This window comes from Crocodylus siamensis, chromosome 2, assembly GCF_052110815.1.
Source record: "Crocodylus siamensis isolate JL-2025a chromosome 2, ASM5211081v1, whole genome shotgun sequence".
NCBI classification, from domain to species: Eukaryota; Metazoa; Chordata; order Crocodylia; family Crocodylidae; genus Crocodylus; species Crocodylus siamensis.
The window spans coordinates 270,190,891-270,335,069 of record NC_143396.1 but is presented as its reverse complement, the minus strand read 5'-3'; the positions used below and the strand labels follow the sequence as shown (position 1 = coordinate 270,335,069).

The window sequence follows — 144,179 nt, the reverse complement described above, 5'->3', positions numbered from 1 at the left end:
ATGCATAAGAAGGCAGTTGAGACTAGATGCAGAAGGGCTAACTTGGAGGCCCGGGCCACCTAGAATCCGTAGTTGTGAGTTACAGCACAACAGGGTCCTCATACAATGCATCACCAAAGTCACTCACCTGAGGAAAGGATCCTTAGAAACCAGTTAAGTGGGTGTTTGGTTTGACTATCCTGGAATGCAATGCAGAGGAAAGTATGGGGCTTCAACACCAAGGCTGATAGTTTCATAGTTTCTAGGGTCAGAAGGGACCTGAGTAGATCATTTAGTCCAACCCCCTGCCATGGCAGGAAAGAATACTGGGGTCAAACGACCCCAGCAAGGTGTTCATCTAACCTCCTCTTAAAGACCCCCAGGGTAGGGGCCAGCACCACTTCTCTTGGAAGCTGGTTCCAGACCCTAGCCGCCCTGACCGTGAAGTAGCGCCTCCTGATATCTAGCCTAAATCTACCCTCTACCAGCTTGTGACCGTTATTCCTGGTCACTCCTGGCAGTGCTCGGGGGAACAGGGACTTCCCCAATGCCTGCTGATCCCCCCTGACTAATTTATAACAGGCCACTAGATCCCCACTCAGCCTTCTCTTCTGGAGGCTGAACAGGTTCAGGTCCCGTAGCCTCTCCTCATAGGGCCTGCCCTGCTGTCCCCTGATCATATGAGTGGCCCTCCTCTGGACCCTCTCCATGTTGTCCACATCTCTCTTGAAGTGCGGCGCCCAGAATTAGACTCAGTACTCCAGCTGCGACCTGACTGGGGCCACATAGAGGGGGAGGATCACCTCCCTGGACCTGCTTGAGCTGCATCTGTGGATGCATGACAAGGTGCAGTTGGCATCCCTGACTGCATCCCCACACTGCCGGCCCATGTTCATCTTGGAGTCAATGATGACTCCAAGATCCTTTTCTGCCTATCTACTGACAAGAGGGGAGTTCCCCAACCTGTAGGTATGGAGCCGGTTGTTCCTCCCCAGGTGCATCACTTTTGCACTTGTCAGTGTTGAATCCCATCCTGTTCTCATAGGCCCACCCTTGTAACCTGTCTAGGTCCGACTGTAGCCTATTCCTGCCTTCTAGTGTGCCCGCATCCCCCCACATCTTAGTGTCATCAACAAATTTGAACAGGGTGCTTTTTACCCCCTCCTCCAAATCACTGATGAAGATGTTGAACAGTGCGGGCCCGAGGACCGAGCCCTGCGGAACCCCACTGCCCACGTCCTTCCAGGCTGAAAATGACCCGTCAACCACCACCCTCTGGGTGCGGCCCTCCAGCCAGTTGGCAACCCAATTGACTGTGTAGGTGTCGACACCGTAGTCCCCCAGTTTCTTAATGAGAACAGGGTGAGAGACAGTGTCGAAGGCCTTCCGAAAGTCCAGGAAGACTATGTCCACTGCTATCCCTGCATCTAAGGATTTGGTGATCTGATCATAGAAGGCCACCAGGTTGATCTGACAGGACCTTCCACTGATGAACCCGTGTTGGTTGCCCCTAAGCATGAAATCCCCTGCTGGCCCCTCATGGATGTGTGCCAGCATAATTTTCTCAAACAGCTTGCCTAGGATCGAAGTAAGACTAACTGGCCTATAGTTTCCCGGGTCCTCCTTCTTCACCTTTTTGAAGATGGGAACCACGTTGGCCCTCTTCCAGCCCTCTGGCATCACACCGGAGCACCACGAGTGCTCGTAAAGCCACGCCAGGGGTCCTGCAATGACCTTAGCCAATTCCTTTAGAAAAGGATATACCTAGCTCCCTCCATTTGGGTCCTTAGACATGAACCCTCCCCTTGGCACCTAACTTAAGTCAGTTGTTTAGATAGCTCATGTCTGGTTTTCCTTTTTATTGGAAAACAAGAGAAAGAGGTGCACAATAATAGGTGATTGATGCTTAGGCCAATTTTTGACACTTCTGGCAAGACGGATGCTCCCCGCCTAGTTTGAATATCCCATTTTGGGGCAGTCTTGGGGAATCAGTGCTTAGGCAGCTTTGTGCATGCCCACAGATGAGAATTGAATGTCTTCAGGACTTAATTGTCTACTGGGGTTGGGTAGGCATCAAAATGCTGGTTTGGAGGGCGTCAGTGATAAATGATGAACATAAGAGCTGCTTTGATCCTTTTGGATAGAGCAGGATATAAATCTAAAAAAATAAAGAAATAAAGCAGACCCAGGCTAGATCCACAATGACTTATGATCTAGGTTCACTCTTAGAGCACTTAACTTTGGGGCGCCCTGCCACCTAAGGGAAACTATAAGCCTGAATCAAACATTGAGGCTCCATATACAGTAAAGGTCTGAGAAGGAGATTCACAAAATCCAATATACTAAGTGGGGTCCTGTCCAAACTAGCCAATGCCAAGGAGAGGGTATGTCCACAGCCTCGCTCCTCTCTAGGATGTCAGCAGCTTACTTGGGGCTAGAGGTGAGAATATCTCCAAATGGCATTCAAAACCCTGAACTCCCTGATGAAGTTATGCCCACTTATGCTAGCCCTTCTTCACAAAATACTGCCAAAGGAATGATGGTGACACCTGGCACCTGCCACCCAATACTTCAGTGGCTAAGGAAGCTGGCCAAGGCTGGAAGACTTCATCTCAACTCCCTCCTGGCAGATAAAGTGATATGAATCCAGACCTTGCACCAAATTAGAGGGTACTCTGGGTGGGTTGCACTCAAACCCTCCTAATAAAGCTGTTTCACTTTGTATAGAATAAGTACTCATGAGACCAAAAGAGCAAGAATGAACATGACTCACTAAGCTAGCGGTTAGGGTACTCCTATGATGGGAGAAATTTTGATCCCAGTACAGGCTCCAAAGAAGTATTAAATATATTGCATATTGTTTGCAACAGACACTGGGACCCATGTCTCCTCCTCCCATCTGAGTTGCCTTACTATTGAGATAAACGTTTGAGAACACTTTCCTTCCCCCTAGCAACTCTTCAGCACTGTGGTAACTTAGATCATTCTGGGCATGCTTGCAAGCAAACTATTACACTCCTTTGGAGGTTTTGACACCTACAGACATCAGATGTCTTCAGGGATAGGGATCAGCTAAGCAATGACATAGAGGATCTAAAGTTTTAGTCACCGGTACCTAAGGAAACAGGTTGGTATCTAACTGTACAAGAAGCTCTAGATGCCTAAATACTTCTGAGGTCCTTTATCTGAGACACTATGGGGTTGAGTGTCATATATGAACTTCCTGCAGAACAGAACAGCATATAGTACCTGATACTTTGCAGGTATAGAAAGGAAAGGCAATCAGAGCCATCTCAACTTCTGTTGCATACCTACCTTAAGAGACCAGTGGTAGGTAGTTCAGAACTGGTAAGGAAAAAGGAATCTACTATATTTTGTCTGACTCTGTTCTGGACTGTGGCCCAGATAAAAGGGGTGCATCTACATGTGCATTTGCCGTGACACCAGTTTACTCGAGAGTAAATTAACAGTAAACGGTGCAGCTGTCTACACGTGCAGGGAAACACAAGCAGATTTGCTGGCAATGGCAGAACATCTGCTCCTGCCTCCTGGAGCCCTGCAATGAGGGGAGCTTCAGCCACCGGGGGGAGTTCCAGGCTCCGGCCGCGACTGCCAGCTAGTTCTCTGGCCAGGAGCAGTGTGTGCTGCACAGTGACACCATGCGGCAGCGCGCTCCTCACTGCTTCCCCACACCATGGCTGTTCCTGCCCCTGTCTCTGCCCCTGGCAGCAATGGCCAATGCCCTGCACTCTTTCTGGCCACTGCGCTGACCCTGCTGGCCCACTGCACTGACCATTGGCTGACCCACGGTCTTCTCACCCTTCCTGGCTCTCCCACATGCAGCAACCACCTAACTGCCCACCACACACTGTCCCAGGGCTGCCACCATGCACCTGCCACCTTGACCCCATCCACCTGGCCAAACCCCAGCAGAGACACCACCAACAGGCTCCAGGATGCTGCAATTTGGGCCACTGTTGCCCTCTTGGGCCTCCAGCCCCATCGCCTCTAGGCCTGCCAGGCCAGCCAGGTAGTGGCACAACATCCAGCAGACCTGGGACAACAAGCAGTAGCTGGAGGCCTTCAGGATGACCTGGACCACCTTCCAGGATCTCCTGGAGCAGCCCTGGCCACACCTAGAGCAGCAGGACACTGCCACATGGCTGACCCCCCCTGCGGTCATCCAGCTGGCCCTCTTCCTGCTCAAGCTGCTTGCAGTACATCAGCCACTGCCAGGGAGGCTATCCTGGAGATGTGCAGCATCCTCCAGGACATGCTTGGGCACACCATGCTCTATATGCTGCCCCCCCCGGTGGTGGTGGCACAGTTTTGTGGCTTGGGATTCCCCCAGTGCATCAGGCCCTCAACCAGACCCACATCCCCATCACCTGTCTGCCTCACAGAGACTACCTCTATTACAGCCAGAGGGGCTTTTACTTCATGGTGCTTCAGGCTAGAGTGGACCACTAAGAGGGAAAGGGCTCCCAAGCAACTGGTTGTAGGGGCTGCCCTTGCCTCCACTCTCCCCGCAGGAGTCCTCTCTGGGGAGGCGCCCTGGAGCCAGGCCCCTCTGCCTCTCCTCATGCCACTACTGTGTGCTGAGTGTGGCCCTGCTGCGTGTGTCCTGAGTGGTACACATGGAGCTCTTTACACTACTGAGAGGTGCCCAACCCCCTTCACCAGAGATGCCAGGCTGAGGCAGAGGCTTAGGCAAGCCACCCATGCTGCTGTACACAGCCCAGCTGCAGCCTTGGTTCTGGGGCATAAGGATGTCCATCAGTTACTGCATATGGGGCATGGACTTACAGGCACTCCCTAATACTTGTTGTCAGTGATGGCAACCCACTGAGCTTGCAGGCCTTGACCTTTATGCAGCAATGATGTGCTGACCAGTTGTGCCCACACTCCTGTATGTGGCCTGACAGCCACATTGGAGCGCCCACCCTGCTTGAACTGGCATTGTACCTCCGCCTCACCTCACAGTGCCATGAAGTTGCCAGTCTCCTCCTGAGATCATCTGGGGCCTCGGGTGGTAGGCAGCCACACAGAGGCCTAGAGAACTAGTGCAGGAGCCCTGATAGTGTTGTACTCGCTGATGCATGCCGAATCTAGAGGACAACACTATCAGGGATCCTGCACCAACTCTCTGGGCCTCAGGGCAGGCTGAGCTTCGGGCAGGTGCAGCTTGCCTTGAGAGCCAGAAGCTCCCTGCGGGCTGGCTGGCCTGGCTGGAACCTGCAGCAGCCGGGAGCAGTATGGAGTAGCTTGCAGCAGTGTGGAGCAGCCTGCAGGCCTGGACAGTGGGGGCCTGGCAGCTGTACAGCACTGCAGTTCCAGGCAATGGTGCTCAGGTGCAGGCAGGCTGGTGAGTCTAGCCTGGAGTCTCCCTGGGGGCACAGGGCCTGTAGTCCCCTCAGGCTGCCTGCTGGTGTCAAAATGCCTGCAGGCTTTTAAAGGCCGTAGGCAAGGGCTCTTGTAGAGGCAGCCCAGCCCCGGGGCAGGAGAGGCTCCCAGCCTGGAATCCTGGGACTAGCCTCAGGCCACCTCCCTATTGGCAGGACTGACCTGGAAGCAAATTTGCTCCTGGGTCACGTCTACGTGTGCATTACTGCACAGTAACTAATCACAAGTAAATTTACTTATGGTTAGGAGTTTTTATTGCGCAGTAAGTGTGGTTACAAGTAGACATGCATGCTTACTGTGCAGTAAACTATGCTACTGCACAGTTAAGCATCTCATGTAGATGCACCCACGGAGTTCCAAATAGGCATTAAAAGGGACAAGGAAGAAGTCTTCCATTCAAGGGATTGGGAAAAAATAGGAACACAAAAGTAGGAAATACAAAGCGGATAAATGCTGAAGGGAGATGAGAAAAAGAGAGGTAGGAGGAACACAGCAATAATGGGGGACTGCTGATCAGAGGAAAACATAAGCGGGGAAAGAGGAACAAGACAAATGAGGTGAGAAAATGTAGGGAAGGGATGAGATAGAACACATCTATTAAAAACACTGTTTACAGAAGCCAATGTGTTGTAAGGGTGGTGCTTTATGCCTCCAACTCTCATCTTCTCTTTTGGAAGTGTTAAGATCTTTAGCCCTTAGGCCAGGAATGTACAAATGTATAATACAGTCGAGAAGTTCTGACATTGCACTGACTTGTATTCCTGGCTTTTAAAATAAATCCCTGCCCATGCGGGTTTCTGTGGGAGTATTCCACCCCCAGATGGTACATTTACCTGCCCACTTCCAGATGTTATTAGTCTCCCTTGTAATAAATCTACTTAGATCCAATTCACAAAATTCCATGGACACAATCAGAAGCTTCAGCCAGGTCTATATTGCCTGGTCAGCAGTAAACTGCTAATGTTCAGATGCCACAGTCACCTCTTCCTTATACTGCTTTCTGCATCAGAGTTTCACCCTGGAATTTTCAAGGTCATTCAGATACTAAGGATCTTGGAGAGATCTGTAACCATCCCATGGAACGGAACAATGAGACAGCTGTTTATTTGGTTTGAGAAAAAAGAAATTTTCTACTAATGCACAGCATTTGATTCCACTAAAAAGGGCATATATTCAAGCTGCGCATCCTCAGCTATATAAAAAATAGATCAAGAGATGTGTTGTGGAAGGAGAAAGAGACGGAAAAAGAATGCGATTGAATTTGTTTGCCGTGTTTGTAAATTTTTTAACAAGGAAAAACCCCACTAAGCTGAAGCTCAACTTATTAACTTCTCATAAAGTGAAAGAAGCAAGAAGATTATTATGGTACCAAAGAAATATGGACAGGATTGGAAGGGAGGATGGAGGGAGAGGGGGAGAGACTGTATTATTCTCATGCACACATGTTCTGACATAATAATGGGGATTTTGTCTGTTAAATGTTGACATGTACAAAATCATAGCTAGGTCTAAATGCCTTAGTCATGGCAGGGGGTTAAAAAAGAGAATATTTGAGAATAATGTGAATTAAAAAGGCAAGTTAGTTTAAATTTCTGTTTGGTAGGGCCTGAGGCCTACAACTCCAATGGGAATACACTGTAGCCGGAGGGCTGATGAATGCCCTTAATGAAGTTGGACAACCTGGAATACATGCATAAAATGATTTTAAATATTGATATGATGTCATTGTGTGTCTGAAGATATTGAAATGTTCATTTTCTAAGCTAGACAGGTTGCATCTAATTTATTAAAAGGGAGGGGAATGATTATTTACATTTTAGAATGTAGCAATAAAATAATTATGGGATTCAGGGAGAGGGAAAACATTCATTCTTCTTGGGGAGAAAAATACAACATTGAGATGTAAATGACTTAGACTAGCTTAGAGCAGCATCTGTTAAAAATACACTTTCCCTTTTCCACCTGATAATTGTGGCAACACCATCATAATGCAAAGTAAAGTAAATGGACCTTCTGACCACTGTTAATTATATTTAACTAACTCTATGTATTGTAGAGATTGGCTTCACTAGGGACAGCTACCTCATCCATGTATTCAGGCTATGTCTATTATAACATTTCCATGACATTGTCTGGTTTTCTGAACAGTCCTCACTGTGGAGACGAGGAGAACTGGTGTTATAGAGGTAAGTTCAATTCTGTTGTGATATGAACATTTTTACGGAGAATGCCTCAGGGCAGCTGTCTGCCTCATGTGTTCGATATTACAGCTGTATAACATACAGAAGGGTGTATTAGAGACAGCAGCCATTTCAGTTTGCTGGAGATTCCCAGGACTAAGAAGCCATTCCTTCTGATGCACACAGGCCAAACTAACACAAAAGATTCCTTGGAAATTGTTTAAAATACTTTCCATTTGGCACTTGTGTTCCTCAACTGTTATCTATCTCTTCCCATAAGAAAGAATCCAAGTTATAATTCAGCTCAGTGCGAGTAGAAGACACTCCATTAGAACAGGCACCAAGAGATAGATGTAGGGCCTGGCTCCCCATGTTGCTAAATCTTGCTCATTAATTTAAGCCAGTGAATCATAATCATATCACTGCAAAATGTGGAGAAAATACTGCCAGATCAGAATGGAAGCATTTTATACTCACCTTGCTCTCACTTCATAGTGGCATAAGGCCATGGTTCAGTAGAAAACCTAAGCATGTGCCTAACTTCAAGCACTTTGGTGCGACTGCTCCTATACATAAAGTCATGCTTAAGTTCCCTGCTAAATTTGGACATATATGATTATATGAGGTGAAGAGTACTGGTGAGTCATGCCCTGATGGACACAAATGTTGTATTTTCTCTTCACTGAATGGGCACCTGCTATACCTGTATCCTGATGGCACCTCCACAAGCCAGCAGAATGCTTCCAGGGGCATTAGTGGACTATGAGCTGCAGAAGCCCCTAATGTCCTTATTGTAAGGTTCAGCATTTACATGTCCCTTCAGCTTAGCTCTACCAGCAAATACAGAGGAGGTGAGAGGGCTCTTAGCTCTCTCGATCCTCCTTAATGAAACTAACATAACTGTTACCCGCACTGTCTTTGTGTTCTCTGGATTGGGACCACCTCTGCCCCCTGCTGTGGACACAAGGAGAGGGAAGTTTCATTACACACACACACACACACACACACACACACACACACACACACTTCAGATGGTGTCGAGGCCAATACCTGGCCCATTTATCTTATTTTTATACCTAAAACTTTTCAAGCATAACTACGTTGTACATTTTATCTTAGTGACACATTTTCTCATTTTTCACCTCACATACATACTGCTATTTAAAATTAAACTAAACTATGCCAAAATAACAAATAGACTAAATCTCACAACTGGTCCAGCTTCACTAACCTAAAGCAATTCCCCTGAAAGGAGCAGGTTTTGTTCTCAGTGTAGGAATCACATATCCAAACAATGTGATTCAAATTAGCTACCATTCACCAGCTGACATCTTAGGACTGGGGACTCCAACCACTAACTGACTTTATTTCCACTCCCCTTAATGTTGCTACCTATTTTCATGAGACTAACTGGATTGGCCTGCCTCTTGACTTCATCTTTTAGATACAGTTCCTGAACTCTTTCTCTTTCCCCTCCCCAGTGCCATCACATTCCTCTCTCTCTGTGCTTGTCCTGGCATTCATTCTTTGTGCAAAACTCCATAAAACTGCTGTCACATCCATTTAATCAGAAAAGCTGCATCTTTCTCTCTCAGAGAAATACCATGCACACTTTAGGGTGGCATGCAGTACTATATCATGATCATTTACTAGAAGAAAAAAAGTGAACAGTGTTAGCCTATCTTCTAAATAAGCAGGTATCCACATTACAAAGGAAACACCCAGCCTCACTGCAATTCTTGGTAAATACTCAGAATGAAGAGGCCAAGAACAAGCTGTGGCACAAAGTAGAGCAGCCTCCATGGTGCTGCAAACTTACACTGAGAATCAGAGTCATAACTGGCTCCCTGACAGCCTTCCCAATTCCTGCTTGTTAAATCAAATCTTGGCAAAGCAGAGAACCTGGCTAAAACTGTTTCAGTGCTTAAGAACTCCAGCACTTCCCTGGCTATAGAATATAATGAAGTATTCAATTAAATTTGATTGGACCCTATATTTCTGAAAGAGAAGGGGAAAAAATGGGAAAAAAAACAACCCTTGATGGATATCACTGAGTGCTAAACAAAATACAAGACAGGAAAGAGAGATAAAGGGGAGTGCAAGAAACAAATATTTCTACACAAGAACATAAGGGTGCCTATACATGTGCAGAGAGGCTGCTCCAATGCATTGTAATTTATTGAGTCTGCTGGATTAATCAAGTCTGCAATTAATTGTGTCTGCTGGAGTGTAGTAATTACCATGCTCCAGCAGACCCCAGCGTCCCATGTATCAGCACCCTCCTGCTGAAAAATGGTAGAGGGGGCACTTTAACTAAAGCTCATTCAGTGAGCTTTAGTTAAAGCATTTCTGCCACCATTTTTCAGCACTGGGAAGCTGATATGCATGATGCTTCGAGCACTTTAGTTAGAGCAGCTCTTGGAGCCATTGTAATTAAAGTGCCCCCCCACCCCCTGCCTCCTGAATCACATCTATAAATGTCTTAAGTGTATAGAGAAACTGTTTCTTACAATGCTTCAAAAAGCTCCTAGAGAAAAGCATTTTTAAAAAAAATGATGGTAACATAAAGCCTACAAACGTGAATTTTGATTTCTAAAAACAGAATTCTCAAAAGAATAAAGTAGTATTATTTTGATAATACCTTTAATTTTATAAATACCACCCTTTATTTCTTAGAATAGAATCATAGAATCGTAGGTCTGGAAGAGACCCCAAAGGATCATCGGGGCCAGCCCCCTGCATGAGCAGGAAAGACATCTGGAGTCAGACGTCTCCAGCCAGGTGACCGTCCAGTCTTCTCTTGAAGACCTCTAGGATAGATGATTGCACCACCTCTGGGGGGATCTTCTTCCATACTCTGGACACCCTAATTGTAAAGAAGTTTTTCCTAATGTTCAGCCTGAAACTATCTTCCAGGAGTTCGTGGCCTTTGTTTCTAGTTTTCCCATAGGGCGCCCTGGTGAACAGTTGTTCACCAAACCCCTGATATAGCGTAAGCTGGAATCAGGTCCCCTTTCAGACTTCTTTTCTTTAGGCTGAAGAGTCCAAGATCCCTCAGCCTCTCCTCGTATGGCTTGCCATGCAAGTCCCTGATCATGCAGGGCCATTTCTCTGGACCCTCTCAAGTTTTTGCACATCCTTGTTGAAGTGCAGCGCCCAGAACTGGATGCCATACTCCAGCTGCAGCCACACCAATGTTGAATAAAGTGAGAGAATCACTTCTTTGGATTTACTGGAGATGCATCGATTCATGCATGCCAGAGTTTTATTGGCCCTAGCGGCTACTGAGTCACATTGCCAGCTAATATTCATGCTGGGGTCCACTGTTACCCCCAGTTCCCTTTCATTTGTAGTGCTGGTCAGGTTAACAATGCCCAGCCTGTAGGTGTGCTGGGGGTTCTTCCTTCTCAGATGCAGCACTTTGCATTCCTCTATGTTGAACCTCATCTGATTCTGTTCTGCCCAACATGCCAGTCTATCTAGGTCTGCTTGTATCTGCAGCCTCTCTGTGGTTGTGCCCGCACAACCCCATATCTTGGTGTCATCTATGAACTTGGGGCTTTTCACCCCCTCATCCAGGTCGTTGATGAAGATATTGAACAGCACTGGGCCAAGTACCGACCCCTGGGGCACGCCACTGCCCACCTCTCATCAGGTGCTTCCTGCATGACAGGGGAAATGATTCATTTCTAATCTCTGATTACAACTGTAATTCAGAATAAATGAAAATATACTTCAATGAACATTTTACTTTTTAGAGATGTTTATAATTTATAAATGCAGAAGTTATTTGATAGTATTTTGTTTTTGCCTAATGGGTAACTGGAAAGCATTCAACAATAAAGTCCATAACAAAGATACTCATTTAAGCCTCAACCCTGCAAAATTGTATTCACCTGAGCAGAAATGTTTTAACATGTGTATCACCATTTTTTCAGTATCAGCACTTAACATCAACACTTTTCTCTGGGGTGGGAAACTTTCAGGATTAGGTTTCAATGTTGATTTAAACAGTGCATTACACTATTGTCTAGGCCTTCTCACAAAAAAAGCAATCAAGAAGGCCAGTGCTGTCCTTGAAAGTATAATGTTGACACAAAAAGAATTCTGAAATAATGCAACACTAAGAATCTCGAGTTAATAGAGAAGAACATAATGTATACTACCGAGGATGTGAAACCCTTATTGTGAAACTCTTAATCTCTCATGTACCACTTCATTCTATGTCAGGCTGCAGAAGAGATATTTTATGGAGAAACTTAACTAAGATTTTTCTATGGACAATTGAGTCAGATTCTCCAATCATGATCTCAGGTTTAAGACACACAGCCCGAGGCAATAGGAATGAATTTCATTGATGCTAATAGAATCAAAATTTATATTAGCATTCCAAATTTGCCCCTAGTCCTCTGCCTCCTCTATCTTTTGGCTGAAATGTCTGTCCATTCTTGAAAAGGAAGGTTTCAAGTCAGTAAGTGTCTGACAGCCCTGGGGGCAGCAGAGACAAATCATGATTGGTTGACATGGTACCCTTTAAGTGTCACCTCTGTCTGTTCTATCCCAGTTAAGATCTCTTTTCAGTCATGATCACTGCTAGTATTTGTATCACTGTTGCAATGTACTAGATGAGTGGTTCCCAATCTTTTTGGACTCAAGGTACCTCTGGATAGACACACAACACCCCAAAAATCCCAGCTCTCAGTTTTCACTCTTTTTTTGACTACAGAAAAATAAGAGCAGGGTTTTTTTCTGTTGCAAGGAACTCAGAAAGACTGCAACTATGGATTTCTGTTTGATAGCTCTGTGTTTCTCATATTTATCATGCTTACAAATCTAACAATGCTAACAAAACAACCTTGAAAGGATCTCAAATCACCCCAGTGAGAATCACTTTACATACATATAACAAAAGGATGGTCTCCTTGCAAACCACAGGGCAAAGACCTTGCAAACTACCCGGCAAAAATCTGTCTGCGATTTACTACAAGAACTATGCAGCCACACCTGAGGAGGAACCTGATCTTCATATGTATAGGGCACTTTTGATTAGCACTCTCCCCCATCACTTGCAATGTGCAAATGACTTGCTCAGAAGTTTCAGGTTGTTGCATCATTGATTAGAGAATCCTGATTTAAATTGCCCCATTTATTTGTGTCATTCTTTGTAGATAAAGCACTCACCTCTTCACTTGCAGGGAGGGGACATCGTAAATGACAAAAGAACAGAGGCCTGATTCTCTGTTGTCCTGCATCTTGTGATCTTGTGAAGTTGTTTATATGAGTGCAAAGTAGATGCTACTGTTATCTCCTGGCATTTTATGCTCACTTTGCATTGGTACAAGTGATGACACAAGGTTCAGGGCAACGGACAATCAGGCATCTGGTTTCTAGGCAAAGTACATGCCTCTCAGTTCCACTGCAGTGTGTGTCAGGAAATGTATACTCTAGTGGCTGGTTCAGAAGAGGATCCTTTAAGAGGAGTGTGGTCAGATTGACCTCACTTTCATGGAGCTGACAGCCTAGTGAAGAAAATTAAACTGAATATCAAAATCATCAGCAAAAACCTCCTCTCTCTCTCTGATTGTACAGTATGAGAGGAGCCATTCCAGCTCAATTTATTCTCTACACAGGAACTTCATTGATTATCTCAGACATTCATGCAGGAAGGAAGATGAGATAACAAGAAAGCGTTTTTTTAAGTGATTGCAAGATGGAGCAAACTGCTTTGTGAGTGTAATACATACCATAAAGTTTCCTTTGTGTAATCTGCTACTGAAAAGTAACACGAGTTTACCTTTCTTGAACAAAGGAAGTATTAGAGATGGATTGTTGATTACTGAGGAAAGGGACATGAATGCTGGAAAATATATTCAGATATATTTAGCATATTAAAACACAAAAAGAAGTTTTCTTGGGAAAAAAATATTGTTGAAGACAGTCCCATTGACTTACACTTCCTCTCATATCCCCCAGTCCCTAGAAGAATAGAGATTGATCGCATCTCATTGACTTCAATGGATGCACTGTTTTGATCTCATACTGTTGACCTCAGTGGGGATTCCCACTGACTTTGAGAGGGAGTCAGTCCTGAGTGAAGACTACTGACATCAGTGGGGATGAGATTCCAGTCCTGCCTCACATAATTCAATATAGATTTTCTACCAGTCACATTCTCTGGGTGACAGAGGGAATTCCCTACTTATTACTTGGGATTAAAGATTGCTTGTGATTATAGAAAACATATTTATTTTCAGATTCACCTCTGGAGAGTTGGTGCTAGGTGTGCATACATCACACAATTTGCTCTGTACAGATGACAAGGACTAAGGGTAGGGATACCAGCAATTGACGTTTTATGCAGAGTTTTGCTCATTTCAATGCAATCTGAGTAGATAAAACAGCATCCTACTTAGAGAGGGTCTCCACCTTCAAATAAGTTGTCTGAGGTTCCTTAATGGGAGCAACATCTTCAAGCTAAGCACATTACAACACATTAGAGGTGCTAGCTTCTAAATGTTGATCCATTTATGGACTACCAAGGAAACTTCAGTTGCAAGCTTGTGTGCAAAAAGGCACATGTCTTTGTGGATGCGCTCCTTGTACACATTTAAAAATCTGCCTTGCATTATAACTACTCTTTGTACAGCAATTTTACAAGTGATCCCAATCCTTGGCTTTGGCTATAGCCTATGAGTGGAGACTACAAAGGTTGATGTCAGTTGCCTTTTTGCTACACTGATCGTGGGATTGCTTTTTGTTTTACTCCAGTCCTTCTGGCACAAATGAGAGTAGCTCTTGAATTGTTCTAAATTGTACCAGGTTCCAGTTGGCTAAAGCAAAGAAACAGGTCAGATGCAACTCACCTGTACCAGTCTGTCTCCTGCAGGAGGGAACTGGCATGGGAATACCAGTAACATCTTCATGTCACATGGGATTTAACCACAGGGGTGGTAGAGAATGTACTGTTCTAGCAGAAGCTTCCAGAGCAAGTGGACCATACTATGCCCTTTGGAAAGGGCCCTTCTTATAGCAGGGAGAATCTTGTGCGCTTCACCCCTTAAATGTCATGCTTGAGGATCCTTTGCATGGCTTGAGCACAACATCATCCCCTATGTTCATACCCTGCACAAGAGGTGCAAAGACTCTTCACAGCCTTGCCATATCTGCAGGACCAGCCACATGCTGGCACTCAGTATTTGTAAAACACTCTGAAGCTGACAAATCAAGCATTATTAAATGGACTCTTATTTAAAACAAAAATCAGTTGCTAAACCAACCATGGTAGGTTGCAGATCAAAATGAAGTTTGAAAGCTGCACCTTTTAATAAAACAATATGTATGAGAGCTGATGATATTTGGTTATGGAATTTATCTGTAAATATAATTAAAAATTCAGCGACAGAGTGCTCTGAACGAAGGGGTAAATATTCAGCACGATGCAGAGTGCTCAAGCTACATGATTCCCATTATCGTTAATGGGAGTCCTACGGCTAAATCCCTTAGCATCATGCTAAAAATTTACCCCCTAGTGTTTGCAGATGGAACAAAAGGATTATCATACATACCGGCAGAAAATAAGGTTGCTGCTGACATTTGACCAGGAAGCCTTCATCAGGAATGATGAGCCAGAGGTTTAGTTTAGCTAGTAACTCCTCAAGAGACTGTTTCTTAAGGCCTTTTCCCATTTGAGATGGCATTATTAATTTTTTTTTATTTTATTTTGTATGCATTTATTTTCCCTTTTGATTTCACGATCTCACTCAGATTTCTTTTTGCCATCTAACGCTTTCCCCCTACTTTCTACAGGTGCAATCAGTGGCTTACCTTCGACTTTCGTGGAAGCAGGATCAGGCTTCAAACACTTAAACTGTGTTTTGCTTTGGCCTCAAGGAACACCAGGGTACAAGGAAAGCCCAACCTCACTTGTAGATTAGCAAAAAGCATGAACAACATATGGGTGCGAGGCTGGGTAGTCACCCATTCTGTGTGGCAATGCTATTTTGTGTGGGGTGCAAACATCTTCCTAAGTAATTGTGATTATGCTGGGAATGTTGTTGGGTTTTTTTTTCATTTTAAATGCACAAAAAAGCCTTAAAAATCACATTTTGATTCTTGTTTTCACTATTATAACTCAAGAATAGCCAAGAGGTTTTGTTTTTGCTTTGTACACCATCTTTCAGTCCAGAGTGAATTTTTATAGGTGAGTTTTAAAACCCTCGACAATAGGGGTCTATAATGGAAACGCTGATAGACCGTTATTATCGCACTGGTCATAAATACAATACAATTTCATTTTATATAACATCCTTCATACAAAGTATCGCAAAATGCTTTACAGTGAGTATCAATCGTAAGCCAAAGCAAAGAGAGGGAGAATTTAGAGGTGACATTTAGTTGACTTAGAGACAGGGGAGAGAATTCTGTATAGATGGGACAGCACAAATGGAAAAATCAACCAGTCTCCTGACACACTTCACAGTGGTGAGCTACTGGGAGGCGCAGAGGTTTTATTTAGATTTATTTCCAAATGTACTCTTCCCTGGAACAAATTAGGGCTGAAAAGACTTACCAAGGTGCACTGTGTGTACTCTTACTGATATAAGGGTGGGGGGGAGGATCCTTGCAGGATTAGGGACTACAATCCTGAAGTCTTCCTGATTCAGAACTGTGTCAGGGCCTCACAACCCCTTATGCCCCGAGATTTGGAGGGTAGTGGAAACATCTGAGGACTGCTTTGAAATTGTTCAATTCTTTTTATTCTCTTCACTTTTTAGCCATCACCACAGTCCCCTACAGCATTTTATTCCAGGTTAAATAATATAATGAAAAAGTGCCTACATGACACAAGACACATGGGCACAGACAGCTATTAAAGCTGAAGTGATTTATTTCATAACATTCTGAGGTAGCATACTTTAACTCTAGGTACAGCAACCCCTCAATTTCTGCTTCCCTAATTTGCATAGGTAATTGACAGCTTGTTAACAGCTCATTAGGAACACTGAAAACCATGTGACAGATACAAACCTAGTGCTAGAGGGGAGAAAATCTGTGACTTACAGTATATTGAAAACTCAATCAGATTCAGAATTACAGGTCACAAAACAACTTGATTATTTTATTAGGTTAAAAAAAATTAAAAGGTTAACATACCATTTTTCGACCTGTATTTTAAAGAGAGCAGGCTACAAGGTAATTAATTAAGAATCTGATTGTGATGGCAAGCTGCCTTCCAGTTTTGTTTTCTACTGCCCTGGGTATGATGAGCAATGCTAGCTTTATATAATCCTACAAATAATTACTGCTAAGAATTGTGGGGGGGGGGGGGGTGTAAAATCACTAAAAATTATTGATATGCTATTCCATTTTGCTTTTAGAATGTACCTTTGTGAGAAACATATGTCATTTATAGATGCTCCAATCTAATATTCTGTAACTGAGAAAAACGTAAGGTATAATCTGATTTAAGCTTATAAAAAGAAGATAAGTGTTCTGATTTGTTCACAGCTACTATGTGTAAATTTTGATGATGCTTTTTTTTCTTAGGACATTTGAATATAAACAGTGCAAATAACTGTTATATCAGCAAATCTACTTTGTGTATCAAACACACGCATACCATAATCTTGGCTTTCTAGCGTTGCTAGCAGAAATACAGAAACTAGCAGTAGAAAAAAAAGGCTCTCCTTGAATCAGCCTCTTGTTCCTTGAAACCTGATATGGATTCTCTGTAACCAGAATGACATTTGCTGATGAGTACAGAGCTGGTCAACTTCACTATTTTGCAAAGGAAACTAGCAAGTGGTGAGATTCCAGGGAACGTCTTCTGTCTTTCAGACTTTAGCAGTTTATCGAGTTTTTTCCTAAAGCAACTCTCCAAAAAGTAAACAGCAAGAAAGCACAGTCAAAATAAAAAAGAATGACTACTTAACTAAAGAAACAATTTTAGAATGGGGTTTGCAAAACACCCTAAGACATTTGTCCACATACAAAGCTGAATTGCCTTAGCTATACCCATAAGTGTACAGTCTTTACGTTAAAGATGCATTAGTGTGGCATATATGTGCTCATTTCAGGATTTTTGCACAGGAAAGGGAATATGCTATATTGCTAGCAATTATGGTTGTACTGGTGGTATCACTGCACCCACACTAGAGCTTATACCTTTAACTAATATACTTAAATCAGTATAAAACTGTGTGAGTAGCTAGGGCTTAAAAGTTATTGTATATCTGGAGCCTCAAAGAGAATGAGAGTTGGTCACTAAAGCAGTGTTGGATAGTCATGTTTAAACTTCACCGTAAGTAAATGATAGTATGACAGTGATGTTATAAATGTGTTGGTCCAGGAATTGTGTGAGAAGCAAAGATTTTTGGGGGGGATGATATCTTTTATTAGATCAACTGCATAGTTGGAATAAAGCTAAATAGGCTTTTGAATGCAAGACATTCTTCACTGTGGGTGAAAGAAAGGTTTATCTTTCTGGTGTTTTACATAAGGCTGTGAATAAACTAAGTCTTTCCATACTAATGTAGCCAAAGTGGCCATAAACTCTGCTGCATACACGGTGCAATAGTACAATGAGTGAATTATGCATGCTGCAATTTGTCCCAGATTGAAACTGAGTATATGCAAGATATGATCAGATGAATGGAATGCTTTATCCACTCTTTCAGGTGTATGATTTAGCCAGAAGGATCAATATTTTGTTGTTGAAAAGCAGCAGCAATGGAAGAACATCCAACATTTCAGATGATCGGTTAGCATAATTAAACAGCAGTTCAGCTCCTGGACTTGCAAAATGTGACTCACAAGTTTGTCACATTGGGCCAAAAATCCCAGGTGAATGGATTAATATAATGTTGTCCTGAGTCTTTTGCTACATTCAACCCATGGCAATATCATGGCAGAAGGAGACTTTCTTAGGGTTTCAGATGGTGTAACGCATATAGTGCACACATACTAAGGTATGCACTAGATGCATTAAAACACGGTAACCAAAACTCAAATATATGTTTCTGGTTACTACTGGACTAAGTCATGGGTGAATTGTTGAGGCCAGGTTCTTCTTCTATTCAAGTCAGTTCATCCAAACTTAATAGGCAGATGATAAGATGATAGATGATTAAAATGAACTCCTGCTAGAACATGAGTTTGAACTCATTCTATAGCTGAACTTTGTGATCAATGACAAAAGTTTTCTAGTTTTTATTGACTGCAACTGCCAGTTCATGATGAGTCATTTTAGAAGCTTCTATTTTATAACTTTTTTTAATGACCCGGTCTCAGGATCATGTTCTGCCATATTACCTTTCCTCTGGCTCTTGAGTAATGCATATACAAACTCTTTACGAAGGGAATATGACTAGCTTACTTTGCCACCAGCTTGACTTGTGAGCCTATAAGGTAAGACATTGTTCTGCCACTCCAATACTGGATTTTGCTTAGTGAGAACACTCATTTTATGGACAGATAAGTAGGACTTTGCTAAGTTAGCCACATAGCCATGTAAATGACATGTTAGGCTACTTACAAGATTTTAAGAGTGTTGTCCCTTGGTAAGGCAGGTAACTCCAAAGAAGTAAAATGGATGAGGAGGGCCCTCCTCACACCTTCAGCTTAGGGTGCCCAAGGAGTGGGAGCTCTGGTGGGTGTGTGGGGACCTGCAGCAATGTGCTCTAACCACCAGGCCATGGGTTAGGCGATGCCCAGGGCACTCACTCTCCCTTTCTCTTACAAAAGCTGAACCACTGGGTAGCCAAGAGATGATACATAAGGCCTTGCCAGTGCTACTTACCTGCCAAAAGGAGATTTGCGTCTTTGTGCATTTTTAAACTGATGTCCAAGTCATCTTCAGAAAGGTTGCTAATTGCCTAAGAGGCCTTTGCTGTTTCCTGTTTCTCACAGGAACAGGAGGGGTATATGAAGCTATGAAATCAGACATCTAAAGTAATTATTCAGGCGAACAACTCCCCGTTTGATCAGTCAGCCTGAGTCAGAAAAAGTGACTAAGCAACAGTAAATACCCTATCATCTCATGCATCACAGAACTAATTAGCCAGCATATTTGCTGAAGTTTTGGAGGAGATAGAGGGCTCTTACACCATTCAGGAAGCAAGATCCCACAGAGCCAAACTTCAATGTTGACTAGGCAATCAACACCTTGCAAATAAAGCAAGATTTAGATTAAAGCATGAGGATACAAATTAAAAAGATCTGACAACTCAAATATGCAAAAGCCATGAAACGACATGAAATGGAAAAAGCCTTCTTTCTTTTTATGTCACCCACAAGTTAGCATTAGTTAAGTACCCCTTCTTGTGACCAGTCTACCCAGAGTCTTACAGACCCCAGCTACAGAAACTGTAGGGACTCCCACATGGGAATGTAACTAACTCAAACCCTGACGTTAGGCAAGACAGCAGCTATTACAATTGCTACCTAAGCAACAGGGTCAAGGCATCATCTGGAGAGACAGACGATACCTCTTTTTTCCTTTGAGTATGTAGACAAACAAAAAGCAGAGTGAGCTAAAATGGGGTGGGGATTTACAGTGGAGTAGCTGATCTATGGTAACTGCCCACCTGCCCACTATTATACAGCAATAAATGAAAACTAAAACATAATAACTTAGGGTTTTTTTACACATGCTCTGGAGTGGTGGTGGAAAGCACTTTAATTAATGGGGCGTTGATAGCTGTTCTAATTAAAGCGCAGCAGTGTCTGGTGTATCAGCATCTTCATATCTTCAAAATGGAGGGGGGTGCTTTAAATAAATCTCATCAAACAAGCTTTATTTGAAGTGCCCCTGTGGCCATTTTGAAGAACAGGGATGCTAATACACGAGATGGAGAGACTGGCTGGACTGCACTAATTAGCACTCTCCAGCAGCGTCAATCAAGCCTGCTCCAATGTGCTGCAATTACAGCAGGTCAAAGCAGCCTCCTGGCACATCTACAGTTACCCTTAGGGTCTGAAAACAGGACAAGTCCTTTTAACATGCCATAAATTCCTTCTTTGTCCATATGCTTTTATATGTAGCCGCAGAATAAGCTATATCTCCACCCCCTGCCCCCGCCAAGATATGATAGCATTACAGACACTTGGCACTCAGCCTCAAAACAATGGACACATCAAAATAAGAACATAATTTCTGCCATTCAATATGAAATGAAGGTGTGAATGGAAAGCCATACTATGGGTCTAAGGCATATTATTCCTCTAACCAGTCATACACAACAAACTCTTTGATATGCTGTGTCTGTATGACTACTTGAAAGCATGCAAGCTGAAAGCATGTGTTTGAATCCACATTTCAAGTACCTCAGACAACAATCTTACTTTTTCCTACATGTATGCTGGAAGTTGTTTCCTATTTAAGATTGTTAAGTTTATACGGCTCTCACTAAAGCACAAAGTATCGTAGTAAGTAAGTGGAAAAAAGCTGACTGGCATAGTAGCCATATAAAATGAAGAGATGCGAAGGAACAATACTGCACGTGCCCACCGACAAATCTCTGTAGGTGTTCCTGAAAAATCTAGGTGCATAGGAAATGCTAGCTTACCGACATAACTGGTTGAATAAATGTACACAGGCAAACACGCAGGTCTTCAAACATCAGTTCAGCCTCCGAGAACACTGCATTTCTCCACAGAGGCACTGTTAGCACATCTAGTACATATGCAGTCTCAGACAAAAAAGACTTGTTTGCCTTTTTTTTTTTTTTACCATCTAGCCCTATAGATATATGCTGTCATGTGTGCCATAAATTAGGGCCAGCATGCAATTTGCCTGTCTTTATCCACAAAACTTCTGAGCCACTGCACTAAAGTTCCCCATGCCTCACTAAGCACCACAGGGGCATGTAAAACAAAAGCAGATGGAGCAGGCACACACACTTATTTTTATATATATTTATATATACACAAAAATGTAAGTTATAGCCTCGGCATGCTTTTTACTCCATTCCAGAAATGAGAAAAATAATTAAACCCAAGAATCCAATAACATCCTTTACGGATCAGAACAACATGTATACATTTACCAATTTTTAACTCCTCCTTTTTTCCCCTTAGCTTTCTTCTTAATGTGGGAGGTTTTATCTAAACGGGATTCCCTGTATGCCAGCCATCCACTGAACTCTGAGAATTCTGCAAGCATATGCACAAGCAGGTATTTCACAATGCCAGCAAGCCTCTGTTGCTTACAATGGAGGCACTCGTATTTCTTAGAAGAATCAATACGCACAAATAACCAAACGTACACACACAGAAAAACTCGCCTCCTTTTAAGAATCCATAAATCATTTTACCAAAGATCTTTTTTTAATTAAAAATATGGTATCTTTTTTCAGTGTTACAGTATTGTTTTCCAAAGAGAAAGGGAGAGAGTTTACACACACACGCACACACACACTTTTACTTCTTCAGCTCATACACAAGGCTATGGAAGATTTTTTTTTCTAGCAATGACATCTGTCTCCATGGCTGGTTCCTCGGGCAGTTCTGTTGGCAATTTTGGAATTGCCACAAAGGTCTGTTGTGCGGTTACGCTGTCATTTTCTTTAGATTTACCTACTCTTTCTGAGGAATCTGCAATGCTTTAATTCTGGTGTGGGCAAACTTCCCTGCAAATCCCTCATGGCACCTCTTGTCTTCCATGGTAAACAAAGGGCTGCTTTTTGCTGTGCCCTTTTTAAGGTATAAGTGTTGCTCTATGCTATCCAGATTTCAGAGGCCGCTGTTTTAGTGTTGCAGATAAAGAATGGAAATGAGAACTAAAAAATCTATAGCTTCTCTGTTTCTTGGGTATAATCTTTTGGTTTTTGTCCTTATCTCCAGTGAAGAGTGCGCACACAGCATACATGGTCTAACATGAAGTGCTTGGATTTTCTGAACTTCCCAAATTTCAGGGGCTGCGGGAATGAGATATTTCAGTCCAGAGCCATCTCTAGCCTTTAGAGTCAATGTATCACATCCAACAGCACACAGTCAAAAGTCTTTAGATGAGTGCTAATTATGATCTTCTCTCACCTTTTGCTTTCATTTAAAAAAGAAACCAAACAGCTGATTAAAGGTCATTCACCCCCACCTGGGAATCTATTACTTTGCCCTTGTGCACAACTGAATAAAACAATGCAAAATGCTATTCTTTCCCATTCCTGTTTCACTGAAGTAACGACAGGGTTAAATTGCTAATAGAGGTTTCATGAGGTCTGCCAGAGCCCACTCTCCAACACTTACATCTGTTCAACAATTATTACAGCATTTTTGTCATAAAAAATTCAACACCCTGAGTGTCGTGCTAGCAAAACCTGAAAATTTATGCAGCGAATAGAATAGCTAATTTCTCTGAGGAAATGCAGGGGGAAAAATTACAGATTTAACTTAAATTCTCAAGTACTGTAGAGCACACATCTGACTCCCTCTTTAGGTTTTGTCACCGTGTAGCATAAGCAGAAATACCATAGACAGCAAATCAGGAAAGCTTGCAAAGCAAATTTATGCCTTCAAAGAAACAATGTTTAAAACTCAGAAGGGTTCTGTGCTGGGTCTTCCTCTTTACCTCCTCACAAAATCTCATTTAAATAATACAGTCTTTAGCTTAATTTCAAGATGGGGCTAGTCTCTCAGTTAATATTGCTCCCAGAGAATTAACAACACCTCTTAAAACATACAGATAAACCACGCAGATGTGAGGGGGAAAGCTGACAGGAAAAAAACCCTTTAATCTTGGGAACTCTGTAGAGCTGTTTGATGCTTTGTTGGTTTGGGGAGGGGAGGAGGGGGAGAAGAAGGGTGAAATCAGATTTTGCTTCTCTTCTCCATAAGGTTAGGAATATGGATTTTATGCTAAAACTAAAGCTGTCTAGTTAGGATGCCAGTGGACTGGAACAACATGCTAGAGGCTATAGCCTTCTATTCTCCAGGGCCATAGTCTTACTTCCAGTACTGGTGGTTTGCAGCCATAATGATAATTGCAGCCATGATGAACAGGGAGTTCTTCCAGTGTTGCAAGAGTAACAAACAAGACAAACAGTTAGAGGGGCGGATGGGGGAAATGTTTAAAACAATAAAGGGGTTCAGAATACCCTAGCTCAAGGTAAGATAAGCATTTTACATTTCCTTCCTTAAGGCCACATTCTGCGGAAACACGGACTACGCAACTGCAGCTGCAACCGAAAAATATATCCACAAGCATTCATTCAGATAAAAAATGCTGTTTGGCTCAAAAAGTATTTGCGGATTTTATTATTATTTTTCACAAGCAGTCATGCATGGGGCTCGCATTTTATTCAAAAGAATGTTAGAAGAAAGTGAAAGTCTCCTAAGGCCTGAGGCTAATAAACATTCAAGCAAAGGGTTGAATGAAAATGAGTCAGATGCCCCATTCCCCCACTCAGGGGCCAGAAACAGTGTCGTGTGATATAGGGTGTTTATAGCTGTGCACTGGGGGAGGGGCACTTTAATTAGCAAACCACGCTAATTGAAACAACCCGAGTGTCATGTGTATCAGCATTCCCATGCTGAAAAATGGTGATGGGGCAGTTTGAACTAAAACTCATCGAACAAACTTTAGTTTAAAGTGCCCCACCGCCATTTTTCAGTGCAGGGGTGCTGATACATGTGACACTGGAGGCTGCTGGAGTGTATTAATTTCCCGCTCCAGCAGACTCGATTGCTGGATTTACAGCACATCAGAGCAGCCTCCTTGTACATCTATAGGAGGCTTTAAGTAACCCATCACTGAATCCAAGACACGGTGAACAGTTCTCAAACTGCCCACAGGCTGATGTGATCGGCAAACTGATTTAAACACTCAACAGATCTAAAAACAAAGCCCACAGTGTTAAAAATGGCATGTGACTGAGTGTCTTGGCTTTTGGGTGTGCAACTTAAGACACTGATTTCAGATGTGCTGAACACTTTCACTTCCATTGACTGGACTCCCCATAGTAGCAACACCCATATTCAAAGGAATTTCAGTTGAAATATGCTTATGGAAAGGTTGGGTCGATGCTAGTTCTAAATCCACCATAAATACCACCAAGGATAATGACTGAGGAAAAACTACAAGATTTGGCCCTTAACTGTTATTTCACTTCCCCTGCTTTTCAAATTGCCTTCAGAACTGCAAAACAGGAATGATATGCATGAAAACCACTCACTCTGCTCCATAAATACTCAAAATAATTTTCTCCCTACAAATTAACGACAGCTATAAAATGATCATTTTTATCCCCGACAATTGCAGCATGTGGCTGAGTTGCATATGCTCGGTGAAGCTTGGGACCTGCAAAAATAACATTTCCATGATGTTTATCACTTGCTGCACTGTACCTATTAAAGCATATGCTTCATGGATTTTTTTCAAATAAACATTTTGATATTTTTTGCATTGCTAAATGTCATGTAATATGAATTTGAAACCTGCTTCTCCAAAATATTTTGCAATTCTAGATCCTGATACCAGATAGGTACTCATATAATTAGTTCTATGCAAGAATGGAGCAATAACTCTTCTCATGTCTCCTCTTTTCTTTTCCCAGCAGTGAAGTTAGTACCCATTGAGTATGGTTGGCCATCATGGGATACAGATGCCAAGTGCTGGCAGATATTATTCCAGTGTCAGAATCTTTTTCCTTGTCAAATTCCCCAGGCAGTTGTGTTAATGGCTCTGGAGCCGCCGTGGGTCTGTCACGTGAGGCAGGCAGCTGATGGGTTGTTTGCTACAGTATCCTCCTGCATGACATCTTTCTTCAACTCATCTTTGGTCCTCAGGAATTTGTACACTATTATCTGCTTGGAAATAAGCTCCTATAAATTTTGCATTAGGGCTGTGATATCTTCACAGATTTGCTTGCTGCCCTTAGAGCTCACATGTGCACATTTTTCTTCTGTAGCACAGCCTCTATATAACTTTGAATGCCCTGCAGTTAAATCACTCCCCTGCAACACAAAAAGATTGGAGCTGGTGAAACTATTTGTTATGAATTTGCCCTTTCTTGTTATTTTTTGTTAGTGAATCTTCTGCTGTCTGATCCCGATTCTCTTGTACTGTACTTGTGACTTGTGCGTCTTTAGTGAATTGTCTGGAACATCACTGTTCAGCCTATGGGACATTCATGAACCGTTCACTTAGATTATTTGCCATTCGCTATTTGTGCTCTGTGGGCTAGCCACTTAGGTCAGGTACAGAAGTTACACTTATTGCATGGTAGGTGCACAGAAAGCGCATTACAGCTGTAACCGAACAGTCAGGACTCACAGAATGCTATAAAAATGGCAGATTCTGCTATAAGATAACCCTAGATGGATGTGGCGTAAGACTTCAGTGCTATAGGTTAGAGCACTATAATGATCATCTGTACTACATCAGATCATGGCTCACAGTAGGTCACGTTCCACCTAGTCCCATGGAGCATTGTGGCACCCTGCTCACCCCAATCTTGTGAGGTGGCTGTCTAGGCCAGAGCTCATCTCCTCTGCTGGTTGGCCCTGCCTCACAGTGACCCAAAGCACCAAAGCCCCTATTTCCAAACCCCCTGCTCCTTGTTTCCTCTGGCCAGCTATGAACCATTGTCTAGCATTAACACTTAGTGTGCAGATTCCATCTACCCAGTCTGGGCATTTGTAAAGATTGCCGGGCCTGAGGAGCCCGAGGCTGGAGATCCATGGTCCAGGGCCAGGGTTTCAGCACTCATCTGGGGAGTAGGGCTCCTAGTCCATACGGGTGAAGAGCCCCTTGGGCAGGGCTTCACAGATCCAGACAGACTGTTGCAGTGCACAGCCAGGGCCACTAATATCTGTGAAGGGGGAATACAGGCATCCAGGACACACATACAAAATCCAGGTTTCCCAAAGACACACGCACAAACATACACACACAAAAGCCAGGCATCTGGGACACACACACACACACACAAACACACACACGCACACGGTGTGTGCAGGGTGCACTGAGTGGGAATGCCCAGGATGACCAGCTGATGGCTCATGGCCATGATGAGCCGCTGCCACATCAGGACCAGGTGGGTGGCTGTGATGTCCCCGCCAGCCAATCAATGGTCATTCAGCTTCACTAAGGAGTGTTCAGAGCACACTGGGAGGCATGCAAGCCATGCAAGCAGGCTCCAAGCCCCACACCCCTCACAAGGGCTAACATTTGTTCTGCATCCTCCCAACCTAGCTGTAGCACATGCATGAATTCTTTGAAGATCTGGGCCTGGGACTGTAATGTCTTAATCAGACTGTAAATTACCTGAAGTAGGCACTCATAGACTTGAACCTGCACAAAGCTGCTCATCCTTGCCCCAACCCCACTGCCATATAGAACTTTAAGCACATACTTAGCACAGTAAGTGAATCAGGACAAGAAGACTTGGTGCTGCAGAACAGAACCCGCATGGTGCATGGGCATCAACTTTGGAACTATTTTCAAAGGGGACGGAGGGGAGGGCCCTTGCTCTCAAATGCTCAGTGGCTGTTATGTTCTAACAGTTACTTGTGAACAAGTTGGGAGCAATACAAATGTAGCAAACCTGCTTCAACTTTAATCCCAGATGAAGCAACATTAGCACCAAAGAAGTTCTGCTACACTTGCCTTGCTCTCATGCGCTCCCAATCAGCAACACTCCATTTGAAGCATTCTGCTTTTGAAACAGCTCCCAACATACATGCTTTCATACTCACAGGTAAGTAGTGAATGGGCGTCAGTCCCTGATTGAGGCCTCCCATTGACTACAATACAATCAGTAAGATGAAAATAATGCAACTCCTGTGTTATTGCTTCTGACTGGATAACTGAAATATTTTAAACAGAAAAATGATGATTAGTGAATAGCAAACACCACAGACACACAACTTTCTGGACAAAAATATATAATAAACTCCATGAAGCTTTCCATTTCTGTGGGTTCTTTCAGAAGCATGAAGTAGTTGCCTTCAAAATCTCAAACAGCAAGTGTGACACCTTCAATCTATAGCACAGCAAACTTGACTCTTTTATATACATTATAACATATATGATATATTACATCAATACACTATACAAGGCAACCAGGACTAAAAGTTCTGTTACATACTATGAGACTTGTTCTGCAATGCTGTTTTTATTAGTTTTATTTTAATGCCACAAACGGAATCTTCTGGGTCACAGCATGATGCCGTTACTCACAATGGGTGTGTTTACATAAGACATTTACTGCCCAGTTGACTAATTAGCTGCTCTGTAAACGTCTCAGTCTCTACACATGTGCCCCCATTAGGCCGGACAAAACTAGTTTACTCTTTAGCAGGATAGTGCTTGCATCATGTGAGCCAAATACTTGCCATGCTTATCATGTAAACCAAGTATTTGTACTATCCTGTTGCAGAGTAAAAAAACTCCAAAGCAGCTCATGTATAGACCTGGCCCCAGCTGGTGGGGCACAAGGTTGCTTCAGTGTGGGGGCTGCCTGCCAAGTAGCCCTGCAGTGAAGCATCCTTGTGCCCCACCCAGCCCCTCCACAGCACACTGAGCCAGGGAGAGCAGGCTTACATCCTGGGCCCCCTTCCAGCTAGGGCTGGTCTGACCTGGTTCTCATGCATTCACGGTGGATGTAGGTCAACCTGAGGATTGGACTTTGAGGACTGGAGCTGATGGGCTCAAGAACCCCCTTAACTTTTTGTTGGTAATACTCATTGCGAGGCCTTTTTGACACTTGGTAGCTGGGGTAAGTAAACTTTGCATGCTGTCTTTGCCTTCTCATTCATGGATACATTTTCTACCTTCTCCTCCCTGCCCCCCAAATAAACCCTAATGAGGTTTTACATGTTTAAACTGTCTTGTTATCCTCTGACAACACAAGCCATGGTTTATAGGAAGGAAATAAGTGATGACTTAGGCTGAACCACAGCACATCAAAGCAGCCCAGCTTTGGCTTCACCAGCATCCAAAAATTGACCCAAGCAGCCCAGCTTCAAGAAGCTAGGCAGAGGAAAACCTCTACTCATGGGCTTTTCAGGGTGATAGCCTATAATCTCTCATCACAAAGTGGAAAAGGGGGTCAGGGAAATGCTAAGAGACTTATGCGGCAAGGGTAGATCTTGTTAAATAAATCCATGCTATTAGCAAACAGACAGAATTCCTAAGCCACAAAATGTAGCACAACATGAAATTCTCCAGGCCAGGTTCCTCCCTTGCCTTGAGAGGAAGCTTATGCCTTTTCTATTCAGAGGTTTCTGGGGGCCAAATGGGCACCAGCATTGGCCTTCTGCTTTAAGTAGCAACCACCTACTTCTGTTGAACCACTGCATGGCCACAAGTAATAGGAGACTGGGTGTCCCTCAGCCACTTTCTCTCTGACTCTGAGTCATCCCCCGCCCTTTTCCTGCATCACCTTCAGCTCTTGCTTTGATTATTATTGGAGGATTGTCATAAATTCGTGTTCCCGCTACCTCAGCAGAGTACTTAATGGTGTGGGGAGGGCAGGCAACCAGTCCCCCGTCCCTTGCCCCCCACCAGTGCCTGCCCCACTCCGGCCACCTGACCCCACTGCTTGCCCAATGCATCAGCTCCAGCTCTGGTTCCAGTTCTAGCCAGGGGAAGAGAGCAGCAGTGGCCGCGGCCCCAGCCCCAGCCCAGTTCTTTCCCCAACCTAGCCAGGCAACAGCAGTGGTAGCATCTCTGGGCTGGGCCAAATTGGAGCTGGAACTGGAACAGCCACTGCACAATCTCCCCTATGTCCCTCACCTGCACCATGCCTTCCCACATGGTGCCCCCCCACACTGCACCCTCTCCTCCCTGCACCGTCTCCCCCACACTCTTCCCACCACATGAGCCACCTCAGCCTAGGGCAGGCGGCAGCTCCAATCCTGGTCCAAGAGCCAAGGCTGCAGCACTCCCATGCCCCAGGCTGGTACACAAATAGTACTCAAATCTAAGATGAGGCCCCTGCCATGTTGAATGGGGAGGGGGGACCTCATCTTGGGTTTGAGTAAATACAGTAATTGTATTTTACATTTGAAAACTCCCTCATACCTCCATTGCTAAACAGGAAATATACCTATTTTTGTTGCTTTAGTGGTATTTCAATATTTTTTGCCTTCAATAGTTTACAGCTTTTGGGGGAGAAATAGTATGTTCCTCTGCACATTGAGTTTCACATTTTTGGGTGCTGCTGAAACTCTAGTTAATGAAGAAATAATATACTTATTGAAAATCAAGCATAGGGAAAACAAGAAAAAAAAGAAGGGCTGGGATGGGTCTGGCTTCTGTAGTAGAAGGAAGACAGGGCAATTGAAGGTTGTCAAGAGTTTATTGGCTGAAGTTACTATACGGTATTCAGGGAGGAAACCACCACCAAAAGCTTTCCTGTACCATTATAAAGCATTCAGCATACAGAAGATGGAAAACCCCCCCCCACCTTTTTCATTATTCTAATATTTTCTGGGGAAAACAAACCTATAACAGCCTTTTCTTCATTGGGGTCCAGAGTGTGAGAAGTCTGGTACAGCAGGTACTAGCAACTTCTTGTGGGAGGCTGCTATCTTCAAGGAAAGTTTGCAAGTTCAGACACCAGAATTTACCTCCATGCATGTGCTTGGAAAGGAGGAGCAGATTGCCACCATTTATTCTGAGAGCTGGAAGGGCAACTGGGCCACCTGAAAGTTCTGATCATAAACCTGCTTTTATAATAAATTACATTCAGTTCTCCCAAAAGGGCAGAAGACGACACTAACTTCATTCTTTGAGACAACAATTCCGCTGCTACCAACTCACTATGATGCTGAATGGGGGAGGTGGGGAGCATAGTAACATAAAAACTTTATGCTTAGATGTGGAAGCAAGCAGTCGGTTGCCTGTACCCAAGTACAATACTGTTTACACGTGGGGGACACAGCACAGATACCCCAGCATGCAGTTTTGAATGGCCTCCTAGTCCTGATCTTTCTTAGCAAGGGATAAGCATTGTCACCAACATCTTTCCCAAATTTCTGTCAAGAGATGGAAAAAATGTAAGAGATGCCTCCTCTTATCTTAGCATGGATTGTCTTGTGTGAGAAGTGTCCCACCTTCTAGGACAGAGAAGCGGGTCAATGGCAGTATCAACCCCCTCTGTATCCTTTCCTTGAAAGAAGTGGAAAGCAGGCTGCCCAGAGATGTAGATCTAAGCAGTCTATTTTCCTGAAGATCTCTAGGCAGCAGCAAGGCCTTGAAACAGGTCAGGTTATATCACATTGCATCTTTCAGGTTTGAACAGTGCTATTTACTTTTCTTATATCTTTAAAATAGTACTAGTTGGGACTGACTTGCACAAATACTGAGATTTATTCACCAGTCTGACTCCACTGATTTCAGTAGAATTACATCCAATTTACACCCATGAAAGTGATGGGAGAAAAAAAAAACACAGGACCATTGTCTGTTTTCAGTTACCTGGCTTTCATAATGATGAGTCAGTACAGAGTCACAGCTATCTGTTATTCTCCCAGAATATGGCTCTGTTTCAAAAACCCAAAATAGCAAAGTCTGCTGCACTGCCAAGCAGGAGACCCAGATTAGAGAATTTCAGACAGCAGTCTATCACAAGCCCGTCAAAACCTTGTATATCGTGCAAATAGTGATCGGAGACAGGGATCAGGTGACTGAACCAATATAGCAGTACAATATGTTCACTACCTTAATTACCATGATTTTTTTTTATCAGCAACTAAAACTATTTGCTTCTTCCCCTTTATGAAACTATTTAGTGTTACTATATTAATGAAGAAGGTGATGTTTTTATTGGCAGAATCAGAAAAGAGAAATGTCACATGTAATAGGCTAGTTGTGTCATTTATAGTTTCATTGCACTTAGTAATAGAAAAGTCACAACCTAGCAAAATGTGGATTTTTTCCCTCTTTTTCCTCCCCAGATTAGACCTACTTAGTTCTACTATGGAGTTTTGGGAATTAACATCTGAGGCAAATGAATTCACATGAGGGAGACAACTAATAGTTAAAATAATCTGCTATCTTTGAAAGCTAGTCTTAGTATAATTTTTAATTCTGAGCACAAACGGAAATTCATAGACGCTGCCTCCGTTGGTTTCAGTTTATAAAACGGTCATTAAGTCCATATCAAACATGTGTGTTTTAGATTTAAATCCTCTAAGACAATGAGATGAAATAAGTAATCATTTGATAGTAGTGCTTATAATGAATTAGATTTGAAAATGTTGGAAAGTCATTCAAGGAAAATCCTTCTTTTACCTTACACTGAAAACATATCATTAGCCTTAATTTAAGTCAAGGTGAGGAGGGGGGAAACAGACATTGCAGGAAACTCTTGAGTGACTATTGTTTAATCCCATTTAGGGACACTTTGAACAATGACATATATATAATGAGATATTTAAAATTCTTTGGTCAATCTCTAGCTAAAGGCTTTTACTGTGGAAAGAATAAGTAATTCAATACAGACTACACAGGCTTTCACATGCTTTTATTCTTGATTTGTTGGACATGTGTAACATAAATTTTGAAACCAATCTATTAATGACTTAAATTGGAAACTGGTTTCCTTTGCTTTACATACAGCATTTCAGTAACAAGCATAATAACAGGTGGATCAATAGATCCTATTTGGTTCAGTATTTGCAGTATGTTAACATTAGTCCTGTACCTCTATTATTGAACAATGTGTCAACAAATTCCTGTTTCAAGGAAGACAGCAAAAATATTTCCAATGTCAAGGTTATTTAACCACACAGAATACTATGAAACAAAACACAAAAATGCCTATCAATTCTCCCCTCTGCCTACCCCCCCCCGCCCACACACACTTCTTTTAAATAATCCATGTTTTGATGTAATCCATGGGTAAAAATAACTTTGCATCAAATCTGCCTGCTGTCAACTCAGATTATATTCTTTAAAATGGACAGTGGTTTTGGGAAGAAAATCAGTTTTTTTTTCCTTAGTGTGAAAAACATAAGGAAAGAGAAGGACACTAATATAAACACAAATTTAAAAAGAAAAAGAGAGACAGAGAGAGAGCAAATGGTTGAGTTTACCATTTGAACACGAAATTTAGCTAGGGAATTATTTCCAACCTATAGTTCTCAAACACAGCATGAAAAGACAGAAAAATGAAATTTTAGTCATTAGAATTTGACAGCTCCCAGTCATAATATGCTGACATGTGTAACGGGAATTAAGGGGTTCTGCAGGCAGAATGAGCATTAATAATTTTTTAGGCAAATCATTTCTTTCAGCTCCATGAATCACACGATGTTGGAGGATCACTGGACACTTACAAATGACAGGTATAATACAATTGTTCTATGCTTTGTATTCTTTGTTAAATAGATTTAATCCCAGAGTGTTAATTAGTATTTGACTAGAACAAGTTTTCCTTATCACAAATATCTAAGGGTTCTGTCCACTAGGCCCCCACAAATGGATGCTTCAATGGGTGCAGGCAAAACCTCTCCTGTTCCTCACCTGTGAAGCACAACTGTGGCTCATTAACAAAGCACATTAACACCTCAGTGATTCCACAGATGAGATGTTTCATGGCTGAGTAAATGACCTTCACTTTCTACAGAACATCAAGCTATAACTCTACTCTTGACTTTGTATAGGAATAACCCTGCATGTGTCAGACCCACCAAACTTGAGTATGCTCAGGGAGAGAATCAGGGAGTGAGAGATTCATTCCATGGGAATCAAAACTGAGAAAAGACTATGAAACCCAAGTAAATCATTTATAAGTAAGTACAAGGAAAGGTCCCCAGCTTTTGGGGAGAAAATGATGAGATCCTTGGCCCCAAGCTGCAGAAAACAAACCAACCACAGTTGCCACTGCTGGAAAGTGGACTTGTTACTTCTCACCAAGTGAGGCTTTGTCCTTTTATCCAACCCCCACTCCTCCTCCTGCCCCCCTCCCACCTCCCTTCTCCTCCTGTCAAGTATCAAGCACTTGGTCTTCTTCCCACATTACATCAAAGCTTTCCAGTGGTGTTAGTGCTCTGTGAGTTTTCTTCCAATTAGTCCATTAAGGGCAGGGGTGTCAAACTCACTTCATGCTCCAAGCTGGATCCAAACCACAGGGCTCCTTGAGGGCTGAATTCAGCCCGAGGCACAGGATGGCCTCAGGGCAAGGCATGAGCAATGGTTCTGGCACTGGGCACACAGGAGCATGCACCTCTGGGCATGTGGGGGCTCCAGATCTGAATCTGGCCAACAGACCATATGCTTGATACCCCTGATTAAAGACACTGTGTCCACCGCATTAAGGTTTCACACAGATACACTATGCCACTCAGGATCAGTCTCAGCTGCATGGGTACATCTATACTGCAACAGATCAGCTACAAAGAGAAACAAAGGATTTCTGCACACTGCATTCAGTATATTTCTCCACTAGGATCATTGGTTTTTTATGAGCAGTGGATCATAAGGCTTGTTTCCAGCAGACATAACTTTATAACACAGAGGTCAGGACTATTAAGCGACAGGGGATGCATTTCTTTGGCACTTATCTGCCAGGATGGCACAAACAATCAGGGCTGATTATCTGACTCAACAAACAGCTGCTACGACTCTCCTTTGTCTTTTCATTCCAAGCAGAGAACATAACACACCTTCCTTGCCTACACTCTCTAATGGCATTGTTTCAACGATCTCCACATCCAGCGCAAAACAGGCCTCACCACACACATCACTGTGGCTGGAATAACTTCTTGATGTATTCTTGACTGTCTACATTTTACAACATAAAAGGTGGAATTCATTCTGAGGCAGAGGCCTGCACACATCTGGGACTTCAGTGATGCACAGATCTTGTGAATGTCCTGCATCTTGGTGCAGTTCCCTAAAGGTCTCAGTGGCATGGGAGAAGCAACGTGCATTCAACATTACATGTTTGGCATAACACGTTGCTTGTTATCAGTAGCCTCGGGACCATTTGAAATGACAGTCTTTCTACCACTATGACCACCTACCTGGTAAGTAAGTCTAGGCATTCTTCTTGTGGTATTCATGAACATTTCAGAGGAAAGACAGGGTGGTTTGAAGAATGAAAGATAGATGAGCTTCCAAATCAATATTGGATTAACTGCTGTTCTGCCTCTGGAACCGTACCTTTTTCTCCAGCGAGTCATCAGGCCCTCCATGATCAAACCTTGCAGAACTCTAGAATTTCCACACCTCTGAAAATACATACTACTTCCCATGATATTGCCCCACAGGGAGAAAGAAATGCTGTGTCAATGTGGGGTGACACCACAGATCCTCAAGGAAGTTCTAATTTCACGTGCAAGAAACTAGACCTCGTCTTCAGATGGTACGTGTCCAGGAACAGATTCTGACGGCAACAATGGACACCTCTAGAAGATTTCCTCATGATGCTGTATAAACATTTCAGGTTCATCCTTTTTTCCCCAGCAGTGTCCTTTATTTCATTCTGCCTGGCTGGCATTTTTGTGTCAGTTAAAGTAGTCAGAGACAGCACAGATGCCCAAACACGGGCAGGGAGCCAGGTTGCAGGGTTACAGTATAAATATATTTTTTAAAACTTGGTACAGACCCTTTCCCCCCACCCCCCCGTGTGTTTTTCAGCATTAGAAACTCTGTGTTCTTAGCTATTTTAAGAAACCTGAAGGGTGAGAGATGGAAAAGAAGCAGACATGTTGGCAACAAAGATCTCTTCACAAGCAGAATGAGAAAATTAAAAGCAACAAAAAAGGATACCTTTGACTTTTTCTTGATCTCAAATCGCAAAAAAACAAATTCAGCTGAAATGATCAGATTCTGGAAGCAATTTACTAATAAACAGGAGAAATAATGTGCACCTGAAGCAAGACCATTCCTACAGTGACACGTACAACCCCTTTAATGTGGCAGCTACCACCCAGCGAAAAAAAAATTACCAACTTTCTAGTGGATATATCACCCGCTTGATCTAACCCCGCTCAAGCTGGTGAAGGTCTGACAACCACAGGTGGCAGGTATAGCTTTATGAACTTTGGACAAAAAAAAGGTAGGAAGAGAGAACCATAGGGCAGAAGAAATGAGAAAACCCTTAGGGACAACCAAGCTCAGGGAGAAAGTTTAAACTGAAATGTATGTAACTTTTTTAAATTACCAATAAACCTAAATCCAAGACAGTGTCATGATTTTTGACACTTACCTATGGTCTGTGAGTTCGTACAAGGATGAAGTAGGGAGCAGGTTTCTTCACAGAGTTCCTTAGTTCCCATAAACTATCTGAAGAACAGCATCATAATCCCTGTAGGACAGTTTACAACTGGCTGAGAAGGAGCAGCAGAAACCCCATTTTCCACAGCAATATTTCTCAGAGTTCTGCTTAATCCAATCTAGGATGCCCATTACCTTGAAATCACATTTCCATTTTCCATATCTAGCTAACCCCCCTTAACATTTTAAATGTAGGTCAGAGGCACGATATGACCTTGTAAAATAAAATTTTAAAAAACTGCACCTGAATCTGTGCAGTAAGGAATTAAATGCTCACTGAAGTCCACAGATCTTTTTGTCTTTCCAAAGCAGGAACTCCTGGAACTTGGGGGAGAACTATTTCTGTGGCCCTGAAATGTCTTTGCTGAATTATTTGATAAGGTGTGGATGCCTGAGTCATAAACTTTCACACTACAGATGGCCATGTAACTTTTATAGGGAATCAAGTTCTACAAGATCTGTGATGCTTCTATGTTACATGTTATCTAAAGATTCATATTGTGAAAATCACTTAGGGATCCAGATGTATTACTGCTTAGCACAAGATAAAAATCCTTTGCAATGGTCATTTATGAGTACAACTTTCAGATTTACTTAAATATGCCCTAATGGAATAGTCTACGTAGATTGTGAAAATGATAAAAACTTAAAACAACATTAAAATGTGTCTCAAAAGTTATTTTTCTTCAGCTCCATAGATGCTGATATCTTTTACATTTTATTCCAGATTTGAAAATGAAAATATTGAATAAGGGCACAAAGAAAAATTTGCTCCTAGATTGTAACCTCACCTGGAGCCATTTTAAGGCATGCAAGACCAGATAAACATCTAACCCTGACATACACATTTATTTCTTCTTAACTGATGAAACAACCAGATATAGTAAATATGTTTTGGATTTTTTTGAATAATATGGTAATATAAAATACTTGGCATCTGAACTGAACCAATTTTTATGGAATACCCCTTGAATATAAGACTTCAAAACATAAAGGCTGACAACTTTAACTACAGTGAGTCGACCATCAATGCTATAATAGCTTTAAGAGCTACAGTAAAACTCCTATTTACATTTTGAGTGCAAGCACATTCTCTAAACGCATTCATTTCTGAATCAAATAAAAGTGACGCCTTTTTGACTGACAGATAGTTATGTGGCAATGGACTGTGGTACAATCACTAAGAAGGATCAATAGCTAAAACCAGTATTAACACTTCATTTATTTGAACAAAGAACATTCTGATCATATTTTCCTTAACCAGTCTAACATTTTTTTGTGAAGCACAGATCATTCTAAGGCAATTATGATTGACTGAAAACTAAAAAACAAATGTAATTTATAGGCAAGAACTTGTGTAGTAGACCTCTCAACATACATGAATTGTAGAAGAGGTAGCAGCTTTGCTTAAACTTTTTAATAATGGAACAAAAAAGAATAAATTATTTTAATTAGACAATGAGCTATATTGACTCCCATTCATTAACACCTGAGATCTGGGGAGTATAAACTGGTTCAGCTCCACAATGGAGTAATACTAACTTAGACTAATTGGCAAGGATAGGCCTTCAAGCCTCTTCTGGAGGTGTAACAGTGTCAGGCTGATTCTACACATCTCCACAACTTCTGATTTTACAACTTAGGTCTGGGCTGGGCTAAACAGGGTTGACCCAAAAGATGAAGAAGTCCTATGGGGCACTTCCTTCTTATCACCCCTCTAGAGAAAGTATCACAGCAACACTTCAAGCTACATAATGGGAGGCAAAAAGAAGAAAGGCAACACAAAGAGCTCATCCACACAACAAAGCACATATGTTTGCCTGAGGACCTATAGCAGCGGCACATAGTTGTGCTGCTGCTACTTGTCCCAGGGAATGCCCTTGCACGCTGGCCCCAGCAGCTTTACCTGGGGTCCTTGGGGCCTCCCAGGGTTGCAGAAGTGGTGATTTGGCTTTGGCTGGCCAGGCTCTGGTTTTGGGCAGCGCATGCTGTAGCCATGTGTGCCACCCCACTCTATTTGGTACATGTTTTTTAGATATCAGGATGTCCTGGTATCTACTTTTGGCTCTGTGCTGCAAATACGCAGCACAGAGAACCTTTTGACATGTGCCACGTGCTTTTTGTGGCACCTCAAAAGTTTTCGAGGCACTGCAAAATGCCCATTCCTGCTCATCTGTGCACACCCAAACTGTCCAATTTCTCACATTGTCTTTATGAAGAAAAATAACTTCTGCACATTCAAACTGTTCCATCAATCTCCAGATTTTTACGTGTAACTGATTATCGGCCTAAGACTTAACAGACCCATAGTTTGCTGTCTAAATCTTTTAAGGTTGCAGTAAAAATTAGATTGTCTAGTAAACACTATAAGTAGTGAACATATAAACAAGTTTTGTCAACACCTCATTGAGATGCCTTAATATTGCAAGGTACAAACAAATATCTTCAAATATGCTAGTATTTTAACTGTCAGGAAACAATACCCACACATTGCTACCTCAATGGCACGTGAGAAACATACAAACTCATAGAAGCACTATATTCATTATAAGGTATTACCGTTGCAAAGTTGCCAATTCAGAAGTTAGGATTCAAAAGAGGATTCAATGCAAGACTGAGGTAACTTAAAAATGGAGGAAGAAAAGGGCAGGGGGAGGGGGAACCTATTCTTGTCATGGATTTTCAGCAAGGTTGGGTTCACAGAAGATTGCTCCATCAGTTGATCTGGGAGAGCCAGTGACAGACCATTACAGATTTGAGTCTCAGCTATTAGAGTGCATCAGAATAAATTCCACTTTGAGTAACAGCTTTCAGTTATTCAGTAATAACTAAATTATTCAGGAATAGTCCAATTCAGCAATTATAGGATCCATCAGATTTTACAAAACTTATAGGCCCCTTTTCCCCTGTGCCACCAAGCCTCTGTCTATTTATACTCCTTCCCCTCCCCGAACCAGTTTCTGCTATAACCGCTACAACAATCAAGTAAGAGCCTCATCATTGTATTATGCCTACGATTCCTGCCCAGCAGTTGTGACTTCTGGATTCCTAATAACTTTCATTACCAGTCCTACATTTAATATCATCTCCTCTGCCTTGTACCGTAACTACCTGCATCAAAGGTCTCTCGCACTGTTCTGCCAGTAAGTCACACACTCCTATGGTCATTTGATTCCTGAGTGAAAGCTTCTTGGTGATTAAACTTTTTGTTTTAACTGCCTTTCTAATTGCAGAGCATGGTTCCCGCTGACAGTTTACCTTAGAGCTAAAGGCTTGTAATGCACTTGACCCGGTAAATATCCAATACATAACCAGTTTACACACACACACACACACACACACACACACACACTAATACTATACATACATGCACACACATTATACGCATACATTACACACATATATATACCCACATATTTTAATATTGCACACACATTATCTCTCTCTATATATATAAATCCAGGTCCACAGGAAAATGGAGTTGCAGGCAGATGACCTTTTCTGTGAAGTGTGTGTGTTGGGAGGTAACTCCCCTCCACCTTGATCTCCCTCTATGTATGTATATCCGTATGTGGAATCTTCATTCCTGGAAATTTCCAAGAGCAGTTTAGATAGACACATGGCCAGGATGATTTAGTCAGGGATGATCCTGTCTTGAGCAGGAGGCTGAACAAGAGGACCTTGTGAATTCCCTTCCAGCCTTATTTTCCTATGATCCTAAATAAGCAGATTGGACATCATTACATGTGCTCTAGGGGGTGGGTGTGTGTGTGTGTGTGTGTGTGTGTGTGTGTGTGTCGGGGGGGAAGTGGCTCTCAGAAGCCACTCTAATTAAAACATCTGCAGCATCTTGTGTATTCAGCAGCCTGTGCTTCAGAATGACAGCAGGGGTACTTTAACTAAAGCTCATTCAATGCGCTTTAGTTAAAGCACCCTGATGCCACTCTGAAGTGCAGGGACACTGAATACATGAAATGCCAAGGCTGCTGGAGCGTGCTAATTAGCACATTTCAGCACTCAATTGCGTCTGCTCCACTGCTAATTAGCATGCATCAAAGCAGGCATCGGGCACATGTAGATGTGCCCATTAAAACCATTTCTGCTACTCTTTGTGTTCTCACACACTGGAAACAGCTTCAGCTGTAGAGACATGAAATCCCTCAGATTTGAATGTTCTACTACTTGCCCATTGCTCCTGTCACACAAGAATCTCCATAACTCTTACCGTTGCATCCGCAAGCACACCAGAGCCCTTTTGCTCAGGTGGAACCATCTTGTGCAAATAGGGTTTTCCTCTCAGCAGCTTCCTCACCCTACAGCATTGCCTCACTTATGGCATCAAAGCACCTGTGTTTCCTTCTCTTTAAGATGCAGAACCTTACTAGTTCCTGGTGCAACTGAAATTCCTGAGACAGTTACTCACAAATACTTGCTTATTATCTTACTGCTATAGCCAGGATTTTGGATGGCTTAATGAAGATTTACAGCCTAATTTAACATTAGGTTGTGTGCTCCACTGTATTATCTTGAGTTTCCCTATCTAGGTATTACCTGGAACATCCGTGTCATGTAAATCTCAGTAAATCTACTTGGCCCCCTTCTATTCTTTGTTACTTTGCAATAGAAGCTTATATCACCACATCGCCTTGATGGTCATATTTTTTGTCTCCTATTTTTACTGCACTGCCACTCTTAGTGTTTCACACATGGAAACAGTATCAGTTGTAGAGGCATCTGAAATTCTTCAGATTTGAATGTTGACAAATCATCATAATTGAGAATTCCAAAATCAGAAAGGAGCTCTCAACAAAACTCCCACAATTTTATTTGCTCTGATTTCTTGAGCCACTTCTAATGATGAGCTTTCTAGTGTTCAAACTACATCTAACAAGCCCACTGGGATGTATTATTATAAGCAAGTTTTAAGATGAGCTTGGTCGTAACAAGTGCTACAAAAGTGAAGCATTTCCGTATGAAAGGCAGATTTTGCAGGATCCATTTCAACATGAAACAATAAGTTACCCATAAGAATAATGTAGCAAAAGACTGATGGTTTCCTGTAGAATCCTGTAAGTACGTCACTATAAGATATTTAATATACAGCCATCTCTACTGTTAAGTAAACACTGACATGGTGCTGTCTGTGATATTTGCATAGATTGATTCTCATTAAAGACTCTGATATAACTCTTGTTGACGTAAACTTTAGAAAAAATTATCTCCCATCTATATTAAGCCTTTTCATCAGCTGACCAAGAAGCGCTCAGTATAATGTACATCTGAAGGAATTAACATGATCCATAGATGTATAGAGGGCAACAGTAAGAAAGTTGTATTACCATTGTCTTTGGCACTGTTGGAACCACTACTGATAGAACATGACCTGTATTCCAATATACACCCTCCAAGGATACGTATGAAAAATTAAAGAGGGTGCAGAGAACAGCCATAAGAATGATGGAAGAGTTATAGAATATGTCTTAAACACACCAGGGTCTCAATCTATTTAGCTTATCAAAGAGAGAATAAAGGGGCAATTAGTTTCCAGTTTCCAGATGCATATACAGGCCACAGAACTTTGATAATAGAGGACTCTTCATCTACTAGACAATGTGTAACAAGAAATCAATGGCTAAGATAAAATGCAGGACTTTTAACAGTGAGGATAATTGCTATGGGGACAATACCAAGAATTTGGTTCTCTATCACTGCTTACATCCACAATTGTATATTTCTTTAAATATGCATGTACTTCAGTCACATCTATCAGACTTGAAGAAAAAATTAATACAGGGAAAATCTGTGGCCTATGTTCTACAGGAAGTCAGATTAGATGCTCATAATAAAATTATTTCAGCTTCCAGATACAGTAAGGGTGAAATTAACTTCGCCCTCACAAAGCCTGAAGAATCAGGTGTGTGCAGGTGGCCACCTATAAAATCAATGTATCAAAAAGGTGTCAATATACAGTGCTTTACTGGCACTAACTAGCAATTTTGACACAATACTTAAAATATCAGGATGGCATTATCTCCAAGGGAATGGGAGAAAACACTATATTATATGTTATTCAAAGACTGAAACATGTAGTGTGTCCTCAGTGCCATACTGTACATGTGCATTGTGTCTTACAGAACAGAAAAAGAAGTACTGGTTCTGGCACTGGTAAAAGTACCATTTAAAATCAGATTAGGTGGATTTACAATTACAAACACTGGCCACGTGTTTGAGACTACTGCACAGTAGCATCGTATGGTAGAAACAAGTACTAAACGACTACGCGGTAACGACTACGCAGTCAGCATCTCATGTAGATATGCCACTGTGGCCCCAGCCTTGCTGCATCATCAAGGCTACTTCTCATTGGACTATATATAAGAGCAGTACAGGGACTTTTCATCTTACCCTTCTCTTTATAGAACTAGGAGCCAGAAGAGAGACTTTTCCTAGACACACAGGGGATAGAGAAGTCCTTCATTTGGACGTAAATTTTCAAGCCATAATTCCATCGCAGTCTTTAGTTGTTTTCAGAACAAGTCCTAAACTCTAAGTACCTTTTGCTAAAAGTCAGGTTAGATATCAAAAGAGAAAAAACATACTGCTAAAGCCAGAACAGAGCCCAAAGGAAGGAACGGTGATGAGGGAGAATGCACTGCAGCATCATGTCCAAGCTTTTAGCAGAAGTTGGTAAACTTTCCCCTTTCATCCATCATTCAGACCACCTGCACAAACCTGCTTCTTCAGGCTTCATGAGAGTGAAAGGCATTTCAACCTTACTGTATGTGGAAGCTGAGAGATGCAAGGTATATCAAATCATGTCCCGATCCTGTAACAAGCTCTGTGTGGGAAGCCCAGTGCAAACAGCCACCTGCAAGAGTATAGCATATTCTAGTTTTCAGGGCTGAACAGCATCAGAGGTATGCAATTAACAGTGGAAATGCTTCAAAATCAAGCTTTCTGACTCAATGGAAAAACTGGGCTAGCTATATATAGCTGGTTACTTATTCTTGAGTATAAAATTTCCTTTATCCTGATTATTAATCTATTTGTACACAGCAAAAATGAGTCAGTCTCCCTCCAAATTAATGCAGAATATTCTTCTTAATGGCTTATGGCCAATACAAACGTGCCTCTGCCTTGAAGAACACAGCCATATACAAACAAAGCTTCTTTTAAAATTTGTACATAATCAAAACAAATTGAATATCCACTCTTATTTCCATAGGGAACAGAGCTATAAAGATTAATGCTAGACAATGATATTTAATTAAAGCTTATTTACTTTAGAAGTACTTCTGTGTTTTCAAGAGCATCCTTCTCTTTTGGAGCAGAAAACAGTAATACATTCTGGAGATGTCTAATAATCATAGGTGGAGGAAACTGGTTCTGATCACAGTGCAATATTTCTGGCGATACTGACAAACCGTCTAGCAAAATTTTTCACATTAAAGAATTCTGATAGTAAAGAATTTAAATGCATTTTAATTGACTTTTCAAACTTCCATTTTTTATTCACAAGTACACCTGAACACAATAACAGGAATTCATTTTGATATGCATTATTCTCTCTGATGGCTGGGGGATGTTGTAGCGCACATGTACTGCTCTCTTCTTTTTTCAAATACAAAATAAAAGGTTGCCTTCTTATAGGTAAAAACCAAATAAGTTTATATTCCTCTGGCTTTAGTCCAGGATACTATTCTAGATTATTTGTTAAACAAACTGTTAAGGACATCAAGGAAATTAAATGAACTGGTTTATGTGTGAATACAGATATTGACAGGAAGAATCAAAAGGAATGCAGAAGAAAATTGCATGCAACAGAAAAACACTTCTATTCTTCTTGTTGAGTTTAAAAATTACAAGAAGCTAGTGATGCACTGATTTCTAAGGGAGGGTTTAGCCTTAAAATATAAGGATATTGTTGGGGTATTTGTTGCTAACTCTTGTTTCAAATTTATATGAACACTCGACCTCCAAACACAGCAGTTTCAATAACAGTTGTATTAGTCATCCACAGCTATACGGCTGCTTAAGATACACAAATAAAATTGCTTTATTTGGTTTGTAATTAATATGGCAAATATCACAGTATTCTACAAGGAGCAAAACACTCCAGATATATGTATTTTATTTCTTCTGACAACTGGCAAAGTATATTTTAGTACAGAATGCTTTATTGCTTCTTAACTATTCGTCCTACACAGTATACATAAAAGCTTAATGAGTATAGCTGCATAAAAACTAATTTTAATGCTTTTAAAATCAATGGTGAACAAAATGTTGTTTAGATTGTTTCTCAAACAACTACACACATCTGATCTTTGGAGGAAAAGCAATTACTTCTCGTTGTCATAGCCAATACATTTCTTCATTCCCCCATTTTAGAGGAAAATACTTAGGCACCTTTACACTAGTTGCCATGTAAACAGTTAACTATCTGAACAAATGCAGAAGAATATAGTTATTAAACAACTAATCAATAAGTTGCCACTTCCATTAATAGACTATGGCTGAGGAAGGTAAGAAGAGGACAATACAACATTTTTTTTAAATTAACAAATAGGATATGCATGCCTGTGTGAATTAATATTGTTTTGATTTTCAAGGAAAAAAAAAATCAGAAAATAATTTATATAAACGATGTACAAAAATCCTTACAAAACAGATGTTATAATCCGTATTTAGATCCTTGTTCTTTTATCCATTCTATGAATAACTATCAGCTTTTGCTATTTTCCAACATCACATCACATATAATCATTTTTGTAAGTATCAAGTGCTATAAATCACTGGGAACTTATGTACACCTAATTTATGCAATCTTATTGCTTGTAAGGAAATCATCATTCTTTAGTGTTTTGTACCTCTGTCACTCTCTCCCACTGCATTTCTTTATTACAACAGGCACCACAATAGTTAAGAGTTTCTCAGCATTTTTATTTGCATGACCAATTTTTTTAAGGTATAACTCAGCCATTACAATTGAGATCACAACCTGAAGGTGTCCACGGATTTTCACACACACAAAAAAAAGTTTTCTGATTTCAAATGCTTCCCTCTCCCCTCCTCCCCTGTCCACTAGACCTTCTGGAATTTAAAAATATTTTCATTTTTTGAAAAAGCAATTTTGCAGGCCATCAGTCCATAATATAGACTAGCTCTTTGGTACAGTCAAAAGGAAAAAAAACAAATGGCTGAGGTATTGAGATTTAAAAAGCAGCCTCAACACATGCATAAAAGCCACTTTTCATAAGGAGTTGCTATGCATTCTGGAGTATGTTTCAGAAATACAGAAAAGTACATAATACGCAAATGCATACTATTGTTCATAGGTATTCACAACACACATCTCCTATGGTGCGTGTTGTGAATCCATATTAAGAGTAATAAAGAAACACGGCTAAACATGTTTCTTTTATCTAATCCACAATGTAGCAGACACACTGCTCTCACTATACGATGACCATTATGGTGAATGGTAGGAATACTCATCTGTTTATAATTATAGAAACATGTTTCTACTGGGAGGGTTGCTTGTGCGAGGATTGTAGCTTCAAAGCTCTGCCTGTTTCAACAGAATGACTGGTTTTTAGGACAGAATTCCTGTACCTTTGTGATCTAGGATAGCAAAACAGGTTTTTTTGAGAACGCTTACTTAACCTTGCTTTAACCACCTTGTCCAGTAACAATGCTAAACACCAGTGGCCTTGCAAATTAAATAGCTATGCTAAGGAATTAAATGCCTATATTTTACTAATGATTTTTTTTAAAAAACCTGGGCAGTAAATATTGAGAAAGCAATAAGCAATAGAAGCAACAGACTCTGAGCACAAAAATACAGCTCCAGCCATTTCAGTCAGAAATTAAGTAAAAATCAGAAAAAAAATTAGATTAAATTTCAACTTTAAGGTAATAAAAGATGGAGATGAAGGTGCCAATGAAATCTGCCGAAACTAAATTTCAGAAGCACGGCTTTCTCATCTTGAAATGTTACACCCATAAAAGGAGCCCATAAAATTAATCTACCTGGAGATTTTCCATGTTAAATCAGCTCAGAAATAACTTTTAAGCACTTATGGCATTATATCTAAAATACATATTCTCCTGTTGTCCATATATCAAAATCCTGTGTATTTTGAAAAATAAGATCTGAGCTGCACTGAAATGTTTGTATTATAAGAAAGAACAGCAATAAAGTACATTGCTTTCAGAGAGATATGACATTTGTAAGCAGTCTCTAGAAATTTGCATTGGACTACAGTATTCAGTGTGGGCAGAAAAAGATAGTGTTGCAAGATTCCTAAACCCATTCTTCAGTGAAGAACTAGTATTTTGAATGCTGAAAGGAGGCAAGAGAAGGAACAGAGCAAGTGTATTTTTCTAGTCTACACCTGAATATGAAACTCCTAAAATGCTATTGTTTCCCCCGTTTCCCAAAGGTGTGACACAGCTTATTAGCATAACCTCTTATATTCCACTTAGATAAGGACATAGAATATGAGAGAGATGCAGTGAAATAAACTTCCAAGTAAAACAAACCTTTTTTTTTTTTTTAATCCTGTGCTTTTTCAGTTTACCGCTTCTAGAAATAAAAAGAATTTAAACACCATGTTTATATGCTAATTAACTTTGCTGAAATAAGGCTTTTTAAAATTTAGTTTGAACTGTATAATGCTCTGTCTAAATTCGGTTTGTTTCTCTTTGAAAGCTGTCTCTAATAGGCAAAAAGTAGCAGATACAAATGGGTAAAAAAGAACTGCAGATTCCATACATTTGGGCTCTTTCCAAGAACTTTGTCACATTTTGCAGATTCTCAGCTTTCAAATAAAGGGGTCTTAGCCCTTCCAATTCTGGAGATATTCTTGCCTCTGTAAATCAATGTATTGTTGCTATGTAAAGCCAGCCTTGCAGAAATCTGTCTACAGCCAGCCAGACAGAAACAATGGGAGCGACAATTATATGTATTCGCTTTCCTCCCTCCAAAATTAACATGGTTTTGCCTTAAAATTGCAAGGCAATCTCAGTAAGGGATATAGTAGTGTTCAAAACACTAACTCAGAATTAAACAGAGGGTAAAGCTGTAAAAGGGAATGTAATTAAAGTATGCAGACTCCCTTTTTGCACACACACTGTCAGTTTGGGTTACTTTTATCAAATCAGCATAGAAGATCAGGCACAGAGTATAATGAATGTTATAAAAAGATAAATCTGAGATAAGCATTTGGATTTTACCAGGATCGGATGTTTGAACAGGGAAGATGTTTCAAAGCAAAGTTGCTGAAGAGAGTACAGGCTGACCACTCTTACACCAGGGCATGCAAGGAAGTAAATTGAGTAAATCTTGCTTAACTGAATTTAAAAAAAACATATTTGTAAAGGTACTTGGATGTGCACTGAGGTAAATTAGTTCCAGATCTATCCCAGTGGCCTTTTTTAAAGCTATTTCTATTAAAATATATTTTGCATCCTTACTCCAAGTGTTCATAATTCACATTATTTTTTCTAATCAGAAAACCAAACTTAACTCCAAAGACATGCTAAGACTCCATCGTTTAACAAATGCACGAAGTGTGGTGCAGTACATTATGGCGTTAGCATGTTTTATGTTTTTGATTCTGGGCACTGAGCGATTTAAACCTGCTCATTCCCACTCCTGATACATGTATGCGCAGAACGGATTCAAAAGGTGGACATGCTTTTATGCAAAATCAAGGTGCTACAGAATCCTGCAGAGACTATAAAAATACCTCCACAGATTTTGCCAAAAAACCTTAGCAGATTTATATTGGCCCTGCCAATGACTTTCTGTTTAACTTGTAATCAAAACAACTCAAACCCAGTTACTGTTTGCATATCTGCCAAGCCTCTCAATTTCAGCAGTAGGCAGCAGACTCTGAGTATGACAGCCTGTCTTTCAGATTCAAGCTGAAACTGCCAAGGCTCCACTACAGAGGCAACTGGTAAATTAAATGCCAACAAGCAAGGACATTCATGTACCTTTACACTCTGCACATGAAGAGACATCACAGGCCTCTTCATTCTAATGGGTGCTTTGTGTGTTTTGGACTGCAAAGTAAAGAGTGCCTCCTCTTACGCTTAATGAAACCATTGCATATATATTAGCTTAGCTGTATCTCTCTAATTCTATGGTCACAAATTACCTAACAAGTTTTCTTATTACAAATAAAGAAGAAACTTTAAATCCTTCAGTTGGCAAAACAAAACCGCAAAAAAAAAGCGTGGGGGGGCAATAGAAATCCACTTTTAAGTGCTCTTCTATCTCAGAAAGACTACAAATGGCATTATATATTCAGATTACAACAGAGTCATCGCTAAGTGTAACTGAAAATAAGAAACCATTTAAAACATATGTGAGCATCTTTAATTCCCCCGTTCCCAAAACATAAGCACTGTCTTCAATGCTGGGAAGTATGAGGCTCAGTTAGGGTGATTCTTCATGGCAGACAGGATAGGTTAATTATAATTATAGATACTTATTAATACATATTGATTGTTCAGTGCAGTTTGACTACAATTTGACTACTGGCAGCTGATACAGTCACCACAGTTACATTTAGTTCGTACTGGTAGCAATTTTGATTATACAACCATAACACAACTAACGACATTAATACCATTGAGCATAAATAACAGCACTTGACAGAATCAAGTGGAGAAAAAGCACTAACACTGGTTACTCTAATGGACAGAATAAATGATAGAATCAAATTACCGTTTTCCTGCAAGCAGGTCTAGTGAAATCTATTTCTGAAATAAGGGGGAAGGTATCAGTTTTAGTAACAGAATGAGGGTAAGAACACATTAAAAATTAACAGTTGTTTTCAAATAACTGAAGGAAAAACAGTGACATGGAAAACTTAGCTGCTCTAACTCACAAGCCTCTACAGTCGGCATTATCACTGTTTCCTGACATGGGTTTAATCTGCCATCGTGCCTATAAATGAAAGAAAACCCAAGTGTCTGAGCCTCCCAAGAGTTCCTACAATAACACAAGAGATTTTTTTAATGGAGGGAGGGAGAGAGATCCTTGGTCCAATATAAAAGAGGTTACTGTTGTGCAAGCGTCTTGTCTATTTACTATAATTTGGCAGCCACAGCTCTGCAAGACTTCAGAACTAAGAAAAGGGAAAACTTTGATGTTCCTTTGACGTGAGCTGGTTGAGATGCATCTTCTTGGTAATTGTACAGAGATATTATATTGTTGCAGTTGCTTGATGTTAGCAATGAACTGTGTTTCATTTTACAATGGCAACCTTTCCCTCTTTCCCTCCTCTCCAGCTCCCTCTGCATCTACAGTGCTAACCTTTGTCATATTATGATTTAGTTTAACTGGAACCATGTCAGGTCTCCCCAGAAAAATCTTCCTATAATTGTAATATGAACCTGAAGGCAGATGCTTTATGGAGAGAAATTCACCTTCCTTGGACACACATCAGCCGCTGTTAGAAGGATATTTGAAATTCCAGAAGCCCCATTTTCATTAATCAATGGGTAAATCAGTCACTAAGCAGTCTTCTATTTTTCAGTGCAACTATATAACACCATGGGAATGATCTAATGTTTACCTTAACTTGTCATCAGGAAAGAAAAGTACAGCTTCTAGGGCCTGATTCAGTGCCCATCGGTGCTATTGCCAAACCTCCCATTGACTTCAATGGATCCAGAATCTGGTTCCTACAGCCTGCATTTCTCTCTTCTGCACTGTCAGGGTCACTTCCCAAGTTAGAAGGTCCCATTTCCTCATTTAAAAAGAACAACATGTACAAGCGAAGTTATTGATTCTTTTTGTTCTGGGTGACAAATAAGCACCAAAAATCCTCATCTTTTATAGAATCCTCTTCCTCTGTTCTACTATTTTGGTCACCTACCTGTCAGCTACTTTGCTGCTGGGCAGCCTGAAAAAGGTATATCTGCAGTTAGCAGGGCAGAGAAGTAAAAACCAACTGTAGTAGGGTATATGAAGACACACTATCCCCTCCCTGAGGCCTACCTAAGTTAGAACAAGCAGTGCAAGTACACACAAGTTTAAAATAATGAAACTTCTCCACTTGCCAGGAGCTAGTGAATTTGATTTTGGCAAGCAGATATTTCCATCCAAATATTCCACCCCCCCAACCCAGTTTCCTCCAAATAGATTCACACAACCCTTCAATCTATTTTTGTTAGAGTTGTTTTAGTACAGAACATTTTTTCTCCGTTTAGATATAAAATGCCTGAGCTTACCTTGAAAAAACGATTAATGGAGTTTTTAAAATATACCACAGATGTTCACCCATAACAGGGAAATAATTTAATATTTTGTGTCCTTTAGCCATTTGATGGCAATTGATTTGGGGTTGGGTGGGGGAGGGGAGAAGGGTGATTAAAGGGTTAATATTCAGATCAGAAATTTGCAAGGCCTGCATAATGGAACTGCCACCCTGATAACAATAGGAATTTTTAACAATATCGAGCCTTGTTAGCAAGAGAGTTACAAGCATTGAGGGCAATCAGTGTGTCTTGTCAGTTTCTTTTTATCTACCATCTCCAACCGCCAAGGAACCGAAATGAAGCACTTTGGAATTATCAATTTCAGCCACATTTGCATAACAAAGCCCCCGAGGAAGAGGCATGATAAATGTGAAGGACCCCTCTTGGAAAAGGAACTGTCAACCGCGCCCCGAAAGATTCTCCGACCGAGCGCATTCTCGGGGATTGTAGTCAGCGAAAATAAAATGAAAGCATTAAAGAAAGTCATTCTCTCAGAGAGAAAAATCTCCCCCTCTGCACAGAGAGAACTGGATGAAATGACATTATGCATATGAAAATGTCCAGAAAGATGTTTGATTTATGTATGCATTAGATGCAAATTCCATTACCGCACGCGCGCTGTTGTGTGATTTGGCTCTGAACACATCACTGCCCTGATCAAATCTGATCTCATTAATTCCGACAAGGAGAGAGAGAGGGAATTGAGAAGAATTTATGGCCTGGACACTTGAAAGAAGTAAATTGTAATTCTGTTTAAAGCTGTAGCGAACCTTTTAAACACCTTTTATTATAGAAAAAAGCACTTACTTTTATAACACTGTTAGAACTTACTTAATCTTGTACTTGGAACTTCTAGTCTTCATTTTAAAAATCTATGACCTTGTTTAGGGAAAAAAGACGGGTGGGGGGGAGAGAGAGAGAGAGAGAGAGAGAATATGCCTGTCTTAGAATGAAATCCAGCAGAAGCATCATAATAATATGATCAAAGAAGACCTATTGACTATCTGAATAATCGTGTGAAAATTCAGTTCCAGTGTTATATGTTTATTTTAAACAATCTTTTAATATCCTCAGATAAAATATCAAACACTTTACAAGTCGTTTTATAGGACTGGATAGACATTTCATGCTTAAAAATGTTATTAATTGTGATCTAGATAAAAATGGCAATGAGCACATGTTTTATAACAATATTCTCAAGCAGTGCAGGGATAAGCATCAACTGAAACTGAGAGGGTTTTTTTTTCTGATACAGACTATTTAAAGACAAAAACCCCACAGCTTTGCTTAAAAAGGAAATATATTTCTATAACAAAAAAAAGCAGATTGTTTCTTACATTAATAAAGATTCTTATCCTTGTTTTGCTCCTGAGAAAGACCTTAATAACTCATTTCCTCCCTTCATGAGAGATAATCACCCTTCATGGGTGAGATATCCTGTATTTACTTGATACCAAGTGTAAAACTGAAATAGTGTCTCAATATGTTATTGCATTGTATAATCAGTGTTCCTCCCCCAACATTCATGAACCCCTAGGGTGTATCATAGCCTAGAATAGTTTCTTTTCTGTTATGCATCTTCCATTGTAGTGAGATATGATGAACACTCTCCCCAATAAGAAAGACAAAAACAAAAAACCCTGGATTCCTAAAATCTTAGCTGACTATCAGGATTTATTTAAAGGGAAATGAAGTGACTTCTTCAGTTTCCCAATGAAGCCTGCAGCTTCCTTTGATAATCTACTCCAGTAGAAGTAATTGTTGAGCAAATATCACCCAAACAGATACAGGAAACTTGTAAGTTACCACATAAACAAATCCAGAACAATAACTTGCAAAGTAAACCACAGTAGAAGCAGGTGAACACATTTTAAGCATCACTCAATTTTTCAGTGGTTGATGATGAATTACGTGCAAAGTGTCATTTCACATTTCCACATGCAGGAAATATGTACGTATTTGCAGTGTGCTTGAATGTGGATATAAACACAGACAATTCAGTGGTCATTTGAAGAGCTACTGGTCAGATTTGGATGCCAAATTCAATCAACAGTGTAGAAAAAGGGGAATTTATTCCTGCTAGGTAGAATTTCAGTCCAAGCCCAGCTGTAGAGTCAGTACTAACTTATATGTAATACACATAGACATGCACACATTATGCCATATACATATCAAATTCTTTTATTTCTGTCTGCATTTATATATGCATGTTTGTATATACAACTCTGTAAAAAAAAAAAAAAAAAAAGAAAACCAGAACATATTTTATATGAATGTAATATAGTGTATGCTTGTAGCTTTGTAATGCTGCAGAAAACACTGGAAGTTTGAGTGTGCTACATGTACTACACTTACATATGCAGAGCACTTTAAGAAATAACTTAGTAACGGTGGTATCTAAAATATTATTACATGAAACATAATGTTTGCCAGACCTAATATATTAAATAAATATTTTCTATTCTGTATAAATCATTCATTCTTTCCATTATTAATGGCATACCTACAAATTGCTAATGTGTGTCAACTCCAAGTAGCGGAAAATTCTGTTATATCAAGGGGGATAACCACAGCAGTTTCTTTACCTCTAGACTTTGAGAAAACTAGCACATTGTGAAGGAGACTGCAATTGCAAAATTTAGCTTGGTGTCTTACATAAGGTTATCTGCCTCCTCCTGCAAACCATTTAGCATCTCAGTGACTGCCTGAGTATTTTTATTAAAATATTCTAACCACCTGTCCATTTGAGTCTGTTTCAGTTACAACCCAAAAATAAAAGCAGTCTTGTACTTTAAAATACAAGGGCCATGAAATAAGATTCTAATATTGGTGGCTAATTAAGCAAATACTGTTCATCCTGTCTCTTTAAAAAAATCTCCCTGTCATCGTCTACCCCTCCTTCCATGCCCTCAAATACATACACAGACACACATACTTTCTTTCAATGAGTGGTTCAGGCTCCATGATTAAGGTCATGCCGTTTGTTCATTACTGGCCTGGCTAATGTGATTGAATTGGAACAATACCTTTGAACTCCTTGGCTCTGATCTGCATACTAATTGACTCTCTTGTCCTTGGCAGTGACCTTGACAGGCTCTCAACCACTCTGGGAATGTCTGACCAGTTTCTAATCAAAAGTTCCTATCAAAAGAACAAAACAAAAATTAGTCATTTATGTAGCTCTTCCTTGTATTCATATTGCCTTATTTACCATTAGAGAAGGAAAAATTGTTACTCCCTAGCTCCCCCTGGATGTTTATTAATATTTAAAAATTACCCTGTCTCTTTAAAGCACTGAAACAATGATAGCATTGTTTTTAAAGAGTTCATTGTTGGAACTCGAAACGCATTTTTACACATATTTTGAGGGAAATTCTTTGTTACACCAGGGATGCATTTAGCTCATGGACCTTGACATCTTCACAAGCGTTCATATGTTAAAAAAAAAAAAATTCTATAACCAAGTTTTTAATAACCCAAGGAAATGACCCAAATTAGTTGACTTTTACAGCGCTAACCATACATCAACAATTTTCAAATGGTTCTACAGCACTGCAAATATTGTAATGACAAAAAAATAAATCTTTATTTAGAAAATGCCAGATTTCAGGTAATGATTGAAAGCTTTTATTTTTAGATCTCTGAGGTTCTTAGAACAACACATTTCTCTGGAGAAGCATGATTTTTATGCAGAAGAGGGTATTAAACACTATACAAATGTTTATGGAAAAAAGCTGTTACACAAAACTACTTTTCTGACTGGAAGTTACAGTTTGACGTGGTTCTTAGTGAAGTGGAGATTTACCTTGTGAGACAAGTTTCAGCATCTGCGAACCCTTTTTATTAAAGAGCACATCTCATGCAGTAATAACCAAACTACTAAAATTAAGTATCCATCACGAAACATGCAGAGAGACAGACAGACAGATAACAGAGAGAGATTTAGCTTTGCAGTATTGCTTAGTAAAGATCAGCTTGATAGAAGTTTTAACATTAAAAAAAATGACATTCATTCTGATTTTAGGCAAACCCTATGAAAGGAGAAAAACAGTAGATACCTTAACCTCATTCATTCTTTTAACAGTACTTTGCACTTCTATAGCACCTTTCATCCAGGGTTCTCAAAGCACTTTAGAGACATTAATGAATTAAGACTCATGATAACCAAGTGAGGTAAGTATTATTATTGCCTATCACTGGTGATCCAAAAAATCTATAAATAGAAGAGCAAGCCACAAAATTTCTGACAAACACATAGTTTACTGTAATTTCCATTTTTACTCTGGTTTGGTAATTAAACCAACTGTTTTGAGAGAAGGTCTCAAAGCATGCAGGAGCTTTATAAGCCAGGGATAAATATGATTTTTTTTAAAAGAAGGAATCTTGGATCATATCTAGGTATTAATCCAGGGTTCCATGGGAGTCAATACAGAGCTGAGATGTTCTGGGAAATTAAGAGCTTTTTGCCATCCAAACTTTCAAATTTGGGCTTCCCATTCAGGCATACTGCAGTAATATGTCACCAAATAAGCCAGCTGGACACGACTGTAATAGAAAGTAACATGTGGGACCGCCCAATTCCTATGACCCCTCCCATACCAGACCCCATAAGAAACTAATAAAGTGCTCTTCACTTCTGCCTCTTGTCTACCTAAAACCATATTAATGAACCCGTGCTTTGCTAGGTTGTTCAGGAAATCAGGAGGTGGAACTAAAAAGGAAGAAGCAAAGCAGGGCAATTGTGGAATTCAACCTCTGCAGTTGCCTGTAGCAACAGATATCGGATGGAACTGCAGGCAGGTAACCTAAGATCGCATTTTGGTTAACAAGTTACACTTGTATGCAGTCAGGTCTAGAAGAGTGGCAGTCTGTGTAGCCACGTACGTAATACAGACCTAATGGTCAGGTTTCTAAAGTATAAAGGTGCCTAAAAAGGTATCTAGCTGTCCAACTCCCATGGATTTGGCTGCTCTTAGTTTGTAGTTTACTCTACAAACAACAAAGATAAGCAGGTCAGATTGACATACAGATTTACATAAAATATCAATCCATCTATACCTATAAATAACACAGTTTATATAAAAATATAACATTTCCTTAGAATCCTAAAACGCATCAAAAGTTATAGAATATAAATATTATGCAACACTGAGGTGGTTAGCCTGATGTCAGGCAGAAGGTAAGGCAGCATGGCACCTTAGAGACTAACTGGGTCAGAGCTTTCACAGGCAACAACCCATTTGGTCTGGTATCAGCCCATCCTACCGTCTGCTGCAGCTACCATTGAAATGCAGCCTCCTCTGTGTTATAATACCCTAGGCCATTCAGCAGCAAGGCAGACTACAAAAGATATGAGAAAAAATAATCCTTTAAACAAAACTGCAAAGCCAATGGGTAGACAGAACACAGTTTCCCTAATTACACAGAATTTATATTGTGGGTCCTTTCAAAGACAACTGGTCAGGGCCCTGGCTTAGTGATTCTTGAAAATAACTAGTATATGCTGCATCACGCTGTCCCCACTTAGTATCATTGCTTACATAACAAACATCACCTAGTGAAAAGGGAAGTGTGCTACCTATAGCACTTCCTGTAGTAACTGGTTTTGTTAAGATATCCTTAATTTGTGTAGTGACCAGACCTACCTACCTCTCTCATGAAATTGAAGAGACATGTGTTTGTGTGACTCCATAATATGTACAAGCCATACCTGGGAACCAAATAAACAGGGGTATCAAACTCATCCAGCCCCACTGGCAGGATTAGGGGCACGGGCCAGTCTGCAGGCTGGATCAGGCCCACAGACCAGTCTTGTGCACCAGAGCCATTGCACAGGGCTGGTCCAGCATGGGCATCACATGCAGCCCCGCACACTGCATAAAGCATGCACAACAGCTCCAGCCCTCTGCTCCATGAAGCATGTCCTGGCCTCAGCAGCACCTGCACCAGACCAGCACTATGTGCTGGATCTGGCACACAGAGCTGATTTAGGGGTCCAAGCTGGACCGGTCTCAGATCCAGCACCATGTGTAGCCACATTCAGCACATGTGTGCACTGGACTGGCTCCGGTGCTGTCTGATGTAGTCATGCACAGGGTCCAGCCCCATATGGCACATGCAGCCTTCATGTTAAATGTAGTGTGCCGGTCCACAGCTGGTGCATGCCACGTGCGATGTGCAGAACTGATCTGAGATCAACAGGCAGCACTGCACACTGGATAAGGTTCTGCAAGAAGGATCCAGCCTACTGGCCTTGTCTTTGACACCCCCTGAGCTGAAAGAAAACCAAAATGAAATATATGATCATTCCCGGTCACTCGATTAGATATAAAGCAGAATATCTAATATTATACTAGAAAGACCTATATACTAGCTAGGAAAAATAAATTCAATTATTAAAAAGTCAAAGAGCTGGATTCATTTCTGCCCAAGCTGATATGCAGTGGCCCAGTTGCAGGGTGACACTGAGAACCTCTTCCATCTCCCTAATTCTGAAGGTTAGCGCTGGCCCTGATACCACTAATTGCTGCTGTGAAGCTCCTCTAACTTACACCACTTATGTAGAGTCTTTAATGGGCACTGTATCAGTGCTGGATAGATTTAGTGAATCTAAATCCCGCCCCCAGCAGGACTCTTCAATCCTTCTACATTACACACTGGATAGAACAGAGATATTGACCCCAAAGTAGCTCAGCTGCCTAACAGAGAGCTTCCTTGCAGCAAAAGAACTCTCTCTTGCGATATTCCAGCTGGGTTACAATCACCTGTGTGGTGCATACACATGACAATCCACACCTTTGCTAATGTAGACTCACTTTAAAATAAAAGTGGCAGCACAAACTAACTATCTTGAAGCATTATACACTGAATTAAGTTTACATGAGGCTTTATAAGCAACCTACATAGTACATGTAGAACAGGGGGTGACAATTACTTCAGGCGGAGGGCCACTTACTGGGTTTTGGCAACCCATCAAGCACCACATAGGTAGCCCTGCCCCTTGACAGGTGCCCCACCCCCTGGTCACTATCTGGGGACCAGAAGTCCCATCCCCTAACCCCTGACCTTTGCTACCAGAAGTCCCTCCCCTTGACCCTGGAATTACTCCTTTCAGTAAGGGGTTTTGCCATCTCTGAACCAGAAAAATACCAAATTGTATTCTAAAAATCGGAAGTGTACTACAACATTCATTAATCTAATTTTAAAAAAATATTTTTGTCCTGATTTACATGTGCTTGTTTACTGTATGTAGAGGTGATAGTGTAATAGCTTAAAATGAAGTCTTACTCTTGTATATTGTTGGAGGGTGTGGGTGGGAGGGTAGGTATAGGCTTGTGGGTATGTGGGGTGTGGGGGAGGGGGTGTGTGTGTGGGATTTGTTGGGGAGGGTGTGGGTGAGTATGGGTTTGTGAGAGGCTGTAAGTGTGTGGGGGGAGGGTGGCTGGGGAAAGTTGTGGATTGGATGGAGGGGGAAGGTTTGCCCACAGCCTGCTCCCTCCACCCTGCCGCAGCAGGCAGAGCCTCCACCAGTACTCTTACAAGCTGGAGCTCCATGTTCCCACTACTCCTGGCCCCGGGGCATTGGCATGGGCCCCATGCTCCCACTCACTGCCCCTTGCCCTATGTCTGCTACTGCTCCCCTTCTCCTGCTGCTTCCTTGCTCCCCCCAGCCTCCATCCATTCCAGCACCATTTCCCAGCTGCTCCTGCAGTCCCAGTGTGGCAGCTGGGAACCACATGGTGCCAGAGTGTAGCAGGCAAGGAAATGGCTGTGGCAGGTGGGGGGAAGGGACACTGAGTGGATGCGCAGAGCCCAGCGACAGCCAGGTGGGAGTGCAGGGTCCCTGCTGGAGCACCGGGGCCAGCACTGGGAGGGCGCAGAGTGGGACAGCAGGAGCATGGGGTCCAGGCTGCCAGGGGTTCTATGGAGCTGGGCTGTGCTGCTCAAGCAGGGAGAGAAGGGAGCCAGCCCGGCTCTACAGATCCCCTGGCAGCCTGGGCCCTGTGCTCCTGTTGCCCTACTCAGGGCCTTGCCAGCACTGGCTCAGGTGCACTAGTGTGGACCCCGTGCTCCCACTCAGCTGTTGCTCCACTCTGTGCGCCTGCTCACGGCCACTTCACCCCACCTACAGCAGCCATTTCCCCCCAACCCTGCCTGCCAGTCTCTGGCACCACGTGGGTCCCAGCTGCAGCACAGGGACTGCAGGAGCTGGCCCAGTCAGCCCTGAGGACTGGGGTGATCACCCACAGTCCTCCCCTGCCTCCCTCCCCCTGTCCTTCTTATCTGTATTTCCCTCAGTGCAGGAAGGCAGGAACAGTCCCAGGCCCAAAGCCTCCAGCAGCCCCTGCTAGGAAGAGACTTCTGGTTGGGGCTTGGGGTGGGGAAGGCTGGAGGGGTGGGTGGGTGGTGGGGCTGGATTTGCTGCTGCAGCTGTTCAGTTTTGTCATCAGGTCTCCCTGGGTCCAACTGCCCCTGGCTCTTGTCATCTTTGACAGGCAGCCAGGGGCAGATAAATATTAATTTTCTAAATTTTTTAGGGGCCCCATGGGCCAGAAAAAATGTCCTGGCCATATTTTGACTACTTCTGATATAGAGCTAAGTTTAAAAAAAGGTTTCTTTGACCTTATGTGGTCTAATAAACACGTAGAAATAATGTAACCCCCCCCCCAAAAAACAACAACAACAAAAAACTCTACCAGACACACTTCTCCCTCTACAGAGAGGGAATGAAGTGGCAAACATGTGAGAGACGTAGTCACGTTACTTATGGCACTACTGGAAGGCTCTCAGATATTACAGTGATAAACGTGGTATAATAACCTATAGAGAATAGAACCGAATAGAATTCATGTGAAAAGCATTAATTATTGATAAGATAAAGGGCAGATAATTACCATACTTCATATCTGCCTACCTGCCTGCTGTGAGGACAGCAAGTCGGTTCCTAACTGTCTAGTCAATAGGATGGTGGGGAGCAGTTTGCTTTTTCAGTTCAGTAGTCAGGTTCTCTTGTTCCTTCCTGGCTGGCATTCTGTCATACACACACTGTATTATTTAAGGTTCCTATTAGAGTCTATTAAAGTCACTGAACGGAGGAACACCCTCCCCCACAGCATATTTAAACAATAATGATCCAATCAAGAAGGTTTAGAGTACACGTGATAACTGAAGTCAAGGGTTTGAGGCAAAGCCAAAGTTGCTTAACCCTCTACCTGGTCATTCAAGAGATGAAGGCAGTTCAAATTATTTGATCTCATTTAAAATTCATACTGATAGGCCTCAATTTAGCAATGCACTTATGCACATGCTTAAATCCAGCTTAAAAAACAAAAGATTTCAGCATGTGCATCAAATGATCAGAGAAGCCCACAAGATCCCAAACACTCTGGATCTGATTGTGCAACATATGTAAGCACATGCTTAATATTCTGCATTACTGTGAAAAGGCCATCTCTCAGATTTATTATTAAACATGCCTTTAAGTACATTGCAGGATTAAGACTACAATTTTTTGCACCTTGCAGGGCAGAAACGAGCTAAGAACATTTTTTAATGTTTTGCTGATTCAGGTTTGCTTTTCCTCTTTATTAGTTTCATTAAGGTTTTGCATCGCCACATTTGTCCATGACTTAGTTTTTTACGGGCTTTTTAAAAATTTCATTCTGTGTTTTAATATTTAATAGCACCATTACATGTAAAGACACTTAGAATTTATGTTTCTCAACATTGTGTTTCCATTACCACTCTAGTAATGACTGCTTATGTTTTTAATTGAATAAATAAGAGTTCTATTATAACATTTACATCTGAAGATTAACAGCAAAGCAGCATGATGACAAAGGGTACAGTTTTATAACTGCCTGGCTTACTTGCCTACCAGGTTCAAGGCAAAGGCCACATGCCAGCGGTAAGCCCCAAAGCAGGAGGAACCAGATCATTCATGACAAAATCCTTTTTCATTAGTAATGTACTTGTTTTCATACCTGCCCAATGTTCACTGTATTGGTGTGACTTTACTACATCTGCAGGTTTTGGTTTTTAGTTGGGAGGTTTTTGTAGGAACTTTTGTTTGAAAATTGATTTGTTCTTCATTTGATTGGGGAAAATCCTGAGACAGATTTTTTTTATTTTAAAAGGGAGGGTTGGTTGGTCAGCTGTGACTGGCTACAAAAAATTAATTTGTTTCTAGTTCCCTGATGGTTGAACGTACCACGTATTGGCTGCAATCTTCCATTTAATCTGTGTGGGCGTTATCCACATGTGGGTGGAGCCTCATTTTCCTTCCTCTCCCATCTAGTTTACATTCCGTCTCCCTTCTCCATTCCATGGTTCTTTCACAGTGTTAGGATGAACTACCTCCCCAAGTATTCTTCAGACTACAACCATATTTGTATGTATTTATGAGATTAAGTGTGTATTGGTAATTTTGATCTGAGTTCCATGCCACAGTATTACATCTTGCTTTTTTACTTTAATTGGAAATCAGTTTCTGGGACCTACTCAGGAATGGAATGGTTTGAATTAAGGAAGCAGTTTGGTAGCAGGCAAAGCAGTAAAGTTTGAATTTGTTTTTACTTGATGGAAAAAGAGATGGCAGGAGAAGAAACTGCAGATAAAAAGCTACAACTAACATTAACACCCAGTTTATGAGATAGGCAGAAAATCTACCTGCCGCTTTTGGGAAAGATGCATCACATCACCCCAGCTCCATTTGAGGAAACAATAATTATTATATTTTTGCTAAACTGAGCTGTCATATTTTATGGAAAAGATATACTGTGTGCAGGCTGCAAGTTTTTTGAGCGTTGAAGAAGTGTGGTTCTCAGCTGCTCACCCTGATACTACACCCAGATACTATTATAATAAACACCTTTAAAAATTCATTTAAAAAAAAAGCTGGTCTGAGCTTTTTGGATATGGTGGGATATGAACCAATTAAATAAATAACAATTTAAAACACATTAAGAATATGGGAAGAGACAGAAATAGAATTAGCGGGGAAGGGCTGACCGAGCACTCTGTCAGTGTCTAGCTGGCTTGGATTACCTATCTTTACTTTTAATGTTGGCATTGCTCTTTCACCAAATGGAGACCCTATGGTTCAGAAATGGAAGGCATTATTTCCCATTGCAGGATATGAAAGTGCAATCTCTGCCCCATTTTCTGCTGCTGGTTCACTAAACTAACCTTCTAGTTTACTAGCCCTCAAACTGGGGATCATTACCTCTGATAGAAAGAAGAGGAATTATGGGTCTGTGCAGACACTGGGGGAGGTAAAGAGGAAGTTAGATCACATTAAAAATGGCCACCCAATCTAACTTAGTTCACCTAGGTAGAGACCTTACACTTAGATACCTTTGTTAGGTTAATATAAGTGCAAACTGTACAGAAGTTCCAGGAAGGTTAGACTGGTCAAAAAAATTGCTGATCTAACTCAACTGTACCTCAGAGATGCACTAAGTTAGATCAAGTATGAGTAGACCAATCTAACTGAATTCCTATACGCATTCCCAGTATAGCCTCAGGCCCTGAGAAAACCAGCTGCTGCTCCCAGCCCCAGGGCTGAACTTTTCCTACCACCTCCTCTCCCCATACTGGGCTATTTTTATCCCCATCATCCCTCCCCCCATCCCAGATGGACAACTTCCCCTCTGTGGACCAGTCAGCCTCCCTCAAGTCCACCAACCCCTTCGATCCTACAAGCTGCTCCCAGTGCTGGTTGTACCAGTATTCATTGGTGCCAGGACCCATCAGAAGTCTGTTGGGGTGGGGGAAGAGCTGGAAGGATTGGGTGGGCTGGCTCACTGTGTGGGTGCTTGTCTGGTAGTGGAAGGGGTCAGGGGGCTAAAAATAACCCTTGGTCCCAGGCGAAAGAGAATCCCCCCGACCATGCCAACTCCTGCCACAAAGCCACCAGCCCCCTGATCCATCCACCCCTCCCTCCACAATCTGGATCAGTGAACAACATTAAACCTGGCCCTGGGAGTGGTTTTGAGGTTCGAGGGAGTTCAGCATCATGGCGGGGGGGGGGCCCTTGGGGGGTGGGTGGATCCAAGAGCCTCTCCAATCCTGCCAACACTCCCCAATCCCTTCAACCCACCCTTTGAACCCCACTAACCTCCCCCCATCACCCCAAGCCCCCTGAGGACCCCACTAGCCTCCCCAATCCCTCAAACACACCCAAACCTCACAAACTCCCCTACATTCCCCACCGCCTTCCCAAGCCCCCCAACCCCCCTGCCCCATGGATCCGTCCAGCTCCCTAATCCCCCCAAGCTCCCTGTGGCTCCTGCTAGCCCCACCATTTCCCCAAGCCCCTCTACTAGCCCCTACCCCACTCACCCCTCCCCCTCCCCCAACTTACCTTAGATCAGGGGCTGTTTTTAACCTGACCTAACTTAGCTGTAATAATGTCTGTATGAAGCCTTTGAGTTCCAAGATGCTGCAGGTTTCAACTGACTAGCTGTATCTGGACAGAAAAGCAGACTGCTATTTTTGCTGAATTTCATTTGCCAGAAAATGGGTGTTGGCAGCTGGCATTATCTGCAACAAAGTACTTAGATCAACTGCTGTGAACATAGCTAAAATGTACACCATGGGTAAAAGGTACAGGGGCCAGTCCAGTCAGATGAACAGAAGGATAAAAATAGAGAGGCTCAGAAAGAGCCATAGCAAGGGGGAAACTGAAAGGATTACAAGGATGTGCAAAGCACTGAAGAGGATGAGGACAATAAGAGAGAAAACAGCAGTGATGGTCCAGTGATGTTTACCAAAAACGCCCCTCCCAATGTGATAAGGGTTGCACAATCTACCCCTATATAATCCACCATTGATATTGAGGGGGAAATTATTTAGGCCAGTTTTGATGTGCAATGATTTCAGGTATTTGCTATACCTAAATTAACTCTGTAATGGGGAAAAATAAGTTTAAGAACCACTAAAGTAAGCTCTTCATGGATTTTCAAAAGAAAGAAACAAGTCATCTTCTCTAAATTAAGAAATTGGAAGTGACTGTCATGATATAAAGAAGGCAACTCCGTGCCCTACATTATCCAGCTGGATAACACTGGACAACACATGAGCCATTTGATTCCTGTCTGTGCTCATTAGGTCTATATTTGAGTATTGTTAAGATAATCATTTGTGCTTTAAAATGATTTAAAAATAAATACTGTCAAAGAAGTCACTTTGTCAAAAGCAAATGCTTTCATGTCAAGCAAAAGATGTTAAATTGTAGGCAATAAAGAATGAAGAAGGAGAAATATAAGAAAAGGGGGAAATCTGGGAGGAGAAATACAATTGTTGTTCTTCACCACCTCATTATTTGTAACCAGTGGTATGTAAACTCCATATTATAATTCAGGATCAATTCAGATGCAAATATCTGAGCCTTAATTGTATATGTGGAAGAAAGAAAACAGTGACAACATTAAAATGTGCTTTCTTTTGCTGTTTCTATGTCCCCCAAAGCAGACATTCAAAGTTTAGGCATTAATGCATCACCTGGGTAGGTTTATAATGAAGTAAATTAATAAATTCCTTTTTATATGTTCTGTGTAAATTGCCAGAAAAGTAAATGTAGCCAGATATCACATATACAGTATTACGCTTAAAAAATGTTAGATGATAAAGAACATACAGAAATGCTGTTGCGTTTCTGAGGCACATTCACATCCTCATTTAGGCCTAAAGCTATTCCTTACACAAATAAAATTCCTACTGAATTCAAATGTAAAGATCAAGTCAGACACACATTTCAGGCTCAGACATACGTGAAGTAGGAGGTAGACATGTAGAAGGAGCAAATACGTTTATTTACATTAACAATAGGGAGAGTAAAGTTCAAGTGTGTCAATTAGAAAAAAAAATCCATTTCTTTTAGACCAATCGTTAAGTTGCTTTTCCATAGAGACAGCTACATTCTGCACAGTTCCATGCAAATATATTATCTCTTTGATGCAATGCATGCATAACTCTCATTATGCTAATTGAAGTTGTGCATGTAGCCAAACGTAAAATTCACAGATCCCACGTGCAAGATCAGATCTCTGAGGGCTTGTCGCGTGGGGAACTGATACAAGGGAATTTGAAGAAACAGAATCCTTTTCTGCAACCCAGCAAGGTACCAGGAACTCATACAGTTGTCTCACTTCATTGCATTCCCTTCCCTCCAGATTTCATGGCCATTCCCACTCAAATCACACGATTCATTCCACAGGCTGCTAACCTGGAAAGGTTCCTATGGACTTTGAGGATCTTTGGATTAACTTTATTTCCTCCCTCCCCATTTTTCTGCAATGCCACTGAATGTGTGGGTGCATGAAAATCAGGTCCACAGTTTGGAGGCCCCCTGTGGAGCTCACCCACATCTTGCCCTTCCGCTTTGTGCCTGAGATTCATTTGGTTTCATTTTAAAACTTAAACTGCCACAGGTGACATATTGCAGTTTCACTCAGAGCAAAGGAAGAAAAGGCTCCTAAATGGATGTCCTCTAATTGAAAGTATCTAATATCATTTATTAGGGAGTTTGGATATATAAGCTGCAGGTAAAAATAGTTTGAGGGGGTTTTTGTGTAATTGTGTAATGTAGGAAAAATATAAACATTAAAGATTAGATTATGCCTCGGAGGCTCAGTCACAGCATTTGTAAGGGAGAAGCATACAAATGTGATATTGCCTCAGAAGGATCTCCTGAAGGCGATATATCGAAGGAATGCCTCCTGAAGTTCTGGGGGCACTACAGACATAAGTATGCAGGAGATTGGGCTACAACCCCACCCCATCCCACCTCATTTGAGAGAACTCCCTGACAGAAGGACTGCAATTATTCTTAACCACAGAACTGAAATACAAAGAGAGGCTTTTTATATTCCCTTTGCACCTACAGGCCAGACAAAATCTTGCCAGTAGCACCTCTGGAAAACACTCATGTTTTTATAACCATCTGACAGCGCACAAGTTACAAGCATACTTGCTGCAACTCATCATTGAACTGACACACATCTAACATGGGCAGAAAAAATATTGATGTAGATAAAAGCCTATGAGAACACAATGTATCCCTCAGCAGCATGATGAAAAGCAGCATACGTCCAAACGTGCGGAAGATTGTATAACTGAACTATTTTGTCACTTCCCACATGTATCAGGTGCTTTTAACAAAGAAAAGAGGTAAAAAAAAAGTTTCTGACTTTCGTTAACCTTCTCTTGTAGTTCAGGTTATTTCTTTAATGCATTTATCTGCTTTAAAATTGTCTCCTTAGCCTCTCAAGGGAAACCAATATAATACACCATCACATTTCTCACAGGAGAAAAAAGAACACTTACTCTTAATAGGTGGCAATTTTGCCAGATGTTATTGACATAGTAAGTGCGAAATCTCAGTGATACTAAATGCAAAGTGCAGCAGATTAAAGAACAATGGAACCAAGTGCAAAATGAAGTTTCAAAAGCAGCAGTGTCAAAGTCAGAGAAAGTGTGAAAAAATTACATTTTAACAACACTATTAAGAACGAGTTTACTAATTACTGTAACTGGCACAAATTTAAAAGTACATTCCTTAGACTGAAAAGTTTTTAAAGTGTTACATTTTTTTCTTGTCAGCATTTCTTTTTTCTTTATGCACGGTAGCAGAGACATAACACTGCTGCTACTAAAACAATGACAGTTCAGGCTTTTTAACTTCCCATTCTTAACCCTTTCATAATGCATAATACCTCTGCAAATCCTGCTTATTTAGAGAGTGCAGTGAACTACAGAAAATGCTCTGATAACTAATACCGACACAATTTAAAATAAAGACTGCAGAATTGATTCAGTCATGCTTTACACATTCTCCCACTAACAATAATGGAATTCATACACTAAGAATGACTTCTTATTAAAAGTTCAGCAAAATCCTGGTTTTCTATTACCAAAAAATCTATATATTGTGCACAGTTTCCTCATATTCAATTATCCACCAAAACTTAATAATAAAATACTCTGGTCAAGATGCTCAGCAGCTGTAAATCAGCAAAGCTCTGTTGATTTCAATGTCACTACACCAATTTGCATCAAATGGTCATTTGGCCTTTTATTTGCATTCTTCAGATTGTACCAATAAATACATAGCCAGTCTCTTAGCTGGCATAAATTGGCATAGCTGTGCTGAAGTCAGTGGAATTACGCTGCTTTATACCAGCCGCAATTCTGGCCCACAGTACTGATACTCCACTGGACCCTCTCTACAATGAGACAACAGCCAATGACAACTCAGTTAAGATTTGTAGTTCTGGGAAAGACCTAACTGTGTCATATGATTAGGTTATGTAGAAGGCAGGATAGATTTGCATTTTATAGATCAACCAACAGTCTATAAGGGGCAAAGCTACCTTGCTCTCTACTTGACTTCAGACTAACACAACTAACTAGGTTATCCCTACACTAATATTTTAATCATATTCCAACCAAAGTCTCTTGTTTTATTCTGCCTAGTAAATACAGGACACTCTCCATAACAGAGTATAGGTCTCACTCTTCTCTTTTATTGTCACCTTGAACATAATTGTTGCTTGATCAAAGAAAGGAACCCAGCTTGTCAATGCTATCCCCTCTCCTCAGCTACACCTGCACTCCAACCAGAGACTCGAACGCAGCATGGATGGACATGCCAGAGACAGGGTTCGTGTAACTAGCCTGATTACCAGCAGCAGTGAAGCTGCAGTGCCATGACCTTAAGTTGCCTCAGTACCTAGGGGTCCTTGGACAGCCTGTTCTGAAGCCTGTCCCTCTGCAGACTGGCTGCTCTTGGTACCGGAGCCAGCTACTGATCACAGCTAGTTTGGGTATGTTCACGCTTTCTGCAATTATGCTTCCAAATGTGGTTTAGACAGAGGCTTAGTGGGTAACTTTGATCTTTTATTATCTTCCACAAAAGTGCTTAATTTAAAATCCATTTGTGACTAAAAGTAGCAAAGCATCAAAGCCTATTAAAATACTACCAGCTTCTTCTCCACGCTAGTGGAAAGTTGACTTTACATGGGATGCAAGTAGCCTGCACTAATTATGATTCCATTAGTGGTAGTTCTCCTGAGCATATCAATGGCTACCCTTTTCATGGGAAATCTGATATTATGCAGCTGAATACATCTTCACAGCTTTCTTGGGACACTTTTCTTTAAAGTGCATTTATCATAGTCATCTATCACCACTTTTCCACCTCATGACTGCGCTTGACTCAATCAAATAATTTGTGAACTAGAAATAAAATTGGTTCAACTTCAAAAATCGTGTATTGCAGAATTTGATGCAGGGCCTAAGGTCTAGCCCTGGAAGGAAGAAACGAAATTGTACTGTAGATGACTCATTTGCCAAAGGACCTAATTCTTGCTAATAAACAAAACACAGTGCATTTTAAGTGATACCTACTGGATGACCATGCTTGCATAAAGTGAGCTACTGAGTTTTTTTCTTCTCTTTTTGGCACAGAAATGTACTTTATAATACCCTAACGATACAAACACCCAGGTAATGTGAGGCTCCTTAGTCCAGTCATTCAGTTAAGCTCACTCAGTTTAATACTGCTGGCATTAATGATTCCTCCGTGGCAGATTTACATAAAAAATTTCCTTTCACTGCCAGTTATAAAGGCCTGTCTGCTCCATCCTATTCATGTAAGGTCACATTCATAGAAGGCTCTTTTCACTGATTTCAGCCAGCTCACATTAATAGTGAGCTATACTGATGATGCATATCCATTTCCCAGCAAGTCTGATGTAACTTTTCAGTGTTGCATGCCAAGTCTTTAGTAACCAGTAGTCATTGGTTCCATTGGATTAGATAGAGCCTATACACATTTCATGGCTGGAAAGTGGACTGCAGAAATCTTAGCGTTGCTGCTACTATTCTGACTTAATGTCCCTGCCCCTCACTGCTAGCAGCCCATACTTGCCTTCATTATTACCCTCAGATTACAAAGCAGCAATCTGGTATGAAAATATTTGCTGTCTTGCCTGACATTGTTGTATAATCTTTATGTTCTGTAGGGTCTAGAGCCCCTAGTCAGGATTGGGTTCTCTTGTGGAAATACACTGATTCTTCTGCCTAAACGAGCTGTTGCCACCTGGGAGTCTGGATGGAGACATGCAGTATGCAGAAGGGGGATGGACTGCGCTAAGTAAAAGCAGCCCTTGAGTTTAGAGGCATGGGTACTCTTTCAAGGCCTGTCAATAATTTATAGCATGATCTCAGGCAAGTCACTTCACTTCTTAGCAATTCTGTTTCCACATCTGTAACTGGAGAAGATGTGAAAATTTCTATGCTCTGAAATGCTTTGAGACCAATTGTTAAAAGGGACTGGGAGGGTTCTGCTATCGTTAAATTCATGTTAATGTTTTGGTAAGAATCGATGACCTGCTCCATCAGCTGGGTCAAGGGTTATATCTGTGAACCCTCCCTCTATTTCACTATCCTTCAGGTTGCTGAGCAGTTTTATTTACAGTAGAATATTTCACCAGAAGATCATCTTCTGCCCAATGCAGTTTGTTTTTAACTAGTTGAAAAGTAGAGGAGACTATTTTTACTATTCCATACCCCATTTATAAAAGTTTTTGATGAAATATTTCTAACTGTTTCTAATGCTGAGCAATGATGATACGAGGTCTATGTCATATCTTGATACTTTTGTCTTGACGTCTTTGTTCTAAAAGAAAGTTCTCTGTGTAGGACTTTATATCTACACTCAACGATAATGACTGACTTGGGTTGGGGGGGTGGTGATATCCCTGAAAAACTACCATTAGAATCAGATGTTCTGCCTCCTCATTCTAGATCAGCAACAATAGCCTTCACAACTCCCTCTCCTGTATCTCCTTCTGTAGTTTTCACCTACTGAGTCTTCCAGTTCTCTAGAGGAGCCTCATCAGAGCGATATAAACCTTAGCTATATATTTTTTACCTCCTGCTAAACTGTTAATGGAACTCTTTGATCTCTCACTAAACTATACTGGACTTCCCTAAGATAATGTTTAATCTTTTGCTAGACTTACAGGTATTCTGTAAGTCAATAAAACTGCCTTTTAAAGTTACAACTCAGTAAAGAGTCATCTCTCTATTAAGCATTTTGTCTGAGGACACTATATGAATTTTTTTTTTATAATATCCAGGTTATATTCTTTCATCTCATCACACTTGTCATGGAACAACTTCTGAAAGCACTTTTGGGACATTCAAGGTCAAAAAGTGAATTTGTGTCTTTTTTGGTAACTGCTAGGATGCTGTTGAAATGATCATGGTGTTTCTCTTGGTTTATGGCTAGGCTAGAAAATACAACAGTCATTTTAATAAAGTGAAAATACAGTTAGAGAGGTCAATACACCTAAAATGTACAAGAATGCAGCCTTAAACACAACTTTCTAAACAGTGGGCATGTGAGAGAGTGCTAGATCCTAATCCAACTTGACTATATTGGGGTGGAAATGACCTACCCCTGAAATGGGATCTATTTTCCAGTTTCTAGAGTGTCAAAACATTACTGTAACAAAACCTGGTGTGATGTTGACTCCAAATAGTAGATACTGTAAATGAAGCAAGAGCTCGTTTCAATAATTTTCTATAATTTGATGCTGAAAACATGCAATGCCTTGTGAGCATTGCAGGTATGGGTGCTTTTGAACCCCAAACTCAAACTGTGGTCTAAACCTGAGCCAAATCTGAATGCTGCCTCCTAAATCAGTTGCTACTAACCAGAAACTTTGAGCTACACAACCCTCATTGTACCGCTGCTTAGAAAAACAATGAACATCCCTCACTAATACACTTATGATTATATAGTTTTTAATTATATTCACCTGACACCAGCTATATGCTGTCAGAAGTGAACCAGAATCCAAGTTAAAACTGAACAACATTTTTTGTACAGTCCAATTCCAAAGTTTGTCCCTGTTTAAGGTTGAGATGTTACATTATTAACCTTTGTGCTAATTACACTGTGGCCAAGAATCAACTAAATCACTGAAGATTTAATCATCACAATACCTAATCTGATTTTTCTCTCCCCTTTATTTTATGCTCATTTCACATTCCCATTCCCACCACTGGCTGAATGTGCTGCTTTCATACAGTGTGCTCTGCCCCCACCCCATAAACCTGAAAGGGTAAAAAAGGAGGAGCAATAACAGAAGGTTTGCCTCGTATAGTCTGTTCAAATAATCAACCACACTTGCTTATTCACATGGGTTAGACATCTAAACTCAGGATGACCTTGGTACGTCCAGGCTAACACAAGGAGGCAGGATTATTCCAGCCTGCAGAGAACTCCAAAAGAAATTGTTTTAAGGTTCCATTTTTAGACCAGTTTTGAAATTAGTGTACAGCTGCATTTGATCATACATGGAGCAAAGCAGAACATTTCTGCATCTTGCCAGCATGATATGAGGCGATTAATATACGCTAGTAAAAGAGTGTTGCTTTCATGATTATTAGGCTTGTATATCTTTTACAGTCATTACAGCCTTTACAGATACCAAGTGAAACCTTCCAATATATTTTTTCCTCCTGAATTTGCATGAAATTGGTGCTTTTTCCTAGAACTCCCCATGAAATTAGCACTTTTCTCTGAAAGGTCCCATGAAATTACAAAGACTTTATAGTTCTGTTTTTGCTGCAGTCTTGTTTATGTGTATTACTGCAACAAGTTGCTTTGAACACCTCTTTTTATCAGTACACACACTGACTGATATTTTCAGTGCCGGGCCATAGTTAAGATTCAGATTTGCTACCTATTGTAGGCCTGATTTGGGCAGCTGCTCAGAAATCTGCTTAAAGGTCATTTGCAGTTTAAATTTTGTATGAGATGCAGGTGAAGCGAGACTAAATTTGAGACAGAAAAGGGTGTAAGTGGGAACGCTTCAAATGGCATTTTAGGGAAGTCAGAATATTCATGTAGGGTCTAACATGGTATTTAAAAACAGTTCTGAAAGGTAAGCTAATTGTTAGAGACAACTGTCATGGTGACTTTTCTGGAAAAAAAGTTAAAAACAGATTTTCTGCCTCTACCTGCCACCCAAAACACTCTCATCATTGCCTTCATATTACCCCAGCTAACCCAAACACTTGCACCATCAGCTTGTAATGCTCCTCCCCGGACACTCTCATCAGAAAACTGCTTTTAAGTATAAGTCACCTTGCTCAACGTGCCACCAAGATAATCTCTCAAAACTTCTCCCTTGGTTCCTGAACTAATTTCTCCTACTGAGAAAATAAAGTCCTGCCAAATGGTCTGTGCCCAAACTAGTTTCTACATGATGGTACCAGAATCTCAAGACATCTCTCCTCTACCTCCATTTTAACCAGTGATTATGTAAAGTAAAATACACAGACCAGCACTGGAAGCCAAAAGCTTCCTGCCACCCAGAATCCAGTTTGCCAGATCACAATCAAAATTCCTCTTGCTCACTATCCATATGGTCCCGTGACTCAGCTTCAGTAGCAAGGATAGAGAAAGTTCTCAGCCCTGCCCAGCCTATGACCTGTTGGTATAGGACATGTGGGTTTACCCCCCATCTTCTGGAGGTGAAGGGGGAACAGAACTGGACAAACGCCCTAACAATTGAGCTGGTGAACAAACGGTGGATAGGCACTACTCCACCTATTCAACCACTGTGTTTTACCCTGAAGTCAATGTTGCTGTTATGCAGACATCTGTGTTAGAAGCAAGTTGGATCCTGACATGATGGAGATGTCTTCTCACAGCCTGGTCCAGTATAGGATTTCAGACACCCCTGTGCCAGCCTGTAGGTAATTCCCTGTTCAGTGCTTATGCCTGGGACAATATAAGGCTGTACACGGAAAGCATGGGAGAACTACACACCTCCCCGAGCAGAACACAACTTCTGCCCAGAGGCAATGTACATATCTTTAGTGCAAGTCACCAACATCTATACCAAAATCTGGGCTCATATGTCAATTATCAAACAAAGGCCAATGAGTTTAGGTTGAAGATTAGGAGGACTGTCTTGACTATGAAGGTAGTCAAGTATTGGAACAGGCTACTTAGGGAAGTTATAGGATCTCCATCCCTGGAAATTTTCAAGATCAAGATGGACAGACACTTGGTTGGGATGGTTTAGTCAGGGATGATCCTTCAGCAGGGAGCTGAACTAGGTGACCTCGTGAAGTCCCTTACAGCCTTATTTTTCTATGATCTTATGACAGGCCAAATTAAAAGTTTGTGGACCATCTCTCTTAGCAGTCATCTCCTTTACAGGTTTCCCTGACATAAAATCAAAATAACTACTGAACTTTGAGGAAAAGGGAAATCCCACAAATCACAGTATTTACCTTATTGAATAATATGCTGGCCTCCTCTTAAAAAATTTATAAGTACTTTTGCTCCAATTCATGAGATGAAATATGTTGTCAGATATAACTTCTCTTGACAGACATTAGGCAAATTTTGTTCTAACTAGTTTTCTTCAGAGTCTAACTCAAATTGCTGCTATCCATCTAAGCATCTATCCATCTAAATCTTTCATATCAAGACTATGTACAAATAATGGAGGCAGTCTGCTGTACATTTCCAATAACCAATAGGGGTTTTTTGATCACACCATTAAATATCTTGTTCCAGGTCCATCCTCTTCTGGGTTTACTTCCACCACCTTCCTACCACAGCTTTTCCTTGTTGGCCTCTTTGACATTTATAACATGCTTTCCCTCCTCCATCTGAACCAGCTGCTAAGGACCATCTATCTTGCCTGCCTTTCTGATTGTTGATCTCATCTATACTCCTCTAAGCTCTCTTTCCCCATGGAATGAATCTAAATATTCTCATCCTGTTTTCTAGACCCTTTGCAGTTCTTCCTCTCCTTGCTTTCCACATTTAGCCCTTATTGCATGGCGTGTCCTACCACCCCACCACCACCACCGCTACCACCGCTACCACTCTGCCAATGATTCCAGGCTTGTACAAGAAAACTCCTAAAATTATAGCTAGGATTCAGGAGGGAAAAGGCACATTTGTCCAAAATGTTTCAAATAAAAAATTGCCTCTTTTTCCCTCTATCCATTCCTCTGTTCAAACTGCAAGCTTTTCAGACCAAGGGCTGTATCTACCTCCGTGTTTGAATAGTACATAGGCACAGTATAGCCTTAATTTTGACTAGGATCAGTGTGTACTACATTATGTATATGGGAGCATAGCAGTCATCAATGGCAAATGACACACAGTTTCATCCCTGTGTTGCCCATAGACTTCAAGGCTGAATTGGTGTAAGTCAGAGCAGAATTTGGCCTATGTCTTTAATTAAATTCATTCCTGTCAGAATGCTCTTACATTATCTGGGAACTAATAGAAAGAGAAAAAAAAAAGGAAAAATGAAATTATGGAGAAAAGGTTTAAATCAGGAAAAGTCATTAAAAAGACATCATTAAATATATAGGAATTTAAGCAGCTTTTAACAAAGAATGCAGCTGGAAAGAAAGCCCAGCTGTATTTTAAAATCTGACAATTATGTTCTGCTTTATAAATCCTAATCTGTAAAAGACAACACTACTGTACATTAAGAAAGGCTAGTGAGAATTTTTCAGGCAAAGTCAATGACAATCCTAAAATTCAAGGACAGATAAAGAGGCCTGGTTACATCAGTCTTAGGTTTATAAAGTGCTATCTTTCCACTCTTGCATAATATATTTTTCCAGAATCTTAAATCACCTAATTGTGTGATAAAATGCATGTTGGTCCAAGTGCCAGCATTGGATGTTGCAATAAATTAAGCTCCGATACAGAAGCCCAGCTCTGTTTATTTACCCATACACAAATACATTTTTGCACATAGCAATATACATGTGCCCAAAGTCATCAAACAAAAGCTCTGATTCTACATTACCTCTGAAGAAAAAACTCCCGGTGAAGTAAATGCAAATATGGACTCATGAACTAAATTCTAAATCATATATAACAGTATATTCCCTCCTGTAAAATGTGTTGACTTCATTTGGAGCAGGTCCTTAAACTAAAAAATACAGAATAATTTTCCATATTAGAAATTTACAGCTGCCTGTGTTATCTAAATTTGGGTTGAATTAATATTGAAATGTTATGGGTATAACTTGTACATGTGTGTACATATATTTATAGCCTTAATTATTACATGTGCATATATATACACAGACACACACAGATACGTGTCTGTGTATATCTATCTATCTATATAGAAGGAGAGAGAGATGCACGTATGTATATATGCTATGCATACACATCAAGTGTTCTAACTACACACAATCTAATAGAGTGATCCCCATTACAATCTTTAGAGCTTTGCTTTTTTCCAAGTAGAAACCATTCTCCAGGCATCATGGTACATTCTATAATTCAAGTATAAAATATCTAGGGAATATCAAAGAAATGTTATTTACAAAGGTATTTATAACAATTTTAATGGTGAGCTTTTAAATGATAAAATTTGCAGTATACATTTTTTCTAATATTTTCTCCTTTTTTTAGACTGTAACTACAGCATCTCTTTCTCTCAGGTATTCCTACAAGCCCATTAGTGTAGGAACGGGGTATCACCAGAGTGATACAACACATGTAACAACAACAATGTACACATATCAAAAGAAAAATAGCTGGGTAAGGCCAGCGCTTTTTCTTCATTTATATTATACTGATATATGGCAATTTCTGATAAGAAATTGAGATAGACCTGCCATATTTACCATGAATCATTTTATAATCAAATAGTATATATTAACCTGGTTGCTGGCCAATCCAGGAGCTGGCTGCCAAGTTCATAATTACACTGTTTTATAGTGAAGGGTCTGAAATAAATTAATTTCATGTCATTTTTGGTTTTGCTCTAAACTACATTTATTGGTTGGCTAGTGCCTGCAACAATTAAAGTTTGCTAAATCAGGTCTTGATTTTCCCTGTTTAAAATTGCCTTTGGTATCGCTTTGTTGCACATTCTCATGTCCAATCCATTTTACATACTTACTTTACATCTTCTTTCTTTGCTCAGTGATTTTGTACTTTTCCTTCCAGTTTCCAACTTGTTTCCAGTCAGAAGTCAAAAATTCTATTTTGAGCAAAGCTTCAGCAAATCTGATACTAAAATCATCAGCAGGTTTAATATAAAATTAAATTTGGATCCCTGTTGTTTATGGCATTATGATACATTACTTATCAATCCCTCATTTTTAATGTTCAGACATGTTATGTTAAGCTAGCTTGTTCAAGTAATGGATTTACTGATTAGTTCCTGTTTTGGTCTATAATTGTTCAATGATTTCCTCAATAGTAGCTTAACCAAAAAGCTTATATATAATTCTTTGCAATAAGCTTGACAGAAATATAGAAGCATTCACAAGAGAATCACAGTTTAAGTTAATCAATAATGGCTTTATCAAGAGTTTTTATTTATAGCTAATGCAAACGTTAAAAAAATGTTACAGCCATTAATTATTAGCAGTTTTTTTTTTAAAGCACAAAGTAAGAGTTGAATAAATGTACTTTAAGACACTTAAAGCCCAGGCATTCTTTTTAAAATGACTAGCTAAAGAGCCCCTTGGGCTGTCTTTTTACTGCTTTTCAAAGCTCTAATAGCACTTTTTCACCAAAGACACACCCCTTGAATCCTCCGAGAGATACAATAGCATAATTGTTCTTTTAGGTTTTAAGGCCTTGACATATCTGTCACTGAAAGAACAGTGAATAATAATACCAGAACTATTTTATGCAAATTCCACTTAGAGGTTTCAAGATTTTTGTGAGACTGATCTTGCCTCCTTGTTGACAGTTTTATTGTCACATTAGCTTTACATGAGAAAGTGGTAAAGTTTTCTTCTTTGTTAAATAATACCCATTTTAAAATCTCTAGATAAAGTTAAAAACAAATACAAAAACAATGAGATGGAAACATCAATTTGGAAATGTATCAAAGGGGAAAACAGTAGTCACTCGTAACACTTTTTCCACAGGTTTTCATTTATAAAATTATAAGTCATATGCATTATAAAGTGCAATATGTGCAAAATGAATATTTACATGTATATATTCATACACATATGCAGTGATGAATAACACATATTAATATATGTATTCTCAGGTTAGTCACTGATGAATGGCATATACCTAAAGGTTGCAAAGCCACTAAACACACCATGTGTGTATATGTTCACAGGAGACAAACTTCTCTATTGATTGTATACAAATAGACTGCATGCCAGTATATTGGCAACATGTAAGTTTAGTTGGCAGATGGAGAACGGAAAGAAATATATGCTTATGCCACCCCTCTGAACACGTTTATATTAGCAACTTATGAAGGAATTATGTTAGATGAAGGTTGCATATTCCCTAGATTTGGGGGTTCGGAAAAACTGCCATTTGAGAGACAAAAGCAGAGCCATACAGCTCATAAGCAGAACAGCCACTTAACCAATCCAGTGATCGCCCCCAAACCACTCAGCACACATGGTACAGAGCTCACAGGAAAACCAGATAAGTGATTTTTTTTTTGTACTATCACATGAAAAACTAAGGCAAAACTAGTGTAATACAGTATCTGATAGCTAGAGCAAAGGCAAACACCATTGATCATGTTTCCCTTCTGTGTAGTAACATGCACTCTGAGATGGACTAAACCATAACCTCAGAACCCAATTCTACCTGAGCTTGAAACCCAGCTTAAGTTGTGTTACTCAGGCATCTCTCTTATGCATTAAAAGAAAAGAGAAAGAATTGCTAAGAAAATGGCACATTTAGGCTAGGTACACACATTACACTTATCATGCTTATCATGCAGTAAGTGCTCAGAAAGCACTCTACAGCCATAACCATACAGATGTTCATGGCATGCAGAGCACTAAAAAATGGTGGATCCCCCTTTAAGTTAAACCTGGATAGATGTGGTATCAAACTAAAGCTCTTTAGGTTAGAGAACTTTATCAAAAGTCTGCACCAGATCCCATCACGAGTCAATGAAGGTCACATTCTGCTGGCATCCCAGGGGCCCCTCACTGAGCAGCCCCCTAACCTGCATCAACCCAGCCCCACCCCCAGACTGTCACAGAGGGGAGACAGAAAAGGCTCCGTCTCCTCACTGTGCAGCCAGGTGGAAGGGGGGGAACAGAACCCCCCTGCCACATGACCCCCACCAGCTTGCTTGCTCAGGTCTTGAAGGGGGCGGGGGCTGGACCAGGCCCACGTGGTTGGAAGGCTCTATTCTCCTGCCCACCTGCTCTCAGTTCCCAGCTCAGTAAAAAGCCAGGCACGGCTCCAAGCTGCAACCATAGACAGCTTAGGCTGAGAGTGGCCCAGCCCAGTCTCCTCCAAGACCTGAGCCAACAAGCTGAGGGAGGCCACATAGCAGGGGGCTCCTTTCCCCACACTCCTTCTCCCCCGCTCCAGTCTCCTGATGGTGGCAGCTCAGAGCGACTCATGCCTTTTTGCTGCACCAATAACTGGGGGCAGGAAGGGTGGGGAACAAAGCCCTTTGCCATGCAGGCCCAGCCTGCTGCCCCACGATGTGATCCAACAAGCTGGGGGAGGCGCATGTGGCAGGGCTCCGTTCTGCCCCTTCCACCAGCTCCTGACACAGTGAAAATCTGGGCAGTTTCAAGCTGCAGCTGTCAGAAGGCTTGGGAGGGGTGAAGGGGGAACGGAGCCTCTCTGCTGCATGGACCCAGCCTGCCTGCGCCCCCCCAGGAACCAAGCCAGCAACTGCGGGGGAGGCATCCCTCTCCCACCCTCCAGCCAACAGCCAGCTGGTGCCAGGGAGGTGGCTGGGGAGAGGAGCCATACTGGTCAATCGGGGTGGCCAACTACTTAGCTGGGCTTGGCATTCTCCATCAGCCTCCTGGGAGACGTGCAGGAGCACCCCCCGTCTGTTGGCCTCAGACAGTGCAGGCTCTGAGCACCCCCCACCACACTCCCTCACCAAACAGTGAGCATCAGTTCTGTTCACTCCAGACCTAATCTAGAGTGCTTTGAGTAAAGTGCAATATTTAAAGCACATCCACTTCAGGCTTTTTGAACATCTCTACTTAGCCTTAATGTATGTAAGACTGACTTCTCTGGCAATACACAAGGGACAAAAGCAAAGAATCTCATACCCTCCTCCATGATTCTCAGTCACCAAACTCTGGAAATCTTTTGTGAGGCACTGAAAGGCCAACTGAGGTTCTCTCTCTCAGTTCTTGGGTAGCGCCGTTCTTGTAAGAAGCAACGCTGTAAATCATTTCAAAAGCAGGTTACACCACCTGGAACTATTCTACTCACCAGGAATACTATAGGGTTTAGGGAAAACATGCATCCCACTCAATCAGTATTTTGCTACACACAGGACCTGGACCCAACAGAGAACTCTCAATGGGGTATATGGGAAAGGGGGTGCAGTTTCTAAATGGCAACTGACTGCCCTCCCCATGTGGGCAAGGGGACATGGTCACCCCAGGTGGTCACCTAGTATGCACATAGCCCTGTGGGCAGAATCCATTAAAGCTACAGGTTTTTTATGTGATTGTAAATTAATTTTTTACCACTGCAACTGGAAATTAATAAAATGTTTACAATTATAAAAAAATCTACTCTTACTTTTCTATAGTGTATGTCATAGGTCATAGAAATTAAGGGCTAGAAGGGACCTCAAAAGATCATCAAGTCCAACCCCCTGCTCTGGGCAGAAATACTGCTGAGATCAAATGATCCCATCAAAGTGTCTGTCCAATCTCCTCTTGAAGACTTCCAAGGTTGGAGTCTACACCACCTCCCTGGGAAGTCTATTCCAGATTCTAGTCACCCTTACCATAAAGAAGTTCTTCCTTACATTCAAACTGAAATCATCCTCTAGCAGTTTATCGCCATTGCTTCTTGTCTTCTCCTGAGGCACCCTAGTGAACAGTTTTTCTCCCAGCTCCTGATATTCACCACTTACATACTTATAGATGGTCACCAAGCCCCCCCCTCCCTTCAGTCTTTTCTTCCCCAGGCTGAACAGTCCCAGATCCCTTAGTCTTTCCTCATCAGGTTGGTCCTCCAGGGCCTGAATCATTCTTATGGCCCTTCTCTAGACCCTTGCAAGATTCTCCACATCTTTTTTGAAGTGTGGCACCCAGAACTGGACACATGATGCCAGTAATTCAGCTGGAGTCTCACCAGCGCCGAGCAGAGAGGAAGTATCACTTCCTTAGCGCTGCTCATGATACATCGGCTAATGCATCCCAGTATGCTATTAGCTCTGTTGATTACAGAGTCACACTGGTGGCTTATGTTCCTCCTGTGATCAACCATAACTCTGAGGTCCTTTTTAGGCATCATACTGGCCAGGACATCTCCTCCTAACCTATATTCATGGTGCTGGTTACTTCTCTCCAGATGAAGCACTCTGCATTTATCCTTATTGACCTGGATCTGGTTCGACTCCACCCACCTTTCCAGCTTGTCCCGGTCCACTTGGATCTACATCCTATCCCCTAGCACAGGGGTTTTCAACCTTTTTGGATCAGCATGCCCTCAGCAGCTGGATGTGGAGCAGTGTACCCCTGGCAGCCGGACACAGAGTGGGGTGCAGTGGGAAGGTGGCATGCAGCCAGATGCGGAGCAGTGGCAAACAGGGGGTGCAAGCTTCCTCCACCCCCTGTGTCCAGCTGAGTGGGTGGTGCCTACGTGGCAGTGTGGGATGGTGCATGGCAGCTCTCCATCCCCACCCACCCACATGTACTCCCTAGGGCTTTCTCAAGTACCCCTGGGGTAACCCAGGTTGACAATCCCTGCCCTAGCATGACCACTTTTCCCCATAACTTACTATCATCTGCAAACTTGGCCAGTGTGCTTTCCACATCCTTTCCACATCATGTCATTTAATTTATTTCAAAGCACTTTATGAGCTTAACACATAAAGCTATCACTTTCCCTTTCACTATCTCAGTGGTAAGAGCTGCCAAACAACAATGCACTGGTAAAGGGAGAAAATTTCATTCAAGGTAATGCAACAAATACTTACATTTATATTTAAACTCCAGGAAGAACAAATAAGACACCTGATTTTAAGCTTTCACCTGAAGGCCTTATTTGTCAAATAGTAAATTGCATAGAACTAAAACTTTTATAATAAAAAGTAATTCTGCATAGTTATTCAATTGCTTCTGTGGATCCACCATATCCTGGTGGAGAGGGTGGTATGGGGGGGCATAGTACAAGTACAAGTATGTGTGGATTCTTATATGGTTTACAGCAGATTCAAGTTCAGGTTCAAATCAGTCTAGTGTTCTCCTGACTTCATTATGTAGGCATAATCAAGAATAAAGTCTACTGGTTTATCTTGTTTGCAGAAGTGTGGTAGTTCACAGGACCAATGCTTTCTGTATGTCTGTCTGGCACAGACCAATGCCATACAGTCCCAATGCTGCATGGGTGATCTCCAACACTATTGTACAGCAGCATCAGTGTCATGGTTCATGCCTACCAATGCTATGTTACTGTAGCAATGAGATATGATGACATAGCTCATTGCTACAGTGACGTAGCATCTTGTATAGATGTGCCCTGAATCACCTTTCATGTCAAATGCCCCACAATAGGTACTGCTGGTCTATATAGTGACCTTAGAGGCTTTGTGCACCCTCTACTCCACAAAATCCTTAGACTAACATGCCTATAGTGCCTCCGGTTTCAGAGGCAGTATGCATATAGGTAAGTGTGGGGTTTCCTAGCACAGCATTAAGATGTATTGTCACAGCAACAGAGCTCTGAACTGACAGAAACAATATACTACTTGCAAAACAAAAGATTCATATCAGTCAGATTGTAAACATGTGACTCTTGGTAGTGAGCAGTAACTCCTACAGGAAACCCTCCTGGAATCAAGGAGACAACTTACAAGAGCCAATGCTTAGCACAGGGAAGGGTTAATAATGTGGTCTTTGGTGAAACCAAAATGTGTGGTGGGAATGGCACAGCACCCAAAAACTGGCAGGATCACAGAAGGTAATAGCATATTCTCCACTGTCATTGTCGGCACAAATCAGTCAAACACCAGAACTAAGAGGGATTCTTTTCCACCCTCCAGACTTTTTTCTCCTCTTCAGTGGTTCATACCACTTACATGTAGCAGTGAACTAGATTCATCTGTGATTGGTAAAGCGATGAAGCCAAAGTGACCTAACCTAGGTTGCTGGGTTCTCAGCAGCAGAAAGTCTACGTGGATGGTAATATGGTTACAAAAAACTTCCCTAGGCATCTGTCTACCCAGGACCCATTTCTGCTAAAAAATGGCTGAGAAGTAGGTCCAGATCAGACAGGAATAGCTACTAAGTTTCAGTTTGCTACATGCATGGCATTTTATGTCAAATTACATATTTGCTAAATAATTTGTTCATACAACCATGAATTATAGCTTATGACCAGCACATCCCTGGAAAAGGGAGAAGAGATTGACGTTATATAGCTTGACTTCAAAAAAAGCCTTCGATCTGGTATCCCATGATCACCTCTTGGCAAAACTGGCCAATTGTGACCTTGGGTCCCCCCACGATCCGCTGGCTGGGGAATTGGCTCCATGGTTGGACCCAGAGGGTAGTAATTGACAGAAGTCAATCATCACGGTGACCTGTGACCAGTGGGATCCCCCAAGGCTCTGTCCTTGGACCCATATTGTTCAACATCTTCATTAATGATGTGGACATTGGAGTCAGAAGTGGACTGGCCAAGTTCGCTGATGACATCACCTTTGGGGCAAAGCATCCACACCAGAAGATAGGAGGGCAATCCAGGCTAACCTGGACAGGTTGAGAACCTGATGGTGTTTAACACTGAAAAATGCAAGGTCCTCCACCTTGGGAGGAAAAACCTATAGCATCCTTATAGGCTCGGCAGTGCTATACTGGCTAGCACTACGGAAGAAAGAGATTTGGGGGGTCATTGTTGACCACAAGATGAACATGAGCCTGCAGTGTGATGCTATGGCTAGTAAAGCGACCAAAACACTGGCTTGCATACATAGATGTTTCTCAAGCAAATCCCAGGACATCATTCTCCCCTTGTACTCAGCCTTAGTGAGGCTGCAGCTGGAGTACTGCATCCAGTTTTGGGCTCCACAATTCAAAAAGGATGTGGAGAAGCTTGAGAGAGTCCAGAGGAGAGCCACGCGCATAATCAGGGGTCAGGAAAACAGACCTTACAACAACAGGCTGAGAGCCATGAGGTTCTTTAGCCTGGAAAAGCGCAGGCTCAGGGGTGATCTGATGGCCACCTATAAGTTTATCAGGGGTGACCACCACTACCTAGGGGGAATGTTTGTTCACCAGAGTGGCCCAAGGGATGACGAGGTCAAATGGTTATCAACTACTGCAAGACTATTTCATGCTAGACATAAGGAAGAATTTCTTTACTGTTCGAGCCCCCAAGGTCTGGAACAGTCTGCCATCAGAGGTGGTTCAAGCAACTACATTGAACAGCTTCAAGCGTAAATTGGATGCTTATCTTGCTGGGATCCTATGACCCCAGCTGACTTCCTGCCCTTTGAGTGGGGGGCTGGACTCGATGATCTTCCGAGGTCCCTTCCAGCCCTAATGTAGGCACTCAGGAGCTAGGAGCAGCAGGGAGAGGAAGGACACAGGCACACGTGTGTCTTACACACACGTGTGCCCCTTACCTGACCCGGAGCGGAAGCGAGAGCAGCAGAAGCAAACGGAGCAGCAGCGGGGGCAGCAGCATCTGATCCCCCTAAGGTAAGTGGGGCAGAGGGACCGATGCAGATGAGCCGGATCCGAAGGAGAAGCCCCCCAGATTCCTCTTAGCTGAGCCAGTACGGAGCCATGCTCCCGAGCCACGCGAACAGAGCATGCAAACGCGCGGTCTGTAAGAGCGCGCCGGCGTTTGCACTGGCGTTCGCGCCGGAGGGGGAGCAGGAGGGGCCCAGAGGCTGACTCATGCCAGAGGACCTGAACTCAGCTAGAAACTCCTACAATGGTGTCAACACGGAGTGCTACCAGGGCCCCTGCCCCAGGGGTGCAGCCTTCCCGGGGCTTCATAGATTTCATAGATTTCATAGACATTAGGGCTGGAAGGGACCTCGGGAGATCATCGAGTCCAGCCCCCTGCCCAAAGGGCAGGAAGTCAGCTGGGGTCATAGGATCCCAGCAAGATAAGCATCCAATTTACTCTTGAAGGTGTTCAATGTAGGTGCTTGAACCACCTCCAATGGCAGACTGTTCCAGACCTTGGGGGCTCGGACAGTAAAGAAATTCTTCCTTATGTCCAGCCTGAAACGGTCTTGCAGGAGTTTGTGATCGTTCAACCTCATCATCCCTTGGGGCGCTCTGGTGAACAAACATTCCCCCAGATCCTGGCGGTCACCCCGGTAAACTTATAGGTGGCCATCAGATCACCCCTGAGCCTGCGCTTTTCCAGGCTAAAGAGTCCCATGGCTCTCAGCCTGTCATCGTAAGATCTGTTTTCCTGACCTCTGATCATGCGCATGGCTCTCCTCTGGACTCTCTCAAGCTTCTCCACGTCCTTTTTGAATTGTGGAGCCCAAAACTGGATGCAGTACTCCAGCTGCAGCCTCACTAAGGGCTGCTTCGCCTTCTTGCTGCCTTTCCTCCGTGTTGGAATAGATTTAGCTTGTGCATTGAGGATCGCTTCCTTGAGAAGCAACCACTCTTCTTGAACTCCCATCTCCCTGGGGTCATGGTCCCTGAGGGCCTGAACCGACAAGCCTCTTGAGCTTGTCAAAGTCGGCTTTTCTGAAGTCAAGGACTTCTGTGTTGCTGACTGACTTGCCAGTTTTACGGTGGATGGTGAAGATGATCAGCTCGTGGTCACTGTCACCCAGCTTCCCACCGATCACTAGGTCACCGATTAGGTCATCCCCCGTAGCCAGGACCAGGTCGAGCAGCGCTTTGCCTCTCGTTGGCCCATAGACTTCTTGAGTCAGGTAGAGGTCATCCACACATGAGAGAAAGCTTTGCGACCGCTCGGATTTTGCTGAGTGATCTTCCCAGGAGATGTCCGGGTAATTGAAGTCACCCATGACAACCAAGGTCCTGGAGCAAGCAGCCTCAGTCAGTTCCCGGGCGAACTCCTGGTCAAGCTCGGGACTTTGAGTGGGAGGTCTGTAGTAGACTCCCACCGTTGTGTCCCCTGTGCCATTTTTCCCACGAATTTTTACCCAGAGGGTCTCTAGCTGTCCATGCTGTTTGCCAACATCAGCTTGCAGGGACATGTAGCTTTCCTTCACATAGAGAGCTACACCCCCGCCCCTTTTGCTAACACGATCCCTCCTGTACAGGGTATAGCCCTCTATTCCCATGGTCCAGTCATGGGTGGAGTCCCACCAGGTCTCCGTTATCCCAACGACATCATAATTCTTTGCACTGAGCAGGAGGACAAGCTCCTCCTGCTTGTTACCCAGGCTCCTGGCATTAGTGTACAGGCAGGCAAGTGTGCCCTTAGGGGCTCTTGCCTTGCCCACAGATTGTGCCAGGGCTGGGGCAGGAGTGGGTTCCCTTAAGTGCCTTGGCCTGCTGGCTTTGCAAAGGTCGCTCAGTGGGCCAGCAGTGGCAGTAGTCCCCCCATCCCCCAGCGGGCTTAGTTTAAAGCCTGGTGGAGCAGGTCAGCCAGCCTGGCTGAGAAGAGCCTCCTCCCCAAGGGAGAGAGGTGGAGGCCATCTCTTCCCAGCAGCTCACTGCCTCTCTCGCCAAAGAGCGGGCTGTGGTCATGGAAGCCAAAGCCTTCCCGATGACACCAGTTGTGTAGTCTTTGGTTCACTGCGTGGATCCTCCTCTCCCTCCTCAGCCCATAGCCCGAGACTGGGAGGATCGACGAAAACACCACCTGAGCTGCCAGACCCCTAAGCTCCACTCCCAACTCCTTGTAGTGCCTCATGACCTGGCTGGGGGTGCTCCGAGCCATGTCATTGGTGCCCACGTGAATAAGGAGCATGGGGTAGTGGTCTGTGGGCTGGAGGAGCTGCGGGATATTCTCCGCAATGTCTCAGATGCGGGCCCCCGAGAAGCAGCAGACTTCCTGGGCTAAGGGGTCACGGCGGCAGATTGCCCCCTCAGTGCCCTGCAGGATGGAGTCTCCCACAAGAAACACCTTTCACTTTGACTTGGGGAGAGCAGGGCCAGTAGCTGTGGTTGAGCCTGGGTTGCCTGCAGGAGCTGGCGACTAAGCAGGCTCTGCTGGGGCTGCAACAGGTGTGAACCTGTTGCTAAGCTCCGGCAAGGGAGGGGCCTCGGTGCGGCAGGCCTTGGGGCCCTTGACCACCTTGGTCCATGCCCCTGACTGGGCAGAGTGGGAGGTCTCAGAGTCCTCCTTAGTCGTGGAGGGAGACGGTGCTCTCCCCTGAGGCTCCCAGGGGAGAAGGGCCTGGCAGTAGGAGTCTATCTCCTGCTCTCAGTCCCTGATGGCACGCAGTCTCTGGACTGTGGCCTGGAGCTCCTCCAGCTGGCGCGCCAGAGACCCCAGTAGGGAGCAGACCCTGCAAGGGGAGGTGGCCATGCTCCCGGGCCCTGGAGCCTGAAAAAGGGACAGACAGCCCCCGCAGCCAAGAGCCAGGGGCTCCGTTTGCTTGGAGCCCGGAACCATGGGCTCCGTCTCGGTGGCCATCTCTGAGGTGCCCAATGGGGGGGGCTGCAGAGCCTGAGGGGACCCTCGGGGTGCGGCGCGTGCCCATCCATGTCATGCCTCTGGTAGGCTGGCTACGGCTGGGGCTGACTACTCTGGGGGGTCGCAGGCAGGGTCTCGTGCCCTCCCGCGCCCTCTCCTGTGCGAACTCCGTGCTAACTCGAGCGCCTGTTTACGCAGCCTGTTCACGTGGCTCCCTGAGGGGCTGGGCCAAGTAGGGTCCTGGGCAGGGGCTTGACCCGGCTTGTCTGAGGCCTCCACCCAGGCAGAACCCACGGGGGGGCTGGCGTCCCCCAACCCCCTGGCCTGCAGGAGCTGCCCAGCAAGGCCTGGGGGGGCAGGGACTGGAGACCCCCACACCTGTCCTGCAGGCGCCCACCTTAGGCTGAGGGGAATCAGGGAGGCAGAGGAAGAAATTGACAGCTATTTTCTTTCTCTGCAGGGTTGTACGACCAAGGGGGAGCCCTCCACTGCTAAGTGACAGATGGTCACCTCCCGTGCCAGGGCTGCTCGAGACACGGCAGCACCAGTTCCTACAGTCCGGCTGGAAAACAGGTACGAAGCCCTGGCAGCCCTGGAGGAGGAGGACGGAGAGGATGAAACTGGGGAGGAGGCAACTCCATGCTCACCACATCCCGTGCAAGCTGAAGGAGGCAAGAAGGCCAGGAGGAAGAAGCGTCACGTGATCGTCATTGGTGACTCCATCCTGAGAGGTACAGAGGGCCCCATCTGTCGCTGGGACCCCTCGGCACGCGAGGTATACTGCCTACCTGGAGCGAGGATTCAGGACATGAAAGGGATGCTCCAGACCGTAATCCAGCCCACCAGTTATTACCCCATGGTCCTAGTCCATGTGGGCACTAACGATGCGGCCAGGAGGAGCCATGATTGCCTGATGGAGGACTACCAAGCTCTGGAGTGTGTGCTGAAGGAGATGGGTGCACAGGTGGTTTTCTCTTCTATCCTGTCAGTGAGTGGACGAGGCAGATGGCATTAAACATGCATCGCGGAGACCAACTGGCGGCCACAGGAATGGTGCTTCGAGGAGGGCTTTGGCTTCTTCAGCCACGACCGGCACATCACAACGAGAGACATGCTGGGATGGGATGGGTTCCACCTTTCCCCTAAAGGTAAGCATGTGTTCTCTTCTAGGTTGGCAGACCTCCTCCGGCGAGCTTTAAACTAGGCTCGTCGGGGGAAGGGGAAGATGAGGGCGGAGGAAACATCAGACTGCCAGACCAAACAGCACCCACAACTACAGCCCAGCCCAGACCAACGAGCAAAGTGAATAAACAGCTAAGAGATAGGGGCCAGGGTAACACTGGGACTAGGGGGTCAATACACACACCCACAGGAGGCCTCAAATGCCTCTACACAAATGCTCGTAGTATGGGCAACAAGCAGGAGGAACTCACCCTCCTGCTGGCTGACACCAGCCTGGACATAGTGGGGATTACGGAAACGTGGTGGGACGCAACGCATGATTGGGCGGTGAATGGAAAGGGCTATAGGCTGTACAGGAAGGACAGGATAGGAAAGAGAGGTGGGGGCGTGGTGCTCTATATTAAGGAGGAATACACATCCTCGTTAATTAGCAAGGAGTCAGGGGAGGGGCACTCTGAAGTGCTTTGGGTTAGAGTACAAGGCAGTCGAGGGGAAAGGGACTTAATGGTGGGAGTCTACTACAGACCTCCCAACCAGGGAGAAGAGCTTGACCAGGAATTCTTGGGTCAGCTCACAGAGGTAGTGAAGGCTAAGGATGTGGTAGTCATGGGGGACCTGAATTTCCCAGACATCTGCTGGGAAGAACAGTCAGCCAGGTCTGAACGCTCATGTAGGTTCTTGGCCAGAGTGCAGGACCTCCATCTAACCCAGGAGGTGCACAGCCCCACCAGGGGGGATGCCTTGTTGGACCTAGTGCTGGCCACGGGTGATGACCTGGTGAGGGGGCTGCGAGTGCTCGACCACCTGGGCAACAGTGATCATCGCCTGCTGGAATTCACCATTCACTTTGCGCAAGGTGGCAAAGGCCTGCAGTAAGGCAGCGGCCCTAGATTTTAGGAGGGCAGACTTCAATGAGCTAAGGAGGATAGTTGGAGAAGCGCTGAGGTCCTGGAGCGGGGGAAGCCAGGTGTCCAAGGAGAGTGGTCGCTCCTTAAGGAGACGATCCTCCAAGCCCAAAGGAAGGTAATCCCAACAAGGATCAAAGGGAGCAGGAGAGCACACAAGCCTCCGTGGCTCACCAAAGGCTTCCGGGAATGTCTCCTTGCTAAAAAGGAGGCTTACACCCAATGGAAAGAAGGGGTCATCACCAGGGAGGACTATTCTGTAGTTGCTCGGGGATGTAGGGGGTAGTTAGGAAGGCCAAGGCAGAGATGGAACTGGGACTAGCTTCCCAGATTAAGGACAATAAGAAGTCCTTTTTTAAATACATAGGGGGTAAAAAGAAGGTCCCGGGTAATGTGGGGCCCTTGCAGGACGCCATGGGAAACTTGGTCGTCACACCAGACAGCAAAGCTAACATGTTTAACGATTTCTTTGCCTCCGTCTTCCTAAGTAGGGACCAGAACAGCCATCTCCCTGCTGGGCCCCCCTCAGGCCCCGGGGAAGCACACCTGGGCCACGGGTTAGCGAGGATTTAGTTAGGGAGCTTCTGGAGGGGTTGGACATATTCAAGTCAGCCGGCCCAGATGATCTCCACCCTAGAGTTCTAAAGGAACTGGCCGAGGTCATTGCAAGTCCCCTGGCACGGCTTTATGAGCACTCGTGGTGCTCTGGTGAGGTACCGGAGGACTGGAAGAGGGCCAACATGGTCCCCATCTTCAAAAAAGGCAGGAAGGAGGACCCGGGAAATTATAGGCCAGTTAGTCTTACCTCGATCCTAGGCAAGCTGTTTGAGAAAATTATGCTGGCACACATCCAGGAGGGGCCAGCAGGGGACTGCATGCTTAGGGGCAACCAACACAGGTTCATCAGTGGCAGGTCCTGTCAGACCAACCTGGTGGCCTTTTACGATCAGATCACCAGATCATTAGGTGCAGGGGTAGCAATGGACATAGTCTTCCTGGACTTCTGGAAGGCTTTTGACACTGTCTCCTACCCCGTTCTCATTAAGAAACTGGGGGGCTGTGGTGTCGACACCCACACAGTCAAATGGGTCGCCAACTGGCTGGAGGGCCGCACCCAGAGGGTGGTGGTGGATGGGTCCTTCTCAACCTGGAAGGACGTGGGCAGTGGGGTTCCACAGGGCTCGGTCCTCGGGCCTGCACTGTTCAGCATCTTCATCAGTGACTTGGACGAGGAGGTAAAAAGCACCCTGTTCAAATTTGCTGATGACACTAAGATGTGGGGGGACATGGGCACACTGGAAGGATGCAACAGGCTACAATCGGACCTATACAGGTTACAAGGGTGGGCGAATGAGAATAGGATGGGTTTCAACACAGACAAGTGCAAGGTGATGCATCTCAGCAGGAACAACCGGCACCATACCTACAGGTTAGGGAACTCCCCTCTTGTCAGCACAGAGGCGGAAAGGGATCTGGGGGTCATCATTGACTCCAAGATGAACATGGACCAGCAGTGTGGAGAGGCAGTTAGGAAGGCCAACCGCACCTTGTCGTGCATCCACAGATGCATCTCGAGCAGGTCCAAGGAGGTGATCCTCCCCCTCTATGTGGCACTGTTCAGGCCACAGCTGGAGTATTGAGTCCAGTTCTGGGCGTCGCACTTGAAGAGGGATGTTGACAGCAGGGAGAGGGTCCAGAGGAGGGCCACTCCCATGATCAGGGGACAACAGGGCAGGCCCTATAAGGAGAGGCTACGGGACCTGAACCTGTTCAGCCTCCAAAAGAGAAGGCTGAGGGTGGATCTTGTGGCCTGTTATAAATTAGTCAGGGGGGATCAGCAGGCATTGGGGAAGTCACTGTTCCCCCGAGCACCGCCAGGAGTGACCAGAAATAATGGTCACAAGCTGGCAGAGGGTAGGTTTAGGTTAGATATCAGGAGGCGCTACTTTACGGTCAGGGCAGCTAGGGTCTGGAACCAGCTTCCAAGAGAAGTGGTGCAGGCTTCTACCCTGGGGGTGTTTAAGAGGAGGTTAGATGAACATCTTGCTGGGGTCATTTGACCCCGGTATCTTTCCTGCCATGGTAGGGGGTCGGACTAGATGATCTGCTCAGGTCCCTTCCGACCCTAGAAACTATGAAACTATGAAACTATGAAATCTATTAAATCTGTGAAATCCCAGCATGGACAGAGGTGGTATTGGACATGAAGACGTACAACACATGTCAGTTCTTTCTGGGATAGGTATATATCTTTCTGGGATGCTTGTTGCTGCCTGACGTGGGTTCTGTACTGAATGGATTCGACCCAGCCCAGCCTGGCTTGCCCCACTAGTGCATGGCTTTCCCAGTCATGTCTAAAGCCATGTGCTAGTGGACCAGGCTGTGTCAAGTCCATTCAGAATGTACACCCCTCCCCCCATGTGAGCCAGTGCTGCATCACTGTGGGGCTGTGCCTGCAGCCAGACCACAGCCTTGATGGCCTGGCTGGCTACTGCTGCCAGCACTGCAGGAGGCATGTGGCAGGGACAGGTGTGAAGTGGCCCCTGCTCAACCCCTGCAAAACCCACCCACAAACCTCACATCTCCCCCACACACCTCCATCTCCCACACAATCCCTGCTACTCCCCACACCCCCATGTTTCCCTCACCCATATCATATCCCTTCCACACCCCACACAGCCGGCACTGGCATCTAGTCCATGCCTGCTTCAGCACTGCCTGACCCTCATGGAAAACAGGCCTGGCCCAACCCAACCGGGCCCAGCCCAGCCCACCCTGCTCGTGCACCTTTGGATAGGACTGAGACAGCTCCTGCCACCACCCACAGATCCTGTCCAAAGGTGTGTGCTAGCGGGATGGGCCAGGCCAGGCTGGGCCCACTCTCCATGAAGGTCAGGCAGTGAGGTGCAACTGCAAGGCTGTGCCTGCAAGTGGCTGCTAACAGCACCAGGGCTGTGCACTATGGTGCGAGGGGGGGCTCCCTCAAATCCCACATAACTCCACATACGCCACTCCCTCACACAGCCCACCTCCACCATCCCCCTCTGCAAGCCTCACATTCCCCCACACCCATCCACGCACCCCACATCCCCCACCCTTCCTACAAACACCACAAATCCCAGGAAGCTATGTGATCCCCATCCAGGTTTGAAAGGTCTGCAGAAATGGGCCTGAAGGTCCAAGAGGGGTATGCTGTCACAGGTGGCAGCAGGTCACAGCCAGGCAGAAGGCCCCACTGCCAGTCTGCTGCAGGGGGTAGAGTGTACATTGGCCACTGTAGGTCAGGGCTGCTGTAAAAGTCTACTGGCATGGGGGCTAGTGTCCCCATATGTCAACTGGCCAGGCCTCAGAAGCTCCTGTCTATTTGTAACACTCATACTGTGGGACTTAAGGCCCATGCGGCTAAGTAGTAACCCCATATGGGGCTAATGAGTGAGTGGCACAACTAAATTTTTGGGACAACTAATGAAAAAAACAGGATAGGAGTGTTATGTAGGTCAAAGGGTGAAAACATGAAAATAAGTGCGCCTGAGGGGGACACTCAAAGCACAGCCCCCCTGGCCACAACTACCAGACCTCAAAGGCATCCAAGGAGCCGGTGGATGCCGCCCACTGGTGCTCTGCCCAGAAACATGCACAGAAAAGTGAGAGAAAAGTGGCCCTGGATACCTTGCCAGCCAGAGCCTCCTTCCTGGTCAAGTATAGGGCCCACTTGGCCAGGGCCAGGAGGAGGCTGACCAGGAGGTCCCAGAACCTGGTGGAGCCATGGATGGGGTAACCAAAAACAAAAAGGTGAGGGGTGAAATTCAACCAGAACCTTAGAAAGAGGTTCTGGAGGTGGAGGGGCTTACAACCTGGTGCACTCGAGGGTCATGTGCAGTAGGGTCTCCCTCTGCCTACAGAAGGAGCAAGAGACCAGGGTGTCTGTGAAGTTCGCCACATACATGACTGTGGCGATGGATCCATGGAGGACCTGCCAGCTGAGGTCCCCAGTGGTTCATGGGATGAGGGTGGAGTACAAACTCAGCCCCTGGGGTGCCCCAGCCACACCTCACTGAGCAGGTCCCACCACTTGGTGTTTGGGCAGGATGTGAGGGCGGCATGATGGATCGTGTGACACATGAGCATGTAGAGGTGGCAGTGATGGAAAATGGAAAAGCAGACCAGACTGGTATCCTCCAGCTGGCTTAGGTAGTAGAGCTGGGAGCACTGTGAGGTTGGGTGAGGCACCGGCCCCACATCAAACTCTGGTGGGCTGGACGACACGGGGAGGTGGGGGGGTGGGGACTGCCACAGCACAGGACCTGACCAACAAAGGCAAGGGCATCAGGAGGCAGGGCAAGTTCACCTCCTGGACCAGTCAGCAGGTCGCACATGTCATGGGTAGACCCATGCACCAGGCCAGTGCCGTGGGGTCCAGGAGGTCTCTGACACGGGTTACACCAGCCAGGATCCTCTGTTGAAACTGGGCCAACTCTGCTATCAGCACCTCCAGCTGGGGGTTCCAGGAGGGGCTTGATGAGCAGGTTAGTGCTCCAGGCAAGTGTTGCAGGGGACTAAGACAGAGATCAGCCTCCAGGCCCCAAGACGGTCCTGGTAGAAATCTGGCAGCCCTCACAGATCCTGCAAGGAGAAGCCCCACAGGCCGAGAAGCTGACAGTCATATCAAAGCCCCTGGAAGTGGTGGAGGAAGGCACACCTCAGGTGGCCCCATGTTGCATGGCTACCAACACTGTATAGCAGTGCCTGAAAGTGGAATGTCAGGACCTGGTTGTGCAGGCAAACCAGGCCCTGGCTGTCTTCCCACAAGGGGAGGTTCAGGACCCCTGCAGTGAACCAATGCTGTCCTGGCCAGAAAATCCCAAGAGCCCACCTCTGGAGCCCTGCCAGGATCTTAGGGGGCACAGGCAGGGTATGTAAGTGATGCCAGAGCATGGACAGGACCAGCTGGTTCAGCATCAGAACTCTCCCATGCAGGGAGAACCCTCAGGAGCCCTGCCCATGCCTGGAGCCACTTTACCACACTTGCCTCTGGCTGGTGCAAGTTTTCCGGCAGGGAGGAGTCTGTGGGGGACAGGTAGACCCCTAGGTAGAGAAGCAAGCCCACACTCCAGTGGATTCCATGGTGTGCAGGTGGGAGAGCCCACCAGCCACCCGACACCCACCATCAGGTGAGAGCTCTTGACCCAGTTGACCCAGGCAGTGGAAGCTGCCAAGTACAACACCTGGCAGACCTTAATGTGCACCAGATCACCTGAGTCCTGGACCGTGACGAGTACATCATCAGTGTACACTGACAGGACCAACCACACCACCGGCTCCTGGAGCATCAACCCTGCCACCCACCTCCACAGGAGGACAAGGAAGGGCTCCAGGGCCCAGGCATACAGTTGGCCTGGCATTGGGCAGCCTTGACACACCCCTCTCATGAATGGGATGGGCTCCATCAGGATCCAGTTGAGCTTGAACAAACACTCTGCAGAGGCGTACAGCACCTGGAGAGCCCACATGAAGCAGGGCCCAAAGCCAAAGGCCCGCAGCATGTCTGTGAGGCACCTGTCATCCACTCTGTCAAATGCCTTCTCCTGGTCCAAGGACAGGCCCTCCCGGCACGCTAGCTTCAAGAAGTCCCAAACCAGGTATACGGCACTGTGTACATCTGGTTGGGATGGACCACGTCCATCAGCGTGGACTGCAGGCACAGTGAGATGGCCTTCACTGCTATCTTATAGTCCATGCAGAGGAGAGACATGGAATGCCTGTTCCTTGGGTCATGGGGATCCCCCTTCTTCAACAGGATGGTCAGCACAGCCCTCCAGCAAGATAGGAAGAGTTCCTCACTTCCCTCGGATTTGGCCCAGACTGCGGCAAAGTCTGGGCCAAGGACATCCCAGAAAACCCAGTAGAGCTCTGCAGTCAGCCCATTGATGCCCAATGCCTTGTTGCCAGGCATCAGGCAAAGAGTGGCTGAAAACTCAGCCAAAAGTAAGAGAAGCCTCCAGCCAGTCCTCACCCATGCTGACCCCCACCGGGTCCAATAGGCTTTGGTGTTGGTTGGATCCAGGGAGAAGAACACTTTGTAGAAGGCCCACGCACACCGGTGCATCTCACCTGGATCCATGAAGGAGGTGCCATCACCTGCCAGAAGGCTGGGGTGATGTCCTTCTTGCCCCCCGCCTCCTCTCCAGGTCACAGAGGAAGCGGGAGTCATGGTCCATCTCTCAAAGGAGCTGGACATGTGAGTGAACAAACACACCATGGTTGCAGTGGCTGTCCAGAGCACAAAGCTCTTCCCACCTCACCTGACACTCCCCATAGAGAGATGGGCTGGCTGGGTTGGTGGCCAGGTGCCTCTCCAGCTCCAGCACTTCCCACTTGAGCTGCTCCTGGACCGCCTCCCTCTGCCAGGTGTACACCCAAGTATAGCTGTGGCAAAAAAACCTTCCCCACCTCCCACCATCTCCAAGCTGAGGGAAACATTGCTCATTGCTCCTGCCAGGCCAGCCAGAACTCCTGGAAGACCTCCCTGAAGTCCATATTCTCCAGCAGACTGGCACTGAAATGCCAGTAGGCCAACCCCAAACACCCAGACCCTAGCACAGCCTGGACCCAGACAAGGTGATAATCACTAAAAGGAGCTGGCTGGATGCCAGAGGAGTAGGCCCAGGCAAAGTGCAACAAAGAGCTATAAATCTGGTCTAACTGGGAGTGGCATGCCTGCTTCTCCCCTACCCTCACATAGGTGAAGGCAGGGGGGCCAGTAGGGTAACAGGCACACCAGGCATCCACCAGGGAGTAGTCCATCAGGATCTCCTTGAGGATGCCCATGGCAGCCTGACTCCACTCCCTGCCTGGCTGGTCTCACGTATCTAGGGTGATGTTAAAGTCCCCTCCAAGGACCAGGCACTTGTGAGGGTTGAGGGTGCCAATGTAAGTGGCTGCCTGCAGCAAAAATCTGCCAACTCTGGGTCCTTTGCAGGAGCATACACGTTCAGAAAGTTCAGGACCAGCCCCCTGCACTTGGATCTGGAGATGCAGCAGGCAGCCCAGCACCACCTTAATGTCCTGGAGAATCTCCAGCTGCAGGCCTGGGAAGAACAGGGAAGCCACCTCATAAGGAATGGGCAAGAGGTGACTAAAAAAGACCCTGCCTCCCCACTCCAGCTGCCAATTACGCTTGTTGGCCAGAATCGTCAGGAAATCATAGGCCCATCTATAGATCCAAGCGTTGCAGCTTTTGGGCCTCTTGCCTTCCCCCCAAGGCCCTCACAGTGGCAAGGATGCTGTCAAAATCTCCCCAGCAGTCCAAGGTGAGCTGTACCTTGCTGGCAGACTGCTGGGTGTAGTCACAGTCAAGAAATGCAAGTAGCTCACCTCTTGCACCAGAACCGAGAGGTTTGCAGGCTCCATGGAGCCTGCTGGTTCTCGGGCATCCTCCTCCTGGTCCTGGGGTTCAGAAGGTTCCTTAGGCACCATCTGAACCCCCCAGTCCACTAAGACCCTGGACTTTGGTTGGGATTGGGAGAGCTCTGCAGCCCCTTGGGACTCGGGTGGGGGCAAGGCTCCATCACAAGATGGTAGGGTAGAGCTGGAGCCTTTGGGGGGGGGTGATTTTCGCAGGGTCCCCAACAAGATTGGGCTGTTGATTAGGGGACCCCACCTTGACCCTCTCTGGTGCCGGACCATGGGGCAGACTGGAAGTGAGGCTTTTCTGGAAGGGGAAGGGAAGAGACCTGTCTGGCACCAAGGTGGCTTCGGTGTTTGCCTTGGGGTCCTGGGAAAGGGGACCTCCCTCCTCAGGACTCACTAGGGTAAGTCCCAGGGTCCCTGTCTCCCCCAGATCATCAGACCTTCCTTTGGGTTAGCCAAGGCCTCAAGCTTGGTGCCCGTAGTCTCAGGGGGCAGACCCTGGCTAGCAGAATGAGAGACTTCCTCCATGGGCTCCTGTTTGGAACTGTCCAGCAGCCCCAAAACCTCATCCATGGGGATCCCCTATTTGATCTTTTCCAGGGGTGGGGTGTCATGCACAGCGGGAGAGGCCCCCAGAAGCTGGGCTGCTCCTTCCCTCCATGTGGTGGTGTTGGGAGACGGCAGGAGTCCTCCACATCAGAGCATTCCAGCTGCACCTGGGCTTTCCTTTTGGTTTTGCACCGAGGGGAGCTGCACCCACTTAGCCATGAGGTGGCCCTCAGGTGGATAGACTCCAGTAGAAGAAGGTGAAGGTTGGGGGGTGGGGCAGCTATAGCAGGGACATAACTAGGGGCAGAGGGGCCCCATTCCCTTTCTCCCCTTGTTTTGGGGGTGGGGTCACCTGAGTTCACAGGGAGCTGGATGATGTGACTGGGGTGCCAGGGGGCCTGAGTGGGGAGGGATACCAGTGGCGGGGGCACCCCTCTCACCAGTGGGACCTGTGGATGCCCTCTCCTCCTGGTCCATGAGGCACTCATGACAGAAGTGCCTCAGGGTGCAGCACTGGAAGCATCACAGGTCCCCCAGCATATAAAAAACCATCACCCGGGACACCTGAAAAGGAATCAGAGGCACCTCTCAGCCTCCAGCCATGTTCCCACTGCCAGCTGGACTATAATCTGGTGACAGAAAGAGCGTAGGTGGCAGAGGCCAGGGTCTCAGCACCACAGCAAGAGGGCCAACACTGGGGAAATAACTGGGACCACCCTGGTCCCCAGGGGGGACCACCCTGGTCCCCAGCTCTTCTAGGGGCTCGAGGGGGACATACTCATCCTCGACCACGAGTCCCCTCTCCATCACCTTTTGTGCGGCAGCCTCTGAGGCAAGGAAAAAGACCCACTTGCCATGAAAGCAGGAGGCCACCATGATCTTTGGGGCCTCTACTACCCAAGCCAGGGCCTGCACCCAGGTCTAAAAGTGCAGGTTCTACTGCTTGGCACTTCACCCTGTGCCTGTGGGAGAGTGGCAGAAAGGGGGCCCCGCCACCCGAGCTGGAAGGGCCAGTGGTGGAGGACCCAGGCCCCGCAGCTTTGGGTCCCCCCTTGCTGCCTGTGCATAGCTGCAGTTCCCCCACTGGGGGGCCACATTGGTGGTGCCTGGGCTAAGGCCAGGGACAGGATGAGTAGATGTGCTGGCTGGTGTAGCATACCCAGTCCTGTCAGGCACCCATGGTCTAGGCTTGGGGGTGGGGCCCTTGCCCTTCCCACCCCCAGCTGTAGAGGAGGCTAAAGAGGAGCCCTTCCCACTACTCTTGCAATTGGTCCCTGATGGTGGGGGAGGGGGCTTGGTAACCTCTCTGGGGAGGCCTGGCCAGGGGAGACCTCCTTGCTCTGTTGGCTCCCTGCCAGACTCCAGCCTCCCCCACAACAGAGATTGCAGGCTTCTCTACCCCTGGAGAAGGTTGGTCAGACTCTGCCTCTGGGGTGGGGCCTGCAGGGGCGTGGCTGGGATCTGCCCCATAGTGGGGGCTGCAGGAGGCTCTGTGGAGGCATCTGCCCCCCCAAGGTTCCTGCCCTGCCATTGCTTTACATGAGGGAGGGGAAAACCATAAAGAAAACAAAAACATACAGTGGGGCTGGTGAATCTAATAGGGGCAGGCCAGGGTTGTGCAGGAAATGTGGGGGGTGAAAGGAGCTGAAGCTCACTGAGCTACAGCCCCACAGGGTAAAAAACCAGAAGGGCTATGCTTGGAGAATGTGGGGGAGGGGGAACATACACACAAGGTCTGGGGAATCTCAAGCTAGCTTACTCAGCCACACAACAACCACAAGGGCAAGGGGAGTGGATCACAGGATTTACCACACAAGGGCCAAAAAAACACACAGGGAAGGCTGCTGAGGCTGATGTAAAAGCCTCTTAGGCCTCCAGCCATCTTTTATACTCAGCAGCAGAGCAATAGGTAGGAAAACAAAGCAGGATCGATGCAGTGAGGCAGTTGTGGGGGAGGGCAGAAGCAATCAGCCAATCCAGTGCAGGTATGGGGTTGAGTGGTGCAAGGTGGTGCAGCAGGGAATCTTTCTCTCTCCTGAGAGAGGGCAGCAGCAGAACAGATGGCAGCAGCAGCAGCAACAGCAGCAGTAGTGGTAGCAGCCATCCAGTTCAGCCACTCAGGGCGTGCTTCAGGTAAAAGTGGGGGGTGGGTCTGCCAAGGCTGCTGGGGCAGGCAAGGCACCTTTAGGCTCTGGCAGTGATGGTAGGGCCCACAGGCAGTGCAGGCTTCCTCCCCAGGGTGCCCTCTGGTTGGGCAGCAGGCCAGAACAGGGGAGCAGAAGCTGGGGTGCAGTGTTGGGGTGAGGTGGGCCCCTCCCCAATGGGGGGCAGTGGTGTACAGCAGAGGCCCTTCCCTGTGGGGAGGCAGCAGCCCAAGGCAGGAAGGGGTGCCACCAACTTACCCCCAAAAACTCTGAGTACAAGCCAGCAGCTAGAAGTAGCTAGAGGCAGGAAGGAGCCTAGCCATCTTCTCCCCAGAAGCTCCTGAGACCAAGTTTGCAGCAGCAACAGCCTAGGACAGGAAGGGATGTAGCCAACTTCCTCCCAGAGGCTCCTCCCCCAGAAGCTCCTGAGGGGAAGTAGCCCTGAGCTGCTCACCAGGGCAGTGTTTTATATACCCCAGCTTTCAGCTCCCTCTGGTTACAGATCTGTGAGGTGCTGCACAGGGTCAATTTGCCCCAAGTGCCCCACACCAAAGTGCATGTTCAGGCACATGTGCTAAGGCAAAAATTTCCGGCACAAATTTGTGCCACTCCTATTTGAGCTGCTGCAAGTGCAAGTGCCTGTATGTGTGAATGCATCCTATGGGATTAATGTAGGGTTTCACTAGGTGAAACCTGTGAGATGCAGAGGGTCTGACAAGATTCTGATGGTTCCTTCTGGCCTTAAATTCTGTGAATACCTGAGTACATCTACATGTGAAATTAATGCAATGCAATAAATGCCAGAGCAGTTTGTACCAAGAATTAGCTGCTCTCGTGTACAGCATCTACACTTTGAGCCAGGGTGGAGCTGTCCCAGGCTGGCAGCAGGCTTGGGAGGTCAGCTCCAAGCTCTAGAGGCAACAGCAGGCAATAGAGAGACTGGCTGGGGCATGAGGGTACAGGACCTGTGAAGTCATGTGGCTAGGCAACAGGCAGCCCCCATATTTTAGCACCCTCATACCCCAGCTGACTCCTATCACCATCTATATATGTGTGTTCATTGCACTTAATAACTCTGTCATAAGATAGTACTGTCCTGGACACTACAATTTTACAGCAGAGTTAATTTACTATGCCCTAATACCAGCGCATGTGTAGACTGTGATGCTTTACTGCACAGCTAATTAGTCAACTCTGGAGTAAAGTGCACACGTAGATAGATGTACCCTCTGAAAACCAGGTCCAATTCAAGCTAAGCCTTATTTTGAGTATGCCTGCAGTTTGAGATCAATATTTCACACACCTCTAATATCCACTGTTAATCTAAAACGGATAGCTAATCTAATATCAATTGTTGTCAGACACCTCTAGCACATTATGATATAAATATAATAAATGAAAGAGACTCATCTGTTCCCTGAACTAAATATGGTATCTTGGAGATTCAGCCATTTGCGGAACTTGCTCATGGTGAGACTGCAAATCTGATTTATCTTTTAAAAGGAATCTGTATTTTGTATGTAACTTTAGAAAACAAGGCAAGATTTTTTCAGGTATCAGAAGACATAAAGGAGACAGTATATTTTTAAGTCGAAGAGCGATGTTTTGTTTACATTTGTCTTGTGTACTCTGTTTTTTTTCTTTTTGGTGTTAATGATTCTCTCTTGTATTACCAATAATCAGAGGAAACTTTGCAGCCTGGGCAGTAGCTTTCCACTGGACCAGCAGTGGTGACAGCTGCTATTCTTATGCCCCCTCTAAATCGGCACCCAGGGTGTATGCTTCCTTCACCCACCCTAGTTACACTATTGTCAGTAACTTCTCAAATAGCCAGTTCTCGAATTAACTTATTTAACCTCTTTCCTACCTGTTTGCATGCTGCTGGAACTTGTCTGCTTGAACACACTTATTTTCCTGCTGATTTAGTATCTACAATTAGGTGTCTACTTCCAAAATACACCTTTCTACAAATCCAGCCCACTGAATCAAACTCATTATCTTAAGACATTTCTACGGACAAAGGTTATGCTTTTCTGAGCTATATTAATCTCTCTGTCTAAACTTCACAAGCTTAATTGGGTTAGATCAGAGTTATACTGTTTTGAGTAAAAGGGTGTGATTAATGTGAGCTAAAGACAGCTGGATCAGCGCAGTCTCATTCTATAGTATACACAAACCTATTATCATTAAAACTGAGAGCTGGGAAAACCCAGCTTTGGTAACTAAATTTCTTCACGAAATCCACTAGACAAGGTGAGTAAAAGGTTTTTTTAACTGCACTGGAGACTTTCTATTAACAGATCTATACAGTAAGCTAAGCAACCACGAGAAAGCTCTACTGACTGATTAATAGTAGGGCATGGACTATATATTTGCTAGCTAGCCATCAAAACAAAAAATAAGGGGAAGCACGTGAGTTGCAAAGGTGGTCCTTCCCCACCCACAGATATGTGAGGGAATGATCCTGGAGAGAACAGCTAGCCTTTGCCCACAGTAACCCCTCTGGCCTAGTAATGCTGCCCTAGAACTGCTGCAACTCAAAGCACTTGAAACTACGTCAAAGAAGAGGTTCAGACATATACCTCATCTCTGGATTCGGACCATCAGATGATGTAAACATTTAGTCATATGACATTCTCTAGCCTTTTTCCCTCCGAACTTCCATTGCTTGTTTCTTATTTTAGTTTGTTGTTGCTATAGCAAAACTAATTTTTATATCTTGGTTCAAGCAAACAATTAGGAAACAATAGAGCCTACATAATTTAACATTTTCAGTGTTAGCTTATTGTTGCTGACAACATCCTTCATGAGTAAACTCTAAGAATGATTTCAGCCCCCATCTCTATGCAGATGTCTCTCTCCTTTCCAGATCCAAATACTTCTGTCCAAACTAAAAACCAAGCCTGTCTGTGACACTTCTTTGTGAATGACTAGTTATCAGTGCAAGTAAGCATGGTTAAAACAGAGCTCTTAATCCTTTTCCGCAAGCCCTCCCTGCTCTTCCTTTTTCACACACTGTGGAAAACATCACAGTCCACTTTTCACTGAACCCATAACCTGGGCTTCATTTTAGACTCACATGTCCTGTCTCCCACCTCTAAGATATGGCCTTTCTTACCCATTCACACGGCTAAAGTTCTTGCCCAAATTATCATCTTTTCACATACTGATTTCTATGAAATCCTGTATTTCTGCTCTTGACAAATGCAGATTTCCAGGTAATTTCCATTCCATAAGGCTGCCACAAAGACTACATTCCTAACCCATTGCTTTGACCAGCCCTCCTCTGGTTCCCTCTTCGCTATCACATCAAACACAAGCTCCTTGTCTTGATTTTCACAGCTCTTAGGAGCTCACCGCAATCCTACATGTCATCTTTCTGTCCCTGTCATGATGTTGATTCCTACTCCCTCTCAGTCCACAATGCCAATTTCCATCACTGCCTTGTCACATTTTCGAACAACAAGCTTCATGCCTTGTCCCATGCTGCCCTCCATGCTTGAAAGGAGCTTCCATCATTCTCCTTGAAGTCCCTCCTTATAATTCTCCTTTACCGAGATATCTAAAAAAACCCTTAGTGGTTAGGATGCTAATGTGCCATTGCTACATCATGTTAACTGATACTTCCTCATTGTTTCCTTACATTATATCTACATCAATGTGTTGTCTCATGGCTTATATTGAGATTGGAAACTCTTGGAGGCAAGGGGCTGTTTCTCTATTCTGCTTGTGCAGCATCATGCAAAATGAGCTTCTTATCAATGCCTGGGGCTCTAAAAGACATAGCAATACAAAGAATTAATAGACCATGACCAACATGGGGTAAAGTCAGATTCTCTTCTACTCTGAGGTCCTCTCAGTTTGAGATGGGGGTTGGTTGTCAGGATGCAAGTTGCATTCCTCTGACTCTCAGGAGGTATCTGCATTAACCTCAATCTTTCACTGTAAATTAGACCAAGCTAGGGGCTGCATTAATTTGTTTATGATAGCTATGGTCCCTCAGGACTCAAAGATCAGGTCAGAATTGGTCAAGAACATCCTTTCCCACTTTGTCCCCATCCTCCCTCCCCCACCAAGGCTTCCAAATAGTTCAGGCTGTCAGCTACACTCAGATGAGGGGACAAGGAACTTGACATAAGAGCTGCCAAGGGCAGTTGATAATGGTCGAGGGCCTATTCCCCACTTTGTGTTAACATTACTATCTCCTGGCTGGTTTCTGCTTCGTTAAACCAGCACTGGATGCCAAAGTGGCAAGAGTGGAGGTAATCATGTGAGCAGGTGTGCCTGGGCATGGGCGTAATTCCTTCCTGGTTTTTGTCTGTTTTTTAAATTTAAAACTACATGATATATTGTTTTTTATCCCTACTAGAAAAGACAGCCTTCTCTTCAGCTCTATTACAGAATATCACATTTCAAATACTCCCAATTATTGGTACCTCCCTGCTCAAGCCTCCTATGATGTGTATACCACCCTCAGAATAACATTTGATTAAATGAGTTCAGGCTCATGTAAGCTTATGTATCTATTTTCTAGTTAGTTTACAAAGTGTTTCTCTACCCTGCCTTCTGCCATATACCACCTATGCGCTCCACCAGTGTCCCAGCTGACTTTCATTTTCTTTCCTTACTCATCTCCCAGTTTGACCAATGCCAAATTCTCACCTCTGTTTTGACATTATTGCCCCATACCTACTCCCACCCATTAGTGGCCAGAATTCAGTTTATGACATGTACTTTATTAAGGCCATTTTTTCTCTCTCAGCTGCACCATTGTAAATCTAGAGTAAGCTATTGCTTAAATCAGTGGTTCTCAGCCTCTTTGGACTCAAGGCACCATTCATCAGGCTCTGAAAATCCCAGATCTTATTTTTCACTCACTTTTTGACTATGGAAAAATAATAGAGCAATTCTTTTGCTGAACTCAGGAAGCCCACAGGAGGTCGGAATGGTTTTGGTGCTATGGATTCCTTTTTGAAATCTCTGGTCTCTCTTGTGAATCACGTCTAGGTGTTTGCATACCTAACAGTGCTCTCTGCAGCACCCTTAAAAGGATCTCATCCACCTCTTGGTGCCACTTCACTGTGGTTGAGAATCACCATCTTAAGTGATGGAATTGCTCTTGATCTACATCAGTTAAAGCAAATGCAAAAATGCAACTTTTCAGATTTGGCTTGTTACATACACCATGAATTTGGTGGGCATCATCTAGTCCCAAAAGACAAGTTCTCTAAATAAGGTTAGATTTGACAGGGCAACAGTGAATGGAAAAAAATGACAATAGGGAACTTACATGATGCCTACTGCTCTATGCTTGGTTCTTGCCACGTATTGGTCTTTCATTTTCTTGAAGGCCAAAATTCACCTTTAAAAATAATTTGAGAAAGTAATCACACAGATGTATAGAAAAGTACATAAAAGCATCCTTGACACAAAAAAATGTAAATCACAACATTTATAACTAATGTATTTCCCTTTCTTTCTCCTCCCCTTATTTTTCCAAGGCATAAAAAGAAAGCATAATAAAAAAAAAAAAACCTGGCATGGTTATCATTCATGTTGATGTCAACAGCCCTACATAGACAGGTAACAGGAAAATACCACCCCAGGGATCCTATTCATGGTGCACAGCAGGGCCCTGTCTGTAATTACTGTGGCCTAGTTATTTCTCAGGGAAAAAAAAGTCCAGCACCAGATCCTTTTTTTTTTCTTAATAGGTGAAGTTGAACCTAAAGCACTGTAATTTTAATCAAATCTTTCCCATCTGCGTGTAGTGTCTCTGAGAAGTTGAAGATTTAAGTGTATGTTGTAGGGTTTGCTGAATAGTCCCAGCGGGGGGAGAAAGGGCAGAGAGATGGTAATTATGTTACACTTAAAGGTATTTCTGTTGCCAAGGAAGCCTTTTCTTTCCTCTTTCCCTTTCTCTCTCTCTCTCTCTCTCTCTTTCTTATTCCTCCCTTCCCCTAGTGAGGGTTAAGATGATGTCACGGACAGAAAGGAAATACTGCAATGGAACAGAAGGCAAAGTCAGAGCAAAAGGGGAAATGATGAAGCTGCACTTTATAATCCATCTGTGGATTGTCTTAATAAATAACATGTTTAAAGCTTGGTGATTGAAGAGGTTTGGGGGAAATATTCCCAGAGTGGCAGATTTCAGAACAAAGAATAAGACATAAAGACACTTGTACATATATTGCTTATAGATTGTAGTGAGTAGTTTCCTTCAGCACCTTCAGTTTCTACTCTCTTGCCTTTCCTTCTGTGGGCAACATCTAACTTGTATGATAGGATCTGCTCCTTGTGCCATGAAAGTCGAAGGGAGCAGGATCAGACTTGAAAAGTAGCTGCCACCACTTCTTAAATACTATGAATCAAAATATATAAGACAGAGAACAGGTCAGATATGGATGGAGTTTTACCAAATCAAATAGTTTAAAGAAAGTTTGTAAGTTTCAACTTTTTTTTTTTTTACTATCCAGAAACTTCTATCAAGAGCGCTGATATTATATATTGTTTTATTTTATTGCCAGCCAGACTTCCTCCATTTGTATCAATGTGCAATAATGGTGACATTCAGTGACCAATCATTCCTAACAACCACAAATGTATTTTCTGATCAAGAAATAAAGATCTGGCCTCTCAATTATGTAGCAAAATTATTTTGGGCTGCAACAGATGCAAGCATTTACTGCCATATTCTCTTCTAACTAACACCAAAGCAATCAATACAGCTTGGTGAATCTGATCAGCAAAGTGATGCTCCTGTTTCTTCAAAAAAGCTCTGAAGAGATTTCAGAGTCTGAACATCTTCCAGTTGGGTACTCAGTACCCTATAACCTGCAATGTCACAACTTCTGAGTGGTCAGGCAGATGGTTGTGGTTCCTCGCAATGAGCATAGAAAAAAACCCACTGAAAAGATCCTCCTCATCAATTTTCTTTTTCAGCACATTTTCCTGAACATAAATATTAAGTAGGAAAAGTAGTGTTAAAACTGAATCAGCAAATTCTCAAAAGGGCTGTGTATTGTTCATGGTTAAACTAATTTCTCTCAAGCTTTGCCCTTTTAGCAACACAAAGATAACTAAAAGATGCCTCTAGGCCAGGGTGGGCAAAATGCAGCCTGGGGGCTGGATGTGGCCCACCAGGCTGTTCTATTCGGCCTGCGGGGCCCCTAAAAAATTTACAAATTAATATTTATCTGCCCCTAGCTGCCTATCATATGGCCCTCAATGGCTTGCCAGAACTCAGTAAGTGGCCCTCTGCCCAAAACAATTGCCAGCCCCTGCTCTGAGCATTGTCTAAGGCAAGTGAGTTCTCAGCCAGGGAGGAAGTGGGTTGCAGAATGACGGGATTGGAAAGGACACCAAACAGTCATGAGGCAAACCCTCATGCACGCATGCAAGAAACAAACTATTCCTAAACGGTTCTGGAAATTACAGAGTTCTAGGCAATGTGTCCCGATCAGAGAATTCAACTGATACCCAGCCAGCAGAGCAGTCATATGGGACCTGTGTGCATTGGAGAAGCCTACCAGTGGCCATTTCACATTGAAGAATGGAACTTAGTTTAGCCACACTTCTTCTCTCATGTCACCTTATCACAACTAAGGATCTGCCATCGGGTGTTTGCTCTACTTCCAACTTATGGAATAGTTTGGGTTAAAACTATTAATCAAAATCAAAATTGGGTGGTTTATCCTTTCCTCAATTAACTCAAAAGAGGACTTTAGGGATGGAGAGCAGACTGTAACTACCACAGACTAGGGCACCTGGATTAACACTCTTGAAAATAGTATTACAGGATTGCTACTGGTTAAACATGGTCTGGCCCTCAGTACACTTGCCAACTGAAAAAGAAACAAACAGCTCATCTTGCTGCAGCTAAGCTTCAGTAATGTTTTAATGAGCAAAGTGCCACCATATAAAATACCAATACTCTTATATCCAATGACCTTTACATTTTGTCACTCCCTGTGGCTGGCCCTGCTTTCAGTAAACTGATCAGTATCTAAAATGCCAGATCAAAAGAAATTGCTAGATAGCAACAGTATCATAATGCAGCTGGTAACCTATATGTCCCTAATGCAACTGTTTGTCATTCTTAGACACGACATCACAGAAGTCATTTTTTCTTGTCCACCTTGCCTGAGTGTCAGTAGATTGTGCTAAGATACTACTATTATAGCTCAAAAGTGCAAACAATTCAAAGACCTGGTCAGTTTTTCCCATCTGCAGAATGACAGGAGAAATAATTTTTTAAAAGGAATTTGGAAAAAACAACAACAACAAGAGCAGCAAATGACAGGGACACTCAGTGGCACTTCAAACAAAAGGATCTATATTTTTTCCATTACAGGCATATGTATTTGGTCTCATTGGGTGTGTCGACATGTGCAATTAATGTGAAGCCATAAACTCCAGAGTTTATTGCTCCCAGGCATGCTGTTTGAATGTGTTCCCAGGAGCAATAAACTCTGGAGCAATAAACTCCAGAGTTTACTGTCATTTGAATGTGTGCCCAGGACTGCAGTACATTGAGCTGGGTAGGAGCAGCCCAACTGGCAAGGGGCTTGGGGGTTCAGCCTGCAGGCCCAGGGCTGCTTCCCTGGGTTTCACTTGCTGTGGAAGGGCTGGCTGGGGCACCAGGGTGCTTCAGTGTGGGGGTTAACTGGCAGGTAGGCTCCACACTGAGTTATCCTCATGCCACAGCCAGCCAGAGCAACATCTACATGCATGCTGTTGCGGAGTTTTTTATTCTGCACTAAGGTAGTACTTGTATTCAATACCCTGCCACTCAGGGTACGTGAGGATGCTGCACTTAGATCGACCTAACTAGGGTTCTAACTAGTTCACTGAAGAAGTGAACTAAATTGGATTGAAAATGGGTTACTGTATTTACTCAATTATACGATGAGATTTTTCTCCTATCAAACATGAGAAAAATCAAGTATTGGTGTAGACACTGCCCGGGCTGGGTGGAACGCAAGGGTGTTTTAGGGACTGCCTGCTGACTAGCCCTGTGCTGAAGCAGCCCAAATAAGACTCAGTAAATTAGTTTACGCCAGCTTTATAGGGGCACATGTGTAGATGCCAAGTTGGTTACAGCACAACTAATTAGTCTACTGAGCAGTAAACATCTCATGTAGACAGGCCTATTGTCTGTTTTAGTTTCACCAAAATGCAATAGTGCTAATAAAGCTGTTAATGGTAAATCTAAATGACAAAAAAAATCTGACACATCTCACATAGCAGGATATACTACTCCACAGCACTCTGTCATGCTAAGGAAAACTGTATGGTCATGTATCCTGCCACAGATTCCAGAAGTAAGAGCCAGGAAATGCAAAAGTTAAAATTCAGAACCACAGTATGAACTCAAAATTTGTACTTTGTATATTTTTTCTAGGCACGAACAGGAATAATACAGAACTATATGTTTAAAAGAAAAGGAACCAAAAGGAACAATAAATATACCTACACCCTAGATGTCCAAACTAACAGTTCCTAAGGAATCTTTTGCGTTTTCTAACGTTAATTTTAATTTAATTACATAATCTTAACATTGCTTCAATATAGAACTTTTCCCCATGTTTTCATATTCCAGGTTATTATTTTTAAATCGCACCTAAAAATGAAGAAACAGGCAGGTTTCTGCAATAGTGCTGCCAAATGAACAATCTACCATAACCTATCATAATTGCTCTATTAATTTATATGCACTGCAAAGAGAACATTGGTCAGCTTTATAAACTTTTAATGATCTAGATAGCTAATACAAAAATTTGAAAGTTCAATGGTGACAGCTGCACAACTTTCATAGAAGCATTAAAGCAGCATTTACGAGAAATGACATCTTCAGCAACTAAGCAGAAGAGACTGGGACCCCTGGTGGGCTGAGGCCTGGGTGTAGAATGAGGACATAATGTACACAAGAACAAGTGAGGCAGGTTTCAAAACCCCTTCTATAACTAGGCCAAAGAAGAAGGCAAAGCTGCCTGAGGACCCTGTTAGTAGAGCAAGAAAGCAGCATGGAAGCTAATTAAAAATTCCAGGGCTCTGGTGATTTCTGAGGTGTACAGCCTGAGAGTCCAGGCAATCTGACTTAAATCTGTGATCCACTGGTCATCTATTCAGATACATAGTGGGGGCAAATGCAAGGACTGGAAGGCTGAGTACTGAATGGCAGAGTAAAGAGATGGCAGTAGGGCAACACTATGAAAGTAAATTCAAAACAATCCTCCCTGTCTCACTAGGGGAGGTACTCATCAGTAGAAAACAAGGTAGTAGTGATGAGACATAGTGTTGTCTCCATATTAACCTGCTATTGTCTGGGTTGCAGAAGGCTGAAAAAGCTCATCTCAGAAAGATCAGGAAAGTCAAAGATATTACTTGTCTTCCTGATCCAAAATAGGCTATCTTTGGCCCATAGATACATAGATGCTAGGGTCAGAAGGGACCTCAACAGATCTTTGAGTCCGACCCCCTGCCTGGATAGGAAAGAGTGCTGGGGTCAGATGACCCCAGCCAGATGCCTATCCAGCCTTCTCTTAAAGACCCCCAAGGTAGAGAAAAGCACCACCTCCCTTAGAAGTCCATTCCAAATTTTGGCCTCCCTTACCATGAAGAAGTTTTTCCTGATATCTAGCCTAAATCTGCTCTCTGTGAGTTTGTGACCATTGTTTCTTGTTACCCCAAGAGGCACCCTGGTGAACCAAGCATCTCCGATCCCTTGCTGCGTCCCCCCCTCAGTGAATTTGTAGGCGGCCACAAGATCACCTCTCAGCCTTCTCTTGCAGAAGCTGAAGAGGTCCAGGTCCCTTAATCTCTCCTCATAGGGCTTGGCCTGTAAACCCTTAACCATATGAGTGGCCCTCCTCAGGACCCTCTCCAGGTTATCCACATCCTTCTTAAAGTATGGTGCCCAAAACTGGACACAGAAATCCAACTGTGGTCTGACCAATGCCACACAGAGGGTAAGTATCACCTCCTTGGCTCTATTTGTCATGCATCTGCTAATGCATGATAAAGTACGATTAGCTTCACTGATGATGTCGTCACACTGATGACCCACATTCATCTTGGAGTCCACCATGACTCCGAGATGCCTTTCTACTTCTGTGCTGCTAAGAGGGTCATTTCCCAATCAGTAGGTGTGCTGGATATTTTGATGCCCTAGGTAAAGCACTCTGTACTTGTCCTTGTTGTACTGTATCCTATTGTGTACTGCCCACTTTTCCAACCTGTCCAGGTCTGCCTGCAATTGTTCCCTACCCTCCAGTGTGTTCACTTCACCCCACAATTTAGTATCATCCACAGACTTGGACAGAGTACACATCACACCCACACTGAAGTCACTGATGAAGACATTGAAGGATACAGGCCCAAGACTGAACCCTGCAGAACCCCACTACCCATATCCTTGCAAGTCGATACCAACCCATCTACTACCACTCTCTGGGTGCAACCCCCAAGCCAATTTGCCACCCACTGGACTGCGTAAACGTCTGTCACAGCCTCTTAATTTATTTATGAGAATGGGATGAGATACTGTATTGAAGACCTTCCTAAAATCCAAAAAAATGACATTGATTTCTACTCCTGCATATAAGCGTTTTGTGACCTGGTCATAAAACAAAACCAAATTAATCAGGCATGATCTACCTGCTACAAATCCATGCTGGTTGCCCTGCTGCATTATTTTTACCACTGGACTCTCACAAATATGATCCTTAATAATCTTTTCAAAGACTTTTCCAAGGATGGAGGCGAGACTGACTGGCCTATAATAACTCGGATCCTCCTTCCTCTCCTTCTTGAAAATAGGGACATTGGACCACATTGGCCCATGGCAGAAATTACGTTGCCTGTGGTATATGTGAGCATTGCATGATAAATCACGACATGCCAGACATTAAACCTCTAGAAACAGCAGAACAGCCACTCAGGGTACATGCAGATGTTGCACTTATATTGACCTAATGAGGGTTCTAACCAGTTCACCTGAGGAGATGAACTAAATTAGATTGGGAATATTTACTTGATTATAAGATGAAGTTCTTTTTCCCATTCAACATGGGGAAAATCAAGCCTTATCTTATGATTGCATGCGACTTACCCAAAACGTGAAAATGCACATGGTCAGCCAGCAGAAGGTGTTGCTGCTCCTCTGATCCTGCAGGGCTCATGGCCAGTGCAGTCACTCCAAGCTGCTGCCTGCCAGCATGTGCCAAGATGCATCAGCACCCTCCAGCTGGAAGACCCACATGCAGCTCTAAATGATGTGCCAGGCATCAGCCAGGAACTATCCCCACAGCACGCAGGATTTCTGGCCAGCATGTGCTGAGTTGCCCTGAGCTGCTGTCCCAGTGACAGGTGCTGGAGCAACTCCACATGCTAGTGGCCTGGGCAAGTGCCTTGGTAGGTGCTGGGTTGCCACTTGAGAAGCATCTCAGGGCAACTCAGCATATGCTGCTTAGAAACCCCACATGCTGCAGGAACGGTGCCTGGGCAGCTCCTGCCAGGTCATGTCAAGCTGCATGCAAGGAGCCTGGCCAGTGCATGCTGTGCTGCCTCACACCCACCAGCAGGCAACTGCTGGGAGTGACACCCTGCCTGCAAGGTATCCACCATAATGTGGGGAGAGGCTAGCCAGGCACACAGCAGGCAGGATTCCTGCAGGGGCCAGCCAGCACACAGCGGGGAGACACTCCAGCCAGTACACACCAGGGAAAGGCCCCACAAGGGCTAGCCCAGGGGTGGGCAAACTGCAGCCTGGGGGCCAGATGCGGCCTGCCAGGCCATTCTATCCGGTCCGTGGGACCCCCCCCAAATTAAGAAAATTAATATTTATCTGCCCCTGGATGCCTGTCATGCGGCCCTTGATGGCTTGCCAAAACTTAGTAAGCAGCCCTCCACCCAAAATAATTGCCCACTCCTAGGCTAGCCAGTACTCAGGAGGGAGGGACCCCCAGAGGCCAGCTAGGTACCCTGTATGCTGCAAGGAGGGGCCTGATTGCAGTGACAAGGTACCCAGCACTCAACAAGGGTCCCAGCACATGGCAAGGGACCCAATGCATGGCAAGGAAGGATCCAGCATGCAGTGAGACTCTTAGCAGCAGCAGCAAGGGATCCAGGACATGGCAAGGCTCCCAGCAGTGATGACAAGGGACCCACCAGGAGGTGAGATATCTAGCATACAGTGGCGAGGAACTTGGCAGTCACAATAAGGTAGTCAGAATGTGCATGCTCATGAGGGATCCACCCACAACAAGCGGTGATGACAGACTCAACATGAGTGTGCCAGAGAGGGATCTAGCACACAATGAGGCTCCAATCAGTGGTGACAAGGCAACCAGTATATAATGACCCCAAAACAATGAGGCAAGTAGCAGCAAGGCACCCAGCAGAGGGAAACACCCAGAAAAGCAGCAGGGAAAGCAGCAAATTACAGGGCCTGATCACCACTGACTGGCCACATTTTAAAACCATAGAAACCCATGGTAAATTCTGTTGGGTGAGTGGTGGCAGGGAAACCAACCCCCATGACAGACCATATAGAAAAAAGAAGTGGTACCAATGTGAAGATGCAAAAAGGAATGAGGTGCAGCTATGATACAAACTTTAAAATGAAGGTTATAAACTATCATGAAAAAACAAGTTGTGAGGTAGGAAGGAAGTATAATGTTACTAAAGCAAATGTGCATTGATGGACACACTTAAAAGGAAAACTCAAGAATGCTAAGTCCATGCGGAAAACATTTGGGAGTCTGAAACACAATTGCTTTCCTGAAATTTATAAGCAAGTTCCCAAGTATGTTCAAGGAAAGAGACAGGAGGGAATACCAATCACCCGTGAAGTGCTTTGACTCTTGGCATTAGAAATATTGAAGGAACTGAGCATTCCTTTTAAAAAATTCAAAGCAAGTAGTGGATGGTGTATCTGAATGATGCAAAATAGTGGCTTAGCCCTGAGACGAAGAACTTCAGTTGCACAAAAGTTACCATCAGACTATAATGAAAAACTTGCTGAATTCCAGCGGTACATTATTGGGCTATGCAAAACGCACGATTACCTGCTGGGCCAAAGAGGTAATGCTGATGAGACTCCAGTCTATTTTGACATGCTAAACAATGTCCCCATCCATGAGAAAGGCACAAAATCCATGATTATGAGAAATACAGAAAATGATAAGCTGTGAATTATAGTGGTATTAGCAGTGTCAGTAGATGGGAGAAAATTGCCACCCTATGTGATTTTGAAACTCAAAACTCTGGCAAAATAAAAGCTGCCACCAGGTTAGATGCCAGGAACAAGGATGGATTTCAAGTGAGCTGATGAATAACTGGTTAGATGTTGTGTGAAAATGGAGACCTGGGGCACTGCTAAAGACAGGAGGAATGTTAGCGTTAGATTCATTCAGAGGGCATTTAAGACCAGAAGTGAAAGCAAAAATTCAGTTAGTGAATTGTGATTTTATAGTCATGCCTGCTGGTATGACACCTCAACCCCAAGCACTGGATGTCATAAGATGAGTAAGTCCTTTAAGGACTACAGTGCCAGTATTCAGACTGGCTCATGGCAGGGAACCATGTGCTTACACCTGGTGGAAAGATTAAGAAACCAACTGACTTCTGACTTCTTGAGGAAGGCTATCTTCAGAATGCATTATTAAATGCTTCAAGAAGTGCTGTATATTCAGTACCATGGATGGAACTGAAAACAATGTTTTGTGGGAAGATGAGGGAGGAGATGAAAATGGTGAAGAGTGTGAGAGTGAGGACACATCTGAAAGTGGAGAGTCCTAAGTTGTAAGCTCTAAGAAAGGAGTAGCATTCACCAGGTTCTGGACAGAAGCTTACATAGACTAAGTTAATGTTTGAATTGAAATGAAGCTAACATTGAATTTATGACTTACTGGCATTGCTATAGTTTTTGTCAGTAGGTCTATTAAAAATAATACCAAATTAAAAATTTCCCTTGTGTGGAATCTAATTACTGGAGGGTCACCTTAAATTCAGGGTCATCCTAGATTCAAGTAAATACAGTAGCCTGATCTAACAAACATCAGTACATGTTCAGAGTGCAGCCCTGGGGTTAGGAAAGCCCAGCCAGTCACCCCATCCCCAAGACTGCAGTCTTCCTACCTCCCTGCCCCCCCGCGCAGCCCTGGCCAGGCTTTTTTAGCTCCCTGAACCCCATGACAGACAACCTGTCCCCATGGACTCACCCACCTCTCTCCCACAGACACACCAGCCTCCCTGATCCTGTTGACCCCTCCACTAACTCCCTCAATCCCATCTGCCTCTCTCCCCACTCGGACTTCCTTACTTCCTGGCATAGCTTCAAGCACCAGCAAACATCTGCATAAGTGGAGCCCAATCTATGATCATGAAACTTAAAGTAAGCTGACTAGTTGTAGATTGGGTCCCACGAATGTGTGCCCTCAGTGAGCAGTAATGTCTTTCCAGCATGGACCTATCCCATGATCATTTTTACATATTACCAGCAGGCATGTTATGATTTGTCTTTTAATACTCATATGCAATGCACAACAAATGCAATGTCTGCCATGGGGCATTAGCTCTGGCAGCCATTTTTGCTCCCATTCAACCCTACTTCTAGATTCACAGAGGGTTTGGTTAGATCACCCTTGTGAAATGGGAGGGAATTTCTCCTGTAGAATAAAACTGGCAAGAGCCTAATGGTTTGTTCTACATTCCTCACAATACCCTGGGAATGTGATTGTAACTAACCACATTTACAAATGTGGTTAGTTACATTTAGAAAAGGAAAGAACACTTACTTTGTTGAAATGTGTATGATATCTAATGCAGATATTCTAAACTTCTTGGTTTGTGCATGTTAAGGAAGCCCATGACTGAACCCATGGGGGTGGGAAATGTATTGAATCCCATGCATCATGGGAGTTACATGGAATTAGCCTTAAAATTATTCTTAGCCTTTTATTCAACTCATGTCAGGCCTGAATCCTCCTTCCTTGGTCCCCTGTAATTTAAAGAAGGTAGGTATCCCAATTAACTCAACAGTCACAGACTTCTGAAACACCATTTTAGACTGGACATAAGGAAAAACTTATTTACCATCCGAGTCTCCAGACTCTGGCATAGACTCCCCCAGAAGTGGTGCAAGCACCTATTCTGAATGTCTTTAAGAAATGCTTGGATGCTTATCTTGCTGGGGTGATCTGACCCCAGCTGACTTCCTGCCCCTTGGGCAGGGGGCAGGACCCAATGATTTTGTGAGGTCCTTTCCAGCCCTAATGTTTATGAAATCTATGAAATCCATTAAACTCATTTAAAGCTATTAATGTTGAAGGCTGACACTTAACTTCCATCTTTTGTGTCCCCATCTTCTTCTTCTTCTTCTTCGTGCTGATTAATAGCAATATGACTACATAAGGTCACAGCATTACTAATGTAAACTTTAAGGCAGTGGGCTGCTTTAGGGAAACTCAAGGAAATAAACCAGGAAGAATTGGGAAGCAGCGGTGGAAGTCCCTTGATATGAGGATGGCAATCTTTCAGTAAACAGGGAAATCATTGATGAGTCCACAGACGAACAAGAAAGCCAATCTGAGATCCTCATGGTTGACTGCAGCCATGGCACATAGTTCTGGGAGGCAGGAGTAGATCCTGATGATGCTGGGTTACAGCTCTTTCCATTTGTCTCTCTCATCTATTTGCCTCCATACTGAGGTGAGTTTGCTCAAAATGATCAATACCTTGTATATCCAGCACCACTGTGGACAGTTCAGTACTTGAATCTCTCAGGTATTGATGATAATATTGCATTTCTTCAGATTGGTCTTCAAGATATCCTTGAATTTCCTCTTTTGATCACCTCTGTAGTGGTGAACCACTGGTGAGTGGGGAGTATAAGACCTGTTTTCAAAGTTGACTTTCAGGCTACCTTATGACACATCCTGTCCAACAGAGCTCGTACCATATAAACCAATGCTGGTGGCATTTGCTTAAGCCAGAATGCTTGCATTCGTTCTTCTGTCCTTCCAAATGAAATGGAGGATTTTCTGAAGACATCACTGATGGTGATGTCCCCAAACGTTCAGGTGTTTCTGATATGTCATCCAAGTTTCACACCCATAAAACAGGGTAGGGATGACAGTAGCCTGATGGATCAGAATTTTGTTTTGGATCCTGATATCATGATATCATGATCAAAGGCATGGTTTTGGAGATGTCTAAAGAAAACACTGGAAAATTTTATCCAGTGTTGAATATTGTTTCTTATGCTTACTTTTTGGACAAGGTAGCTACCTAGCTAGGAGAAATACTCAATATTCTCTAAGGATTGTAATATGTGGAGGAGCAGCTGGTTGTTTTGGGGTGGACTGGTAAAGGATCTTGGTTTTCATGAAGATTACGGTGAGTCTTGGTATTTCACATACTTTACAGAAGCAATCAAGAATGATCAGGAGCTGTTCAGTTGAGTGGGCACACAGCATAACTATCAGCATACTGAAGACCAGTAATGGATGAGTTGGTTTTCTTGGATTTGGAATGTAACTAGTTGATGTTAAAGATATTCTCATCCATGAGATACTGGATGTTGATTCCAAGTGGAAGTCTATCACCAATGAGATGTGGACTAGCTTTGATATAGATAGGAAAAAGTGGTGCAATCACACATCCTTGCTTGCCTCCAATTTTAATTAGTGAAGAGGTTCATTTCTGAACCATTGCTTAGGATGTTTGCTGTCATGTCATTGTGAAGAAGTCTGATATTGATAACAAATTTTTGTGGGCATATAAATCTCGTCATGATCTTCCATATGGCCTCTCTGGTATTTGTTTCAAAGGTCTTGGTCAGGTTAGTAATGGCCATTTAAAGATGCTGATGTCACTTGTGGCACTTCTGCAGCTCTTTAGCAACAAAGATCATATCTATTGTATTCACGCCTATGAAGTTAACTAAATGCAGTGAACACTGAGCATGATTATAAAACACAAACATACTGATAGGAAACTTTTTTTTTTGGTAACATTTTATTAGAAAACAGGCAATATCAGACATTTTTAAAAAGGACCCCACCTGAGACCTCACAAGGGGAATACAAATACAATTTCAAGAAATTACATAATAGTCACATGATAAACAGCATCTCGTTCACTTTGCCTAAAACTCCAGTGTTATTCAGTGAACATCTTACCCTTGTTTCTTATATAATTACAGGTTCACACATCAATACTTAACAGAAAGGTGCTGACAAAGCCCTCACCCACTCTTTCTGACAAGAAAGGCTGTCCCTTACTCTATCCTATACCTATACAGGGCTGAAACAACCCCCTGAAGTCCAGCGCTTGCCAGAGCGCTGTATCCCCTCCTTCCGTCCCATGCTTTTCTCTGCCTCTATAGAAGTGCAGCTCATGCATTGCTAACTGCAAACACTCTGATGTTAAAAAGCACGAGCCCTTTAGTGCCAACAGGGAACGCACTTTCCATAGTGCTACTTTGGTGCACATGATAAGGACCCTCACACCCCATGACCCATCCGTCTCCCCGTTAACCCATAGGGAACATTTTCGATAGTGATCCCCGTTCCCCTTCCTGTCTCCTTCAAATAGGTGGCTACCTTCTCCCACACCTTTTGCGCATAAAAACAGTTCCACAAAGCATGTGCCACCAACTCCGGAAACTACCATAAGGATAGATTAGTGCAGATCATCTGAATAAAATATATGGCAGTGTCCATTGCACTCGGTCCCCCTCACCACCAATTCTTTTTCAAGTCATGTTGAGTCACTACTTTGAATACATTTTAACTTCCTCTTCACTCCCACAGTTAATCTGTGACTTTATTTCCCATTTCCAATGATTCAAATTTCTTCACCAGCCTTAAATGTCTGGCAAACATCATGAAATGGGGCCTCAAACGGTTCATCCAAAATCCCTGTCACCCCCTCTCTCAGCCTGTTGGACATGATTAGTGTGGCCTCACACTCCATGAGGTGGAGCCAGGCCAGGTTGCCCTGCACCTCATGTGCATATAAATTTTTGGAGAACCCCAAGACTCCTGCCAATAATACCCAGTTTCAGTCATAGGTGTGGGGGGGGGGAGCAAATCTGTAGGTGGTAACTGGAGTACACACATACTACATACTGAGCAGTGCTGAGCTATGGGGTCACTATACTTTCAAATGCTGTTGATTCTGCTGGGGCCCAGCCCAACGAACTATATGGTAAATGATGAGTCATTTGGCTTTGTATTAATATCATGCATAGTTTGTACTATATATAAAGAGGTACAAAAGGGCTGCTTAAAAGTGTGTTTATGGAGTACCTGTGCTAAAATATGCAGCAGTTTTAAAAAAGGGTAAAATGGACAAATTATGGATGAACTAAGTCGATGGGTACCTAGCCATGTTTATTTCAAAGCCAGTGTTTTCAAATTTGCCTCTCATTTCCATGTGCTCAGGAAGAGCAGGGTCTGATAGTAAGGGAGAGTTGGGGGGAAGGAAAGGGACTGCAGGGGGAAGAAGTTAGGGAGGTGGAGCAGAGGACAAAGGAGCCACCTAACTCCCCCAGATTCAATTTCCCTGCTGTAACAGTGGGAAGGGGACAAATTCAAGGCAAACGTCCAATAATTAGATTCTATACCTGGAAAAATTATAGCAGGTTTATACATGTTCCATATATGATATCAAATTACTGGGGAAATCTTATATTCAAGTGAATATGATATTATACCTCTGTGTGTTCTGAAGCCACACTGGGACTTGGGTTGAATCTCCTCAGCTAGGAAAGTAATTCTACTGAGGAGAATACAGGCAAGGATCTTCCCAGCTATAGACAGAAGTGCAATACCACGATAATTGCTGCAATCCGATCTATCTCCTTTCTTGAACAGTGTAACAATTCTGGCATCTCTCAAGTTCCTGGTAATCTGTTCTTTTCCAGATTTTCATAATAACAAAGCAATGGAAGCGAGAATACACTAAATATAATTCTCATTTTGAAAGCGGCAACTCCCTGCTCTGTGAGTACCAGGAACCATCTGAGTTCTTGTCAGCAATCAACACCGTTTATAAACACATGCTGTATGGAGAAAAAAAATATTTCATAATGATGGTTGATCTCTGTTATGACATGCCTCTTTATGGATACAGAGGGGAGAGGTAACTCATCACTGAAATAGCCATGAATGATGTATCAGTCTTTCCTCATAAGTGAAGTGTCATAATAGATACCTGCTCTTGTGCCCTATATATTTACAAAACCACTGTTTTCCAGAAAAAGGAACTCTTTCAAATAACTCTGCTAAAAAATGAAATGCTAAAGTATGTGTAGGAATAGAAGTTTTTTAATCCAGTACTACTTTAAGAACATTTGCATTATGCTTTAAGTGACATATCTTAAAGTTGAAAAAATACTAAACATAACATTTGACAGCATGTTATCATCAGATATGTTCATATTTACGCATCTACTCACCCCCATACATACTTAGGAGAAATATATGATGCCATTGATACATCATTAAACTTCTGCTGTTTTGAGTTAAAGACTGATGATTCCTAGCAGGTGGTAAAATAGTATGCAAGTTAAGTCGATCTGAAATGAGAGCTAAAAAAATCTGAATATCATGTACCCGTCACATATGCTAAAGAATATTTATTATGTATATTTATTTTATAAATAAAAATGTAAATACATTTCATTTTACAACTGTTTAGAGAAAGATTATAGCGTCTTTTGGGTTCTTTCCTGTATTTCTTCACCTGTATAGTCACGGCTGCTCTAAAATTTGCCTTTTCCTTTGGCAAACTTTATTAAGGGCTTTGATTGATAGGTTTGAAGGTCAAATGGAACTTTCTAAGATGCTATGAGCAATCTTGCTTGACCTGCATAACATAGGCCATCGAATTGAACCCAGCAGTTCCTGCAGCTGGCAGGATTCTTCCCTTCTGTGTAAATAAACCATATTGAGCCTAATAACTTAACAAGTAGAGAAAGATTTACAGGAGAAGGATTTTCACCTTCTCACTAAGGTCCCTGTCTAGCAAAGCACCTCAGAACATCAGTGGTCACAGAGTCCACTAAACAGTTGCACCAAGTCAGATGCTTGTTTGAGCTCTTAATTGAATCAGGCTTATCACAGATTTCTATTAGATTTGGAAACCAAATTCAGTTCCAAAGCACAAAAGTCTACCTACCCCTTCCACCATCAGTGAATTGGTCATTGGCCTGGAAGAGAAAAGTTCCATCGAGTTGGAAAACATGCACATTTTCTACAAAGTTCTAGATAAGCTTCTCCTGTCTATGACATCTAAAAGCAGAAGCTAAGCAATCTTGAGTCAAACTAGTAGTCTTAAAATATAAATCTGATTTGGATATGTTTAAGTATCCCAACAATAAGTATTTATTGTCTTTTCTTTAAGCCTTGAGATGTTTCCTAATACATTTTCAAACAAAAGAAACTAATTCCATTCACTTGCCCAGACTGTGTTCCTGGGAGAAATTCTACTGCACAGACAAGGCAAAACACTAGTTTTCTGATTAAAACCCCAGATATCTGGAGAACTATAAACTATTCTGTTTCTTTCTGAAAATAAATAAATAAATAAATAAAATGTACTTTAACCCAGAGTTTAAAGGTAACTAGTTATTTGGGACCTTCAAGTACAGAGCATCCATCTTCTGAAAATCATACCCTCTCAAAATTACCTCAAATCACCAGTCATTTTTGAAAATGTGGAGGCTTGGCTTATTTTCCAATCATGATTTTAAGTAAAACAGCCTACATTACAACTTAATGGGATACATTCTGAAATAATGAAAATGTTTTTAATGGAAAAAATATTTTTAAAATACAAGTTTCACTCCAGTATTTTACATGTATCTTGATCTTATCTTTTGTAGAAACAATATGATATTCCATGGCGCACAGTGTGGTGAGATAACAGTGTCAGTGATGGGAGGTATTCAAAAAATACCTATGATATTACATTATTTCAGTATGGCTCTTAGCCTGTGGTGTGTATTATTGGTTAATTAAGGCACAGGAAATGATGTATATGAAAAGATACATCTTCCTTACTTTCAATGAAATAAAAATTTCAAATCAAAAGCATCTGTCTTTTTTCATTTATATGTCAAAATGTAATTGGCTATGGTTGGGGTTTGTTGCCTTTATTACTTTTAATAGCTGTACAGCCACTGATTGCCCAAGCTGATGGTTAATTTAATTTCTGTCAATACAATATTGGGGCTGTCTGCATATTCAGGCCATGATTAACTGCAGCAGAGTCCATAACAGTAGTGTTATTATTACTGCATTTAACTACCTCTCGGGAGAAGACAAATTAAATTATGTTGAAAATGCTGTTGATTATCATTACGGACTTATTTGTAGAGCACAATTACTGATCTGTTGTAAAATAAATCAAATTTTTTATCATCTTGGTATAAATTAAATGTAATGTAGGCGAATGGAGAGTGGTTACTGAAAGAGTTCAGGCAGTTTTGTATAAGTCAACCAAGCACTGAATTAAAATAATAATCATAGATGAACATGATATTATATTTTAATAACAACTACTTCATGACCAAGTATGCCTCATAGATTATGTGATTTCAGTAATAAAAAAAACAAATTCAAAATGCTGTATGTACTGTTGACTTAAACAAAAGATTGATGCCTTCATATAAATTATTTTATACTATTGCTTCTATGAAAGCTGAAATCATGGTTCAAGTAACTAATTTAAGACACTGCTTTAAAAATACAATTACACTAATAGCTTACATATGACAGTCTTTTACTCTTCTCCTCCTCCATCTATGATATGCCCACCTCTGCCACACTGCATTATGTCCTTATCGAATATGATGCATTACTGATAATCAGAGCAAAATATTTGCAAGGTATGTGCACAGATTTCATGTCTACTAAATGTTCACTATGACAGGCTCCATAGCACTATTGTGAAAGGGCTAAATCGTGACTGTTGCTTATTGGTGAGGAAAAATGGGAGGAGCAGTAATGGAGCCTTATCCAAAAGGATCCAGTTACAGTCAGAGGTGCTGTGGTTCCTTGAATCTACCATCTCCAACAGCACTGCGAAATCCAAAAAGGTAATGAAGAAAAAGGGCACGGTGGGCATAGCTCCACCTTCCTTCCACACTGGCCAGCAGAGTCCAGCACATTTCTGAGGATCCATATGCCGCTCCGGTCCCTAAAAAAGCCTCGCACCTCAGCTGAAGTGCACTGCTATAACTCCACTGACCTCAACAGAGCTATGACAATTTATACCAGATAAAGAGATGTCTCCTTATATGAAATATATGCCCTACCAAAGGCCTCAAAAGATGTATTTGTCCATCACAAACCTGCCACTAAGGTGGGCCTTAAAAGTCACAATACTCCAAAAGCAACTTTACGCTAAAAAGAAAAAAATCTCCTACTGGTTTCAATGGATATTTTGGCTAGTGAGGGATCATAGGACAAGTCCCTTTCCATACCCATTGGCAAGTACAGCCAATTACATGTTGGCAGGTTGCCTAACACTTCATTATAGACCTACATTTTCAATTGCTTATAATTCTGTCAAGTTTTTATTCTTCAGGATAACGTTCCATGTCTTTTTTTTAATTCAACAAATACAACACAGTCATTCCATCGTTCCTGATAATGAGAAGAGGAGAAAATAAGTAGCTAAAGATGTTATTTTTCTCTCTCCTAATTATGCATTTAAGTGCTTGACAGCCTCCATGCTTCAGAGTAGGAAACTGAAATTTGGCAGGGGATATTCCTGGGGTCACTTTTTGCTTTCTCCATAAAAAACATCGAGATCTCACTGATTGATGTGATTCTTGAGCTTTTCCAAATGACAGCTTTCAAAGTGCTTGTTAGAGGTCCTGCTAAATCTGCATTGAACATGGTATAGCCTCACAATTTCCTCCGTGCCAACTCTAATGAGCATGCAGTTGTGTAACTTGAAGGCGGCAGTGGGAGAGTGGAACACCAGCCCTGGGCACTGGATCAGAGAGGGCTCTGGACTCGTAATCCTCAGGGAGCCCACACCGCTGCTGCTGCTGCCATAGCAGCCCTTGTTCCAGGAGCTTGTGCTGAGGTGACAGCAGCCCATACTACCATCACAATTGCAGTAGCCCCTTCCTGCACAGAGAAGTAAGTGCTTTCTTCCAGTTTCTCCCCCTCCCTCTCACTCACCTTCCCTGCACCGCCCAGGGTACCAACATTTCAAGTTAGGCCTCTGTGAGCATGCTCCCAGCCCCACAGATCTTCCATAAGCCATCCCTAGTAAGCTCCTAACCTCACCAAAATGCACTAAGCAAACCCCTAAGATCTATGGCACTGCTTATATGCTAACCCTATTCAGCATCTTCTACACCTCATGCAACTCTTTATGGCTCCAGGGAGCATACAATCAAATTAGCTGCTGTAAAATAACCTTTGGCTTAGTAAAAGATCTGATGGGCAGAGACATGAGTTCTAGATCTTAGCTTTTCATTTGATTGATGTTAATAATTCTGTGCATCGCACAATCCTTATTATTCAGCCAGACCTCATTAAGAGGCAGGCAAGACTCATTCTCCACATTTTACAGATGGGTTAACTTAGAGGCTGTCATTTATGACACAGCAGGAAATAAACCCCAGGTTTTAAATAGGGCAGACCCAAGCTGCACTCATTAACCACACTGCCTTTCAAATCTATGTGCTTGACCACACTGAAACACACTTCTCTACAAAGCCAGAAACAGGACCAAGGAATCCAGATTCCCAATCATCCTCTGCAGTCTTGCAAGCAGCTGTTAAAGCTGCTGATGGAGTGTGAATTACATCTTCCCTAGTTTTACTACTTCTACTCCTTTAATTCAAGCTGTAAAAATATGAGTTGTGGATATAAAGGTTCAAGGTTCAGATTCTGCTGATAATCCATGAAGAGCATAAACGTGATTCCACATGACAAAATTGCTTATTACCAGTTTTTACTTAAAAAATAAAAACCTAGACTATATTACACAATAAAGCTAATTTGAAAGAATGTGTGGGTTACATACACAAAGCACTGAGAAGATAGGAAATGCTGTAAATAAAGTTGCCCATGCAGTTTCAGTGTTTAGCTCTCTTGTGTAATGAAAGAATCAGAGGGTGCATCTACATGTGACGTTTACTGCAGAGCTGACTAGTTAGCTCCACCATAAAGCATCAGCATCTACACAGGCAGTGCTATTATGCCAGAGTAAGCTAAGTAACTCCATCATATGATAGTACTGCCTAACTCAAGTGCTATCCTATGGCGGAGTTATCTACTCTGCCACAACACACATGTATGTGCTGACCGGGGCTGGTTGGGGCACAAGGGTGCTACAGTGTGGGGCTGCCAGCCAGTTAGCTCCACACTGTAGCACCCTCATGACCCATCCACTGCCTCTGCAACACATTGAGCTGGTTTGGAGCAGCCCTAGGCTGGCAGGGTGACCCCTGGGGTTCCCTGCCAGCTAGGGTCGCTCTGCCTTGGCTCAACGTACTGCGGTCTTGGGCGCACATGTAAACACTGCACCCAGGAGCAATAAACTCCAGTGAGAGCCGCGCTGGAGTTTATTGCATTTAATTAATTTCACGTGTAGATCCCCCCTCAGTGTAAGAAAGGGCCTTCTTTTGTGTTTAAAGTGTAAGATTCAGCTCCAGAAAAGCACGGTTATATTCGTACTTCTGCCACAGACTTCTTTATATTGACACCAGGGTAAGAGTGTTATAAAAATGCTCTTCTACCTGTTATTTTTTTTTTTTTTAAATGCTTCTTCCTATGCCCTGAAAAGCTCACATATGGGGCCATTTAAAACAAGAAAGGTATATCACATAGTCTTCCTATTTGAGCTATACAAAATCAGTATCACAACAACCCACAGCATTGCACCTTGCCGAGGACCATTTTTATTTTTAACTATTAACTTTGCAGCACTCCAAAGTACACTAGAAACCTCACACTACTAGGAAGGAGATGAGGTCCCCACCACAAAAAATACACTGTGTATAGGTATGTAGCAAAAAAACAGTTGGCCATACTGTGAGGAGGACACAGATACAGTTATAGTTGAAGAAAGAAAAAAATACATCTTGTAAGAAGATGGAAAACGTGCAAATAAAGTTCAGGCTCAAATATTCTTAGCACTCATTCCAAAAAAAGGTGTAAGACAGACACCTAATGGAAAGAAGCAGCTAGCATGCTTTCCATAGTATGTGCTGAAAACACTTTAGTTCAGTTTATACTAACAGCCAAACGGTTCCCAGTTTCTAGTCTAAAGAGACTCTCTGTTGATTTTCCTGGTGCTCCTCCTTTAAAAATAAAGACTTATAGAAAACTGGACCTGGAAAGCTTTAATGTGTCATGTCATGGCAATGGGAAGCAGAGACTACATCCACATGGCATATCCCCATGGTTCATATGTACACATGTATGCAGTAAAGCCAAGTCAATCAAGAGCAACGTTTATTTTCATACACATTACTTTATGTATAGCTCCCTTTATTCTAAAGGAGTGTTTTATAGTAGAGCAGGTGGTCAAATTGAAGCCATATTGAAGTCAGTGATATAACAGAAGGCAAAATTAAGCACTACAGGTGTATGTATAAGATACTCATTCTATTGGGGTCCCAGTGTCTAAACCCACTTTTCTACCATATTTTCTAGTGTATGAGATGTGTCCTATTCCTTCCCCCCCAAAGGATACAATTATGGGGAAAAATTTTAACATACATTTGATTGAATTTTGGTCAGCTTTTACAAATTATTTCAGTTATTTGTTGTTACACAGCTTCAGTGTATGAGATGTGCCTTACCTTTACACCTCCTGCAGGGGAGGAACTGTATCTACATACAAGCATAAACTATGGCATGTTCATCCTCAGAGCAATCAAATAACATAAGTTATCAAAATCTGATCAGGTGACATGGACAGAGGAGAATTTGTGACATTTGATTTAGCAAATTAAAGAAAACTCTCAGCACAGTAATTTATGCCTTTTACATAAATAAATAATGGAATCATCACAAACTCAATCATGTAAAAAAAAGTATATTCATATTAATAATAACCTGAATTAAATACTATAAATATCCAGAAAAAGCACATCAGCCTACAATATGTGATATGCATGAATTCTGCTAAAACTAAAAATCGTTGCTCAAACAACAGTGCAGTTTGTTCAAGATGGGTGAAATTCACTCCTCAGCATAGGGAGTCATGAATGGATACCAGCACAGCAGTGGACTGTACTTTGTTGATTTGATATGACACACACCATTCATCTTCATGAGAGTTTCAAACTCATGAGATACAAACTGAGCTCCACTGTCATTTACCAACCATCCTAGCAAACTAGGTGTGATCATTTCACACATCTCCTTCACAGATTTGAAACATGGCAAAAATTTTAGTGGCACTGATGGATGATCTCCTTATGGCCATGGGAAGAAGAGTAACTTCTGTAGTAATACAACTGGATCTACTGGCAGCCTTCAACCCAATGAACCACATGTCAATACAACGGACTCACAGAGGACAGCACTAGGCTGACTTAACTTGTTCATGAGCAAAACCCAGAGTGTCATAGCTGATGACTGTTTCTGTGCCCCGTAAAACAGTATTTGTGAAGTCTTGGGGGAAGCAATTCCTTTGCCACTCCTTTTATACCAGCTATAAGAAGCCTCCCTCCACACACATTCAAACAAGGTTTTAAGTTAATACGGACTCTAACTTGACTACTAGCTGATGACATACAGCCGTACACTTCTATGTCAAATGAACATAGGCAACACCATCAACATCTTACAACAGTGCCCGAGAGATTTAACTTAATGGATGAAAATAAATAAATAAAAGGCACCACAAACTCACCTCAAGCAATAGAAAGGTAATGCTATCAGGTGAAAAAGAGCATCCTAAGGAGACAAACAAGACATTAACTTCATTTATTCTTGAAGGTATCTATCTACTCCTGTCAAAGTATGGCATGTTGAAATCCTAATCAACTCTGCTCTGTTTCTGAGCATGAAGATCATATTAGCAAGAAACCCCTTTTACTTCATAGTATAATGCCTCTAACCATTTTCACCCTTTCTCCTGGGATCTTAGCACACAGAGTTATATATCCTGTATATATCATATAACTATTCCTTCTGTGCCATATTGCTGTACCTCCTAATCTGGTATAAATTATATTCATTTTAAACTAATTATTATTGGGGGGGGGTGTCTCTCTCTCTCTCTCTCTCTCTCTATATATATATATAAACAAAAGAAAGCCCTTTCTTACACTGAGAGGGGATCTACACGTAAAATTAATTCAATGCAATAAACTCCAGTGCAGCTCTCATTGCAGTTTATTTTTTGTGTGTGTGTATATATATATATATATATACACACACACACACACATAGAACAATGTATATTGTAGAATAGTACAATATGCTACTCCTAATTTCAATTATAATCCAAGATAATTTTAAAATACAGGAGTTACACCCTTGCTGAATTTGGATCATCACTGAAAAACAATTACATCCATTTCAGGGATAATGCCTGAATGGGAAGAAATAACTGTTTAACAACATTCATTAAAATGCAGTTTTACTCAAATATGCAACATTTTTGTGCAGTTCACACACACTACAGCAGATCTTTTCACCCAGTATTTTTCCACCAAGTCATTTTAGCAACAAACATGGTAGAATTTTCCTTCTTCTGTTCGTTTTTCCTCCACATCTTTGAAGCATAAATTAGTGAACTACTTCCTTGTCCTTGCAGGGGCAGAGCATTGGCAGTGCTCTCATCTCCTTTGCTTTTACCTATGGCATGTTTTAGGATATTCTTGATGTTTCAGATTTGGTTTTTTTAGTTAAAGGTGAGGGTTCAGGTGCTGATTTAGAGGATTTTTTTTGCTAGCAATTGCCTCCAAACGTAGGGGACAAGACCACACAGGTCCAGGAGGGCCCTTCCAGTCCTATGTAGGTTTGGGCTCATTAGCTATGTAGGTGGGAATAACTGTGATTCAGATAGAAGTTAATCTTAGCGTTTTAACAGCATAGGACAATTATGGGAGAAGATTGGCCAGAAAAACAAGTAAGCTTAAATATTACATAGGAACACTACTCAATTAGCATGTGGCAATTTGAGCTGCCCAATGAACTGACACCCGCTTTAATTCTTCCTTGGGAAATATTCCATCTTTACTCAGCTCTAAATTATTTTTTTCTTCCATTAAATAGTTCTAGCCCATATAATACACTGACAAATCCATAGAATCAGTTTTTCCTGGGCATCTTTATAAAAGCAATTCAGGCATCTCTACTTGTCACGTCAACAACAATATTGTTGTCGTTCTCTGCTAAGACCTCGGAGTTCTATTTATACGGTACAATTATATGCAGAAGATATGTTACTAATGTAAGTAAAGTGTACGTTAAACATTCCTGAAATAAAATATTTTATTTATTCAGTGATAAGTTATCTGTGAAATTTTATAAAATCATCACAATGAGCCATTTTATTGCATATTTTTATGTACTAAGCAGTCAATTAAAAAGGCTGCTTCCCTATAAAATACATAATATGACCTCAAACCTACCCTCGCAATTGTAATACTTCAGACAATTATGTTATTATTTTCTAGGATGTGCTCTCTGCAGCCCTTTGAATACTTGTGCCAGATTAACTTAGCTCTTTGTCACAAATTGGAAGTGACGTGTCATTCATGTTAGAAATGTAAGTGGTAAGGAAAGATTTCATCGAGCTAAAACAAATGTAATTTGCACTAATTTTTTTTTTCCAAATGGAAGTGTTCATGAGCTATTTTATTCACTAATACCTAAGCCTCTACAACACAAGTTCAGAAAGCTAAAAACAGCTTATTATAAACTAATGAGAATTATTTTTTATGCAAATACTATAATGTGTTGTTCTTTTTCTTCTGTTGAAAATATAATCTTGATCCCATATTTTGGGAAATGTTATATTTCCTTGATTTCTACAATTAGTCAAAGGTTAAAACAGAAGTAATACCTAGCAAGAGACAAAAACCCAGTTAAAGGCACCTTTGAAGCCAATACTTCATCGTAACCTGAGATCGAAATTCAGGAAGGTAACTTCCCTCACATGCCTAATATTAAGCATCCAATAAAACGATACCTTGCTCTTGTATCAGGCTTTTTATTAAGTGAGCTCAATTTGCTTTGTTGTAGGAAATAAATACTATTACTCCATTATACCAATGGAGAAACTGAGGTATACAAAAAGAAATGATTTGCCCAAGTTCATCCAACTGGCCAATGACAAAGTCAGGAATTGAAACCATATGTCCCAAATCCCACTCCAGTGCTCTGTCTACTATGATACGCAGTCTCCCAGTTTGCTCATAATGACTTGAAGCTGATTCTAAGTGATATTAAGTCCCCTAAAACACGTGGGTAGCAAAAAGGTTCCTTAATGTAAGTTTTTCATGGGCCGAAAACTCTAAAGTGGGCTTGGTGTAAATGAGAAGCCATATCAAGCATGTGGTGAAATGCTTTCCTGAACAGGGACCCTATCTGGAACAGAACATAAAAGCACAATTGACCATTATTAGAAAACTGAATTAAATTATGGCACTTCCTTAGCAAGCTGCCTGTGACAGAAGACTTGATCTATCCTCTACATATTCATTTCGCTTACATATTAATTTTAGCCAGTTTGAGAGCACATAAGTACATCTCTATGCCAGAGCATTCAAAATATGTAAAAGAACTAGCATCTTCAGAGGGAAAAAACAGAGAAGTCAATCAGAAACATGACACTGCTATGAGATTTTAAAATAAATCACAATCCCTGCCCCTCCCCCCCCAAATGGCGGGCACACAGCACACTGTTTGTAGGCACTGTATATTACCTGATACATAATACTTTTTCTCAGTCCTTTCAAGGCACCTTTATGAGAGATAAGCCTTCTGCTGTATCTAAAACCTGGGCCATTCCAGGCTGAAATTTTCACTAGTCTGTGCCAAAATGTTTGTAACAGACTCATATTACATTAATTTCATTGTATAAGCATGACTGAAAATCTCTTCCTCTCCACCACACAAAAACACTATGTCATGTCTGTTCAAAAAACGCAAAGAGCACACAAACAGTATTTGCTAGAATATTTCTTTGATATTTAGTCTATGTTTCAGCATAACGTAATGTGACACACAAGAAAGAAAATTTTGGTGGCTTAGATTAAAAGTAGACTTTAAGCTGTTTGTGCGTCTGCTTAAATTTGATTTTTTTTATGATCCATAGACATTTCAAATTCATTCATAATTCATTATATGCGCATTTCTTGTTATACAGCAACATATCAGTACAAAAGCTATGCCGAAGCTTATTTACTGACTGCTAAGTGACGCAAATGTACAGCAGTGAATGTAAGTATCATAAAGAACATTTGAAGGCACTGATTTTCCTGTGTTTGGGACACTCACTCAGAAGGTAGGAAGCTGAGGATCGAGTCAGAGTATAGGCATGAACTCACCTACCTCAAGTGAACACTAGAAGTACAAGGTTATTGCCCATTTTGGGTTGGGTGGGTGATTGCCGATCACTTTGTAAGAATTTTTCTTTTCTGTTTCATTCTGCCCTGAAACAAAAGCAAATGTCAAAATCTTGACTTTTTCACAACATGGGATTCCTATTGTTCACCCACGCTTATGGGAAGGAGCGTTTTTACTCCTTCTACCTTCCCTGAGCAAGCACATAGTCTGAATCATAACCCATCCCACACAAAGGGAAACAGAGGGAAAGAAAATGAGGAAGGAACAGAGAAAGAAACAAGATTCATTTTGAAACAGATATAAAGTTGTAAAAGCAGAATAATGCTAGAGCCTACAAGGAAATGTAATGTTGACTATCTTTTCCACTACTGAAAAGTTTGACCTTTGGGAAGTGTGCTGCACAGACTAGACTGCCAGTATTAACTGAGTATGTTCCAACAAACTCTCTCTAACCCTTTGCACTACACTGTCCAGATAGAGATATTCTTCATTTAGGATCCATTGTCTTACTTCTTCTTTGAACTCAGTGGCCTTTAAAGCAGTGGTTCCCAAGCAATAATCCATGTTGCACCTATGGGCTAGGGAGTTCCACATAAACCAGTTTTAAGTGATCAGAAACTGGTTTAAACCTGTAACAGAGCAGAAGTCCAGTGCACATAAACCTGGTTGAATGTAGTTATCATAGTTTCATAGTTTCTAGGGTCGGAAGGCACCTGAGCAGATCATTAAGTCCGACCCCCTGCCATGGCAGGAAAGATTCAGCAAGGTGTACATCTAGCCTCCTCTTAAAGACCCCCAGAGTAGGAGCCAGCACCACTTCGCTTGGAAGTTGGTTCCAGATCCTAGCCGCTCTGACAGTGAAGTAGCACCTCCTGATGTCTAGCCTAAATCTACTCTCTGCCAGCTTGAGACCATTATTCCTGGTCACTCCTGGCAGTGCTCGGGGGAACAGGGACTTCTCCAGTGCCTGCTGGTCCCCTCTGACTAGTTTGTAACAGGCCACTACATCCCCCCTCAGCCTTCTCTTGTGGAGGCTGAACAGGTTCAGGTCCCATAGCCTCTCCTTGTAGGGCCTGCCCTGCTGTCCCCTGATCATGCAAGTAACTGAGTAATCAGACTTAACTGATTCAATCAAAACTGTTTATGGAACTTCTGTCCCAGACCCCTTCCTGGTTCAAGTTGAATCAGAGTCCCCCAACATCGCAGCATGCTTTGCAGCCCTGGGCTGGGCTGGGCTGTCTGCTCCAGAGAGCAGGATTGGCCTCACCCCCCTGCTCCCTGGCCAAAGCAGTGAGGTCTGGCTGACAAGGGGTTGGGGTGTGAAAGCCAACTGGCACAGCCTGGTCTGCCTAGAGGGGTGGGGATGAAGCAGTCCCTGCCAGACTTTTCCCCACTTGAGTGGAAGAGGTGGGGAAGAGCATGGGCCAGCAGGCTCATCTGGATGGAGGGGGACTAAACCCCCTGCCTCCCCTGTCCCACCCACATGAGACCCCAGCCCGGGTCAGCCAGGCTTTCTGCCCCACTGGCTGTTTGCGTGTCAGGGGCATGCCCAGAGCCGGCCCAGTCAGTGCCTCAGGTGAAGGGGAGGCAGGGTGGGGTATTAAACTTCCCTGTCTCCCCTCTTTCCCAGCAGCATGGGAACCACAGCTGGGGCTGGCCAAGCTTTCAGCCCACTGGCCGCTAGACCTGTGCAAAATTTCACTGCCAGTTTTGTTTCGACAGTGTTTCGACTCGTTTTGAGGTTGAAACAGAAAAATCAGAATGGAAAAGATATGGTTGAAACAGCCTTGAAACAAAACAAGGCAAGTCGAAACATTTTGCCGTTTCCATGCTGTTTCAATGTTTCGTCCATAGGCTATAAGTCTCAAGGAGATAGATGCAGGGGGTTCGGGGAAACTGCATACCCTGATGCATGCCAGGGTACTGTTGGCCCTGCTGGCTACAGCATCGCACTACTGGCTCATGTTCATACTGTGTCCCCCAAACCCCTGCACCTATCTCCTTGAAACCTGGCAGGATTTGTGGCCTCAGCAGGGGCTACCATGCCTGCAGGTTTGACCTCACTGTGGCTTAACACATACACGACACAAGTTTTGCTTTCAAGATTTTGGGTTGCAGTTTCTCTGAATCCCCTGCACCTATCTCTTTGAAGCTTGGCAGGCTTCATCCCTCAGAAGGAGCTACCATTCCTGCAAGTTTCATCCAAATCAGGCCAGAAATTGCAAAGTTATAGGGTGTTTTGACCCTCCCCATTATATCTTACGGGCGAAACGTCGAAACAGGGTTGAAACAGCAAAACTGTTTTGAAGGAATGGAATGAACCAGATGTTTTGACTCGAAACAGAATTCAAAATGGAATGCTGTTCTGTCAAAACATCGAAACACTGGTCAAACTGGAATGCTGCCATTTTGCACAGCCCTACTGGCTGCTCACCAGAGCCAGCTGAGGCAGTCCGGGCTGGCTCTTGCCACACACCTCACTGCATTAGTGGCCAGAGGGGCGGAAACCCAGGTAGACCCTGGCAGGGGTCCCCCGACTGCTCGAACAGAGGGGAGATAGGGGTTTAATCCCCCTCCCTTCCCTACTTCAGGAGGTGCTGCCCTGGCTGGTGTCTGGCCATGCCCCCCCCCCCCCCCTCCACTAAGGACAAATCTGGCAAGGGTTGCTTCCCTCTTCTACCGCCAAGCACACCCTTGCTGCCAGCCAGGTGCAGGCCAGGGTGGGGTTTAAACCCCTCCCCAGTCATACTTGGCGGCCTGCCAGAGTCTGACCATGCCCCCATGGCTTCCCTCCAGCCTTGCGGCTGCTGCTAAAAGGGAGGGAGGGCTCACAGTAGTGCCCCCTGGCTTCTAACTTGAGCCACTGCAGTCATATGGCTCCATTTCTGAGTCAAAAGTGAATGTCTATTCACTTGTAAATCTGCTCAATCTATGCAGGTTAGATTAACCAGCAAAGACTGAATCAATTCAGGGTTTTTGATGGCCTGTACTTAGCCTTGGTGAACAAGCCCATGATAAACTGGTCACAGTCAATCTACTTATCACACTGGGCCCCAAATGCTTTTAACTGAGAACACTATGAAAGTCTGATAAGTGGCTGTGGTGCTCCATAGGAAAACTTGAGGGTTGACAGAGAGCTTTTAGTCCCAAAGTTTGGGAGCTACTGCCCTAAACTATCAAAAATTTGAGATCTGCTGACAAAAACTCTATATAAGTATAGATACTTTATTATTGTTATTTGTTATTAATATTTAGATGTATCGTTTTCCATATTCAAAAAAAGTTCAGAGCAGCTTAAAGTAACAAACAAATCCACAACATAAGGAATAATGTTAAATTCCCCAATCGACACCTCAAAACTATTTAAAATGAAGTTGAGCTGTTTTAAATGCAGGTCTGTGTTCCAGGTTAGTCTAATCTAACACATGTAATACTTGTAATTTTAGTTGTGTATTCTACTACTTTCTCAACAGGAGTTTTGTGGAAACATGATGCTACACCCTATACATTTCTTATAGCAGACACAAACATGAAATTATAAATTTTAAAAAATGCAAACACCAGAGACTGGATTTAAAGTACGTGGCATTTTGGTTTATGACATTTTTTTTCCTCAGGGGTATATCCAAGAACAGAATTGTATTCATATTTGTACCCTTAAAAATTAGCCTGGAAAGAGGTATATTTAAAAAAATAAAGCTGCTTGCATTGGTCACTGTTAAGCAATAAGCCACAGCAGGTCTGATTTCCTGCACCATTTGTAACTCCTCGAGTGAACTGTGAAGGAGTAGACCAAAAAACTAATTGAGGAATGGTGCAGGATTGGCACTTTTGCTATGGTAAGAGGCCTCCTTAATTTAAATATCACACATTCAAAATATTTTTCCAGAAGTAATTATTATATATTTAGAAGCTATTGTACAGAATCAACAGCTGAATACATGCTTTATGCACCTAAATTCCAATGATTTGATTGGACTTAGAGTAAGAATTTAAACGTATTTTAGCATTTAATATCCATTGAATTCAGTAAGAGATAGACATCTATATATATTTTAAAGGTTAATGTTTAAGGTCCAGATCCAAAAAAGCACTTATGCAGCAAAAGTGGGACTTGCATTGAATGTTGGTGTCTAAATCCAAAAGAACAGTTCACAAAAGCCCATCTATGTTTTTAGCTACTATCTGCAGGACCCTGAAGTGTAGTCAGTAAACTTACTTATATACCAAGATTTTGGCTCAGCCAAGATGTGAGAGCCTCTAGGATGTGTGATAATGAAACTATGAGACTAGGGATAGAAGTTATACATAAACTGGTGTAAGTGATCAGAAACTGGTTTAAACCTGTAACGGAACATAAGTTCAGTGCACATAAACCAGTTTCAAAATGACTGAAACAGGTTTGAGACAAATCTGGTTGAATGTAGTATCAGACTTAACTGATTGAAGTCAAATTGGTTTATGGAACTTGTATCCCAGACCCTTTCCTGGTTTAAGTTAAAGGTCCTCCAGCATCCCAGCATACTATGCAGCTCTGGGCTGGGCTGGGCTGGGCTGGGCTGGGCTGTCCATTCCAGCCAAGAGGGGTTGGCCCCACCCCTCTTCTCTCTAGCTGCACTATTTCTGCTCCGGACGGCTGAGAAAGGAGTGCGAAACCCTGCTCTGGAGTGCTGCCAGGTTTGCCTGGCCAGGGGGCGGCAGCCGTTGCCAGGTGTCCCCGGGCCCTCACCTCCCTCACTGCTCTGGCAGCAGAAGTGCAGGCAGGGAGATCTGAGTTCTAGTCTTGGTTCCCATGCAAGTATCCCAGGCACCAGGCTAGAGAACTTAAGTTTGTACAGTCATTACATTTAGACGCCCAATCATACAGATGTGCAGAAGGCTTAAACCACCCAAAAATGGCACACCCAATCTAAGTTAATGCACTTTAGTAGGTGCATTAACTTAGATCAAGATTAAGTTAATCCTATCTAAGAAAAGGTTAACTGATTCTTGCAAGTGTCATACAACCAATTCTTGTATGCCTTCGTGGTGTAGCCCCAGGCCTGGAAAAGCCCAGTCACTTGCCCCAGCCCCAGGGATACATTATTCTCATCCCCTGGCCCTGACTGGACTCTTTTAGCCCCCCCGCAATCCCCCCGCTATTACAGGTACTAAATTGTACATTAATGCAGGCGTAGAAGTGCAGAAATTATCTAAATATGGATATTATGACTTCATGCATCCCTAAATACTCCACTACAGAAAGTAGTGGGGAATAGAGTTACTTCAGACCTTCTGCACATAATATGGCAACATACCTTATTCAAGTCACAAACAACTCTGAAATATCTGAAGTTATTGTCACACATTGCTCACCAGCCTTTCTCCCTCTAAGTGATTAGCTTTATTATTTGTAAAAACTTTACACATGTGTTTATCCAAGGCATTCTGACACCCTTCACCACGGAACTGGAATGCCAGAGACACTGTGTTGAGTTTTGTGCATATTTTACATTTTTGATAAATCAGTGATGTATAAAACCTGTGTTACCATAGATGGCTCCTTCTTCATAGCCATAGACCTCAATATTTCCAGAACAATATGGAACTTGTTTATGCACAACCTATGGTAGTGCTTAAGCTATCTAACAACCTATGGCAGTACTTAAATTCCAAAGAATATAAAAGAATATTTTCATACCTTTGAAAAAGAAAAGCTTAGTTTCTAAATCTATTCAATGTAAATTTTGCTACAAATGTTTTATCTTTGCCACCAATTATTTCCTATGTATAAAAATTATTTTTGATGCTATAATTGCTCATTTCATTTTAAAACAGGCTTATTTCTGATGCTATAGAATGGTGGATTATGAAGGACTACTATGATTTGATTTCTTGTATGGCACAGGCCAGAGAACTCCCATGAAATAATTCCCATTTGAACCAGAGCATCTTTTAGGGAAAGAAGCAATCTTGTTTTAAAATGTTCCAGTATGGATTCTACCACAACCCCTGGGAAGTTTTTTTTCTCATAATTAGTTACCCTCATTGTTAGTTTACATATATCCAACTGCAACTTCCAACCATTGGATTTTTCTTTTACATCTGTCAGTGAGTGAAAATCCTTGGCTATGAAATTTCTGTTTCCCATGTAGGCACTTCAAGATTGTGATCAAGTTACCTTTTAACCTTTTCTTTATTAAGATAAACAGATGCAGGTCCTTATGCCTCTTACTACAGGAATGCTTTCCAATCCATTCATCATTCTTGTGATACTTCCCTCACCTTGTCATACATTTCAACATCCTTCTTGAATTATCACACACCAGAACTGTGATACAAATACGGAGAGAATATAACCTCCCAGCTCCTACACAATATCCCCTGCCCCCACCATGTTTTATACATCTAAACATTGTAATAGGCTGTTCAACCACAGCATCATTCCATCAGTTCATCTTCAGCTGAATATCCACCATGCTTGATGTTCAGATAGGGTCCCCACATAGTTAAGCATGGCCTACTCTCTTCATTCCTAAATGTATGATCCAAAATGCATATTGTTTGCCTGGACCCGCTTCTGAGCAGTCCAAAGTTCTGGGTTTTAATGACCTGTGTTAGTCAGTGTTCATAGCTTCTCCAGTGTTTGTGCACCTGCAAAACTTTATCAGTAAGAGTTATAATAAAAGCTGTAAATGGCACAGGGCTAAGAACTGGTCCTTGCAAGATCCCTCTAGAAACAGTTATTCAATGATGATTCCTCATTTAGTTAAAAATATTGCTAGTGAATTCTACCTGGGGCTATATAATCCTTAGATTCAGGTATGTAAGTCCTCACAAGCCTACTTTCTCACTAGAACATAGACCCAAAGTCACAATCCATCTTTATTTATCTGTCTGATTGTAACACTATGTATTTCTCCCTCCTGAGTTTGTTATTCTCTTTTACTACATCATGCCTGAAACCAGTTTGTCATCTCTTCAGAGCAGGGACCCTCTATTTTTATCTGTCTTGTGAGGTGCCCAGCACTGTGAGACAACAACAACCATTTAAATCTCTGGAGTGCTTGATAGTTTTTTATGAAAAACTACTATGAAAGTTTGTACTATTGTTTGTACAGCAAAGGAAAAAAGTATTATATTTCTGGGAAGAAGCCCAGAAGCTGCACTGATGCTTTATTTTCATATCCTTAGTAAGCCATAATTACAGAATCTTGCACTCTCTCCTGTTTCTGAAGGGCATGGCACAATGGGTGTTGGCCAACATGGAGGTTGCAGGCTCTAAGAGAAGCTACCTAACAGTAACCTTTCCCAAAAAGAGGTGATGTAAGGTCAGCCCAGTGGTCCCAACTAGAAAATGCAGTCATTAGTCAAAGATGGGTTATTTTGCTCCCAAGACTCACATTTTTGTTTCTGGGAGGAATTGTGTGAACACCTATATGCTCGTGGTTTCTACCGGGAGAATTAAAATTCTCCTGGCAGAGACATAATGCCTGTACTTGCCCAGAGTTGTGAGTGCCAGTAAAAACTGCAAAAATAACCTCATGAGGAATACAGTGAAAGTTGTAGGCTCAACTTCCACTTTATATATTGACAGTCTGTTACACAGAAATCATGACAATTACTAGGAACAGACTGTTCTCAACTTTCTGCAATGTGCATCATGAAATGGTGAGAGCTGCATCACGAAAGGGCAGTGAATCAGCAGCCTGCCTTGGCCCCTACTGAAGGATTTGGCCCATTTGTCTATATAGAACAGAGTATGAAACTCTTCAGGGAAGGCCCCGAGTCAGAGGCCATAGGGAATTAAAGGTGTTCTCAAAACAGAGAACCTGGATCCTAAACCTGGATGCACCCAAGAATTTTCCTCTCACATCTACTGAACAAGGAAAAATAAACTTACTGTAGAGCAACACACAGGAGATCATTAGCAAGATGATGAAGACAGACTAAGTTGCTACAGAAGATCTTTTCTTGCAGAAAATTAATTTGGTTGACTCTGTTGCCAAGAGATATTTGGAGGAGCTCCAAGAGACTTATGGCAATAAATCAACATGAAATAACTTTCTGATGATATTTGTAATTTGTGTTTATTTTATCTTGATCATCTTGATGTCTTGGTTTTTATAACACAGGCTTATTGCTCATAAACACTCTGGTCATTTTTACTGAGATGGAATGTTTCTCTCAAAATGGACACTGACCCTCCAGATGGTCAAGAGAAACTTCTGAACAGATTAAGAAGAAGAAAGGCATGCACATTCTTGCTCAATCCATTGGGTCGTTAGTAAGCGGAAAGAGAAATTATCATGATGTATATGAGGGGTAACAAAAGCTTAGAGTGTATCTATCTCAGTTCAAGCAGTATCATAAACATAACTGGGCTGAGCCTGTTACTGAAAAACCCAATTAGGACATCCTGCCCATATAAAAAAAAAAAAAGGTCTTATTTCCATTGGAAAATTCATTATTTAATAGAATCTGCAGTGTGCTATCACAAACACAAATTTCATATCATGTTCTACCCCAAGAGAAAACAGATTTCAGAGATATGGAGTGATCTCTACATATGTACAGCATGGCCTGGATTAATGTCATTATGCAAATCAAGGTATTAATAAATACTATTACAAGTATTTAAGTATTTTCTTATTTTTTCCAAACAGAAAAACCTAAGAATCAAATTGCCCATTCTTTCATGTCAACAAATGCAAATATAAGCAAGGGAAAATGGGTAATTGGGTAATTTAAAGCAACATGCAGAAATCTCTCTCTTGCTATCCTCCCTCCACCCCACACAGGAGAGGTGAGATGCTTAACAGCATGATAAAATGAAACTCCAACAGTGGCCACTTTGGAGAACTGACTTTCAGTTTCCAGTCAGTCTTTAGGTTGGCCTTATTGCTTAGGTTGTACAGTCAGAAAGTTATTTAGCTGTATGCATTATGTTCTGAGTGGGCTGAGTGCATGTAATTTATGACTGTTGCACTTTAATGCATATTTAATAAAGCTGCAGACATTTATACACCAAATCAACTGTGTCAATTTTGTTTGCTTTGGGAGGATAGAGATGTCCCATGGCAATGCTGACACTCCTAGTGAGAGATTTAAATTGTAAGACATTTCATTTAAGAGGAGAGCACTTTTAATATACTGTAGCTTGATACAGAAAAAATAATCAGCAAGGGTTGACTAACAGACACAGAAAATAAGAGAAATATTATACGTCTCGTAAAGAGGCTCAACCTTGCTTTCAGAAAAAGAAGGATATTGGATATCAACTGGTAATTCAACTCCATTTCACCTCTGGTTTGAACAAAAAAAAAGCCTTACCTTCCTAAATGAGCCTTATTTGTCTATGGAAGCATATAAGGATGGTATTTTTCCATTCAATAACTACATACTATATGTTAATATAATATCATACAATAAATTTTTACATGAAATAAATAGAGTCAATGGCAGTGTCAAGTTGCAGAATTCGTTTTTTCAGTGGTGCCGTTTAAGGTTTTTAAACCAGTTATACAGGAGAAATATCTCACTGTGCAAGGAAGTCAGAACCGAAGACTGCTTAACTGCCTAAAGGTGTCTACACTACAGTTACCACCACAACTGCAGCCCATATAGACATACCCGAGCTATTTTATGAACTGCTGCCAACACATTCTGGCTAATCACACAAGTACTCACCCAGTTTCTCAGGTAGGCTTCATCACTTGTGTCAAGTTCCATTCTGCTGCAGCTATTCTGCTAACAGTACCAAAAACAGCTAGTTAATACCGCTGGTACATGATGACACAAGTTGCAGGTACAGCAGTGACTACAGTGTGAACCTACCTTAAGGCAACATGCTTTGCCCAACATCGCTAGTATGAAAACTTACTGCTGATCCTGACTGTGTAGACTATCAAATACACAGTCTTGATTTAAAAATGTGTATTCAAAAGACTTTTTTTTCCTAAGTCCATGTGATGTACTTTTCAGTGTAATGAGACAAGCACCAAAATAAACATGATATTCATGTCTTGCATTTGATTGAGAAGCCTAAAATCTCATCTTGCAAACGCAGCTGCACACGAAAATGCGAAGTGTTAAAACTGCTAAGTGTTTCAGTAGGCAAGAAGGCACTGAGACATAAATAATATACCCTGTGACATCACTGATGACCTAAAAGTGTAGTTCTAATTGAAACACTGAACTGCAGAGATCAACAAAAAATGTCATAATTAAATCAATTAAAATTTTAAAATAGTGAAAAGCAAAACTCAAGAAATAAAATGCTGACCATACTGAAGCCAATCAAAATTTTGCAACTGAGTTCACTGGGGACAGAAATTCCCCCAAGGAGTCTTACTTTGCTGTTTTGTATGTGTGTGATTGTTCAATATTGCTAGCATGTTGCTTGCATATTTCAACTTTGACTAAACTTCTGAAAATGTATGAATGATAGTAGTGATATCCCATCGTGTGTGTGTGTATACATATACACATGTACATATATATTTGTGTATAGGTATGAGACACACACAAATGATGGGGTATCACTATACACACATATGTGTACACACATACTATGTATCACATTAATAATATTGATCACTATTGTGGACTGTAGAGAAAAATGTTGCTCCTCAGATTGCAGTACTATGGGGCAGAGCACACAGTAAGACAATAACCATAACTTATACAGGGCTTCAGCTGAGCCCCGCTGACTACTGAGAGCCATAGGGATGGGGTCTGTCTTTGTGAATCTGACTACATGACATGAGCAGAGTCATGTTGCCTGTAAATGAAACATTACAACTTTTCACAACGTCTTTCATGTTCACTTCATAATTCCATCCTTTTTATTCAGAACATTTGCTAGGCTAGTTTCTTATTGCCTCTGGTACGGTAGTGTTTAAAATAGATTTTTTTATCAGATGTTTTTAACCTATGTTCCTCTTTCTCCCACAGTGGTCCAAAACTCAGAGTCATTACGCAGATGAAACTTTCAGTCCAAGTGATCCAAGACTCAGAGTCATTATGCAGATATCAGTGGAAGTCTATCTAAGTAAAGGATGCAGGATCTGCCCCTATATGCATGTCTTACACTGCCTTCCAAACCTGCAAAGCTAGGAAGGGTGACCCAAATGCCATCTGATAAGTTAGATGAATGTAGGATATATTTGCCCTATATATGGTAAAACATCAGAGCAGCAGTATGCTAAACTAGGAATTACATGTGATAGTATGACTTGCCCCTCCCTAATCTATGGCTCAGCTAGGAGGACAATGGAGCAGTATTATTTAAGGTTACAAAATCCTGCCACAGCCACTTGCATTCTGTCCAGCAAGCTAAGGGTGGGGAAAAAGACAGACAGTATTGACTGTTTTCTACTATTTAAATTGGACCTTAGGATGACCATTTATTACATTTTACATTATGGGTTCCCAAAAATAAATGCTTTTTTGACATAAACTTTCAGGCTTTCTAAATCCAACTTCCACATTGCTTGAGGCTAAAAATTTCATCTAAATATTATTGAATTCCAGCACAACATTAGCATGCAGAGATATTTACAATAACACAGCCATTACAACTCAATCAAAAGCTGATTTCAGCCAGAATTATGCAGAATTAAATCTTGCAGGATTCAAATTATTAAAAATCAGAGACTCAATAAAGTGTGGTCTAGGAGTCCCATTTATCAAGGGAGTGGAAATGCCTCTACCGTTATAGTGACTTTTTCATATATATTCTGCAAGAATTTGCATGCATTTTAAAAGATCTGAGTTTAATTCTTATGGAATTCAAGTAACTATACTATATTTATAAGGCAATAGAAGCCAACTCAGAATCATTTCTTTATGTTTTCCTTTCTACATCTCACATTTTAAATGCATTAGTTTTTATTTCTGGTTCCCGCTGGGTAGAAAGATACTAAGCTAAAATGCAAGAAATGTGTGTATGCTTGGTTCCAATATAAACTGAATCAATGTAGCACTATAAGTAGCTAGAATAAATTCAAAGCAACAATTAAAAACAACATTGCTATGCAAATAATGCACTGAAAGCAATCTCTCACTTATTACAGCTGACCAGAGTGATTGTTTTTGAAATTCAGCATATTCATTTTGGCCCATTTCCAGCTCACCACATATGAGCAGGGGCAAAGAGTCCAGTTCTAAAAGAAAAGGCATCCCCCACAACCCTCCCCCTCCTCTTCCAAAAGAAAACCATCAAAAAACCCCTCACAATTCACTTCAAGATTTTCACCTCTCTAATTTCAAGTGAATTTACAACTGAAGGAGTTCTGGCACCTCACAACACTATAAAGTATTAAAGCTTTGCTTTCCATCTCGCACAGATATGGGTCCTAAATCTCTTAAAGGGGTGCAAGCATTTCGGTTTGCTCTGCTATGGAAAAAAGACAAGAGGCAAAGAGCTCAATCCTCAGATGACTAAGATTTCCACAAAGTTAAAATGCATCGATTCTCAACGAAGGTGTTGTGACACCCACGGGTGCCCAGAGATCTTTTCAAGTCTGCTGCAGAGTGCCACGCATAGTTAGTACAGTTAAGTGTGCAGAAGATAAACCCAGAAGTTTCAAATAGGAATCCAGAGTGTCAGAATAATTCGGACCTGTTATGGTCTTTCTGAGTTTTTTGCAGCAGAAAAAATGCTCTATTATTTTTCCATAGTAAAAAATGAGTGAAAACTAAGAGCTGGCATTCTCCAAGGTGTACCTTGAGACTGAAAAGGTTGAAAACCACTGCTAAAGATTTTCCACTAACTGAAACATAAGAGAAAACCATTGAGCTGAAGTTCTGAGTTCTCCCATTCCCTTCTTTCTTTCTCCTCCTCCCCCCTCCCAATCTTCTCCCATAATGGACTCTGACTACATCTTTGAATAGTTTCCAGTACTGAGTAGATGTAATGAAATAATCCCACATGTAAAAGCTGAAGCCCTTAGTCATCTAAAAGCTTGCTTTATTTAACCGATTATTAGGGATCCGAGTCAGCATTTAAGAAATAGCTGTAATGTTAATAGCTGTTTCCACAGTTACAGTACATAGCATAAATAGCCTAAAATTACATTACTGAGTGAGCTTAAAGGGTTAAATTCTGGACAAGCTCTGCATAAAGCTGAAGTGAACTGGTCATGATCATAGGGAATTTTTGCAAGTACCAGAAGATACAAATGGTTTCTCCCTACCCCAGGTGCAGAGTATTAGGTAAACTGATGCTATGCACAGCTAGCTGAAATAGCAACTTTTGGCAATAGACTTTTCAAGTCAAGTCGAATCACAGAATCATAGAAAATGAGTATTGGAAGGGACCGCAGGAGGTCATCTAGTCCTGCTCAAAGCAGGATCAGCTCCAACTAAATCGTCCCAGCCACAGCTTTGTCTAGCCGGGTCTTAAAACCCACAAGGATGGAGAGTCCCCCACCTCTCTGGGTGACCTGTTCCAGTGTTTTACTGGAGACAATCCCTCCAAATAGCTAACCTAAACTTCCCTTGCTGCAACTTGAAACCATTGTTCCTTGTTCTGTCATCTGCTACCACTGAGAAGAGTGTAGCTCAATCCTCTTTCAAACCCCCTGTCAGGTAATTGAAGGCTGCTATTAAATCCCCTTTTAGACTTCTCTTTTCTAGTCTAAATAAGCCCTGTTTCCCTCAGCCTCTCCTCATAAGTCATGTGCCCCAGCCCCCTGAACCATTTTTGTTACCCTCCGCTGAACTCTCTCCAATTTGTCCACATCCTTTCTGTAGTGGGAGACCCAAAACTGAACACAGTATGCCAGATGTGGCCTCACCAGTGCTGAATAGAGGGGAAGAATCACTTCCCTAGACATACTGGCAACACACCTACCAATGTAGCCCAGTCTACAGGCATTAGTCTTCTCGGCAACAAGGGCACACTGCTGACTCATATTCAGCTTATTGTCCAGCGTATCTGCTACTCCCCTCAGCTTGGTCTCATCTGTAAACTTACTGAGGCTACACTCTATGCCATCTTCAAGGTCATTGATGAAAACATTGAACCAAAACTGGCCCCAGGACCCACCCCTGGGGCATTCTACTTGATACTGGCTGCCAACTGAACATTGAGCCATTAATTACTACTCTCCAAGTCTGATGCTCCAAACAGTTTTCTATCCACCTTATGGACCATTCATCCAGCCCATACTTCCTTAGCTTGCCTGTGAGAGTGTTGTGGGAGACTGTATCAAAAGCCTTGCTAAAATCAACGTGTATCACATCCACTGATTTCCCTGCATCCACAGAGCCAATCATCTCATCACAGAAGGCAATCAGGTTGGTCAGGCATGACTTGCCCTTGGTGAATCCATGCTGACTGTTCCTAATCACCTTCTTCTCCTCCAAGTACTTAGAAATAGATTCCTTAAGGATCTGCTCCATGATTTTTCCAGGGACTGAGGTGAGGCTGACTGGTCTGTAGTTCCCTGGATCCTCCTTTTTCCCTTTCTTAAATATGGGCACTATGTTTGCATTTTTCCAGTCATCTAGGACCTCTCCTGATCGCCATGCATTTTCAAAGATGATGTCCAGTGTCTCTGCAATCTCATCAGCCAACTCGCTCAGCACTCTCGGCTGCATCCCACCTGGCCCCATGGACTTCTACACAGGGAGGCAGAATTTGTCTCCAACTCCCATATTCTAAATGCACTTTACTTTTGCCTGCATTTAACACTAATTCCAAACTGACTGATAAAGACATTAAGGAAAGAACCCAAAATTAGAAATTAAAAGAAAAAAAGCCAAGAATAGCTTGATTGGT

The 144,179-nt window shown here is 42.9% G+C and overlaps 1 long non-coding RNA gene across 1 annotated transcript; it reads right to left on the bottom strand.

The window, feature by feature from the left end:
* Nucleotides 1–50,892: 50,892 nt before the first annotated feature.
* LOC149872188 (uncharacterized) lies at nt 50,893–129,501 on the bottom strand. The gene is made up of 4 exons (XR_016440592.1): nt 129,398–129,501; nt 103,135–103,206; nt 53,088–53,202; nt 50,893–50,940 (listed from the first exon to the last, which is right to left on the bottom strand). It is a non-coding gene; the product is annotated as an uncharacterized LOC149872188 (long non-coding RNA).
* Between the last annotated feature and the right edge of the window lie 14,678 nt (nt 129,502–144,179).